Source organism: Amblyomma americanum, chromosome 1 (genome assembly GCF_052857255.1).
Source record: "Amblyomma americanum isolate KBUSLIRL-KWMA chromosome 1, ASM5285725v1, whole genome shotgun sequence".
Taxonomy (NCBI): domain Eukaryota; kingdom Metazoa; phylum Arthropoda; class Arachnida; order Ixodida; family Ixodidae; genus Amblyomma; species Amblyomma americanum.
In genome coordinates, this window is record NC_135497.1 from 244837526 (window position 1) to 244980785 (window position 143260).

The 143260-nt window shown below is 44.8% G+C and overlaps 6 protein-coding genes across 8 annotated transcripts; 2 read left to right on the forward strand and 4 right to left on the reverse strand.

Annotated features, from left to right (window-relative positions):
• Window positions 1-3317: 3317 nt before the first annotated feature.
• LOC144114863 (uncharacterized) lies at window positions 3318-7253 on the reverse strand. The gene is made up of 5 exons (XM_077648864.1): window positions 7094-7253; window positions 5347-5408; window positions 4637-4732; window positions 3913-3939; window positions 3318-3441 (listed from the first exon to the last, which is right to left on the reverse strand). The coding sequence occupies exons 1-5, from the start codon at window positions 7182-7184 to the stop codon at window positions 3376-3378; spliced, it is 342 nt and encodes a 113-aa protein (XP_077504990.1). The 5' UTR covers window positions 7185-7253; the 3' UTR covers window positions 3318-3375.
• A 16948-nt stretch (window positions 7254-24201) lies between these two features.
• Window positions 24202-37017, reverse strand: LOC144114864 (uncharacterized). Its single transcript, XM_077648865.1, has 5 exons — window positions 35700-37017; window positions 31354-31415; window positions 28636-28731; window positions 27889-27915; window positions 24202-25203 (listed from the first exon to the last, which is right to left on the reverse strand). The coding sequence occupies exons 1-5, from the start codon at window positions 35776-35778 to the stop codon at window positions 25075-25077; spliced, it is 393 nt and encodes a 130-aa protein (XP_077504991.1). The 5' UTR covers window positions 35779-37017; the 3' UTR covers window positions 24202-25074.
• Window positions 37018-56332: 19315 nt separating this feature from the next.
• LOC144114865 (uncharacterized) lies at window positions 56333-81197 on the reverse strand. 3 transcript variants are annotated; one of them, XM_077648866.1, is made up of 9 exons: window positions 79136-81197; window positions 78930-78998; window positions 72484-72554; window positions 72107-72180; window positions 70229-70255; window positions 59871-59941; window positions 58455-58544; window positions 58252-58278; window positions 56334-56846 (listed from the first exon to the last, which is right to left on the reverse strand). In XM_077648866.1, the coding sequence occupies exons 3-9, from the start codon at window positions 72489-72491 to the stop codon at window positions 56631-56633; spliced, it is 513 nt and encodes a 170-aa protein (XP_077504992.1). In that variant the 5' UTR covers window positions 72492-72554; window positions 78930-78998; window positions 79136-81197; the 3' UTR covers window positions 56334-56630. The 3 variants fall into 3 exon arrangements, with proteins under 3 accessions (XP_077504993.1, XP_077504992.1, XP_077504994.1); XM_077648867.1 differs by lacking the exons at window positions 70229-70255; window positions 72107-72180; window positions 72484-72554; window positions 78930-78998; window positions 79136-81197 and adding an exon at window positions 61184-63128 and having other exon boundaries at window positions 56333-56846; XM_077648868.1 differs by lacking the exons at window positions 56334-56846; window positions 58252-58278; window positions 58455-58544; ... (2 more) ...; window positions 78930-78998; window positions 79136-81197 and adding exons at window positions 66078-67186; window positions 71198-71290; window positions 72253-72403.
• Window positions 81198-86716: 5519 nt separating this feature from the next.
• LOC144114868 (antimicrobial peptide microplusin-like) lies at window positions 86717-90385 on the reverse strand. The gene is made up of 5 exons (XM_077648869.1): window positions 90226-90385; window positions 89623-89684; window positions 88602-88691; window positions 87496-87522; window positions 86717-86956 (listed from the first exon to the last, which is right to left on the reverse strand). The coding sequence occupies exons 1-5, from the start codon at window positions 90299-90301 to the stop codon at window positions 86888-86890; spliced, it is 324 nt and encodes a 107-aa protein (XP_077504995.1). The 5' UTR covers window positions 90302-90385; the 3' UTR covers window positions 86717-86887.
• An 839-nt stretch (window positions 90386-91224) lies between these two features.
• Window positions 91225-97712, forward strand: LOC144096222 (antimicrobial peptide microplusin-like). Its single transcript, XM_077629384.1, has 5 exons — window positions 91225-91435; window positions 95063-95124; window positions 95985-96074; window positions 96856-96882; window positions 97509-97712. The coding sequence occupies exons 1-5, from the start codon at window positions 91429-91431 to the stop codon at window positions 97575-97577; spliced, it is 255 nt and encodes an 84-aa protein (XP_077485510.1). The 5' UTR covers window positions 91225-91428; the 3' UTR covers window positions 97578-97712.
• Window positions 97713-114929: 17217 nt separating this feature from the next.
• Window positions 114930-118916, forward strand: LOC144114869 (antimicrobial peptide microplusin-like). Its single transcript, XM_077648870.1, has 5 exons — window positions 114930-115087; window positions 115629-115690; window positions 116558-116647; window positions 117411-117437; window positions 118674-118916. The coding sequence occupies exons 1-5, from the start codon at window positions 115012-115014 to the stop codon at window positions 118740-118742; spliced, it is 324 nt and encodes a 107-aa protein (XP_077504996.1). The 5' UTR covers window positions 114930-115011; the 3' UTR covers window positions 118743-118916.
• Window positions 118917-143260: the final 24344 nt, after the last annotated feature.

Sequence of the window (143260 nt, forward strand, 5' to 3'; positions counted from 1 at the left end):
AGGCAAGTGTATCAAATGGCGGCGAACAGTCAGGCTGGCAGATGAGGTTAGGAAGCTTGCGGCTATAAGGCGTCCGCAGCAGAAACAGGATATTCTTGATTGATGAGATATGGGAGAGGCCTTTGTCCTGCAGTTACTATAGTTATGCTGATTATGATTCTTAAGTTAGACGCCCACGGGGCCGGTGAGTGGTTCCCCCCTTTTTTTCCGGGAGCGGTCGTCTCCGTGGGAAGTATAGGGGAGTTTACTGAGAGGTGCGACACTCGCGCTAATCCTTTCGGCTCTGGCGCCGACTCGTCGCGGTGCAATGGCCGCTCCACTGCCCCCGCTCGCTGCTGGCGTGTCACCGTCTCGTCTCCTGATGACCGGCCGCGCACGAGGGGTTAGAACATTGACAGTGCATCGCGCGTTTCGGACGCGGCCCAAGGCTGTGGGAAACGGGGAGGGGGACCCCGAACTGCTTAGTCAGAGTCGCAAGGAGCGCCTCGATGGACTGCACATGCAGCAATTGCACAGGCCCTGCACCTTCCAGGAGGTGCGGGGTCCATTGTGTAGGGCTCTGGTGAGCCCTGGACTCCGCCGACTTGTATGTACGGTGCCATTGCACTGCTATTGGTTCGAGTTGGGCGAGGGCTGGTTTACTAAAGCTCCGCCCAATTATCGAAAGGGGGCTTAAACCCCGCTGCAAACAAAGACTTTAGGGAGGAGCGCGCCGAGTCTCAGTCTCGGCCACTTTTAAACAGCCTTTTTTCACCTGCCGTGTATTTTGATCCCGTCTTTAATAACTAAGTTTTGCTGTTAAGTTGGAGTTGATGCCCCAACCGACAACATGTCGCCGAACGAGCGGACGAAGATCCGAAGTGCTCTTCGTACTGTCAACCGCCATGTATATTCGATCACCGGCCGACATGCCATCGTCATTCATTGCTCGGGACGAGCAACCTCTTCAGCACCAACCGGCCATCAGAGAAGCGCAGGAAAGTTTAACTGGTGCCGTTACCAGGATCGCGAAAGTTTACCCATGATGATCAAATTTTCCTTGCTCTCCACCGCTATGAAAACCATGACCTTGTTAAGCCATATCGCAGTGTTACCCAGTGGTTCTACTATGTTAACCTAAAAAGCATGCCTCAGGATTTTAACCCTGAATTGTAGGCTGGAGAAACAGAAAGAAGTAAATTAAAAAAAATAAATTACAGCTCGGATTACTGTTGTTTTATTGGAGTTTAATCAATTGAGTTGAGACTGTCGTGTAAAACAAAAGTGATTTTTTATTTGGGAACCTACTTATAGAGCATTTCTTTAGCTCTCAGAAGATATTTAGCAGGGTATTCTGGGCGTAAAAAGGGCTTTTTGTATCGTTTTGTTATGCTGGTGTCGAGCGGAAATGTGGCAGTTTTCGGGTGCTCTATATGCATTTTTCTCACCCCGCCTGTTTTTGTGCGAAAAAATATAAATTTCTTGATTCCGCTATGTTCCGATAGAACAATGTTTTAGCTTTAAAAAAGTATATTACAATTCGCCATTCGCGGCCTCCAGTTTGTTTTTCGTTTTTTTTTGTAGTCATGCCGATGGGCGAGTTTTCAAAGGCTCTATCTGTATTTTTCTGTGAACAGCATTTTTGGGCGTTTCTTGAATATTTATCAGGAACATTTATGCGCAAGTGAACAAAATTTTCCACAGCTTTCAATCAAAGCCGTTTCCATGTTTAGAACTAGAATCAAAGGCTAAGTCAATTGGTATATTTAGAACTAAATAAAAACGATAACATTCATGCGTATCAACTGTGTAGCCCCATAGAAAGAAAAGAGCAAATTCATTACTCCTCAAAGCACAATATTTTCGTGCTGATTGTGTAAAACAACTGCGTTTACTTTTATTCAATATTTCAGAGCTCTGCACCAAGTACAGCTCACGAAAAAAGGGCTCAAGTCGAAAACAAAAACAAAAGATTATTGACAAAATTTTAGTCCAGTCTTAAGCTGCCGCACAACCTGCACCTATTTGGGAATTGCTAACAAATCTCACAGCCATAGATTTTTTTACAACCACTCTACAGCCAATTTTTCATGAACAGGCTCCATACCATTGTGTGGTAAACACTGAATTGAACTACTCCTGGGCAGTTGTATTTTTACTTTTTTTTTCAGAAGTGAACAATCTCGCAAAATATCAAAATATTACATGCAAGAGTTCTCCGCGATTACAAGTCCAACTTATTTGGCTGGGAAAGCCTTCAAGTTAGAGCACATTTCAATTAAGAGAGTTACTGCTCATTCGTTACCGCTACTACGATGTGATCGACGGAAACTCTTCAGTTCTTGAAAGTACCCACGCAGTCCTCCTGATTCTTGACATTATGATAGAGCAGTCTATAGACAACTGGGTGCCGCAAAGCCCCAATCGGAGGCCTTGGTGGCAAAAGCATGTTTTATGACTTTTATTTTCAGTGGTAGCAACTGCCTTTGATAATAGTTTCTTTATCAGTGTTTCTAAAAAGTTAAGAATTAATGAAAGCGAGAAATTTTAATTTGGCACTACGCATTTCATGCATTATATTATGCAACTAATTAGAGTGAATTGGCTGAACAAAGCAGGAGGTGAAAAACGCAGTATGGGCATTTGCATCTGGATTATTATCGCTCCTGGACAACCTGAGACGCCTTATCCGAGAGAAAGGGTGTAGTTCTGGGGAGGCACAAGTCATTGTAAGGTTCACCCGTCACCAATGGTAGAGGCACGACGACTTAAATGAGAAATTTCATGCAATCCAGCGTTTGCCCTCAGTGGGGTAAAGGATTCATGTATAATCTGAATCGAGTAGCGTGTGTCGGACATTAGATCTGGAAAAGCTGAACATCATGTGCTGAGAAAAACAAAACCACGTTGACACTTAACTCACCTTGAGAGTAGAATGCGACAGCATTTGGTTTTGCATTTGTCGCGGGCTTTATTGCAACTTTCGAGTGTGCTGGCGTCTGTTTCTTTTCAACTGTCTGTCCTTCTAATCCTGAATTTTGACTGCTAGCTTCACAAGCAGGTATCCGTTATGCCATGACGGTGCCGGCATTTGCATGAATAAATTTTTTTCCTTATTTTTTATTTAGATTCTCTATCTTGGGTGATGTCTAGAAATGAGTTTGCTCACAACCCGGTGGACAGCTGAAGAATGTTTGTATCCAGAATTTTATGGAGAGTTCATGGGAATATTGACTAACTCTTCTCGACTTTGCCGTCATGAGGACTGCAGATTCGTCGTCGTGCTAAGCCCCTAAAACGTTGCTCACAGTAACCGTTAATTAATCAGGGTCGAAGCAGTTTTTGGCCGTGACCTATTTATTGTCAACGAAATTTACCAAAGTCCATTTGACTTGTTTAAGCGTGGTGAGCCCTGTCGCGGCATGCAATCACGGCGTTGCGGAGGCCCTCCTTCTCGGCATCCTGAACACAGAGGGGAGGAAAGGAATTAAGGCGGAGAGGAAAATACTGAGAAAGGTATTGAATTCATCGCTTCTTTCTTTATTTCTTAATTGGAGAACTGGAGTAGAATACAAACGCAGTGAGCGTGGTCTCTGAGAATACAGAGAAGCTTTTGTGCACGGGAAAGAATGTTTGTATTAGTTTTTATTTACCAGCAATTCACTAAGATTGAGACACAAGAACCATGTGTCAAGAGATGCATTTTTAATTTTTTACATGCGGTGTGGAGACAATGTGAATCGTTTGCTTTGTAAAAATATCAATATATTTTTCTTCGACTATGCTTACTTTCGGACCAAGAGGATCGGGTAGTGGCTGGTTACTGGCTTATGGCGTTTGGTCTGGTTCATTATTTTTGTGATATCAACACTGACACTCTTTTATGGCGTTCTTCGGTGCTTAAATTTAAAGTAGAAGCAGAACCTCACTTACCGTGAAAAATTCGTTGCCAGAGTGCTCCTGAAATGAAGGGAACAGAAGTCACACATCAACCAGTGCATTTCGCTAAATACGTTCCAAATATAACATGACATTAGAAGCCACTTTCTTGAATTCTTTTATTTATAAATAATACCATCCTAATTCCGCCCCCTAGAACAAGCAAATCCACGTTTTTTTACACTTGGCAACTGTGAAAGTAAGGCTCTCTCAGGTTTTTTTAATTCAGCCTCGTCAAGGTCCCGGAGACGATGGTCTACAATGCAAAATCCTCGGGCTTATGGAACGCGAATTGAGTTAGAATTCACAAATTTTTTGTTGTCTCATACCCTGTATGGTGTTATTAGCGATACCTAGCATTGCCTACTCCCAATAAGAATGTCAGTGCTGGATACTGCTGCATGTATTGTTTGGTTTTATTTTACGTGCATTTCGCTCGGTCGGTTGTTCTCTCCAATCCGGGCCCACATGCCCGCAGCAGTGTTATTCCTTATATATTTTAATACAGGGGTCTTGATAGTATCTCAAAAGCGCAGCAATTTAGCCTTCTAGAGAAAAACTGGGAGCACTTCCAATAGCAGAAATTAGGTATTCTGATCATGCAGATCACTCTTTCGGTCTCAGATGGTGAGCATGCAAAATCGTATGGCCGTAATTTATTTGCCTGTTTATAGAAGTAGGGAAAACCAACCAAATCAAAACACGACACCCCACTCACCAGAGTGCCGTTGTTCCGCTCACAAATTTTCAAGAAAACGCAGTGAAGCTGGTCGCATTCGAGGCGTTCCTTGACTGTGTTCAGCTTGTTGCGAGCCTAAAAAGAAGAGAGCGCATATTAGGCAATTTCTGCTCTAACAAGGCAAAAACACTATATGTTAAGCTTCCGAAACCGGCTGATTTGTTCCTGCAAAAAATAGGTAGAAATTACATATTTCCCAACATTTCTCGGCTGACAAACTCTTGGTTGTACATTGATGTACAACGCCGCTCGATCGACACGAGGCGCGTAATGCGACAAATAATTTATGATTATGAAGAGTAATATACCTGATACGTAGTGTGGACACATAAACGAGTAATAACAGTCGCTAATGGTTGGTAGCCTTGAGCGTGAACTGCAAATATTTGGGCTCATCTCAAAGGCACATCGAGTAATTCTTAGTTGTAATCATAAGGAAACGGCGTTGTCTCGGTGTCGTCACTATGGGATTCCTCCAGGACATGCTGCTGGCTTGAGAATTAAAATGTAGCCACGCCATTCTTCTTGGTGATAGCGCCTGACATTTGCTCAACGAACGCGAAACTGCGGGATGCCATACGTCGGAAGATATCATTTACAGAATAGTATTGAAACAAGCCAATCAATTCGCGCATGCCTGCTATTATTCTAAAGCCACCTAGAAAGAAATGATCAGTAAAGACTCAGACCGCTTCATCGAGGTGCTCCTGGATGCATCCGACAAGGGCGACCTGTGCTTCGCCTTCCAGGGCTGCAAAGGAAAAAAAAAGAAGAAAGGAAACGTGTTGAAAGCAACCTCGTGTGGCTGATGGGCTCGCATCTCAATGAGAAAACCGTTCTATATTTCATGCACTAAAGGACGGAAGAATGAGCTTCTGTAGGTGTCTGCGATCCTGCTAGCCTACCGTTAATGAGACTCATATTTCATGACTGATTGAAAACAGGACTGATTGGCGAAAGAGGTGTGCCAAAAATGCCTTACAAAACCTTTTGCCAGAATTGTAGAAAAATGCATTTTAAATTCGCAAGCTACGGTCGACAGTGTGACGCTTTCTGCGAGCCACGGCAGATTCCGTTCCGAACCTTAGTTTGGCTGTCGTGAGAGGGTAACCCTGGACATACTGGCGGAGTTTTTGCAGCCTCCGCTTGTCTAAATTTTACCCAGAGCATGTTCAAGTCGCTTAGCGCCATCCAACGGACGACGCTCTTGTGACCATGCGAACGGCCATAAAACTGGGAAGCGGTTTCACGCATACTATAAGCGGCTTACCTCTAACAGTGTCATATTTCACCTCTCAGGAAGGACAAAAGGGGGAAAGGACTAGTACTAACTAGTTGTTATTACTCGTATTTAATTCAGTCTATCCATCTAAAAGACATCTAGGTTCCAAAATGTTGCAATTTTATTCATTCTTTCTGCCACAATCGAAAAAAAAATCTCAGTAATTTATCTTTAACTGAAATAATAACGGTTTATTATTTGGACACGCTTGAATGCCGCCTGGAGAAATCATTAACAGCTTCTGGGTAGATATTTTTATTGTAGTGACGGTATGCCGCAAACGAGTGTTAGAAAAGAGTTGGAAAAATTAATTTAAAAACTTTTTTTTCATCCAAAGGGCTGCGTGAATTCGTGACAGAATTAGTGATCAGCATTATAAATTAGGATACGTTGCGTTGCAACGTATACAAAAAATATCAAGAATTCATGGAAGCGCAGCATCAGTAGATTGTGAGCTGATAGAACACTGGTTAACCCCGTCTATAACGTTCAGTACACCGCGCACTCTTAGTTCTCACAGGCCTTGTGCTGTTTGGAGTGAGTATTCATTAATCAGGAAGGATGAAGAGAGGACTTCCTTTGAGAAAAAAACTAAGCACCGCGTCCAGAACATACTGTTCTCATCCGACTGCTGAGAATAGTATGCTTTTTGCCGATGGTGCAGAGTCAGAACCTTCGTAATGCATTCGGAGCGCAGAGTTTAAAGTTAATAATAAAGTATGAACAAAGGCCTGATCATGCCCAATTTTTACGACTAAAGCAAAATAATTGGGTCTGTGGCACGAGTTCATCATGTTGCCAATAAAAAAGAGCCATAAACTTTTTCTAGCGTCTGGAGTCTTAAGAATATTATTAGCAACTTCGTGAGCGACTATAAGGCATGGCTTGAAGAAAACGGGCAGAATCGCACGAAATGACACGGTCGGCACCAGATGTTAATTTCCACAGCACCCGTGCGCTTTAACGCGCCCTGCAACAATTGCACTATGCTCGCCTAGGCAATGAGTTCTTAGTCCGTTGCAGAAATTTTTCTTGAAGAAACGATCTGAAGCGACACGAATCTCTGACTCTCTGCTCCACCTCCGCAGCCAACGTCAAAACAACCACAGTTATAGAATACAACCTAAGAGCAGAGGAATGCCGCCGGTACGTACCGCAAACGGAGCCGTGGTGCTCGTGATGGTCCGCAGAGGCCAAGCCGAGCAGGCCGACCAGCATAAGGCCAACGAGGGTTCTCGGATTCATTGCGTGCGTGGAGGGAGGAGTCTGCTGTGTGCTTCTGTGCTGACGCGCCCTACCGCAGGAGGAAGGACTGCTTTTAAAGCACCGGTCCGCTCCTAATCTTCGACGTGTCAATCGGTGACCTGAAGTTTTGCGATAGCCGAAGGAATCACGTGCGTGTTTCGCCGCCTTGGCCTATCTCCGCAGAAAACAAAAAAAAATGAGACAGGAGGAGATGTTCTTCTGGCGCACTTGAGGAAAGGAGGGCTTGCGCCACTATGTAAGCCGGTGTGTATAGTATTGATATTCTATATTCCTGTCGCACACGAGACACTAGAATGGCGAAACGTGTTAACGGCACAGAGCAACAGAATGAAACATTAAGCAGTACTTTATTGTCACATGTCATGGCGTTCCTTTATATGCTAATTACGTGTACGTTTCACAATTTTTCGCCCGAGCGTCATGAAGTGGAAGGTTAATGTGTTTTTCGTAACTTTTGCGATGCATGTATGCTAAGCGAAAGCAGCGCTCAGCACAGTTGGGAAAAAGCCGATAACTATGACGAAGGATGAGTGTCGCTGGAGGAGGTGGTCCGCTTCTGGGGAGGGCTACCAAGGTGGAGTGTCATCAGACACGCTATTGAAATGCAGCTTTAGAAAAAGTCATGCGTCGACCAAGATGTCGCACACTTTATTTGTGGAGTACAAAACAAAATGTGGTGGCACGTAAAGAAGTCCTACGAGCAACTTCTGGCGCAGTCACCTTCCACGATAGCCGCCGTGGTGGCTCAGTGGTTATGGCGCTCGGCCGCTGACCCGAAAGGTGCGGGTTCGATGCCGGCCGCGGCGACCAAATTTTGATAGAGGCCGAATGCTAGAGGACCATGTGCTGTGCGATGTCAGTGCACGTTAAATAGTACCAGGTGGTCGAAATTTCCAGAACCCTTCACTACAGCGTCCCTCATAGCCTAAGCTACTTTGGGACTTTAAACTCACATAAACCAAACGATATTCGACGATAGTAAGCGACATGAATAAAAAAAAAGTCCTGTCTCGAAATCTGCACTGCAACGCTTATAGCATAATGCACTTTATGCAAATGGCAAAACAAAACGTGGAAGAAGGTTTTTTTTTAACATTTGCTTTTCAGTTCTCTTGAAAATACGGGCTTAGATCCAGTAAAAGCGCCCCAAACATCCTGCTGACCGCCCGAGCGTTGGGCAGAGTAGTGCCTTCTAAAGAGTGGATGCAGTTGTTGACCCTGTTCTTGTCGAGCAGCTGGTCGTACGACGCTGACAGGGCATGGACTTTCTACCGTACGGATGAAGTGTGCAGCTCTTCACTGAGCGGTGTCCTGACAAGGTGATATACGACATCCCGAAAGAAACGCTTCCTTTTGCGATGCGTGTAGTCGTGGAAAAGTAAGTGGGGTGATTAGCCAAGCAGACGTCGTAGGCGTCTGGCAAGCTAGTAGTGTTTCAGACCTGAGGTCACAGACAAGTGGCTGAAAGTGCCAAACGTCTCTTTTAATCATTTGTCCTTTTATCTACGTCCTTTGAAAGAGGCGCTTTGATGCATCTCCTGCGTTCATCCACAAGTGGCACTTGAGAAAGACCTGCCCAGGTGCCCCGTTATCAGAAGAACAGGTAAATATTGGATGAACCAGAGCCATGCATATCGACACGCTACTCGGGGGTCTCAAGACGCCTATTATCGCGACCAGATTTTAAGAGCGTGCGCGGCGCGTCCTGCGAATCTTTTCATCGAGAACGTGCCGCTCCTGATTATATTTTCGAATGCGCTGGGACTTGTCCACGAGAGACGTGTTTGCGTTGATTTCCCTACCTCCTTGTTGTCGAGCGCATATAGGGTTGTTTTTAGAACTCTCGGCGAGACGTCAACGCGTCGATAAACACGTGCTCGTGTTCAAGCTGCAGCTGGAATTGGTCCAGTGCCTCCCACTTTGTTTTTTTCCCTATACTCTTACGCAGCTCATCTTTTCGGGATATTACGCAGTGGGTGTCACATGAAGGCAGCGTCGGCCTCTTTCAGAGGAGCGCCGCCGCGGTGGCTCAGTGGTTATGGCGCTCGGCTGCTGACCCGAAAGACGCGGGTTCGATCCCGGCCGCGGCAGTCGCATTTCGAGGGAGCCGAAATTCTAGAGGACCGTGTACTGTTCTATGTCTGTGCACGTTAATGAACCCCAGGTGGTCGATATTAGCCGGAGCCCTGCACTACGGCATCCCTCATAGCCTGGGTCGCTTTGGGACATTAAACCCCGTAAAATGCAAAATCAAATCTTTCAAACGATGTCATTTGCTGTCTCTAAAAGGTTGAACAGACGGCTGCCTAACTGCATTTAACTAGCTTCGCCCGATTACTTTTTTTCAAGGTGTCGCGAGACTGATGTCGTGCCTTTGCCTCTAACTGAGAATGACTCATTTTATTCAGGAGGCGCAGAACGTCCAGGCAAGCATTTGACAAGCAACGTTTAACATTTTTCAGTGCTTTTGTGAAACTTTTACAGTTTCAACTGCCTGCACCATCACTGAACGTGGCCTCAAGCACCGGCATCTTCTTCCATGCTCCCTACACCTTCTTCTCACCGTTTACGCTAAAATGGCCTGCTACCGAGGTTTAAACCTAGAGCATCATCCAGCATTTATTTAGGAGGATCTTGGGAAAAGTCCACGAGGTCACCATTGAGGGCGCCAAGCATCTAGCTGCCGTCTACAAGAGGGAAAGAGAGCGCTGGAAAATCACCCTGTGGAGACAAACCATCTTCGCGACCAGCAGCACGAGCACATGGCCCTGCAGTACACCGACGTACTCATCCTAAGCTATTTTCCGGAGCGATATGTTCTCCTGGGGACGTTACTGCCCAAGGAAAGGGTGGCTGACGTCATCCAATTCTTGCGTGAATTCTTGAGGAATGGCAGCCAGGACTTCAATCTTTGCACATCTCTGGCAAAGCACACCTTGGACCTCTGGAGGCCATCTTGAATTTTTGGAGGGCAACTTCATTGCTACATCAATGGCTCATTTTTGGGGTGCAACTGTGACCCCGGATGTTCCACTTCTTCGGGATGATGTCCTGGCTATGGTGTCATCTCCAGGTGGAGCCCCAGTGGCAGCTTCGCGACTCGCATGTGACGTCAGAACTGACGCACCGAGCCAGAACATTGCTCCAGCGCTACGGTGGCAATCACCTGAGAACTGCCCAGGCATTACGTCCAGGCAATAATCAAAGTCGCCGCCGCAGTCACCACCAAAGTAGCCCTCCAAGTCGCCAAAGACACAGCAAAAGTATCCACCGAAATATGACAATCAGTGCAAGACATTAAGCATTTTGTTATGGGGCAAAAGTAGCCGGTGCATTCTTGTCTCCTAGTGTTCCCACCACTGAAGAAATCATGCTACTATAAGAAAGTAAAGCGCTTACTTTTTCAAGCTTGCTTCTAGCGCGCTCGATGGTAACCGAAGTTACGCGCAGAATTCGAAGAAAGATTTACTGAAGGTACTGGCATCAAAAATGTTGTTCAGCCATTGTTTAGTCTTAAAATTAAGCAAGGAAAAATATTGTTTCGGATAACGGCCAGCTGATGCCTCATACGAAGTACACGGAGTTTGGGAGCAGGTAGAAAAACTTTAAAATTTTTTCTCATGCTCCGTACTCCCGTTACCTCGCCCCTAGCACCTTTACTTTTTCGAAGACTGAAATTTTGTCACCGCTGTCGCACATTTTCAAGCCCCATTCCACTCTTCCGTCATCGATTTTCCAGCAGGCCAAAACAGAAGCGACGTTTTCCGTAACTATGCAATCAGAGTGTCATCACTGTCATCTTGAAATGTGTGGCTGTGTAGGATGGTTCTTTTGAAAAACTAAGTCAGTTGTACCTTTTTAGTGTTGTAAGGTTTTCAAAAATAAATTGGACACCTCTGAACTTTAACGCACCTCGTATGTATAGTGATTTAGTACTGTTAATCTGGTTTATTTTAAAACGATAAAGCAATTTACCGCAACTATATATGCTTTAAAAAGGTTAGGGCGCATGAAGGCTGTCACATTCTTGTGGAAAATTGCGGATTTTCCCAAGCTTCTTAAATTGGGTATATGCATGTGCGCGTGCTGGAGCAGTGAGGCTGTGTTGTGCTACAGCCTTTTCTGCCCCTTAGCTATCGCTTCTTCGGTTTCGTCATTTGGGGTAGAAACACGAGAATAGCGCGAAACTGGGGGGAGGGAGGGGGGTGTTTTAGGCATTTTCCGTTCTCGGATAGGCGTCAGCGCGTGATTCGCCGCAAGTGGACTGCCAGTTAAGTCCGCCTGTCCCTCACTATCTGCGTTATTTTCCGTCTCAAGCTCAGCGCGAGTATTAACCCGACGCTTTTAATAAAACAAGTATTTTGCACGTGACGCGCTTCTTAAGATCGCCTTTGTTATTTGTGGAAGCAAAGTACAAACCAGAAGTTACATAGTAAGGAAGGTAGCACGCTAAACGACTAACGATGCCGGGAAACCCGACAGATTGTATAGCAGCAGTGATTATATGCAGCAACAAGGCATATTACATTTCCATGCCGTACCATACCCTGCTTCACCACGGCCTTGCATTGCGCTGCAGCACGAAAAGATTGTAATTCGAATCACTCATTGAATTTTCTAATTTCCACAATGTTGACGACGCGAGCATACTGAATGACTCAGCTCACAGTATGAATTTACCTATTTCAAGAGCACGCACCTAACCGCCATCTACCCTGAAGGGCTGGGGAAAAAAATCGTCGAAAGGAGAGAGTGCTTTAAAAAAAGTGGCAGAAAAGTTCACTTGGAATTTCTCTATTTCGTGATGCATCGGTAACTGCGTATGAAGTAAATAGGGAATAAATACCAATAATTATGACAGGCTGTGACTAATAAGTACGCTATATAATTATAGTCGAATGGAAAACTAGCCAGCTTAGGAAATATGCGGAAAAAGTACCAATCTCAAAATTAACATGAGCCTTGCTGCAGTTACCATTGTGATAAAAAAAGGTGAATAAGAAGCAGTTTCTCTTAATCTTACTTAAGCTAGATTTGCTGCTTGAAAATTTCTCATTAATAGTTTGGGCATTGCCACAACGGGAAAAACCTGACAAGATACTAATTGAACGCATCAAAATGAAAGCGACTACAGAGCGAACATTCATTTCTATCATTTTTCACAAAGCACGGAAAAAAATTTGGGGGACACTTAAACTATTCCTCAAGGCTATGGCGCGACAGCATTAATAGTTTTTTTGCTACTCTCTTTCTTGCTTAATACCTCTTTCTAATAACAGTCAATCATTAGCATATATTAGTAAGCATTCTCGACCACTTGATAACCCACACGACACACAAGGTCGCTCTTTAATCAAGTCGAACAAGCCTGCTCAATGGTCTAGGTGTAGTGTGTCTGAAGCGCATCCGAAGGAAATTGCTTCCATTCCCAACTAATTATACCAATTATCTGTTTACTTTACATCTTTACGCGTCATAATGATGATGGTGATGATGATGATCGATTTTTATGGCGCAAGGGCATCTATGGCCAATGAGTGCCATGACACAAGGTATTTTCCATTTCTCAAGGTGGGGTCAAAGACCCATTTCCAAAGTATTTCGCCGTAAAGAAGCCTAGTACCAGACCAGGGGAAAGCTTTTACCCATTGTATCACCGGTGGGTACCCGGCGGCACTGGAGATCAAACCACGCACCTCCCGTATGCGAGGCGGATGCTCAACCACTTGGCCACCGCTGCGGTTCTTACGCATCATAATGATACTTGAGTAATGCTAAGACCACCTTATCGCTGTTCTACTCAAGTTTTAGTAATTTTCATTCTACAGCTGAGCGTGTAACGTCACGACCCTCGCGAACAATTGGGACTATATGCCACCAACTACGACTTAACGCTGTCGCGTTAAACTCACTGCGCGCAGAAATAGGCGGCAACGGGGCCTTCCAGCCACTGACGGTTTGGGCCAGGGAGAAGAAGAGAAGCGATTAATAAATATCCCACATCCAGGTCGCCAAATCAGCTGCCTGCAGGTTGACGAGGCTCAAGTTCGGCATTGTACGCTGGTTTGTCGAGGTCGTTGTGCTGACCCTTTCATGGTGTTCAAACCGAAATCTGGACCTGGCAATATTCCAAACTAATATTTAACATACAAGGTGGAATCGATTGGCCAATATACCTGCACATAACCGCTGGTGGTATTTCTGCATCCTCAAGAACGGAAAATGGCAGGCTCATTCTTCGCCTCAAATCGTCATAGATTTTTTTTTACCCGACTCACTAATACGCACTGTGTGAAAAAAGGCGCCAAACTTCATATATCAAAGACCAGGGCTTTTGTTGCCCACATTTTAGCACACTTTTTACAGAAGCTATGCACTGTGTGGAGCAAATTAGCTGATTGGGCCTGTTAGTACGTAAGTGGCCCACACACAGGGCAGTACAAACCAGAATTCCATGACCAAAAAGGGACGTGCCCAATTGGTTCTAGATAATATTATTTACCACACGTAACGGACATAAATTAGTGATTGTGTGCGCACGCAGACGCCATAAATAAATAAAATCTAATTAAAAGCAAAGCATCTCGCATTCAAATATTCAAATAGTTTTCCTTTATTCACGTGCGCTAAGTTCTTCCTCTTAACCAAACGACGGTGTGTGTATCCCTTCGTTCCTTCTTATCGCGCGTCTTGTTCGAAGTGATTTCTTCTAGGTAATAATTGCTGTATTCCGACGTGTCAGAGCCTAGCTGCGAGGCAGGATGCGCTTGAGGATTCCGGAATAATTTCTACCACCGAAATATCGGCAGATAAACGTTTTTGCGTTCAGATGCACCGAAACACAGCTGCCGTGGTCGGGAATCAAACCTGCAACATCGTGGTCTGTAGCAAAACGCCTGAGTCACCGCGGTGCGCTTTCTTTATGTGGACAGGTCCGTTAAACTGGCACAAAAAATAAATAACACCTCATTTTTTATTTTTGCTGGCAATTCTTTAGTTTTACTGATTTTCACATAAATCACGACCCTGAATTAGTGTCCATGCCGTTCTGCTTTTAGCCCACTACCGCGGTTTCCATGCTTGAGAAACAGGTTATATATATGTTTCACAGTATGTTTTTGGGCTCACTGAATTTTTTGTTGTTGTTGTACTGGCTTTCGCACTATCTAGGATGCGTTCAGTGCTAAATGTACTTTTTACCTTGTCATTTACTTGCAAGTACTTCCATTTGCAGCAGATGTTTGTTAAGGTCAATCAAACTGCATGACCTTCTGTTTCATTCGCATTGACCGTCATTGATTTCTTTTGTGTTTCGTAGTAGCGGGGTGACGTTCGTGCTATTCCTGCAGTCGCGCCTGCTAGATCTGGTAGTATGTTTCAATACGTTACCTTAACGGTACAGCGTGATGCAATGTTGCGTTTTCATGTGAGGTCCACAGCCCGGTTTGCTCAAAGCGCTGAAAGGAAGCTAAGAGCTACGCAGAGATACTAAAAAGGTAGGCGCCCTGCATGGAGTTATAACTACAGAAAACGAAGGTTAGAAACAAAAGCGAAGCGGGCAGAATAAATTCTAGCTTAAGCCAAAGTGAAGAACGGGAATTTAGAATGACATATAGTTGAAGAAGAGATAAACAGAAGAACTCCATCATGGCAGAAGAGTCGAGTTTCAATGCAAGGAAAACTCAGCCGTAAAGAGCGGATAATCAAATCTAGTTACTAGGATAGACTATTTTATAGCATATAAGAAGCGTGGTTCTTCCCCTGCGTGTATCTTAGACACAAAAAGCGATGACACTGTGCGCTCTGAATATTGCTGCACGGTAATGAGCAGAGGGAAGCCGTGGTGGCCCTCTGCTATGGTTATGATGATCGGCTGCTGACCCGAAAGACGCGGGTTCGATCCCGGCCGCGGCGGTCGCCTCTCGGCGAAGGCAAAATGCTAGAGGCCCGTCTACCGTGCGATGTCAGTGCACGTTAAAGAACCCCAGGTCGTCAATTTAATCACGAGCGCTTCACTACGGCATCCCACATAGTCTGAATCGCTTTGGGACGTTTAACTCCATAAAACTAACTGTGCAGCGGCACACGTCATTTAGCACACAACGAGTGAGAGAGAGGGCTTTTATTGTACTGTACAAAGTTTCAAGGAAGTATTTAAACCACCCAAATCCGTCTCTGCGTGAGCGGCTTGAGGTTAGAGAAGTGTTAGAGGGGGAGTTCCGAGAAAGGCAGAAAGAGAGAGGCCTGCGGAGGGATCGGTGGGGTAAAAAAAATTGGGAAATTGAGTGAAAAATAAAATGCTGGCCATAAACTTCGAAACATGTACCACTGAGTGACACCACGCTACGCAGACGCAATCTGACTCGCAGCAGAGAAAGAGGTGAAACACATGGATGGAGCAACTTGGAGCGTGCCCGGAGGTGCACCAAAAGTTGAGATTCTTGATCGAGGTAAGCACATTAGTGTCATCAAGCAAATGTTTAAATGGGCGGACCCCCCGCTACACCGCGATACTCTCACTGAAAATTGTCTGCTAGCTTTGCGAGTTGGAAAGGTGACCGCACCTTCCGCATTAAGTTCTAATTCATGTCTCTGACTGTGCGCGGAATGATATGGGCAGTTATTGGAGAAGATTTACAATTCGTCTCCACGGTCGCAGGATCCGATCAAGGAAAACACTGGTTTCATAATCATAGTCTGGAAGAGATGCTCCGTGCAATTAGCACCGATATCGTGGTGGATCGTGCATATCGGTACAACTTGCAGTGATGGTCGAAGAGAAGGTTCTGCGCAAAGTTGCAGCGACAGTGCGCATTCTTTGCAACTTCTGGAAAACTGGCTTTGCCGGTTTAGTTTATTACTGAAACACGTCGCAACGCACGATGCCTACCGAACTACAATGCTGACTGTGGTAGGTTCAGCTTCGCGTTATCGGTAACTGTTGTGCGGATCCGGCTCTTAACGAATAGTTTTTGTTTAGCCTCTCCGTCGCTCTAGTTTGCTTCTCACTTAACTGTGCGGAAATGTACAGTGTTTTAGTTTTAACCCCGAAGTGTGCCTGCTCTAAACTGTAGTAGCACTGCCTTCCAACTTGGATCAAAAACAGTTTTCTTCGGCACTTTGCACTCGATTTATTTTCCTTCTGACTCCGGTATTACATGCAGTCGATGGGCAGCCGTGCCTGCTTCCTGTAGGAAAGTTTTCTTGTCATTAGAAGACAAAATTGTCTGCAAGACGCTACATACAATAGGAGCCTCATGCGTCGTAGGAATGGCTGACTGATGCCTTGACACTCCCCTATGTTGGGAGCGACTTTTCGGTAGACACGATCAGCAAACATCGCCATAAATATTGTTCATTTTCATATGGACAATTTTGAGAAAAAGCTGAGCTGAGCTCCTCGATCGAACGAGAAGCTCGGCGATCATGAAGATACCAGGCCAAGTGGCTGAACCACTCTGGCTGTGTTCCAGAGCGGTTGAAACCGAGCTTCCTGACATTTCGCCTTGACGATATCTGAGAGAGCGGGTCTCTCATCGCGTCGCAACTTTTGAGGGCGCAGGCGCGAGATGTTCGCGCCCGCCGCCGCTAACCGGCGCCCTGATAAGACGTGACTAAGCGTGCGTGCAGACTCGGCCTAGCGACAGATATTTCACAAGCATCGCCAACTTGCTGGTACAACGCGTATGAAACCGTGTCTAGTGGTGAGTCATACTATTCGTTCTTGGAAGGCCTTGCATGATTAGTTGAATGTGTCGCATTTCGAGATGTCCCAAGATAATGTTAGCGCCTTGAAAGGCGTTTCTTAACGGCCCGGCAACGCAGAGCTTATGAAGCCTTTAGAGCATCTGATAAAGCTTGCGGGAGAGTCAATGGCGGATACAGACCTTGTTGCACGTGCGTTATTCACTACTATATCTCTAGGTTGCTCCTGCAATGTACTTACGTACCGCCTGTCGTTGTAGCCTTCCGGAAACAGCAGCTGGTTTTGCATATACGAGTACAAATGACTTAACTTAGTTTCTTATCCTATTTAAGTGTGACAGTGAAGACGAACGGGAAAGGGCAAAGGTTTCTTGCGCGAAAAAAAAAAAAAGCGGCCTGCATTCATTCATATATTAACACCTCCAAGTATGCGCTTCTGCTGTGAAAACCGCTTCTACGTTTTAAGAAGTCGTAAAGCTTCCGCGAATCGTTGTTTTTAAGACATGGCGCTTCTTCTGGCTACCAAAAAGAGCCACAGTGAATTTTCGTTTCATCGCAGTTATCCTAAAACGATGCAGACGTAAGGTATAAAGCAACGCATAGAAGCAATACTCCCCGTCCTACACTGCGTTTTCCTGGTTCCATTGTTTTATTCACTGCTCGAATAGCCTTCTACTCCAAGCGATTTCCGCACTTGCAATCAGTGTCTGTTCGACCTATGCTAGTAACAGAAATGATCTCTCTAATAAAGCAAATGCGAAAAAAAACGTCGTGTTTGCTTTGTTTCAGATACCTCTAAACACACAAAATTCTCTCTTATGAGGAAAGAAAGGTTGTTTCAAAACAAAAAAACAAGACGAGGACGCTGGCTGCGGATTGGTAGAAAAGGTCAATTCATAAAAGAAAAGTCACTTAAAAATCTTCACTTTAACTTTGGAGCGAAATGAGTGAGCCAGATTTTGCTGGTAGTTGAGGTTTCGATTTCTTGCTGCGATAATAAGCTATTATAAAGGAACAGGAGAAGATGGCATTGACATAGCTCAATAAATCAGCTTTAACGCTTTTGGTAACCGGAAATGAACCTAGAATTTGGAGAAAGATTTAGTGAAGGTGCCAGCAACGAACATGTAGTTTGCTGATAATTTTTCCTTACTTACTTCTAAGAAAAAGCGAAGTTCCGGATAACGGTCTGCTGATGCCTAAAACAAAGTGCACGGAGTTGGGGGCAGGTTGAAAAAGCTGTAACGTTGCAGTGCACGTCTAATGGTTATTGAACTTTCAATGAAGACATTAAGGCCCTTATTTTCGGACTTATCAAATTAAAAACACCAGACAGAAAAAAAATGATCTAGCTTGACATTTAATTTTATTGCTTTGTATGCTCCTATAAGGCGTACTTCATGCAGCAAAAAAAAAAAACGTTTTTACTGTACTCGATGTCTTAGTGTTCTCACTGTGTGTTTCATTGCTATATTGTTCTTGCCGAGTGCTGTATACTAGTGTTTTTTACGGCATGTTTTGAGTTTGAGGTCTACACAAGCTGGTCGAATATTAACTCATTTCTGCTTGAGTCCCGCAGTTTTCAATTTGTCAATATGTATCCTGCGTGTTTGGTCCCGATCCAGCCGTCGGCTATGGGTACAAAAAGTGTTTGTGATTTCCGCATTTTAAAAATGTGAAAATGAATTGAAAATGAAGGGCCCGCACTCTACCGCCTGAGTGCCTCGTGACCCTCGTACAGCAATGCTGATGTTCTCGGAGCCTCAGCACAGTTATAGACGACCGTGGTTTCTGTGAAGGACTAAAGAAATGACACTCGACAGCAAGCGAGTCGCTTGCCCGTACAGTTGCCAGCAAATGAAACGTGATAACCTCTTGCCGCGATATGCGCCCCGGGGAAACGTACACGCTTCGGAAGGTGCGTGTACTCGCATCCTGTCGCTTTCACTTCCACACAACTGAGTGAAAAGTTTTGCACAACACCATTACACGACCGCCAAATACTCCCGGGCATCGCGCTCCTATTATCTTGCCCTATGCGCTGTCCACCACAAACACTGTCAATAGTGCTAATGGGTGTCCTGAAATATTCTAGCTATGCAAGGCTGAAACTTCCAACACCTTCTGTCAATTTTACGTTTTGAGAGGATGCGAACATCATAAAGAGACAATAACATTTCTGAAACTCTAGGCAAGTTTTAACTCTACAAACGAAATTTTTGTTTACCCCTGCATTGGAAGTTTCATGACCTCAGCTAATTACTAATATTTTGAACCCAACATAAGCTACACACTCTCAGGCCAATTGGTTAGAACTGTGCTTTGTTCAGAAAAGTACTTCCTGCTGATAGCCTCTCGGCAGGCGCTCGGTAGATACGCCAGCAGTGAGGAAATGTTAACTGCAAGCTGTTCTTGCACACCATGGACACTTGGCGTTGCAGGAATTACTGCCAGCCCATGAACAATATGTGGTATGATTGAAAAGTACTTGAGAGGGAGAATTTTTCGGGATAGTCTGTCCAACCTTTAAAACATCGGAGGCACTGCACGAATGGATCCCAGGGAATCGGGACAAACGTTTCTATTTTGCACGGCCGTCACCACAGGGTGGCATTCCACCGCATATATGCACCCTTGATTTTTCTAGGCCATTAGGATTAGCCGCTGCGAGTGCAGAAAGCCTTTCATATGTGAGATTTGGCAACGAGGAGAAATAGTCGGCCATGATATCAGCATGTTCGTGCAGGATCACTCAGGATTCTCTAGGTTTCTTAAAGTTACAAGGTTAAAATTTTCTCATTCAGTTGCGTGCTGATCGCTACTGGTGGCCAATAGATGGCGCTAGCTGCCGATATCCAGGAAAAGTTGGGCATGGGCAGGAATACAACGCAGGACACGGGACGAGCGCATTCCATGTCCTGCCTTGTGTTCGGGTCAAAGGCGCAGCGTTTGGATGCCTCAAAGATGACTAAAGTATGCGGCAGAAACTGGCTGCCCCGTGGCTTCCTGGCTGTGGCGTTCGGGTCCAGAATACTAGGTAGTGGAATCAATTTCGACAGCGCTGGTCGCTGTTCGATGCAGGCAAAACTCTAAAACGATTTCGGCGTTTTCATATCCCGGCGCTGAAAGAACCCCAGGATAATTCAGCGTTTAAAGAATCAGAAGTGGTTGAAATTCATCCCAAGCTGTCTACAAAGGCGTGCATCACAGTAACAACGTTCGTTTTTTTAATCATGCCGCAATAAGAACTAGAGACATAGCCTGTATTCCTGAGTCGGGTGCTGAAGCACAAGGGGCCTCTTAGCCAGGGCCTTGTCGAATACAGCCTCCTTGCTTGAGCAACGCGAGGTACTAGCGCTACCTCGGAACACATAGTCTTAATGGTCTGTCGAGGCAGTTTATAGTTTTCATATTTCGATCTTTCTGTGATACGGAATTCGCTATGACGCGTTGCGTAATGGGTCTCAAATTTCGCTACGAAGCGAAAGCTGATGCGGGACGTGGTAGATAACACGAGCGGTTGAGTGCCGCGGACGAGAGCCACGCAGCGAGCAGGGGCAGCTGGCCATGGCTGTAACTATACGGCTATCTCTGGCGTGACGTTCCTATGGCAGCTGCCATATCGCAAGCCGCTTCTGCTAGGGCAGATTTTTGAGTCACCCGAGGACAGTGCATTACGTAAGTCGGCGACCGCTGAAAAATTAAGGCAGAAACCCTTGGCACACGTCACCGCAGACGGCGGCCAGTTGACTCAGGACGACCAACAGCATAGTCGACAACGGGAGAGATCCTCACACTGAAGGTCAAAGCGGCGACAGTAGTGAACGCCGGCGGCGACCGCCGTCGGCGTTCGAATTGCTTCATGCTCTGTACTTTCTGAAGCGCATCGCCAGCTGGGCGAATCTGAGTTCTGACCTGAGAACGATCTTTTACAGATTGTTTAATGGTTTGCTGGATGGCGCCGATTAAGAATAGATGGAAACGAACGTCACTGGCTTCCTTACCAGTACTGTTGAGAGTGTAATAATAATAATAATAATAATAATAATAATAATAATAATAATAATAATAATAATAATAATAATAATAATAATAATAATTGGTTTTGGGGGAAAGGAAATGGCGCAGTATCGATCTCCCATATAGGCGGGCACTTGAACCACGCCGTAAGGGAAGGGATGAGAGAATGAAAGAAGAAATGAAGAAAGAGGTGCCGTAGTGGAGGGCTTCGGAATAATTTCAACCACCTGGAGATCTTTAACGTGCACTGACATCGCACAGCACATGGGCGCCTTAGCGTTTTTCCTCCATAAAAACGCAGCCGCCGCGGTCGGGTTCGAACCCGGGAACTCCGGATCAGTAGTCGAGCGCCCTAACCACTGAGCCACCGCGGCGGGTCGAGAGTGTACTACTTTTATCTGGGTGTTAAGAGCTTCTTTTTGTGAGAGAGCACTCAAACGTTCACCAACCCTTTCATGAGTCTTGTCAACCAATGTTACGGTCTTGATCCGTCGCCTAGCAACAGCGACGCCCTGTTAAGTTTCTTGTGCGTGAAATAAATAAATAAGCAAATTAAACGCAGGCAGACTGAGATTCGAACCCGCGGCGGCGAGAACAGATCAGCTTCGTTGCTCAGTGTACCGGAGCTCTATGCCAACGCCGCAGCCGACCACGCCTCGTGTTAAGCTTCAACACAGTCTCGCGCTGTGCATTGCACACCGCCGTCTTCATCAACTTCCATCTGCGGCGCGAAAAAACAGATGAGATAAGCTTAACCTGGTTCAGAGCCTACTATTCCCACCACTCTAATACTGTCGTCAAAGTGCCGACGACCCAGAACACCAAAACCATGACCCATTAGGCGAAATGAATGCTTTCGCACGTCTACTCAGTTTAACTACGTTCAAACCCTACCATTTTTTTGTTGATTGTTTTCAGGTTATGAAATTTGAACGATACGATTACTTTTGCGGTCTCGATACGTTCGCATCGTCGAGGCTTAATTCTAGACTACACTTTAGGCGGAATATAGGAGCCGGGATATCCTTCGTGAATTCACTGCTCGTTAGCTCACATACATTTTGAAGCTTAATAACACCTTCAACTGGAAAAGTGCCTCGATTTTACAAGACTGCACCCCACCGCTCTCGGCGCGTAGCACGTTTCGGCGAGGCCAGATGAAACGACCGGACGTTTTCGGGCCTCGCCTTGCCATGCGCTATCGGTGTCAAACCACTGCGTTGCTCCTGCAGAAGAGCGGAAAACAAAAATAACGTCACGCCGAATATGATAACAGGGTTTTCTCCTCGCTAATGAGCTCTGTCGCTGCTCACTTGTGGTCAAAGATGCGTCACCATTTGCCTGGCTATATAACTAGACGCTGCAGAAGCATGGCAGACTGAGATTTGCCAGTGTCTGATTACGCGAAAAAAAAAAGAAATGTTCGAGCAAACCACTTTCGGTAGCGCATCTTTAAAAAAAAACAGGGAAACATTAGCGGTGTATTTGCTTCCGAAAATTAGAGGCAGCATGCAACTCTCCGGAGGGGGTCGCGGCATACGTTCTTCAAGCGACATGCTTTATAATATTATTAGTTTATAACGAAGGCGCACATGTCTGGTTATTCAATTACATACATAAATCTTTCTTATATTTATATTTTAGGCGCCTATTCGCCGATCAGTGCAAATGGGTAATGAATGAACAAACAAAATGCAGAAACAAATAAATCACAAACAAAAATACACTTCAAGAAAGTGGGCCTCGGATGAAGCTGTGCAGAACAAATTATAAGGCGCAATGACAACTCTTCTGCCCATTCCTTTCACAAACGCTAGACAGAAAGGGGAGAAACCGTTTATATTAGTGCGTCGGGTAAGCTCTCAACATTTTTCTTGCAAGTGCTAGCTCCTCGAAGAAACAAACTGTGTGGACTTTAGCGAGTGCTCATTCGTTAACACAAGTTTTACCTTGAAATCAATACACAGCAAAAATATTTTATCCTGTAAAAATTCCTCGATAGCCCTGTGTAACATTAACTTGTGTAACAAATGTGTAACATTTAACTTGAGTTACAAATGGGTAATTCATTCAAACAATAGGAAATGCAAAAGAAACGCGTCTCCTTTCGCTATATCCCTTTTTGTAATATATTATCGTGCTCTATTAATAATATTCCCCTGTCAGCTTTTAACTCCGATATGTATCTTGGTCTGAACACCCCTAATAACAATTATTGGTCGATGTATGTTGAATCATGGTCAGGAATTCGTGACAAGCTCTTCTCGTTACCTTGGCTTCCACCACGTGGCGCATGGCTTTGAACGCTAAGATAGCGCATTGACGTCATCCATGACGTAAGCAAGCGAATGACCGTGTAGCTACCACTGAAGCGCGTTCGCCGCTAAACCCAGCGGCACTGGCTGACCGCGGTCCCCAGTTCCTAGTAATGACGTGACAAGTAATGACAACCGCACGTTAGGCTATTTAAGAGGCAACTTTGCATCAGCACCGATCTCATTTAGGATTTCTCCAATCAAAACACGCGCTCATTGTGAATTGCACTGTGCTTGTACCATATGAGACACTGCTCGTAATGCCTTTCCTTTGAAAGCATTCAGAACCGCGCCACGCAGCTCTATAATTATTCACTTCATTGGAGTGTCGCGTCCATGAAAAAAAAAATGAAACACTCGATCAGCATGACCTTTCATTTCACCTCAAGTGCGCTCGCCTCTGTCTGTTTCATAAAGTATATTAGCTTAAGTTTTCTTAAAACATCTTTCCACCACATGCAGTTCCATCTGATCTACCATTGGTCATAAAAACGAAGTTTATATACCGTTTTGTCGCATTAATATTATTTATTAGTATTCTCTTATACCAATAACCATGACAGACTGGAACCTCTTTCCTGCCTCCAGTCTACATTCGTGGGAGCGCTAATTTCAACATCACCGTTCAAAAGGCCTTACTGTACCATTCGTCGTAGCTGCCGCGGTGGTTGAGTGGTTAGGGCGCTCGGCTACTGAGCCGGAATATCCAGGCTCGAACCCGACTGCGGTAGCCGCGTTTCGATGGAGGCGAAACGCCAAAGACGGCCGTGTGCTGTGCGATGTCAATGCACGTTATAGATCCCCAGTTTGTTGAAATTATTACGGACACCTCCACTACGGCACCTCTTCCTTTCCATCTTCACTCGCTCCTTTATATCCCTTCCTTACGGCGCAGTTCAAGTGTCCACCGAGATATGAAAGACAATTACTGCGCCGTTTCTTTTCCTCAAAAACCAATTTTCATTTTCATTCCGACCTACGAAATCAAGCAACAACTTCCGCACTCATTTTTGCATTGCCATTGGGCATTGAAAGTACGTGTAAGTAAATAAACAATGAAATAAATAAATAAATTTAAGAGCATCATTACTGCACGAAAAGTACAAGCCGCCCTTTAACGCAACGCATGAAATATGCTTGCATTCTTATTTTCCAGTTGCGGTTCGAACATTGTATCAATATTTAGAACGAAGCTAAACGTAGGTTTAGTTGGAACAATAAAATAATGTTCAGGATCGAACATAAACCTTATTTTAACTTTAGCTTAACATTTCATTGTAGCATCTAACATTCCTACAGCCAACACAGCAATTATAAAAAGCCATTCTAATGCCTTGTGCTACCTGGACTTATTTCCCATATGACGACAGCAAAGTCAGAAAATAGGTTGTCTTCCCACTTTACAGCAGAGGCGGCAGCGTGACGTCCGTAACAGCACGTGGGTGGAAGAGGGAGAAAATTCTCCCCTATCCGCCTCACTTCGTAGAGCAGGGCTAGTGGGTACTACTTTTCAATAGAGGCCGTTCGCTGTTGAGACGAGCTCAGCACCCTTGAGTTGAATTTTATTTTGCATACGTCATGCTATGACATGGCATTTCATGGCATGTTTTTACTTATGACAATTCTTGTTACATCGTCCTAGTGCTTTGACTGAGTTCCTTTGTGCTCCATTCAGGTGCATCCTCAGTTATGAGATAACATAAAAAAAATTTGTTGGCAAATGCGTTTTGGCAGAACTGTAGTTATTTAGATCCAGTTAGCAGGAAAAAGGATTTGAACGCGATGAGCTTTCTTGAGCAGCGTCGGTCGACCGAGTGAAGAAGCATCGCTCAGAAGAAAATGGCGCCGAGTATTTTCATGAAGCCCCGCCAGATTTCATCACCTACGGGACGTTCCTGCGGGGGCCTCCTTGCTTCACACTTCTTGGCTGCGTTGAACAGCTCCAGGAAGTACTTGTACTGCGAAGGCACGCAACGTTAAGAGGTTTTAGACGGCAGACATTTTGCACGCGCAGTTCGAAAGCGTCCTGACGCACTGTGGCTTCCTGCTGCCAGTATCAGTAAGCTTCCTAAGAAAATAAAGGACGATATTCTAAACTAGGCCATCTAAACAACATTCAAAATTTTTAGCACCTTCTAAACCAAGGTAATATAACCGCGTAAGCCCCGCTTTTTTTGGTTATCAATAGCGGGACCAATGCTGTGCCGCCTTTATGTACTTATTTATTCATTCATTTATTTCGCATATGCTCCGCACAGGAGTTATTTGATGAATAAAAATTATGAGATCACTGCGGCACCCGCATTGGAGGAATGCGTAAGCACTGACGCCTCCTCGCCGCTCTTTGCTCCTCTTTGTCTCCGACCCATATCGAACTGTTCCTTATCGATTATTCATTGATCCCCCATGAGTCACGTGATCATTTGATTGTGAGAATTGCGTCAAATTATTCAAGTTCCCAAATGCCTCAATTCATTGCCTTAATTAATGTAGTTCCATCATTGCCCCATTTTCAGTTTTCATACTTGGCGCCACGCTTCGTTTTCAAATTTGGCCCCACTCTTCGCTCCGTCCACACTTCCGGTTTCAGAAATTTGGCGCCACGCTTTAACACCACCCACTTCCGGCGTTTTCAAATTAGGCGTCACCTTTCCTCCGGCACCGCCCACTCTTTGGACATTTTTGGCTCTAATTAATTACTTAACTACTCCACATGTGCCTCGTGATTTACCCTGTGAGATTTTTTTATGCTCTGTCTAATGCAACCATTATTTATTCTTATAATTCAATTCGTTCGAACGCTATCGTGATGACAAGCTCGTGATGACACGAAACCGCAAACATAGTGATACTATGCTTACGCATTAAAAACTGTTTTAACTGGAATCAGCAGTCAGCAATGTGTATAATAAGAATAGATTGCACGCCGTTTCATGCTGCTAGGCCTGCAATCTCTTTCTGTGTCGAGAAGCATTTTTACACTACTGAAATTTGGCTGGTTTTTCTCGAGTACTGTTCAAAGTATTCGCATAAAGACGCTTTCCACTATATCGATAAAAGTCGGCACGTGATGACGGGAAAGTAAATACGAGTGTATTATGATTTTTATGTTAACCAACTTCTGTGATACTATAAGGGCACTGTGCGTGCGCATTACGAATGATCTTGCAGTTCACTTCTAGAAATATCGAGAGTGAAATTAAATACCTGTAAAACCACTTTACATTGATCTTACCATGCACTTTTCCTCTTCCTTAGCGTTGTCATTACGCGACATGTTGCATCTTGCCGCACGCGGCTCCACAATTGACGCTCTCTGATTACTTTACTCTCTTTTCCCTTTTTTTGCATCCGTCTTTCTTTCCCTCGGTGCAGCCAACCGGAACCGCCTTCTGATTAGTCTACCCGCCTAACCTCTTCCTGTCTTTCTCCCTCCTGCCACATTAACGACTTGAATGCAGGTAGTAAACACTTGTGAAGTCACTAATAATCTCAAGCCTGATAATTTTCGAGTTCATTTTTGGGCCGCATTTTCGTTCAAAGAGAAAAGTTTACATGCTACTCCAGGTTAAACTGCCGGCTTTTTCGTGCTCCTATTTCACACAGCGGTGATATTTCGCAGTGGGTATTATTCATTGCTACTTTCGGGTGCAGTACTCATCGGATTGAGCCAGAACGAGTCACGCGTGCACGCTTGCTGTGGTGATGACAAACCACGAAGGCGAATTTTTTTCCCTGGTTGTTCCCTAACGAGAATGGTGCCGGCACATGTCTCTGTGATGGCGAAACGCTTTCCCCACTCTGCCACGATGCCTCTGCCGCCTACACGATGCGCGTTCCCTGCTCGTACCGTCAGATGACGTGGCCCTTCAAGTGAATTTTAGCAATCCGGCATCGTCACAAAAAACACCCACATCCGATCTACGTTCATTACCCAAACGTAGTGCTAAACAAAACTCGTTGTCAAACATCGCACATGGGTGAAATATGAGGACGAAAAACCCAGCGGATAAGCAGCAAACAACAGTTTAAACCGGCCTCTAAACGACTCAAATGTCGGCACGTCAAAAATCGTTTGACGAGTTTTCATTTTCACGCAGAGTACAAAAAATAGGCTGAGTTTTGGCGTTATAAATGCAAAACATTATTCTTTTAGCTGCACCCAGTTCCAAGGTGCTAATAGTGAACTCTAGATGTGTTGAAGGCTAGAATCTTAAAAAAAACAGAGCAAAAAAATAACGTCTAAACCGTCACAGAAGTACCGGCGAAGCTCAAACTCATCTAGTTTAATATTTCTTACACATGAAAAAATTTCCAGATTTTCCACTGAGATGCGGCCAGCCTGGCTTGTTCAAAAACGCAAAACCAGCCATCCATGAAATTCTGCCTATATGTTCAAGGGAGCTGCAGCTGGCTTTTTTTTCATAGGTATGACACAGTCCGCTACCTGGTTTCTTTTTGTGGAAACTAATCTACCCGGGCTGAGTTCCTGAAACTCTTGACACTAGTTCTTCAAATGCAGATGTCCCACGTAGGAGTGAGATTTATTTATTTGGTCTCCTTTTTTAATTATTACCAATACACAGATATGCCTTAATTGCAAAATAAAGTTGCTGTTGAAGAATAGTCACAAATGTACTTACCGGCATGGCTTTAAAAGCTTTTCCTTTCTGAAAAAATAAGTCGAGAAAAAGCGACATACATATTTGTACTCTATGGTCTTTACATGAGGAAACCATGGTTTAAAACGAATAAAAAGAGGGTCAGTATAACATAAATGCATTGTTAATGCGGGAGTGAAGTGCAGGGAATGAAACAAGCTAATATAGTGTATGGCAATGATAGGAGATCACTAAAATTGATAGATTTGTCTCGTGTTGTCTAAAGTCCGCGTGTTGTCCGCAGTCAAATATCGTAATCCATCTCCTGTGCAGCATTTACTACAGTTTAAAACATTTGTAAACAAATAGGCATGCAAATTACAACTGAATGAACGAGTCTAAAATAAAGACAAGGTAATTTGAGGAAAAATAGGTAGTTAAATAGTGAGTCGGTCAAAAATTGTATCATTCTGACATTTTCAGAACCCGTGTGACACCTGTTTACCATTACCAGCAACGTTACTAATACGCTTGGTTAAGTTTTTTCTTAGCATCATCAGGAATTCGGGACAAGAGCTTCTAGTTGACTTCTCTGCCACCACGTGGCGCGCGGCTTTGAACATTTAAAAACAGTGCGCTGATATCATCCGTGACGTAAGAAAGAATGTGAATGACCGAGCGGCTGCAGAGCAGAACATGACAGTCCGCTAAGCTTAATAGCACTGGCTGGCGCGGTCAAGAATCCCCGGTAATGTTTTCTGCGAAATTCTCTGTTGGTGGCGAACTCACGAAATCGTGGTTGTTGCTGCGGCACCATGCCAGCACGAAGCATACATCATTGGTGCAGTGCGTCTTGGTCAAGAATTTGCTGAGCAGGCTGCGAAACTGTGTCGCGATAAGAAGAAAAATCAAGAATTTTTTCAACAAATGGCTCGCAACAAGCACCTCGAAGCTGCTCCCATTTGATAATGACTTGCATTACAGCAATGCATCGCTGATGATGTACGTGCGTACAAAAAACGGCTCTCGCTAGATCTTATGACAGAAGAAAGAGATTATAGCGACATGCAGCTCAGCATGCGGCAAGCACGGCATGAGTACCAGTGTCCGATCAGTTGTTGAACTTGCAGAAAAGGGGTACCAGCTGGAACACTAACAGGCGTACACAAGGCGGAGGTGTTAGACACGGACGTATACGCTGGACTTTCAACTGTGCGTTATTGGAACATACAATGACGCACGGAACATCCGACACACGTGCATCTTCAACTCCTCCTATGTCAGGTGACTTGATGATGCGTGAACTTATGTCAGCTTGATCACTTTTCTATCTATCCGCTACGTAGGCACATTCCTCGTTTGTTAAATACAAGGACGTATGCACGTTAAACAGAAGGACGTATGAAGGTGCGCATGAGTCGGATGTTTTGTGCGGCAATGTATATGCTAATAAAGCACAGTATAAAGTCCAGCGTTCATCCGTGTCTAACACCTGTCATGCGTACTCGCCTGTGTATTTCCGCTGGTATCCCCTTTTTTACAAGTGCAACATGCACCGACCGGCCGAAGAGCTAACGTTTGCGGTCAGTCGTGCTCTCAGACGAGAAAATCTAACCGTAAGCTGAATCCTGGTCTGTAATCATCACCTTGCATGCAGTGCTGTAATGTGAAACAGGAATTCATTTTGAATTGCTCCTGCTTTTCATCTATGTTTTGACTATAGAGTTCTATGCTTCCCCCTATTAAGCACTGATTGTGGGGTGTCATGGTGAAGTTCTTTCACCCGTAACCTTTCGCAGTCCTTGTGTGTATTGTAAATGTCAATGCCAACTGACACGATGCTTCCTAAACTACTCCTGGACACTTTTCATTCCAGGTGTACTGAACCTCAGCGGATATTTCTGTACTACAATCGTACGTGTGATAGAATTTTAAATGTTTTGTGCGCCTAGCTTTCAGTTATGCATCAGTGTTTTTAACGCCCTGCACAAGGTCAAAGAGATCATTTTTCTTCCGTTACACACTCACGTTTTTCTTGACAAACTAGATCTGAATCTGAAAACTTTAATACCTTATTTTAATCCAGGACATACTTTAAAATACCCTCCCACCATATATATTTATCTGTGTAAGGCGCAAATGCTATGCGTCATTGTACAGGAACAAAATGTGTTACTCAAATGACGCTTTAAGCTCAGAGCAAAGATTGCAGGCACGACAAACGAAGGCTATATACTAATAACAAAAACTGAGAAATGGCATGCAGTGATCCTCATAATCACGAGAACGCTTCTGGACGGAAATACCCCGCTTTGCAGTAATTAAATGTAAAATCCGTTGCTCTACATACAACGAATAAAAACTGGCGGGGACCTATTACCTCCGTCTCGAGGGTATGACAAATAGCGTTGGTGGGTTAAAGCCCATACATGCAGAATTGGACAATCTCAACTTTACGTTCGCAAATTTCTGGCATTCCTCATACCATTGATTACGCAGTGGCGCAGCGGTTACGGAATGCACCAGTGACCTGCGATGGCAGCTGCTGCCACCGGTGGGGCTTGAGAGACCCAAGTTTCTCCTCCCAAGCAGCCTCTCGCGACCAGTCATTAGTTCAACAGCCATCTGCCACTGTGGGCAGTTTCCTCAGACTCCGGTGGGCAAGATGTGATGACGTCAATATGTCACGTGACCTAGGTTTCCTTCCCTGTGGGATTTTTCGTAGATTTCTCGCTTACTTTCAACGACGCCGACGCCGGCTTATCTGCGACACAGTGCCTTGAAAACTGTCACGTTTAAACGAAGACACCAGTGGAGACCAGGCGTTTCGGGTACCAGAAAGCATTTGTCGGCTCTTCATGGCTGGCTATTATTGCTGGCCTTAGTCATGAACGCCCATGTTTAAGTAATTTTCGCAACAAACTTCTGTAGTTATAATAATGCGCCATGCGAGAAATGGCGTTATTTACTTTGTTTTCTTGGCTTCACACAAAAAAAGAAACACCGCGACTGTGAGCATCTGACAGTGTTCTGAAGAGCGCAGTATAGAACGCGCCCAGTGCCGTGGCTCATTCAAACCACAGGGACATTAGAACGCTGTCATAATGATATACAAGCAGAAGACGTGGGAAATGATATTATGTCGGCCACAGCCGAACCGTTTTGCTTGTCAAGCTCCGCTCTCGGTACACGGCAGGCGATGCAGGCGACTAATGCTGGAGCCTCGTGTTGTCACTCTCAGTTGCATGGTTATAGCTTGGGGATATACCACTTTCCGGTTGAAAATGAATGAGCAATAAGGAAATATGTGCATCACACGCAAAACAAATGCTCCCTTTTTGGGACCTTCTACCGGTATCCACAGCACGTGCAGTCCCCGACACAGTACGCTGAAATCAGTTTGACTACACAAGCACTGCAAAGCAAAACTGAAAGGAATAAGTGCTCTGCAAGAATACACACTGAAAAAGCAACATACATATAGAAGCAGTTTCTTTTTTTACTTACAGATGGAGTTGTCTTCAGACGGATGCAGTTCATGAGAAAGCTGAGTTCTGGTACAGGTCTTCCTGGATAGAGGAATAAACAAGTTCTCAAGCGCAAGTACAAAAGTAATAAGAGGAAGTATGTCGTCCGCGTAGCAGTTTAATCAAGTTGGTGTCCCAGTATAAATGCTGTAGCACTAGAAACCCGGACAAAGACGCACACGTGTCGACTCTTTACAGCGCGGAAACATTAACGCTGCCATTGTTGGCCACGTCATCACAACGCCAGTTCTTGCTTTCTGGCTCTCTTCCAGCGTCTGTCGGCGCGCTGGCACAATCCAGCTGTTGCAGAAAATATTGAGCTGGCGGGCGACACAAAATTGCTACATGCGAATTTGCAGGCGATTTCTCTATAGTACAGCAAAACGAGGGACTATTAAGCCCGCAATTTACTATTTTCATCTGACTCCTGCAATCGACTAGAATGTATCGAGCAGCCGAGCCCACCTGCTTTGGGCTTTATTTCATTTTCATTTTTCTCGTTTCAGCATCTGACGTTTTTATTAGAACGCGGGAATAATTTTCAGCAGCGTAAATTTTAAGCGCAACATACTCCCCAAGCATTACGGTGGTGGGGCCGCCTGTCGTCAGCCATAGAAAACGCTGTCGGGGCTGCCGACGCCCGGTCTCCAACCAGTTGAGTGTGTGGTAAATGGTAATCGCAATAAATCGGAGCTAATAATGATTATTAATTTCATGGAGCCAGAGCAGGCTGACCAAAGTGCGCCATGGCTCGAGGTATTTGTGTTTATTTCTTGGGACATATTTACAATCTCAAAGGAAACGTCTGCCCGCACAAGCACTTCTGATCTTTTTGCAAAAGAGCGCAGCACGGCGAAATGACAAGAGCAAAAAAAATTGTACAAAATAAAAATAATCCGCAACCGTAAGCAAACAGCATCTCACGCAACAGCTAAATAAAAAAATGAAAAAGAAAGGTACGCATTTGAATGTCAACGAATATTCAGTCAGTTACAACCCCGCTGTAAGCAATGCAATCGGGGTAGGCATACAGGTAGGTATTAACAGGAAAGAAAGAAAAACAAATGAGAAGCTTTTCGCCTCTGAAATGAAAAACATTATGCTGGAAAGCACACAAACTTCAGGAACAGGACAAAAACACTGAGGAAAGAAAAAACAAAGAAGTGAAAGGCTTTTCACCTGTCAAGTCAAAAACATTATTACAGGAAAACACACAAACTTCTTGAGCAGGGCAAAAAGACAGAGTTTAGTAGGCGGTTAACCCATTCATTCCCTAACTTCCTCGCCTTACATATAGAGACTGGTGGTGTTCCTATAGACAATTTATTATAATAAGCTCTAGAACTTATCCCATGATTACAGGACACTGTTGGGAGAACAAATTTTTCAACAACACTTACGTCGCTCTGTTTTGCGTTTTTTTAATTTTTAAAGAATTTAAAAATAAATGTTTGTTCGAAACAACTGTCAACGGTAACATATGTAATTAAGAATTTCTCTTAACTGTCTGCAGTTTAGTTTCACGTGGATTTCTGGTGTTATATGCTACATTCAATGCAATTTGGTAATATCCTATATAGCGCGTTAAATTTAAACCTGAAGGCCCATCCGTACACTGTTAATTCATACCGCAGCACTGACTCCCCATGAGCTTCATAAATCATCAATCGTGGTTGTAAATTGCACACTAATCTTAATTTATATATATGCGCGCACTCTGTTCTTTGCTTTTGCTCGACACCGTCAGTGCGGTAAGTTCCGGAGAGTGACTCGTCGAAACAACCTTGGCACAATAGCTAACACTGTTGCACGCGCAATCTTCATAATTTTCTCTGTGCATATAAAGTGTCCAAAAGCAAGGGTTTCTTGTGAGGGTTGCGGAAGCAAATCAGTTGTGTCTTATGCTTGTTAAAAAACATATAATTCTCGAACCACTCCTAAACTTTGCTGACATCTTTTTGCATTAGAGAAGCAGCGTTGCAGTAGTTGCAGCCCAACACTACTAGCTCAGTATCAACGGCGTACTGAAAAATTGCAGAATTCATTGGCACTTGAGCCAATTCATTTATAGATAAAGTAAAAAGTAAAGGGCCCAAAATCGATCCTTGAGGCACTCCAAAAGTAAGTAGCAACAAAGGACTATTCACATTCTCTATTCTAACTACGCGTTGTCTTAAGTGAAAATAATCGGAGAATAACAACTGAAACGGTCCACAAAATCCATGATCGAAAGCTTCCTAATTAAGAGGTGGTAGTGAAAGGTCTCAGACACAATTTTTGTGGCTATGAAAAAACTCGGCACTATTTTATTGGCGTCAATTTCCTGATTTACGAAGTCAGCGAAAATTTCTAGTGACGTAATAGCGCTGCGGCCGCTACAAAATGCATGCTATGCGTCACACAGGAGGCGGTACTTTCCAAAAAAGTAAGATTTTTGTTTTTTGTTTAAACAGCTCTTTCTGAAAAATACAATCTACAAAAAATGGCTGGCTGTTTAGCATTCCTAAGCACGAAATATTGTGCGAAAGCGCCGTTCTTTGCAGGCGGACACCACCACCACGCACCTGAAAGCGCGATTGAGGTGTCCACTGGCTCAGGGAGCTATTTATGCGCGTCATCAACTTTTTCATCGTCAATGGCAATTTACCCAATGTACGCCGCCAGCCTACGCTCCACTGTCGCGTTTCTGCAGCAGTGTTGTCAGCGACAACGCGTTTTACACTAGTGCCGTGTTTCCGCCACAACTTTGTCCACGTGGACGCATGCCGCGCACATCTCTCGGTCACTACGACCACATAGCTCAAAACGCGAATATTAGTTCGATAGTAGTGTGAGTTGATCAAGAAGACGATGTGCAATGCACAACGCGAGAAAGTTTGTTGCAGTTTAACACGAGGCGTCTTCGGCTGCGGCGATAGCATAGTTCTCTTGCGCAGTGGCCAACGAAGCTGCTCTGTTTCAGCCCCCACTGGTTGGAATACCAGTGACAGATATTTATTTTATTTATTCAGTGCGAATGAATTGACAATATTCCAAGTTCCAGGTTAGTCCCTCTTACAAACGTTGCACTGATTTCGATAGTATTGGTTTCTTGCAGTTCGTAGCATTGCGTTTTTTTATATTTCTTGTTTCTCTTAGTTCCTGCTTTTAAGTAAGTTTTTGTATATCCTTCTGATATCTTTGATATATTTTTCTTTTAAAACCTGAGTTGTATAATTTCCTTGTTTATCCATGCATGAATTACGAATATTTCTTCCTTTTATGTTAACTTTCCTTTAGGAAATCGTATGGAAGATCTGCAAAATTAATGCAAATTTTTCACATGTCTAAGGTAGTGTCAAAGAGAGATTTTTCAAGCATTTTCATCGCATAGGCGCCGAGCACAACACCAGAAGAAAGCCTGTACCCGCTATATCACCGGAGGATAAATGGTGACCTTGGGGATGGAACCCCGCAATTCCTGCATACGAGGCAGATGCGTCAGCCGCTAGGCCACCGCTGAGGTCGTAAATCGTAGCTCCAGCATCACGTAAAGTCTTAACCATAAAAAACTGCAATGTGGTGCGGTATTCAAGCAGCTGCAGAAGCTGGGAACGCATTTTAAATTAGTTTCGCGCATGGAAGCAGTGCAGCAACTGCGGCTACCTGAGAAGGTAGAGCAGCTGGGCGTAACAAAACAATTTTGTTCCTCTTCTCGCTCAAGAAGGCTGTCCAGCGCGGCTCCTTTGTTATAAATACGAATGCTTAATTGTCCCAGCTTCTTTAGCTACTTGTTCAAGTATCTTTTTATGTGGAGTATACATAATACACAATAGCTTATATGTGGCTAGCGGCGACCTCCTTTTCCTGCCTTGCAGGTGCAGGCACGTCATGAAGGGTAAAATCAGGCACCTACCAATAAAAAAAACCTTAAACATGAAGTCGCATCCATCATCATCATCATCCTGGCTATGCTCACTGCATGGCAAGAGCCTCTCCCATGTCTCTCCACTTAATCCTGTCCTTTGCCAGCTGCGGCCACCGTGAAAGGAGGAGGCCACCGTATCCACGTCAACTTCTTAATTTCAACTATCCACCTAACTTTCTGCCGCCCCCTGCTGCGCTTGCCTTCTCTTGGAATCCACTCTGTTGCTCAATATAGTGTTTTGTCATACTGGGACGTTCAACTGTAATCTTGTTTAGCTGCCGAATACACCCACCTGGTGTCATCGAAGAATTCCCACTTGGTACTTTGTTACACTGGTCAAAACCTCACCTGGTCGACGCTCAAGTTGACAGAACTTATTTCGCCAGCGAATTGCAGAGGAGTAAGTGAAATCAACTTACCACACAAGTCGAGTGGGTCTGATGAAACAAACCATACCGCAGTGGTCATAAAAACCACTATAATGACAGTTGCTTTCATTGTACCTCGAATGCAAGACCGCGGAATGGAGCGAGTGGATTGTCAGCGGTGCTTAAGAGTTCTAAGTGCGGGCCGCCCACACTGACCCTTTGGCCTCCTGTCCGAGGCGCCACTCGGGCTGTTGATGCGCCAAAGCGCGTCGTCAACAGGAACGTGGTACGACGAACTGCCAGGCGCGAACCCATTTCGCTGACTTTGAGCGTGCTGATGAGGTGGCACACATGCTCCCAAGTCAGCTGTCACGCGGCTTTAACCCGGACTCTCCCGCGCGGACAAGGCGCCTGCGCGTCTGCCGATAAGTGGCAGGGACGCTCTCTTTCGGTTTGTTTATGTACTTCGGGCCACTGACCTGTAAGCCAGCATCCTTGTCATGGGAGCAAGCTCCTTTTCTCATCGGTGCGTGTGCGCACTCATGATTCGAGCAGTACACAGCGGTGAATGTGCTTGCCTTCGCGGATCTGCAATTTATGCGAGTTCACGCATTGCGCGAACAGCCAAACGCTTTTTCCATGCAGTGAGCATAGTCAGGATGATTATGATGATGGATGCAAATTCAGGTTTAATGATTTTTTATTGGTAGGTGCCTGATTTTACCCTTCATGACATGCCTGCAGCTGCAAGGTGCATTCTTAACTAATTTCTTATATTACGCATGATGACATCATTTTAAGCGCAGCGTTTATAGGTTATGTTCATTCCTGGAAGGTTTCAATTCGCTTTTTGCCTACAATCGCGTGGCTAGAGCAAAACTAAAATCGAAAAATGGAAGTTTACAGCGAGAAAGAAATTTAAAGGGTCGTTGCTCTCTCCCCACTACTAACTTTGATTTTTTTCCCTTTAAGTATTATCAAACACCTACCTTGAGAATTTCAGGCGCGAAGTCTGCAAACAGAAGGCGGGGTTTTGCTTTCACCTGACACTTCAGGTTGCACCTTATTGATGTGAAAAAAGAACTGCGCAAACGAGACACGGGCAGAGAAGAGGCAAAGGGGCACATAAACGCAATGTGTGCGCACCTATAATATCGCACCTATGATGGACCAATTAGCTCGACAAGTTCTACTGACACCCCTTTATAATACGTGGTATTCGTACTGGGACATGATTTTTCTATCACTCGTTCCGGGATGCGAACCCGTATGAAGTAGTGCTTTACTAATAAACACTTTCAGCAGCGGTTGAATGGTTGTCGCTTGCCTTGGAGGTACCAGAGAGACTATTAGTTTATATTGTGCCTTAATATATGGCTGTTTTCTTGAAAATAAAAAAACAACCAAACGTGCTTCTTCATTATTCAGAAGTGGATTTCTAAACAATAAATAGACAACACAATTTCGCATCGTTTCTACCATTTCTTTCAACCAGTGTAAAAGATTCCTATAAAGTTAGAATAAAAAACGAACGCAAATGCTGAACTACCTACATTATTTTCATTTTTTACCCCTTAAAACCGACATATAAATAGCAAACACAGGTGTTAGAGCAACACGCTATTGAGATTCGGTAGTTTGTTCATTATAGCTACTTTATTTGTGCATCGTGAACAATCTACCTTCTACTTCAGATTGATCAAAGCAGCGCTCACACAGCCTGCTGATGCCACCGGGAAGAGCAGTAAAAAAAATTTATTGATGCGCAACAGAGATTCGACGGCAGTGACTCTTTAAAAGGAGCGCACATAGAGATGTAAATACATCTCGCCTTCAGCCAGAAACTGATTAAGAAGTGAAAAGAGCCAAACAGTACACTGGTTATTACTAGTACTATCCGAACCATCGCTCTGTTAGGCTGCGGTAAATGTAAATGATGATCAATAATAACGAGATCCGCTATGGCGTGTGACCACTGCTTATTCAGTTATGCGCTGTTATTGAGGCGAAAGAAGCGCCAAGCTCTATTAGGATTCGTCTCCACAAATGGTTCAGAGCGACTGCCTTCTCCTACTCGTCGTTGACTCCTCATCGGGCCCTCAAAGCAACCTGTTCGTCCACATCTCTCACCTGGGATGAAGAGTAAGTTCGGTTATAGTTGCATCAGGAATACTGAGGAGATGCATATATCAAGGGATTTTCCCACTCATAAACAATAAAGGCGCCTGAAAGTCCCATTTTGATTTGTTTGCGACTTCGAATTCTTTTTCAGCTACCGTTGTTACTCCTTTATATATTATTTAGGGTCCGCTAGAAGCAAAATTTTCATCTTAGTAACAGACTGATGATCTCTTAGGCACTGAGTTCATTTTCAATGAAGACAAAGTTGATTTTGGCTGTGCTTGCTTCTGAACGTATTGAGCATCCGCATAATTAAAAGGCACATAAGTAACTTATGTTGACGTATTAGTACATAAGGAACAATTTTGGACAAAAGCATTTTTGAACGAGAAAAGGTATATGAGCGCCATTTTTTCACATATTGGAAGATTTCACAATAACATTTAGTATGTCCGCAGATCTTCCATCGGCAGACTTGATTTTTTTGCTATTAACGTTCTTGCCACCGTGTAAAGCTTTCCCCACTGGTTTTCTAAGGCAGCCTTACCTGCTCGAAGCCTAGTGGAAAGAATATAAAAGAAATATTTTGCTACACACAGCTAGAATGGAGAATTATTTGCAATTTTTTTATACCAGTACCTTACAGTTTTTCACTATTCAAATTTTTTCTCCAGGAATGTTGGACACGACTACGCAAAACGAACAAAAAAACCAGTTGTTTTCTTCGATTTCGTCTAATGTAATCACAACTGCTATACCATCATTCATTAGCGGACATTTGTGAGAGCAATATGAAAGCAACTAGGATGTTAACAACCTAGAAATATTACGATTATAAGAAATTTACGCAGCGAAATAAACTAAAATTGGCATTGTCAGACTGCTCAGTGTCAAATTGGTGAGAATCAAAATTGGTCAAACTAACGAAGGAGTGCTTTTGGCGCTTCCCACCTGGAAGCAAAAATACATAGCAAAATGTATAGAAACATATTGATACTTGAGTATCTTTTTTCAACTCTTGGCTACTTACAAGACAATACGAGTGTGAACAGTAATGCAGGTAACCATTTCAGCATATTTTATTACACATTTTTGTGGTGTATGCATTAACTTAAATCCTATTACAGATTTAAAATTAATCTGCTGGATAGACTGATTACTGTAGCGAGCTGAATGGACTTAATTTAAAGGCGATGTAATGATAGTCACGTATTTTCAAAAGTGCGGGCGCTGAGCAATTTTTTATCACTTACCGTCTATCGCGTCCGAGTTCCTGGAACGAAGCAAAAGAAACAACATTTTTCAACATTTTTATTTGAGATAGAGAAAAAGTGGAGAAAAGGAATAGCGCACACTGAAAATGCACTAACAAGAGTCCCACTGTATTGCCGATGTCGTGCTGGATCACTACCTGTAACTTTCGCAGTTAAGGAAGTAAAGACATCAGAGGCAGCTTTTGGTTCGCTGTCTTTGTACATATTTTTTTCTGACCATGATAAAATCTCATTGCGAGTTATGGTCCAAAGAACGCAAAGCTTTCTCCACGATTTTTGGTGCCTGCGTTAGCCGTCTTGTTTTTACTGGCCACTCTGGGTTTGAAAACCAGAGGCATGTTTTGTAAGCAATCTCTTCCTGCGTTATTCTTTTTATCAATGTAGCATTAGAAGCTAGCGCCTCTGATTTCAAGGCTATCGGCGTTGAAATCAGAGGCAGTCTGTGGCCTAGTATAAAGGGTGGGGTGGTGCAAACGCTAGGAAGGAAAATAATTTTTCTGCAGAAGTAGTAACAGAATACGGCTTCAGAAATTCTTGTGACAAAAGTGACCTCACTTCAGGCTGAGCAGCACGTGTGGAAAAAGAGGGTCCACCGGCAGTGTGTTAATCACCTGACCACTGAAAACAATGAAGTCTCTCTGTAGGTTTTCCTTCTACCCTGCAAAGAGAAACACAAAAATATCGTTATGTTCTCACATTTACCATTCCATACAACGGCCAGCTGTCGACATCTGTAGCATATAAAGATAATAAATGAAATATATTTGCTGGAAGAAATTTGATGAACAATTGTAATGGACACTAATTAACCGATACCTTAGTAAGAAGACGACGTTAAATTACTGATGTCTCTGCTAGTGCGAGCTCACATTGCAGTGCCTCCGATTTCTGGCTGTACAAAACATCGCCTCCTGGACTAATTTAGTTCATAAACTGAACTTAAATGAGTAGAATATCAACAGAATTGACGTTCATTTGGGCTGAAGATCAGAAGCCACTAGAGAAGTTAGAAAAAACGGCAAACCTTTGCACGCCGCTTAACTCTCGACTTGAGCAAAAGCTTTCACGTTAAATGTTTCAAGTATATTGCAATTTGATGCTTGCACTTTGTTCTTCTTTTGTGAAACTTGTGACTTGTCATCTTTGGTTCATGAATAAGGCCGTGGGCGCAGCTTACGAAGTGCCCAAACAGAGGGGAGGTCTTTTAGACTTCAGTTCCAGTTCCTTAAATGAGAATACCCCTGTGACTTATTGAAACGATGCCGAAGTGAGAAGGGATATTATGAATACGCATGTGTCATACGTGCTTTTCACGGTGGAATTTCTTTACGCTGCTCGCTTTTATACACGTACGTTTCTCCCTGAATTTATAGGTCTCTCGCTCAAGGCTAGTAAAAAAGTTGAAACGGATCCAGGTAGATTAGAAAACGGCGAGCAGTGACCCATCCACACATACAAGTTCGCCCTTTGCGCATCGGAAACAAACGAGGGAGAGTTCACTTTCACCACCGTCGCTTGCCTTCAGGCTATGAAGATTTTTCTTTAACTGAAACATGAATGAGGAAAGTTAATGATTTAAACTGAAGCATAAACAGAAATCATCGCACCCGATGAGAGAATTAATTAGTAACTTCTCTCATAAAGGGTTCAGGTTTCCAAATCTATATATATATTCGCCGCGAGATCGACCTACAGGTGGCGGCACCGTCACTCGACTAATGTGGACCGGAAGCCGGTGGCGCCCGCTGAAACGTACTTACAAGCGGCGGTCCGCGTGCTCCTGGTTGTTATAAACCACAATGCAGTTTGCCAAGTAGAAGGACAAGCGCAAAAAACTATACCACAGGTTATGAATCCTCTGCGACTTCTTGGAGCGATTCAGAAGACACTACCGGGCAATCTGCACTGCCGGCTTGCATAAATCTAGCGCCGTCCGTTTTTGTGGTCATTCTAGTTTTCCCCAATTTGTCCGCCGCTAGAGAGTCACAAAAACCTGTTTCAACTAAATTCTTATTCGAAAACTTTCTTTCTGAAGACTATATTTCCGGCGGAATAGCCTAAATCCCGCCCGTGCAGTCTATTGCCAGTTATTTTTTTGTCAGTCGTCTCTTCTAGCTGCAGCCGCTACTGTGTTTTTTTTTCTGCTACATCACCGTTAAGGGAGCAAAGCTATCTTTGTAATTGGTACCTTTGTAATGTAGTTTCTTCGACTGTTGTGAATGCTCAACGCAGAAAAAGCTGTCAGTCATGTTAGCCAGTGGTGTAAATATGAACGCGCACGAGCAGGTTTCGTTTTCCAGTTTCGCACTGCTGATGCCAAACACATTTTAACGACCTAGCTTTTGAACATTGCACAGAAGGGTCTTCTTTCCATAACTCACGTAGTTAGACCTGAGCACAAGGAATGTAGCCTAAAAATAACTTTTACTGCAGGTGTGCGGTCTCGAAGAAAAAAAGTGCGAGCCCGCAAGACTTTTGGTAATGAATGTCACGTTGAAAGGCTAACTGTTGTGCTAAGCGTTTATTTTCGAGCAGGGATTTTTTATCCAGAGAGTTCTTTCACAAGTTGTTTACAAAAAATTCTTGGACGCTTTGAATTCCCCTCGAACGAAAAGAGCGAAAGAAAAAGGGATATTGCGCACCCAGGCGATTACGAAGCGCAAACGTTTGGACAAGTCGGTCAGACATACTTCAACGACAACGACTGGCGCCACGGAAAGCGACAAGGACATGCAGACGACAGGTTTTCCGCCACGCCATTTATTCTTGAAGCATGTCTGCACTTCTCAGTTTTTCCGTCTGCAGCAGAATTCATTTCATGAACAAATACAAAAAGGTCAATAACAAAACTCGCGGTATTCCGTGAAACAACACCTTCATTAAATCTGCAGTGTCCACTGCAGTTTTTCTGCCAAGCTAACTTACCCTGGCCTCTTTTTCTTTCCTCCCTTTAACCAACGCACTAATTTGCTAAGCAAAAAACTCTCTTCTTAGCAATCGTTGTAAGCGGCGAAATTTTTTAAAATAGAATCTGCAGCGTTGTAAATGGCGGAAAGTAAATCCCTGCGAACGTTACCTTAGATGTTCCTATGCGACGAACGCAGCTGAAAAATATATCAATTCCGGCGTGCCTGTCACCACGGAAAAATGCAGCCCACATCGCCCGAGTCTGAAAGGCGCTTCAGCACCTCGATTGCAAAAGAAATATTCAGGAAATCAATATACCGCAATTTCCGCGTTTACATACCGCGGAGCTCAAGTCGCGAAGCAGGGGCGTGATAAACCAAGATGACCGCAGACAGGGAATGATAAAGTGGATCTTCATTATTCAATACAAGCGCTTCTGTTACCTACGGACACCTACAAAGTACGTCTCTGCTCCGCGCGTCTCCTCCATACTGTGAAGCAATTGAGGTTGAAGTTTATTATATCATTGATGGCTGTACAGAGAATGAAGCAATATTATACGGAAAGAAGTCCTGGAGTCAACACTGTATGGAGACCGCTTATCACGAATGCATAGGAAAAGTAAAATAGAAGCAGTCGGGCGATGAGCAAAATCTTTTGTCAATTACAAAGCATACAATATAATTCAATAACTCAAAATGTCAACAAGGAAAGTAGCATGATAAGGAGGGTGCACAAGTATCGTAACAAATAAATGTGTTCGTTAAGCTAAACGAGGCATATACTGAAGACAATGTTCAAACACACAATACATGAATAAAAGAGAGAACGGGAGAAGTTTTAGCAGGAGGGCTAAACGCAAAAATACGCATTAAAAATGCGTATTATACAATACTATAACACTATGGGATAATCGAAAATGTATTGCCTGAAATATTTTTTGAAAGATGATAGACAGCGCGATGATTTAATGCGGAATGTATGTTCGTTTCATATTTTAATCATGATGCAACTGATAGCCAATTTGCCATAATTTGGACGGATGTTTGAAGTAAAAGGTTATTTGCACTGGAAAATTGAGCGATGTTTGGGCTGCTTAGATTGTCTCTTTAGATAATGTAGAGAAGACTGAGGTTGTTTATGAGTACTGTTATTCCAATGCTGTATGTTATTATCGTCACGATGTTTAGGGAGCGATGAAGTGGGGCCACGTGAGCGTTGTATGTGCTATGTGTTATGATTCTAATCGCTTGTTCCTGCAGATACTGATTGGTGTGATAGGTGGGAATGCTATGTAAGTCCCCATGTAGCGATGCAATAGCTGATATGGCTATGAATAAAAGAACAGTAAAGCGTGATAAGTGTGGATTGTTGGAAATAATGGCAACCTTTCAAAAGCACTCTGATGCCGAAGGTCGATTTTTTTTTTCAGAGACAGAATACGGAAGTTGAATTTAAAAGAAAGGGTCGAGTTCGATATCCGAAAATGTGCAACGGTCGGAGATTAGTATGGCATGATAATCGACGTATAAAGGAGGAGCAATAGAGCGGCGTTTGGTTGGTATACTTAAGATCATAAATTTAGTTTTCGACGGATTGATAGGCACTCTATTAACAAGACATCACTCACTTACATTTACTAGATCATGGTTAAGCTGTGCGACCAATTCACATGATAGCTGATGAGACGTGAAGAGTGTTGTGTCGTAAGCGCAAAGCATGTAATCTGTGAAAGACAAAAAAAAGGAAATCATTAATAAGATTAAACACAGCAGTGGCCCGAGAATGGCACCCTGAGAGACCCAGATGTTAACTGTTTAGTGTAAAAATACTCTGCCTGATACGCAAGCTGCTCGCTGGCGATTAAGTAAAAACTACGAAACAACTGCAATTTTTTCCCATTATATGCATCAGAAAGCAGTTTAACTAAAGGTATGTCATTATGAATATAGCCAAATGCATTTGTGAAGTCAATGAATACTCACGCGACCAGTTTTTTCTTGTCGATCTGATTCTTTATTTTGTCTATGAGCGCAATGAAGGTAAGGTTAGTTGAATAGCTGCCCTAGAATGCGAACGGTCGCCAGGATAGTAAGTGCTATATATCTAAATAAATCTGAAAGCACTTTACTATTAGTTCTTGGACAACTTTGCAAAAAAAGGGAATTATACCTATGGGTTTTTAGTTTATTAACAAGGTGTTATCACCCGTTTTGAAAGCAGCTAGAACTATTTTGCTGTTTTAACTCCTGGGGAAAGATACCTGAACTGAGCATTATGTTCACGGTACGTGAAAGCACATAATAATATGAATGATGGCTTTAATATGGATGACATACTTTTTTATCGAGACGAGGACTTGCAACAGGACAGTGATGAATGTAGAGTGAGTGAGTGAGTGAAAACTTTTATTGATACAGTCAAGAGATTCGCGGATTCGAAAGCTCCGTCGTCTTCGTTCTTGGCGCTGGCGATCGGAGTCATCTCTTCAGCATGGGTGGGCCCCAATTCCAGGGCTCCACTGTGCCGTGCTGCATCGCCCGCGTGCCTCACTAAGGCCCGTTGGGCCGTGAGCTCGCTGCTGGTGAGACGGCTCTCCCATTGCTCCGCACTCGGGTGTTCGTGTTTGTGGAATGCTTTGTTGCGTTCACACTCCCAAGTAATGTGATAAAGTGTGGGTGTGGCTCCGCACCACGGGCAGGTGGCCCTGTATTGTGATGGGAACGTTTTGTTGAGTATGTGTAGGTTGGAGAAGGTGTTTGTCTCTAGTCTACGCCAGATGGTGGCCTCCTCCTTTGTCAGAGCTTTATGTGGTGATGGATATTTGATTCTGATCCCCCTGTGTAAGTTTAAAAGTTCTGCGTATCCCCCCTCGCAGGCTTGCAGATGGAACTCCGGGGCGTTAGACTGTCCCGCTCGGATTGCTTCGCCTCGAGCTAGGCTGTCTGCCCTTTCGTTTCCCTCTACCCCCGCGTAGCCTGGGATCCAAATCAGATTGTGTCTGGGTTTGTTTAACTCGGTAGGGGAAACCCCGCTGAGTATCCTGAGGGCCGTTTTGCTAATTCTGCCCTTCGTGTAGTTTTTGCACGTTTCTTTAGAATCTGTTAGAATATTTAGGGGGCGGCCGGTCCTATAGCCTTCTGCTGCCGCCAGCGTGACGGCAATTTCCTCGGCCTCCGCTGCGCCAGCGACTTTCGCCGTGGCGCTCGTCACTAGGTGTCCTTCGTTGTCTACTACCACCATTGCGGCTGCATGTTCTGCTCCGCATGGATAGACGGCAGCGTCTGTGTAGACAGTGTTGTCTTTTGGGGCTAGCGTTCGTTCGACGTATTCTGCCCTAGCCTTGCGTCGGTTCGCGTGGAGATTAGGGTCCATGTTCTTTGGCATAGGCCCTATGTTAAAGGATTTTCTGAGGTGGTCCGGAACCTCCGCGTATCTATCGACTAGTCCGCGCGTGTCCCGACCCAGCCTTTTCAGGAGCGCCGTCTTGCGGGGGTGCCTCCGAGTCTGATGGTCTGTGCACCCAGCAGCGCTTCCGCGAGTTCGCTGAAGGTGTTGCTGACGCCCAACTGCAGGAGCTTCTCATTGGACGTGTTTCTGGGTAGGTGGAGGGCTGTCTTGTAAGCTTTTCTGAGGATGGTGTCGGCTTGCTCACTTTCCGTCTTGGTGGTTGCGTGGTACGGCAGGGAGTACGTGACTCGGCTGACGATGAGGCTGTGGACGAGTTTGAGGGTGTCTTCCTCTCTCATTCCGTGTCTTTTCTTGGAGACTCGGTTGATCATGCGGTCCACCTGTTCCGCTGCCTTGCTTAGCAGGCTGATGGTGTGGCTGCACTTGCGGCTGCTTTGCAGCCACATTCCCAAAATTCTAATCATGAATGTAGAACGAATTTCGGTGACGCTGGAGATAGAAAAGGTGATCCTAAGGTAAATGTAGGCAAATTTGGCAGGCGGTTCTTGGTGTACGTACAGGGGTAAAAAATAACGAGCTAAAAGCTTCAGAAATATCAGTGGGGCTGGTGAAAGTGATATGATCATACTCAATTTAAGGCATTGTTTCCCTATCCAAGATTCTGCCCAGAAATTAGTTCAAAATATTTCATTGTTTTGGGGAGTTGTTACCTGCTTGTACTAGATAACCTTGGTAATAGCACTGTTTTAGCAGATTTCAACACAAGCGACAGTGTGCTACTGTGCTTTTTGTACCGATGGAGTAATGGTACGTTAAAATGTTGTCGCTTTGTTTTTCTATACAGGTTATCCTTTTCCCGAAAGCTGGCAAGTAAACATGCTGTCGTGCAAGGACTCTGGCGCTGCTGAAACAGTGGCTGCTTGCAGCACGGAACTGCCTACCGTCGCAAGCCACTTTGTTGCCTCCCGGAACAGGAACGCTTTACTCCTTCATATATCGACATCGCCAGCGGGTTTATTGTCAAACACGCGATTGTCACACACGCGCAAACAGCTGCCCGCTCCAGTTGAAGTGCATGCAGGTTTGCCATTGTGCGGCGCGTTAATGTTAGCACAGGTTCATGGTTTATAGGTGTTTCACGTCCCAAAGCGACTCAGGCTGTGAGGGACGCCATAGAGAACGGCGCCGGAAATTTGGACCACCTGGTGCTCTTTACCATGCACTGACATCGCACAGTGCACGGGCCTCTAGAATTTCGCCTCCATCGAAATTCGACCGCCGCGGTCAGGATCGAACCCGCGTCTTTTGGGCCAGCAGCCGGGCGCCATAACCACTCAGCCACCGCGGCGGCTATGCTAGCACTGTTCTGCAATATGCGTTTTATTTGCACTTTTGGTTGAAATTAACGTGCGCTTCAAGATGTTTATCGCGTTCGGGTTAGGCAAGACGACGTCGCTAACGCCCTACTTGAATTGTCAGTAGAAACACTAAATGGCTCAAAGAGGGCGTAGCAGCTGCGTCAAGTCCACTCGAGTAGAAAGCGGGGGGGGGGGCTCGTTTTGGTGTTGCGCCATGGGACCTGCAGACCGGACAAGCGCTTAAGCTACCAAGAATCTTATTGCGAGCAAAAATACAAAGTACTAACCAAAATTTTAGTTTGTGTGATAGTGCGACTGCTGTCGACGCATATTTAGATCGCGTGGCTGTCATAACGAGCAAACTCGGAGTGGAGTGTCGTCAGTGGTAACAGACCACGAGCCCAAGCATTCATGTTGAAAAACGTTGGCAGGAATATACTTAAGGAGAAGCTTAAGTTGGGCCTTGAGGGTATGACGCGATAGCGTTAATGGGTCCTCGCAACGGCCGGGGGTACTCTTTACCTGTAAGTTCGCGGACACGAAGACTGTCTTTCACCATCACCTTGACCTACCCTTAAAGGTATACTGAGGAGGTTTTCGAATCTGCTTACCTTCCTTTTTTTTTGGGGGGGGGGGGCTAAAACATTGGTGCAATCAACAATTGAAAGCGCGGTGCCTAAATCTCCCGCGTCCAGTGCGAGCGCCGGAGAGGAGAACAGGATTGAGGGAAACCTCGTCCATGTCGGCCAACGTGACGCCACGTTGAGGAGTCGGGAATACTTCGAGGCATCTGAGCGAGCTTTTAGCGTGCGTTGTTTCTCGTGCTGCGTGCATTGTTCCTCGTGTTGCTTGCGTTGGGACGTTCAAAACGTATCAATGAATCAAATGAAATCGTTCGGCAGAGATCTGTTTGATTTGGGATGCAAATTTAAGGGATAAATGAGCGCCCACCAAGTTCTCGTAAGGAAAAATTGTGTTTCAAAATCTTACTCGGTTTCTTTGTCAAAGTGTGACGGCGGGAGAGTTACAGCTTGGCTTTTAAACACGTACAGTTGACCGCCAAGTCATTAAACTTAAACTAGTATGCATCTAGGAAGGGGGAAGGGTGCCGAGGGAGCAGTTAATTTACCCGGTGTCTACAGAACGCGCCATGACTGAAGCAGCAGTCTTCTGCGCGGATTTGGCTGCGCTTCGCTCACCTTGACGTCAGGTTTGTGCTGCTTCATTCTTTCCGTGAGACACTTTGTTGCCCCAACGTACAACACCGGGCACTTAGGAACACGACATTTTGTACACACTGCATTGGGCCTTCTCTTTAGGATGACGGCCTTTCCGGTGAGGCAGGAGCCGTCCGGTGGTGGTAATCGTCATAAGTATTGTTCGCACCCCTTCCTTTCCGAGAATGCAAGCGGAGGTTTTGCTGGCGCCTTTTACACATGGAATGCATAGGCGCATTTCACGTTAGGCGTATGCTTGGGCTGTAGGCGAAGAATTCTTTTGGTTGCGTCTGTTGCGGTTTGAGGTGATATGTGGAATGAGTGAAATGGGGTGTTGTTTTCTTTGGAGGTCAACTAAAAGCGGCGATCTCCACTCAACACGGCGCCATATACATATTGGCAGCTTCTCCGCTCCTGAATGTGTAGTCACGACCTCTTGACAAACCACAGGCGGCGGCGCGCGCCCACGGTGTGCCCTGAGGCTCCGGCAGCATATTTCTGCTAAAATAGACAATTTGCGCTTGTTTTTGCGTAATTTGGGTTCAATATTCGAGTATGCTGCATGAAAAACTATAGGACGCCGAAGCCAGTCCGAATTTCACAAAAAGTGCTTCAGTGTCCCTTTAAGAGTACAATGCTACAGCTTTCGAGATCCCTCAGGCGCAAGTTGTTCTTTGTCGCAAAGCTTTTGCCTACATGCCCATATATGTGAAATTGGTCATTATCCTCTACTTTATATTCACAGATGACGGCGAGTCCTCAAACCTCTCCTGGCTCAGTGGTGCAGCGGTCAAGCAACGCGCCACTGCCCCTGCAGGTGGCTGTTTCAAACACCACCACCTGTTCGGAATGCGAACTCAAGTTGCTCTTCTCAAGCAACCTCTCGCGACTAATCATTATTTAACTGTCACCTGCCATTGCAGGAATTTTGCCCACAGACCGGTAGGCAGATTTCCAAGTGCCACGGTGGGCAGGTTTTGATGACGTTACAAGGTCACGTGACCTATGTGGCGAGTGGGCCACCTTCTTTTCTCTACACGCCGACTCCGGGGCTGCCGATGCACGGGACCCTTATCACTGTCGCGTTAATATTGACAGGTTATAGGAGCCGTGTGTTCTTAGAGGAAGTGGCAATAAGAGCAGGAAAAATTTTACTCAAAGGGGGGTGTCAGTGGGCTGGAAATGACGTGTCGCTTAGAGCGTACTTGTGTGTGCAGAAAATTCGAAGGCTTTAATTTTTAATGTCACCATGATACGTAAATGCTTCAAACCTTTGCCGCCTTCAAATATCGAGAGTGGAGATTTTCCGTTCACTAAAAAGAAAGCCGTCAACGTGAGTGCAAGAAGCCCCGGAGAGACAGCTGGGCATGATCAATATAACAGCTGTATTACAATTTCAAAACATTATTACATTTTACTCTTTTCTTCATTGGCAAGCGTAGCCACGTCCCTGCCATCGCTGGCCTAGAGTTAATATTGAAATAACGAAGGACTAATGCGAGACGAAACGGGGGTGAAAATGCGATAAGACTGCATAGTTACAGCAGCCCCGTAGGCGCATATTGCAAGCTTTTTTTCTTTCCTTTCTTTTTCCCGTTTGACATTGGTCAGCCCTAGCTTAGATAACGGATCCGGCGAGTAACATATCCTGCCTCCCATTAGCCTTGACGCCGCACGCGGCCGCTGCCAACGATAACTGTCCATAAGAAAGGAAATGAAAAAAAAAGCTTGCGTAAGGAGACCCATGACGTCCGTTTGGAACTTGATAGCTGGCGTGTCGTGGCGATTGGTACGATGGCGCTGGTAAGGCTAAATGATAAGTTACTGCACGTAAGCAGAGAAGTGTCTTGCTTTTTTGCACTTGCTGGGACGAATCATTCCATCCCAGCTGCGCCAAAACATGATAATGCAGCTGGCTGGTAAATAACGTGCATTATAGGCACTCCGTTCTGAGGGTAAATTTGGTAGCTATTACTTGACTGAAAATACCAGACGGAAAGCGCAACGCAAACTGCATCGCCGGGAAATGGTGTTCCGGCTGCTCTTATTACTTTTCTTTAGCCCTCATCAAGACGAACCCTCCCGTAGTATGGTAAGGCAAAGTAAGCTGGCTCGTCCGCATTCGTGGGAAGATTGGTGTCATCTCTCGTGTTCAGCGACAGCACATCATCTCGTTAGTACCACTGTTACCAATACTGACGCACATTTCATCGCAGAACGAAGCCACACCGTAGAGTTCTTGTCGCTGAGCACTTGATGCGCCATAAGTGCAAACAAGTAAACGAACAAAATAGTGACATGAAGACACCAGTAGCTATATGAAAAGTAACATTTGGTTATCACCCACGAACTTAATGTGCTGCCGCGGTGACTCAGTGGTTATGGTGCTCGGCTGCTGTTCCGAAAGAAGCGGGTTAGTTGCCGTACGCGGCGGTCGCAATTCGATGGAGGTCAAATGCTAGACGCCCATGTGCTGTGCAATGTCAGTGCACTTGCAAGAACACAAGGTGCTCGAAATTATCCGAAGCCCTCCACTACGGCGTCGCTCATAGCCTGGTCACTTTAGGACCCCATCCTGAGTCAGTTTAGGGCGTTAAACCCCATAAAATCAAGCCTAAGAAAATTTAAGAATCTGATAACTAAAATATCGTTACCACCAACATGATAAGGAATTGAACAGTTCGCGTATCTAATCACTCTCACTCATATTTGGGGAGTATGCGTTAATTTCATATTGCTGAAATTGGCCATTTCATTCTACATATAATGAAAATTAGCGCAATGATGCCAGTAACTAAGCTTTCAACTCAGTCGTATGTGCAACGCTCAGTGCCGCCTTTCGAAAACATACATAGTGTGTTTCACCTATGATTTTACACAATTTTTTTAAAAAAGCTTTATCAGTTAGAAGAGCGCTTTTTTCGGCACAGCACTGTCAGTGGTGCTGTACATCAGATTACATCTAAGCCGTGCTAACAACAGGCTGGTTAACTAATAGTTAATGGTTACATTTTTAACTATTGCTGTTAGGCTCCTTAATTATTGAGAGGCGCATAGCCCACGTAAATTAATATTGATATCAGTTTTTTATAATTTCGAAAACGCGGTTAACCTCGACGCAGTGTGGCCCAACAAATTTTGGCTATTTTGACGAGTCACGTGCACTGGAGAGGTTGATTTGCCTGCAAGCTTCTCGAAAGCGCATGTATTTTGGCGCTATGCAGCCAGAATTTGTTGGAGCACACTGCGTCTTGGTTAACCGTGTTTTGGAAATTCTACAAACTGATCTTGATATTGCTTACTGTGGGCTACGCGCTTCTCAATAAGTATAGGAGCCTAACAGTAATAGCTGAAAAGTTAACTATTCAGTATTTGTCAACCAGCCTGGTAGTTAGCACGTCTTAGCTGTATATTCTGATGTACTACATTGCTGACAATGCTATGGTGGAAAAAGCGCTCTTCTAACTGAAAAAGCCTATTTTTACAATTTGTGTGAAGTCTTACGTGAAACCCTGTTGGACAAGAGTTTCGAGCAGTCTCTGCACTCTTTGTTATTAATAAAATTAGATTCTGAGGATTTGCCTGGGTTTGCTGGTATTTATAGGGCAGGAATAAATGCATTCATTGCAGAAAATATTTAATTTAAAAACTTTCCGGCCTTTCTAAACAAACTCGTGACGGCTACGTAGAAAAGGACTCCGCGGTCACATCTTTGTAGTAAATGGCGGTATAACCAAGCCTCGGAGACTCGCGCGACAGAACACTGTTTCGGCGCTAATACGGAGTGTGGTATGATAGGCGTAAATTCTCGAATTTACGAATTTACGGTTTGGGTCACGCTATACTCGGGGTCAACTTTCTGTGGCCCTGAAGCGAAGGCTAGAGAGGAAAGGGAAGCAGATGGACCTTGGTCACCTGAAGGTTGAATGACCGGAGTGCAAGCGTGATTCCGCGAGAAAAAAATAGAGTCCCGGACATGACAGAGACAGGGCCAACATGTCCACGCAAATTCCACACTCCAAGTCTACGCTCTCTCGCGTTCAACAATCGAACGACCCCGCCAGTCGTCCATCGCACTCATACGATTTGGCGGCTGGAGATAAAGAGGAGGTCAAGGCACGCGGGTGAGAGTGAAGAATGTTTTTATACAGTAACTTACCAAACGACTCTGGTCCCTCACCTCGTTTCCTGGCCGGATATCACTTGGCACAGTGCACGGTGGCAGAGGCCCGCCGTCTTCCCCTTCCTTCCAAGCCTTGGCTGCAGAGCCAGAGAAAGTTGATTCTTCGAGAATCACAGTAAGATTCTTTAAGTACAAATCGTAAAGAAGTAGGCCCAAAATGCTACCTGACGGACTCCGGGTGCGACAGAAAGGAAATTTGAGCGTGTTTTATTAAACGTGACACAGTGGCTGCGCGATCGTGAGTAGCTTTTAATTAACTATAGGGTGGTTCCATGTAATCCGTGTGGTTCGGGTTTCGTGAGCAAAATCGCGTGGATTAGCACGTAAAATGCCTTGGATAAATCCACAGCGATGCCTAAAGTAAGTAACCTGCATTCAGCATTGTTTAATATCGTATTTTTTATTCGAAGATGCGCATGAATAGTGGACCTTCCACACTGAACGCCACTGTATATTTCTTCGTAAGCGCTGTTATTCCGGCAAGTATTAACTTCTTGCAGACATTAAAGAAAACTGGTACCATTGATCTCGGCATGTATTTTGAGAATACGCTCGTGTCACCTCTTTTATATATGGCGCTTACCTCACATATATGTGTATGTTTTTTTGAAAACTGCCCCTCCCCCCCCCGCCGAAAAAAACAGATTAAAAATATGCGTTACGACCGATGTTGTTCAATTTAGTAAACATTTAACTGGCCGTCACAACAATATGAGTTTCAAAGAGCCGTATATTAAAAGATGATTTCTTCCTCACTAGCAGAATGAAAATTAAACGTTTCTTTGCCATGTTTAGGTAGCTATTTTGGCAGTGGGCATCCAGAAGCATCTAGTCTTCATCCCCGCGAACCTCTTGGAAAGAAATAAAAGTTTTCTCTCTCTCTATGGTAAATTGATGAAATGACTCAGTATTTATTATTATTTCATTTTGAAAACTCCAGTTTTTTTGCTGATTCGGGGCAGCATTGACTGATTTCCAACTGTTCTGTACTCTACATATTATTTAGGAGAAAACAATTAATTCAAGTGACGCTTTTATTTCACGATCTGTTTTTAGTTACCATATTTTTCAGGTTCGTTGACTTCGGGAAATATATTGTATAACTCAAATGAATAAATCGTGTAAAACGCCTGTTCTTCTTGCGGATCATTCGAACACATTGCTTTGCAATCCATGGCCTCCGGGCTTTTGAACTGCTGTGCGTCGTTTTAGTTGGAAAGGGCTGATCATAGAACGATTAAAATTTTATTTGGAAATTAGAAAAACTTCATATGGCAGGATTGCGGTGTTTGCCCCGTACACGTCATACCATGAGAGTGCTCTAATTTCTTTGCGGAACAGCGCTAGAATTGCTTGCGTCACACTTTGAAATTATGTAATTTGTTTCTGCTTACTTTGAAACAATGTTTTATGAATCACCATGTACGTGGGTAGATGATCCCTGGTGGGACTGCTCACTGCCTGTGACGATATACTCTTTTCATGAATATTTGTTACGAAAAGGTGAACTGCTGATGCGGGTGACAGCCTAATGCGATGACACATCTAATCATCTAAGACGTAAGAACGACGTATATGTTCATGCATAAAATACAATCAGTTGCTAGTTAGCGCTCACGTGTGTCTATTCCTTCTTCTTCTCGTCTTTTTGCGCTATTCTAAGTTATAAGAAGTTCTGGCATTTGAAGACTCTGGAATGTTAAAATCTCCTCACACAATCAAACTGTGTCCTTTGCTGGGATTGAACTCAAAACGACTGTCTGCTACCTCAAAAACTGCCATGACAGAGTCGTGTGGCGAGCGGTATGCAACACTTACATATATATAGTACAGGGCAAACTGCTTTCGTTAGCCTCAAAAATTTCTACGATACGATGATTGCGTACTTTTCTCTTGAGGAATGTTGGTAAGCCGCTATTTATGACATCAATTGGCACTCCACGTTACTATTTCTCACCAAGCTGTTTCACTATCGTGGTCCGGATCTGCCGTCATTATCGGCAGTAGGAAGATTTAATCCCTTACCACTTAAAATTCTTCATTGTCTATATCGTAAATTGCTATTCTCTTCTTAAATTTTTTATGAGTTTAGTTTATCTCCTATTAAGGTTTAAGCCAAACGCTCTGCTTTATCTTTTGTGGTCGGCAATCACGTTCTGCAATTCGTCCCCTGAGTTACTTTGCAGCGTAATGTAATCTTCAGGTCAAACGGTACTAGGTATTCTTTATTGGCTTTTATCCCCATGCAGCTCTTCGTATTCGAACTCTCTGAATACCTACGGTAAACAAAAATAGTAGTGGAGAGATCGTGTCTCCTTCCCGCCTGCGTGTTCCGGAAGTTGTACAAAACCTCAGTGAAGTTGTCTTAGAGCACCATGATGGTCGCACTGTCTATTATTTTTATTTTCTTTATGGCCCACTCTACTGTATGTCCTTCAGAAACATCCAGTCAACATATTTTACTGGGTGGATGCCACCAGGAAATTCACAAGGCTCTTCCTCAAAGCTGTGAATGTTAATTACAGAATACATGGAAAGCGGTCACGGGCCTACAGAAGAGGTGGCGCATACCTTCATTGAGGTCTTGTTAGAAAAGCTATGTGCCGGAGATTAAGACTATCCGGCACACGCGCCGCCATTCCAGTGTTTGAGTGCTCCTTAAGGTACTCCTCATCATCCACGGAATAGTGCACGTTAGGTCGTCAGGCAGTCCTTCAGTTGTTTGTGGAAGTGTTGCGGAGGGCTTTGCGATATTGCTGCCTGGCGCTCTGTGCACCACGATGGGTCAACCTGGCGGGTTTCTGTGCCCACCGAGATGGAAAATGTGTGTCGCCCGGATACGCTTGCGCGGAAATCACTCTTTGACTCCTACACGAGGCACGTAAGCTAGCCCATTGAAACCGCACATATTCCTGAATATAACAGGAGCAGCACTCTACTATGTACGTTTTTTTAATGTTTTGGCGACCTACGCATGCAATCTCTAGAGCCAAGATATATACCAGGTGTTTCAGAGAAGGTGATCACTAATTTTTAAAAACAATTTTTTGAGGTAACGAGAAGCAATTTGCGGCATAGTAATATGACTGTTAGCGGACATCAAAAAACAGGCAAATCATCTTAACTAGCTAAGTGACTAACCAAATTCTAAATGTTAACTTTTTCTCTATCACCAATAGGAACCTGATTGAAATTAAAAATTTTGTAGCCAGCCGTTAGTAATAGCCAAATCAGTTTTTAGAATTTCGAAAACGCCATTAGTTTCGCCACTGTGGCACGACAAAATTTGGCTATTTCGACTAGTTACGACCGCTGGAAGGGTTGCTTTGCCTGCATACTTTTTGAAAGTGCGTGTATTTTAGCACGATGTAGACAAACTTTTTGTCGCTTTCCATTGATTCATCATATAACATTATACTAATTCCCCACAGCAATTCATCTTAATAAATCCAATCATCTATCATAAACCATTTTCGTGGGGGGCCCACTACCAAATTATTCTTTAGAATTACTTTCGGTTTTTTTCTTCCAGATTTTCATACTTCCAACTTCAGAATTTTGGGGTCCTCATATTTTCAAACTTGGAGGTACGCTATGATTGGTTCACTGGTAACCACGTGGTGTTTATGACGTCGCAACCCTGTCGATCGCATTCATAGATCGCGGGGAATGCTCATACCCGTACTGGCTCAGTGGTGCAACGATTAAGCGATGCTCCACTGTCCCGGCAGGAGGTGGCTGGTTCCAACGTATCTGTCGGTGTGGCTTGTGATACCCAGGTTACTGTTCGCGAGCTCCCGTAATGCTCATGCGCAGCGCAACTGCGGGTAGGGGGCAGCTGCACTGCATTTGACACCAGTGGGCAGGTTGTGATGACGTCACAAGGCCACGTGACGTCTATCGACCAATCACAAAATTTGGTGATAGAGAAGCCGGAAACCTTTTGTTAGATGACAACCGAAATGCGATCGCACTAATAACTGTTTTTGCGCGATCTGGAGGCTGAAAAGTAACACTTGTGAGTCTCATAATCTTTCTCGGTCGTCGTCGCTCAAAAATGCTTATCACTTATCATTTATCAGTAGTTGCATTCCTGCGCTGGTGGGGGGGAGAACCTGCTGACGTCCTCGCAATTTCTTCCTTTAAATCAGCCAAAGGGGAAGAATGTCTAATAAAATGTTTTTGTAATATACGCTTACGCCGAAATGCTGCATCTTTGCGGGAGTATTGCTCAGGATGGATTTCGGATTTGTTTTATCCACCCAGGGATCTTTGCTGCGCTCCACCTCTAAGCAGGCGAGTGCATGTTTCGTCTTTTTTGTGCTCATGGAATTGCAGCTGCTGTGAGCGAGCGTCGAAACTCTGGACTTTTACTGAGCAGCACATTGCCGTGGCTGCTCAGTCAACGGAGCGGGTGCGGATGATGTTTACTATACGTACGATCAACCACAGTGTGTGAGCTTGGTGGCCGGACCTAAAGGCTCGGCGAATTAAACATTGTTGTTTATTGCTCAGATAGACGCCGTATTATTGGAGGTGAAGCGCCTGACTATTCCGCGCATCATATCCGCAGCCATGACGGCCAACTTCTTCAAGTATTTGGTGATGCGTTGCCACAAACCCGGAGCTTCAGTTTCCTGCTTCTGCACAGGCCGAGAATGCGCAGGAGCACCGCGCTTCTGGCACTGTTCGGCGAGGTTCTCCATTTCAGAGTACAGTGCAGGAGTCTGGACACAAGGAGTAGATGCTACGATGAAACACAATTAACTAAACCATCCTGCTCAGTCATGATGAGCTAAAGCAGTAGCAAAGATTTTGAAGGAAACTATATGCGGTTAGTAAAGAGGCAGGGTGCATTAAAAATTGGCAAATTCACTTTTGCTCAAAAGGGCTTGCCATAAATATGTGATCGCGAATGTCTAGAGATCGCGAATTGTTTTTCTCATGTAGAATATTTACTGTTGTTTGTTTTTGTACCGAGTTGAAAAGAGTTGGAACGAAAGCACCAGCCGCAAGCGCTTCCTATATGGTAGTGTTCGCAAGTGTTTAAGCAGCTTTGTATATCTCAGCATGCTACTCCGTCCTGCCAAACCAATAGCCACTCAAAATGGGGCTCTCTTTTCTCTTCTTTAAACCAGTAAACAAAATCCACCTCGGTGGTTAGCGACTGCGGTGACCCGATGGTGCAGTCTGGTGCTTACAGCTATATGAACGGCAAGATATGGACTGATTCACCAACGCCCCATTGATAAGTAGCTTTGCATTGTTTCGCATTGCACCAAACTGCTGAATTCTCATCATCAAAATTCGTGTTGATGTAGGCGCCTGATTTGTAGCGACGAAGCGCGGACCGTGCTCATCTGATGCCTACTGCGGACACTGGTAGCCCAATGCGATCACCTTCAGAAGAACGCCGTAGTTTATCTGCAGCTCAGCCTCCAACTTATTTGGCAAAATTCCTTAGAAAAGCTTATTTGTTGATACTTTATTCACTAGTGGCGCTAGAAACATTCTCTGCGAGCCCAGATCGCAAGGGACAATCAACTATAGCTTTTCAGCAAACGCGTTGCTTCGGCAAGTTGATGTCGTGGCAGAACCGGCGTAAAAACCACAAGTACACAGAAATAACGGACACATCGTGGTACCGGCCATCAAGTGAAACTGCAGTACAAGTTTCATTGTCGCAAGTTCCGATACTGGATACTTGGTGTGTTCAAATATGCTATCCTTCTCTCTCTCTCTCTCTCTCTCTCTCTCTCTCTCTATTTGGTACCGGTCCAGTTAATTTCAAGTACATCCGGCCGGCTGTTTATTGTGTCTTGCATCTACACTTGAAAAGCAAGACTCGGGATCATCAATGCGCGCCTTACAAAGTCTAAATGTTCTTGTACATCTGAACTGTTCAGGCCCTGAAGACAAAAGCTTTAGAATTGTTCGAAGCGGGCGAAGTGACAGCTCCTTAGAGTGATTTCCCTGCACGCTGCGACCACATTTCGTACCTGCGTGTGATTGCTGTTATCTATAAATGTAGTACTGGTATTTTAGGTAGAGCACACAAATTTTTAAGTTCTCTATTGTGTGTTTTGTGTGTTTTGGCACGAGTGATTGTGGGGGAAAAGAATTCATACTTACGCTTAGGTACTCTCGCATAAACGCTGCCTGAAAAAATAAACACAAAGCACTGGTTAAACGAAAAAAAAACTATTATGGGGAATGGAAAAATATGTTATGTAGCGAAAGTTATACTGAAGAAGTAAATGCAGCTTTGTGATGTTTACTATCTAAGCTTTGATGTTTTCGGCACTGCACATCTGTTTCCAGATGTGTTTACTCACAAACGGCTTGAGGCGACACACTTTCTTAACGACGATGTAGTAGTCAGTGCAGTAAAGCTTCGGCTTCAGCTCCTTGAGCTGGTCTTGCAGCTGCAACGTAAAACAAAGGAGTGGCCAACAATTGACATATTAAGAACTAACAAAATCAAGTGAAGCTCGCAATGCACAGATGCAAGATGCTTTAGAAAGCATACACCAGGAAATGCTACTAACTGTCCCTTCCTTCGCCAGGCCTTTTAATGGTTCCTCTTGTACAATATGGTATGACTTACTGCTCATATTTTATATTGTTTTATTATTCATGAACGCATCATTCACGTTCTGGCGAGATGCCCGTTTTTTTTTAAAAGCTCGCAATGTATCACCATTTGCGCGGATCGTTACCTCCGTGAATCGACCAGCTTGACATCTCCTACGTCCTAATGAGGAAAACCTCACTCATGGATAATTCACGGTAAACGAAATTGCCCCGTAGTTTGGACAAGTAAGGAGACGAAAAGCATTCAGTATACAAGAGTGCGCAGAGTTTTATTTTAAACCACGCGCCCCACTATTCGTGCTTTTATGAGTAACTCCTGTAGCCAATCAGGGATGCTACGCATCGCCTTTAGTTTTTAGATTCGTGTCACGTGCACTGAAGATAACAGCTTAGCATTTACTTTTGCTTGAAACGTCATGTCCTAACATTTACATTGTTAATTTAGAGGGGCAGACCTCAATCAAATCTTCAGTATTATTTCGGGATCGTGAAGCCTGCAGCCATCTGTATTCATTTTTACGTCAGTGACAGGAACGCTTACGACCCTATTGCTGCAATGTGTACGTGTATGTGTTCAGGATCTTCCGAATGTGACGATGTTCCAAAGCCGCTGACAAATTTTTCAAAGCATTGGGGAAGAGCAAAAGCAATTAAAGCTCTACCCTGCCTCACAGCGGAGTGTGGGGCCAGTTTCTATCCTGCCAGGAATGTGTACTGTCCCCTCCTCAGGGCACGCCGGTGACCCGCTTTGGCGTTCTCAAGGCTCGTCCATTACAATGCCATAATACGAAGGCGCATTTCAAATTCGGGCATGTGTTTATTTTTTCGTTCTTTTCAAGAAATCGAGCTTAAATCTTTCGAGAACTGATGAGGGTGTTGATGTTTTTTTTATGGCACATGGGCATCGTAGCCAAAGAGCGCCGTGGCCCAAGGTATTTTGTTCAACTCAAGGTGGGGTCAAAGACCCATTTCCAAAGCATTTCACCATGAATAAGGCGAGTGCCAGACCAGGGGAAAGCTTGTACCCATTATATCAACTGTGGGTACCCGGCGGCACTGGGCATCGAACGCCGCACCTCCCGCATGTGAGGCGGATGCTCAGATCACTATAACCAAGTATAGGCCACCGCTACGGTCAACTTTCGAGAACAGTTTACCTCTGCGGATGCTCTTGCCATGATGCACTTGAAAAGGTTTATAATTTCCTTCTGGCGGCTTTCAACGTGGTCTGAAAGTCGAGAAAAAAAGTGTTGTACAGGGGTTGAATGCCATTCAGATACTATAAAATTGACGTCGCTCGCCAGTATCACTATACTTATCGGACAAGAAAGCTTTAGCAGAAAAGCAATTGCGGAAAATACGCTATATACCCAACTGCGAAGAGAAATTCCCGACGACGCTATTACAGAACTAGTCACAGGTGTGTAATAGAGCTGTCGGAAAGCAATTTATCGAGCACAGGTCATAACTCCTGAGCCGAATCCTACAGCAATTTACTTTCATTTTAATCCGTTTTGCCATCCGTCATTACCTCAGCCGACTGTATGCGCCCTATTGCAGAGACCTGAAAGTCGTCCCAAACGATAAGCAGCAAACAGCATCGAAGAATAAGAATCGTTATATGAAGTAGACTTTAGCCTTCGTCTCCTAATAGGAAACTACCTGAAGAAACAACGCCCAAAGCGTTATCGCCTCATGTGAAATACACACAATAAACATGCGCACATCGTATTTCCTCGGAGCTGAACAATGTTTCATTTACTTCTTATCATTCTTCACACAGGGTAGATGGCCTATTATATATACCCTGCGCACTTTGATTACTGTGTGCAAAAATTACCAAAGCATAATAGCCACGGTATACGCATTTCTTAGCAGCCAACAAATTTAACCGGATACTGAAGGGCGGAGTCCAAACTTGCATCCTTGGCCAACCGCAGTGTACCATTCACTTGCACGTTCTGGGGGTTCACGCCACGAAGGAATCTCACATTTGCGCTAATCAGCGCTCTTAGCAAGCGTTAGCGGTCGAGTGAGCGTTCCGTACTGAGCTGTGATCGAGTCCTGTGCTCTGCAGCGCATTGCGATGGCACCAAATTGGATGCCAAAGGCAACGCAGGTATAGGTAACCAGTGAAGGGAGAAAGGGGCGCGGGGTTGCGAACTCTCAAAGGCTTTCGCGCATTAGAACGGTGCATAATCCATTGTCACTTTCACTGTCGTGAGCCAATCACGGAAGTTTTTTGCAGTAATAGGCGCGAGCAAGTCACTAACCGTCGATATGCGCGTACTGCTTCGAGAATTAGGCGCCTTTTTCGCTAACACAAGCTGTGGATTCTACAACATTGACGCGGTTTAGTGAGACAGTTTATATTAAAAAAGCTAAAAAAACACGTGCGCTTTATCATAACCGCATACAAGACTTTTTCGTGAGTCCTATTTTTTGCGCTTATGTAAAAATGGTATCATACCGCATAGGTCCAAAGGACCCGCAGCCGCGGCACCTGCCGCGATGATGAAGACGACCGCTGTCAATCTCACGTTCATTGTTGGTCGCTGGATATTCCGCGGACAACCCAGGGCAGCTGAAAATTCTTCAGGCAGCTCTTCAATAGGGATTGCGTGGTGGCTCCGCGAAGGAAGGATTATCTGTTTATTCCTTCCCAGCTCAAATAGGACTGGTGGTCACGCCACCAAGCTAAGCTCGTCCTCTAGAGATAACGATAGCTGACTGTGACTACCTGAATCAGCCGCAAACGCGGCTAGAGTTTTCCGTGCAGCTAAGTGGTTTAGACAAGGTGATTCACCAGCAGTGCAACTTGCATAAGAGGGTGCACAGCTTGCAAGCATGAAGAAGACAGCGGACGTCAATGAAAAGGGCTGTGAGCGTTGAAGCCTTTCTTGTTTGGTCAATAAACACTAACAAGCGATCAGAAACAGGAATATAAAGCTCTCCTGGCTAACATGTTAATTATGTAGCGCCAAAGGCAGCCAGATGTCCCCTGGAAATGCGCTGGTGTGTCATTAGAGTACACCACAGCGAAAGCTTTGGGTACATTGGGTTCATTGCTTTGCGGAGGGAGCTGTTATGAAGATTTCAATATTTTTTTTTATTGCAGCAGTTCTCTCTTTTTCTTCGTGACATTTCCCCGGCACTCCTTCTATAGGCTGTGCGGTAACTTTGCATATAAAGAGTTCCGAAGCAATGTGTACTGACTTCCTGACCTGCTGCCAAAAGCATCGCCACGTGGCAAACAGGACTTACTTCATAGAGATCTTTCCGTGCTTATTTTTAATCAGTGCTTGGTTTTATCATTTGAACGTAATCGTAAGTGGAATGTTCGTACAGTCAATTAAATGAGCTGGCAGTACCTGCCACTCTTGCTTCAGTCACTGAATTTTCTGTGCGCCAACGTAGCATGCAACTATTTACACCCATAATGATCTCTTTGGGCCACATCATAGACAGCCCCAAGCAATGCGAGTATTGTCCGTGCTCTGACGCTATAGACTAGCAGCGGTGGAGGTGTCGTCCACAAGTCGGGTAATTTTCGAGCATAACCATCTTCCCCTTTCAGCGAAGCGAAAGCCTGTCAGCCGTTTATCTAGGCAAGCAGTATACTAGCACCATCCGGTGAAGCGCACAGTTTTTTTCACCTGTTTCTTACTGTAATGTTCTCAAGAATCTATGATGACAAGTACGATTACGAGTAAATTCTCACCTGTGAGACAACCGCCAAAACTTAGTTTCTAGACCTGCAGCACTTGATATTTAATAACCTACTAACTGCGAGGGCACCCAAGGAGCAGCTGAACGGAGAACCTATAAGCAGGCTCAGGCTAACAGTGACTTCATCGGAGTTGTAACATTCAAAGATGATGTTTGAAGCTTTATTTCGAATTCCATACAGATAGCCATGGAACTGCACTGGAATGTTATAATCCATTATAAGATCCTCTTTACAAGCTGGACGCGGATTGGCGATTTCGTCTTCCACGTCGAATGTGACGAGGCTAGGAAACCTTCTTCCGCCAGTTAAAGCGACCAAACATTTGATTTTAGGCAGCCAAATTTTTTCGGCGCATCGGAAAGCTTGCTCTCTAAGGTGCTGTATTCCGCAATGGTTTTTGTTAGAAACACTGAAGAAGACATTTACCTTGAATTTTTCAACCAGTGCAAGCACCCTCTTTTATGTGTCCGGATGCTGGAAACCATCATGAGCGAGTGCGATCACAATTGCACGTCGCCAAACGGTTCGCACCCATAGTTGTTACGGCGCAGTGATCTACTTCTCATCGACGAAAGTTTTAATGGGCCGTGTTTGGCGCTCCATACAAGAAATTAAAAATACAGGGCAGCCATCTAGTGGCAAATCTAAAAGTACATGGTTGACGATGCGAAGGGAGACGGTGATCCCAAGAAAGGGGCAGGAGAAAACAGAGCCCTCTCCCCACCATACTAAGCCACTGAAAAAAAATACTGAAAAAAAAACACTGTGCACTTAAGGCAAATCAGCGACATTTTACCGAAATGTGGTCACGTCGTTGTATACACCGACAGAGGCGGGTTTCACCACAGCATAGGCGGCCTTTTCCGCAATAATGGCGGACGTCCGTTTATCCATCTGCAAAGTGGCAAGGAATTCGTTTCTTATTCCAAAACCCAATTCCTTCTGCTCTAAAGGAATCCCTTATAAATGCCAACGTAGTTCAAGGATTACGACCAGAAAATATCTTTAGTGCGATAGATACCTCGCTATCGAAAAACCCATCTTGTCTGCGAATGAAGCCTTCACCTGCCCGCTGCCACCCGCCACGGTTGGCAGATGTTGTGGGTTAGCACTAGGTGGGTCTCTAACGGAAAAGCCGTTATGCTTCCTGGTGAAGCCTCGTGGTGTCTTGGTGAAGAAGGAAAACCGGTTTCGTGTCAGCTGTGTCAAGTGGAAAGGACACTCTTTCAAATAACATTGGCAAAATGATGACTTGAGAACAAAATACTGAGCGTTAGTTTTAGCATGCCTTCTGACTATGCTGTGGAACCTTTCATACAGGAATCTTGTCTTCTGAGCATGCATAACTTTTGTGACTTTAGAATGACTACAGCTGCGTCATTCTAAAGAAAGACTACAGGAAAAAATCAGGCAGGCCATAATTCACCTGCGTGCTTTAAGACATTGAGCTACACACATACACATTTATGATACAAGGTGCACTGAATACCAGGCTGTACCTTTAATCAAAAATAACTGCGACAAACTAGGTTGCGCTGCATAATTTCGAAAACTGCGTACTCCGTTTCATGAAAAAGACATCGGTACAAAGCGTCTTTTGTCTAAAAAGCTAAGACAGTCGCGTAAAGTTTTTTTTTTCCCAGCGTGAGAGCTCCTTTCTGTTCGCGCTTAGTTTCTTGCAGTATGTTAAACATGAAATTTGGGCCTTAAATTTTACCGTTTGTCTTTTACGCGGTAACGATCACATTTCTTTATATTTTATATTGGCTGTGCCATTGATTGCCGTGATGCAGTGGTGAATTTTACTGGTACGTTCTGAGCAAGTTTAGGTGTATTTTTGTCATATTTGTTGCATACTAAAATTTTGTTATATAAAATATATTTTATATACTGGCTGGCAACATGACATACCATAAAAATTATTTTTGTTTAAATGATTTATTACCGAGCCCAGCGCCAGGGGCCTAGTCAGGCGGTATATTTTTTTATCGCATTTGATCTCGGCTTCATGACAGTACTCGTATGTCAGAAGCACAATTAACAAACAAGCAAGCCCGAACAGCTTTCTATTGTCTCTGTATGTTGCTCTGGTGCAAGATGATGCGAGAAAGGGAATCCTTACTGCGGCTTTTGCTCTCAACACTCAGGTCCGTATGAGAGCACGAAACGGTTTGAGTTTCTTTGACTTGATTGTCCTGCTGTCACTCCAGATTTTTTTTTTATACTCTCCTATTTGCACGCGGAAGTGATAGCCGGTACTTAAACCAGACGACACGGCCTGTGCCTCGTCATTTCTGGACAGACGCTTACAACCCCTATTGATGGTTCGGGAGGTGGAATAAGTGCTGCAGGCACGTGACAAAGGCTTCCACAAGTCCGCTATTCTGACGCGCTCGGCAGACAACCGCAGTTTTCCGGAAGCCGTCGCCTTCCACTTCGCTGCAAGAACTTGTGAGTTGGGGTGGGCTCTAGACCTATACCTTCCTATACCTTCCTCTATACCTTCCTCTAGACCTATACCTTCCTCTATACCTTCCCGCTTATAAGCCTGAAGCTACCAATGCCACGCGGGGTGGTGGCACTTTGTGATATCTTTGCACCTTGAAAGAATATGGCAATATAACCACAGACAACGAAGTGGAACGAAGTAAGGGTAAAACGAGGCGTGTTCAATATATTTTCCCTCCTGGTCTGTAACATGTCTAATAATTGACGAAAACGAAAGATGTTAGAGCCAAAATAAGGCTTCGAATGTCTTCTTTCAGAGGCGCAATTCATTTATTTATATAATCGCCACCGACACCGATGCCCTATACCACCATCGATGCACTATTGTTCGCTTACCGTCAGAGAAGAAGGGGGTCGGCTCCTGACGACAGGAACTGGCCACTGCATTGGTGACCTCTTCGCCGAACGCAAAGCGCGCCTGCAGTTCATGTGATCCTTAAGCTTCGGGAATAACCGGAAGCCGTACGGCGCTAGGTCAGGAGTATAGGTTGTAGGAAGGCAGAACATTCCGAAACTGAAGCCTCAAAGCGGTGGTAGTTTCCCGACTTGTGTGAGACCAATCGCTGTGATTTTGAATTACCGAATTTTTCGGGGACAAACTCTATGAAAAAGTGCATGCGAGTCCTTCATCACCTTGAAGCTCTTCAAGAATGCCCGCAATAACCGAATGTTGAATGCGGCGATAATCACGAATCAATTCACACACATGGACCGCGAGCTCAGGCACGGGACGCAAACTGCGGGCGTCCACTGTACCGCTTGCCTTTCAGATTCGACGTGGCAGGGTCTTTCGTGCATACGCCAGCACCCATCTCGCGATTGGAAACGTAACACACGCCGTGCCATAAACGGCATTCTTTAAACGGTGTATATCAGTCGAGGGAACACCTTCCGTTGTCAAAAAATTGTTTACGACACGCTGTTACATTCAGTAGGCCGACATTTTACTTATTTATACGCATTATATACATTATTTATTCAATATGCCAGCAAAGACCCTCAAAGGAGGGTCTTTGGGGGGGGGGGGGGGGGATAGATGAAATGGATAATACATAATAATACATAAATGTACTTATCACATAAAAATAATGCGATAAGAAACGGATGAAACATTCCTTCTTAGTGAACAGCATATGCAGGAAATTCTGCTGTCCCGCTTTGTGCAGCGCGGTTCTACGCCGCGCATTCACGTTTAAAATCTTGTCACCCACAGTTCCTGGCAAAATCATGATATCTACAGTATCATCGTAAATCATACGTCACTGTAATCTCTGTGTGCAGATCACTTTAAAGTGCATTCGTATTTTTTGGTCGCTTTGTTTTTCTTAGAGCGTGTACGATATCAATCGCTGCTGCATCTGATGGGTGCAATTCAAAACTTTTTCGCTTCTTTATTTTGCCCCATCAGTACAGCGTATTTCTAACCATCTCACTGTTGCCTTAAGCGCTGTGTGCAATATGCGTCCCGTGGTCTCATCAGGCATTTTAACACGCCTTTTGCCTCGGATATCCAGAAATGTTTAATACAAGGAATGTACATATGCTTGTACACCTTACCTGATTCTGTCGAAATTGTATGAATGAATATCAATGGCGCCACGTGCAAAATGAAAACATTCTATCAAAGGCGGGAACATGAAGCTTTATTTTCATTGTGACACCTTTTACTTTGATCCGCTGTTAAATATGTTGCAGACAAGGAAGCAAAATATATTCAATATATTGAAAACCCCTGGTATGATAAACTAGTTGGTTCACACAGTCGCCGGCCGATTCCCGCTGACAAAGCTACCTTGAAAATATATGACATTGCGTATAAGCCTAGTTCATACCTAGAATTATAGAGTTTGAAGTTTCAGCTAATTCCTTTTCATTTCATTGTAGTAAAATCGATGCTTATTCATGGGATCCATCGAAGCAAAACAATGGGAGCTAAAGGGGACTACGTAACTTTCGTTCAAGGTCTGCAGAGCTTAATAATTCAAATCACCGCGCTTTTTTTTTTGGAATCGGCTTTTTATGCGATGCAACGATGCAATTGTAACATTCATAAAAATATTTTCCTCAATAGTGGAAGGAGCATGTTGTTTTTCAAGATACAATGCTATTTGAGCAACGAGGCACGTCGAAGATGCCATCGGTATAGTCCGTGCCGCCCTGTTGTGCCTGCTTGTTGTCAGACGGTGTAGTGCAAAACTTTGCCAGGCAACGAATTTCCCGCATCAAATTGTCCGCCTGAAAGTGTTGAACAGTCGATTAGAGACGAATTGCTCAATTGAATATTTTTCGTAGTGGAGGGAAATTACTGGTATCATGTCAAAAATAAATAAATGAAGTTGTGTGCAGACAAGGATTATAGAAATTCTATATGGGTGCAACCAATCTGTTCGCCGCAAAAACCTCGAAAGGCCAAGCCCTTTCCTGCAAAATTTAAACTATCAGTGTTTCGAGGAGCATACAGGACGACCGCTTTTCACAGGTACCGAGCCGTGACTGAGTCTGTACACAAGGATTCACTGGTGTTCCTTCCTCGCCATTCTTTGGGACATACAAAGAGAAATGGTGATGGTGTATTTATGTCACTAAAATACCTTCAATAGTGAGTATTTCTTTCCATAAAGCCGTTGGCAGTTCATGCACGAGTGAATTATAGAGGCAGAAGTAGAGAAAAAGCATGATTACGTGTGATAGGCAGATGATTGCGCGCTGCGCGAATGCCACGCGCTCCTTATCTTCCCGTGTGTTCCATGCACTCTGACAACTTAAGAAGATTAAAGTTTATAAGACAAGCAAACTTCACCATATACAGTATCTTCCTAAGGCTATATCATTCATTTTAAGGTACGACAGGCACAATATGTTTGAGCCACTTGTGGCCGGCTTTTTTCAACATAGATTTCTTCGATTGTCTCATCTTCGCTTAATGTCATCTTGTTTAATATTATGACAACATTGCGAAAAAAAGCAATAAAAATTTCCAACACTAATTTCCAAGAATAATGTTAAAAGGAGACAGGAACCATTTTTTTAGCTATTATGGGAGCATTACTAAAACAAAACTGCTTCGCTTCTTTTTTTTCCCCAGAGCAAAGTTTACCATGTCTAAATAATATCGTGAGGCATACATTAAAAATGACGACGAATATTTGCAAATGTAATAATCGATTCCACGCACCACTGTTGCGGACCATGATTGAGGAGCCGCTCACCCCCTCCCCCATATGATTTCAACTAAGCATTTTGTAAAAATGTTCTGTTTATAACAACAGTGACAACCCCCGGGCTCTGTCAGAGACGAATTGAACATAGAGGGGTGCTCAGAATCAGACAGAAAGTTTACAGGTTTGTTGTTAGCTTAACGTCTATGAATAAAGCACGTTTTTCAGGCGTCCCAGGACACCATCGCGAGCGACGGGACCAGTAATTGCGTGGTGAAATGGCGCACGTAATGATATACTTGCATTGCATATACAAGGTGTTTCACCTGATACTTTCTGCAATTTTTGAAAATACGCTTTTTGAATTAGGTGAGCTTTTTCAGCATAGAATTTTTAGCGGTGTAATGCTTCAGAGAATAGCTAAGACGGGGTAATTAGCAGGCTGGTCCACTGTTATTCAGTAAAGTTTTTAACTGTTACTTTTAGGCTCCTTAATTGTTTAGAAGCGTGTAGCCTACCGTAAGTAGTATTCATATGAGATTTTAGAACTTTGAAAACGCAGTTTGTCTCAGCCCTGCGGCCAAACAAATTTTGCTTACATCTCGCCGAAATATATGCGCTTTCGAGAAGCTTGCATTTGCATGCAAAGTAACCGCTCCAGTGCACTTAACTCTTTGAAATAGCCAAATTTGTTGAACCACAGCACCGAGGCTAACCATGTTTTCAAAATTATAAAAACTCGTTTTGAATTCCTCACGGTGGGCTATACGCCTCTCAATAATTAAGGAGCCTAACAGTAACAGTTAAAAAGTTAAATACTGAATATAGTTGACCAGCCAACAAAAGGCATAGTAAATGATTTGATTTGATTTATTTGTTGAAAAGTGGTTTTTGTGGAAAGGAGATGGCGCAGTATTTGTCACACATATCGGCGGACACCTGAACCGCGCCGTAAGGGAAGGATAAAGGAGGGAGTGAAAGAAGAAAGGAAGAAAGGGTAGCCGTAGTGGAGGGCTGCGGAATAATTTCGACCACCTGTGGATCTTAAGCGTGCACTGACATCGCACAGCACACGGGGGCCTTAGCGCTTCGCCTCCATCAAAACGCAGCCTCCTTTCGTATACAGAAAGAGGAGAGTTGCCCCTGGGCCACAGTGTGAGAAATGGCTTATTCAGGTACTTATAGCAGGTGAACATTTTTATTGTGTGATCATTTCTTGGCTCATGAGTGGCGTCACCGAAAGCTGTGGACAGGAGCTGTGGATGGAAGTTGTGGACGAAAGTTGTAGACAGAGCGTGTACGCACGAACTGAATAAAAGTTCAGTCGCAGCGCCATCGTTCGTCACCCACTGCAACCCCCCTCGCAATGTACAGTACGGTGCTAGTCCAGCAGATGACGCGCGCGTAGGCGAGATGACGAAGGAGAGAGGGCGAACGCGTATGAGGGAGGAAGGACGCGCAGTAACAGAAATGGTTTGGCTTTACTGCACTTAAGCAGACTTAAGTGCACCCCTGGAATTTTTCTTAGGTGTGAAATGCTACAGCTCAGCAGCTTTTGTGCAGTTTCTTCGCACTGTTAGCACACGCAAGCGATGCACTCGCTACAATAACAGCTTAAGGCATGCAGTCAGCAAGCTGGAGCTTTCAGTTACGCTTTTAATTTTATTATTTGCGAATAGAAGCAGACCTACCAGCCCTCCTAAACATTACGTCCCTAAAAAACACACCGCATGCCGTACATGACGTTTGTGCTTCTTGGTCCGCCTTGGTGTTTTTTGTATAGAATACTTTCATCCAAAAATAGGCCAACTAGCCCCGACCAAGGTATTCCCTAACTAAGCCCCGAAAATTGTGAAAGCTGTCGCTGTCATCAGCAGACCAAGACCCAACCCCGCAAAGCTGTTGACATGCAAGAAGTGCTCATGATTAGCGGCCGCCCGTACGTTGCCCAATCACTATAGCGAACAAAACAATTGCCAAAACGTCGGCCTAGCCAAGAACCGTCCTAGAGTCACTGCCACTCTATCTACTAGATGACGCTTGTCGTACATAGAAGAAAGCTGCAAGGTATGAAACAGGTAGAGTATAGATGTCGACTCTCCTGGTCATGAGTACTCACTGTTAGGTACCTTGCAAGCTCCGCTTCCTGTAAGAAAGAAAAAAGACAGTTGCGTGCTTCTAACCCATCATCATAGCATACGGCGTCAGGAATTGGCATATTGAAATAAATGTCACGGAAAAGTATAACAGAAAAGTGTTTAGTGAGAGAGAGAGAGATAAAGAGGAAGAGGGAAGATGAGGGGATGAAGTGTTTAGTGCATGGTACAAAAACAATGTAGATGAGTTCAATATAAAAGGCCCCCTGTTCTTTCACTAGTGTATCCTGAACTTGTCTATACTAGACAAAACCAGCCGATAAAGTTGACACTTCTGTATATTCTGGATTTCTGATGTAAAACCGACCTTTGAAGAGACATGACAAGTGCGGAAAATAAAGCCTAGTCTAAATGGTAGCCACAGAAAAAAACACTCCTTTATATAACCTAATTACATTATGATCAACTTCATTACATTGTTTTCTGCTAAGTGAAAATCAGAGGGATTAAAAACAAAGTGAAATATTATGTCTGGAAGAACTTAAGCCTTTCTCTATTGTTATAACATATGTAAGCTCTTCAGCCTTTCTCTAGTGTTTTTACATGTTCAAATACAACTAGAGCTACAACTGCTACAATGTTTATAAGAACGTTTTACTGCAACAAAGCTAGTCATTTTTGACACCAAGGCCCGCCCACTCCAATCTACTGTCTTCTTCCGCCTCTTTGAAGGATTAATTTGAAGCATATAATAAAAGGCATTCATTACACCATTTTTTTTTCTCCAGCACAAGCTTCAATAACAGCCTGCGACGCAGGGGCAACCTTCACCGCATAAAATCGTACGCTTCTTCGTACCCTTCGAGTTTTTTTTTCTCAAGCTGGACGGTCGCAGCTCAAACGTGCTAGTGTCTTTGGATAGCTTTGTTCACGCGCAAGTGCACACTTTTACGGGGATCGGAACATGTCACGCTTACTACACTGCCACTCACCAACTGTCCCCTCTGGCACAGAGTCTCGACAAGACAGAAGTCATCACGGCAGTGGAGCACGTCATTCTTCAGGTGATTGAGTTGCTGCACCAGCTGCCAATTAGTTCGGAACTTTCACACCCATTTTTTTCATCACTCGGGCAGGCAGAAAGTTTCAATACGGCATGCATTTTAGCCATTTTTTTTCAGTACACTCAGGCATTTTCCGCTGAGGCAGTACATAATGTTCACACATTTGCGCCTGTCGTGCATCGCAAAAATAATGCTAAAACGAAATAAAACGCGCCGGGCCTCAAAAAGGATACAAATAAATGTATTTTGTCTTCTGGATGGAATTTGAAAAAAATATTAACCAGGCCATGCATGCGGGCAAAATTCAATCAAAAATAAGGCGGGAGTAAGATGGACGCTCACGCTTGGAGAGCAATCGTTTGTTACTCTAATGAACCGCTCCCTTCGATATTGCATCGACATTTATGCTGCGCGAGGTCGTTGTGATGAACGAAATTATATGTATTTGTTTTTATACTCGTAACTACGCCAAAAACTTCGTTGTTTGAATTTTTGAGGCACTTCATAGAGAGCTATATTTGTAACGTTTTAGTTTTTCTTTATTCGCTTTTATCTCACATGAGCACACTGCAGGTCTAACAACTTTCATACTTGATCTCACAGCTGCATCTCAGCGTAAAATCATAGACGCTAGGAGCAAGCCTAGCAGGCTAAAGTACTTCAACACCGACCAAGCGCCTATTTAATTGTGCGCAAACAATATGACCAAAAGAGATGCTTCAAACATGCTTTTCAAGAAATGTTTGTACAACAAATCGTTCACTCGCGTTTTCTGCCAACTATGTGATCAATTTCCACACATAAATACTCTTCACGAAAATTCTCTTGTTCACTCACCAAATCTGATGCAGCTCCTCGAATGCAGAGAAACAGGATTCCAACGTGGAATCTTTGGTGCGGCAGATCGGGAGCTGGCAGAGAAACGAGAGAACACAAAACACGCCGTGGAATATCTGGGTAGGTTGCGAGTGAAAAATGCTTACTGCACAAGTCTAGAGGTGGCCTCGGAGCTACAGCAGTTTGTAGCAGGAGCCAAATAAAAAGGACAAATTTCATCTTTTGCACGCGAAAGCCAATTTCCCGGCGAACTTGTGCATGGACGGAAGTCCACTGTTTTCAGCAAAACGCTCTCGAGTTTACGTGGCCCCAACGCTGAAGTGGCTACTTCGCGTATGGCTGACTGGGAGCAAGATAACAGCAGCTGGGACACTTACCTTGACATCGGAACACTCTATGGTGGAGAGGATAGTCACATTTTATTGACTAGAGGGAAGCAAACAGTCGCCTGAAAAGAACAAGACCATGCGCATATTTATATTCACGGTCACCAACGCAAATGCACTCGAAAACAAGAAAAGCCACCGCATAATCACAGATGGATTTATGAGCAACTGCTGGAGTGGGAGTGAGGAGGAATGGAGCTATTTGGGCAGTGCGTTTCTTCAACCTTTTACGTCAATAAAATTTGGACCAATGTGATTTCTCGCAGGCAGTTTTTCGCCCACAACGTAAGTTTTAAAAACATGGAAAGGTAAGTGCTCCAAAAGTTAAGGGTGTCCGCTGTGAGGTTGGATGCGGTCAGTGGTGAGAGTAAATTGATAACTACTGACGAAAGTAAGCAGACTAAAGGCAACATCGCTAGCGCGAGTAGTCCTGTTCGCAGCTGTCACGTAGTGAAGTTCTGGAGGCCGAACGCAGTAAGCCTGCATTTCCTGCTTTCTGCATAATAAGGAGAGCAGCGATTTGCTGCACATTATGGAGTGCAGCTCATTTGTCATGTAGTCTCAGAGCATTAATGGCAGTTTACCAATATCCCTCAAGAGAAAAGTCTACAACAGCTGTATCTTACCGATACTCACCTACGGGGCAGAAACGGGGAGGCTAACGAAAAGGGTTCAACTTAAATTGAGGACAACGAAGAAGGTATGGAAAGGAAAATGGTAGGTGTAAGGTCGAGACACGAAGTGGGCAGGATAGGTCAGGGAACAAACGCATGTTGATGACATCCTAGTCGGAATCAAGAGAAATAAATAGGCTTGGGTAGGCCATGTAATGCGAAGGCAAAATAACCGCTGCTCGTTAAATGTTAAGGACTGGATTCCAAGAGAAGGCAGGCGTAGCAAGGGGTAGCAGAAAGTTAGGTCGGCCAATCAGATTACTAAGACGTTTGCGGGGAGAAAGTGGCCGCTGCCGGCAGAGGACAAGGTTGGAATTGGAATTTGTGCTTATTTGTTTCAAAAGAAAGGGGACGCCAAGGCAAAAGGCGGTGATCTTGACTAGGCATTCGCTCCCTTATAAAGAAAGCAGCACACACCTCTTGTGCACATACAATACAGACAAGCATAAAATAAATATATCACATGATATCTATACACGCCTAATAGAATATTTAAAGAAAGTAGTAATACCTATACTGGTTTTGCACAAAATACATTTCACAAGCATCAAAAACATAAATTTCATGCTAGAGAATTTTTCTACAACGGCAAGCAAGATTATGTATTCATAAAAAAAAAACTACAGCGAATAAATCAATTCAACTATACGGGATATTCATTCCAATATGTTTTTATATTCTTCTGATATATCTTTGTTGACGTCAAAATTTCCCCATCTAGTGAAGTTTGGATAATGACAAATGGTTCCTGAAAAGTTAATTTCTGTTTTCCATAATTAGTCCTATTGAGAGGCACAAGTTTTGTTTGTGTTCTCAGATGGTGTACGTATAACGGCAGGCCTGTCAGGGAGAGTGGTATGCAGTCGTTTATGCTGAATATTCAGTAGCAACCGAAAGTATGAAATTTAATGTGCGGAAGAATAACATAATATTAATTAAAGCAAATCTCGCGGTATGCCTTAATGGCTCTGAATGCTTTTTGTGGAGGATAATCAACCTATTAATGTTCCCAGATGAAGTGTTTTCCCATATCAGGATAGATTATGACAATTTAGAATAAAAAAAAAGCACAATGCATTCAAATGTTGAGACAAAGGGGTATAAATTTAGGGATTTTATAAATGCATCCGGCAGCTTTACTAAAATCTTTTACTAAATTCAAAGCATGCACATCCCATTGAAGGTTTTCACGAAACCAAACACCAAGAAACTTCTGTTTGGCGACTTGTTTTGTAATATTCCTTTTATATTTAATAACTGCATGGCCGTATTTAGTAGTTTTTATGAGCCTCATTACTGTCAAAGTAGTTTTAGACAGATTCAAACTAAGATTATTTGCCTTCAGCCAGTGTTCTGCCGTGGTGGCTCAGTGGCGCTTGGCTGCTGACCCGAAAGACGCGGGTTCGATCCCGGCCGCGGCGGTCGAATTTCGATGGAGGCGAAATTGTAAAGGCCCGCGTACTGTTTCATGTCAATGCACGTAAAAGATCCCCAAGAGGACGAAATTTTCGGAGCCCTTCACTACGGCGTCCCACATATCCTGAGTCGCTTTGGGGCGTTAAACATCCATAAAACAAACCATAAATCAGCTTTCAGCCAGTCCTCTAACCTACTTAAATAATCATTGTCCCGTGTTTCTAATTTAGGCAGGCAATAGTCCGTGAAAAAAGTATTAGTGTCATCGCCGTACATGGTCATATTGGGTGAGTCAGGAATATTAGGGTTATCTTTAATATACACTATGAATGTCAATGAGCGCAAAATTGATCCTTGAGGAACACCTTGCTTTGTAGCCATGTTACCAGAACAGCAGTGGACAACTCGCACCATGCAACTGATACCTGCTGCTCAGATAATTCCTTGATAAGTCTAAAGTTATACCATGAACTCCACAAGCAGCCTAATTTTTTAATACAATATCGTGCTGAGCACAGTCGAAGGCTGCCCAAAAAACGTGGAATAAACAAATGGTATATTTGCGATATTCAATATTATCAAATATGTTCTCTTTAATGGTTGTCAATGCTTGATTGGAGAGATGTGGGAGAGGCCTTTTTTGAGAGAGAATGTTCTTTAATTGTATTTCCAATAACTATTTTGGGCCACCACCGCAAGGTTTCCCCGGCGTTCGTAGCATGTAGATACAATACCTTTCCTCGTGGTTTCTTCCCTCTCGCGCAAGGAGAGCACTCACACACACCCCTCACGGGGCCGCTACCTCTAAATATAATGCCGGTAATACTGTGATCCCACTATTACATAATGAAACTGCCCGCACATTATATCCCCCCTCGCCAAGCCCCTGTCGAAAATTCATACTGGACAGCCTCTTACCTCCAGGTCGAGCAGGTTCCCTCCACCCCCTAGGCTTCTGCTCACACACCCAAGTCCAGCTTTCGTGAACTTCACTTCTATTTGGGAGGCAACAGTGGAATATTGTAAGATAATGTTATGCTCTTATTTAGAAGAACGGTCAATTTTGCGATGCGTAACTAAATCTTGTTTTTAAAGATTGTCCTGCGGTCACAACGAGTAATTAAGACTACCGCAGAAAACCAGTGAGGTGCGTTTTTCACAATGAATAGAAAAAACACTGCAAGCCTGTCGAGGAGGGAACTACAGATAAATTGATCGTTACGATGTAATATTACGTTATGAGAAAAAAATGCGTTCATGAGCAAATTCCCGTTGAAAAAAATATGCGCATGTGCATAGTTTCTTGGTATGAGGAAGCACGCCGAGGCTGTCCCGCCTTTGTAGCACCTCATTCGGAGTTCCTCCATTGAAGATGTTTTCGCTCTATGACCTCCATTCTGGCAGTACATTATATCACCGCTTAAACATGTAAGTTTCAGCCAATATGTGTTCCACAGTACGACAAATTATATAGGCGCATTTCTAGTTTATGGCATCGCATAGTAGTTCGGAATGTCGGCCTGCTGATTTTTGATTTGGTTTACCGGGATTAACGTCCCAAAGCGACTCAGGTTATGAGGGACGCCGTAGTGTAGGACTGCGCATAATTTACATTATCTGAGGTTACTTAAAGAACGTGCACTGGCATCGCACAGTACACGGGCCTCTAGCATTTCCCCTCCCTCGAAGTGCGACCGCCGCGGCCGGGATCGAATACACATCTTTCCTTTCAGCAGCCGAGCACCATAACCACTGAGCCACCGCAGTGGACAGCTGATTTTTCATTCACTGTAATTTGAATAGGGAACTCAGCACGACAGTCATTTTTTTCTATGCTTCATTCTTGCGACCGAAAATTTCCGAGATATTATTTGTGCCTGTCTTTGGCCCGCTGTATTCGGTTCTTGTCCACTTCTACGGAGGAAATTAGAATAATTAAAACATTCATTTCTCAAAGCCTTTTTTTATTAACGAAGCAAGGTCGTTGTTTTTTTTACATTTTAAGCAATCTCAGGTGCCATTTTTTTTTTACACTGCTGAAGGAGGTCTTCAAACTGAAGTTTCCGGTTACTGGCTGCAGCTGGCAATTTTCTGCTCTCAAACTCCAAGAAGCGAAGAATAAAACTTATGAAAGTCATTCAACGTTCTGTGGTCATTTTCCTCCTTGAAGATGAATTTTCTGAAAGCCAATAAGAGGGAAAAGAAGATACATTTGAGTGGGTGATTTTTATTTGTCTATTTTCAGAGTCATTCATTTCAAACTATACCCATAAGCCAGTTCTGTCTTTCCTTGCAAAATTGGTTTTTAGACACTCTACAGACGTCTTATAAACTTTATTGTCTTCCTATAGATAGTTCTTTTTGTCTATGCATAGCCCATAGACTGTCCATAGACAAAAGACTACTAAAACTGTAAGGACATAAATATATAGATTGTCTATGGGATTTGTATTGCCTATAGACTGTTCCCTAGGGTTTGTCGACAGAAACTCTGAGGTCTTTATAGACAGAAGTCTATGAACAGTCTGTAGACTGTCTAAAGAAATTTTTGTAAGCGGCGTCTCCTCAAGCGATTCACTTTTAAAGCACATAGAATGAGCGCCCTCACTCTGTGACTGTATAGGCATCAACGAAAAGAAAACCTAATTGCTTTTAGCATGCAAGAGCAACTCCTCGCTCATGGTGCTCTATGACACGCCCCATCGGCACCCTCGGATTTATTGCGCACACCCGGGTACCTTTAACGTGGACCGAAACACTAATGCGCTACCGTTTCTATATTAAAACACCATCCATCACACTACGGTTTGGATGGCGCTTCGCCAGTGCGCTCATTAGTAGAAGGATACATCCACTTTGGTGTACCGCCGGCCTTTGTTTCGTGCAAACAACTGCTTATGTACAATAACAGAACAATAGAAATTACTGTATTGAAAAGGTATTAAATCGAAATAATCATCATGTAGTCCTGAAGCTCTCACAGTGCATCCGATGATTCCGAAAGGAAATTCTGTGCGTATCGTTCGTCAACTTCGAAACAATTTAGAATAATATTTCCTAAGGTGATTATTATGAAAGCAGTTCGGAAAGGTAAGCTAGCACTTTCCAGCAAAAATTTAAGGCATTGTGCACCACTAGGATTGCGTGGTCCATGTTATATATCTGAAACCGGCAACACAGCAAATAAATGGGTTGTCTCCATATATTGGGGCCGAATTAATTTTTGATCTCAAACCCAGTTCGGCATGGCAGTGCTGCACCTGGATCTATACCTTGGATATTGGCAGAGCCAACATTTTTCTTGAATATGACGACTCTCCCTCTTAAATTGCGTGCCACCACAAGCGTGGACCCTGATCCCCTATCTGGTACTATTGCCAGCAATTAGAGGGTCTGCCACCAGTCTTCAAAATTTGATTCTACTGTGCGTTTGTTCTGACGGTAAACTCACATACGGGCTTCAGATATTTTCGGCGGATACCACCAGCCTTCTGTCGATGCTCTAAACGCTGGTAATTCTTCTCTTTTGCCAAGGGTTAGAAAGTACTCATTATTTCTTGCCATATAGACTTCACTGCGATAGTATACTTATTTCACTCACACAAAAGTAGTTGTACTGCGACATGAATCCATACTCGCTGGCGCAAGGAACGACCCCAATGGCATTCCCTATTTTCAAGCTACACAACATTTATATTGCACTTAACTACAACTGTTCCGTTCCAGAACTCATGCGACCTGAAAAAAAACATGCATTTGCACAAAGAACAAGCTTCTTTTGTTCAGTACAGAACCGCACACAGACAAACGCACGACTGAAGCCTGCTTTTATTACAAAGTATGCTGGGCGAGTTGGTATTTAACTTCCATATCTACAGCGCTAAATACGGACAAAAGGAACACGCACAAGTCACACAACAGAGCGCTGTTCCTTTTTTAGGATTCGATGAAAGGTGAAACGAGCTTTCATTCCGCATGGTTTTCCTACCCCAAAATATGCAAAGTTGGTTTACAGCCCCCTGCTACCATTACTCGTATTGACTACTGCATTTGAACTCTTGCTTCTCGACTCCCCGCCGCCCGCATCCCACAAACAAGAAGGTGAAATATATAGGACCAGATATATCCTGTCTGGCTGAAATGCAAAGTGATAATTTGCAGAACTTCTTACGGGCTTATCTTAAGACCGCCTCTTCCTTCGCGTACGCAGGTGCAAATATGCCCCCCCTCCCCCCCCCATGCCCCTTATGGCCCCTGTACTCTTCTTGTTTCCTCTGCTAACACACGGACGATATTACAGCGATAGTTTAACTTGTGATAACCTACACCAGAATAAAGACTGCTTACGTATTCACACGGCGTGGTCCGTCAAAACAATAGGTGCACAAAGGCTTTCCATTTCTTTCAGACTCTTTGCTGCAGAAAATAGAAGCAGATGGCGTGAATGGATACAGAACACAAAGGAAACGGCCACGCGGCTCTTTTCCTGGACAAGGAATACATATAGTTTGTGTAATCTAATCGGGTTACAGAAAAAAAAGATTGTACCGTACCCGACTTGTCAACGGGGTCACCCAAAGCGATGGCAGTCAGTGCACTCACAGCGGCTGAAATCAGTAGATACGACATCTCTTTGCAAGTCTTCGGTCGAAACTACCGTTGGCGGAATGTAGAAGAGAAAAAACTGCTGGAACGCAGCCCTGCTGGACCAAACAAGCTTTATAGGCGTCACAACGCTAGTGCGCTCATTTGAAGTCATTCAGTGACATTACCATGCGCCATTTTGTTTCCGGGGACCGTTCGAGGTCGCTGCTCTGTCAGCCAGAGTGTGTTTTTGACGCGACTGATAAGAGGATAAGGAACAGCAGACAAGTCGAACACTGCTAGCGTTGCTGAGGTCGAACGCACGTGGCTTCGTGGGAAACATGGGAACTCCGTTGGTCAGCGTACGGATCTAATCTGCGTGCGAACAATAACGACGCCTGTCGCTGGGAAGAAGACTGCGACAAAAACTGTTCCTCTCGCATGACATCCTTGGCGGCGTGAGGAAAATTTTGGCGGATTCTGTAAAGCCTGTAGTATCGATGTGAAACGCATCGGTGGCTTAGTGGCTGGCAACAACGTTCCGCTTCAAAGCCCAGGGTCGCGAGATCAAAACCTGGCCGTATATAGCGGCCGCATTTTGATGGAGGCGAATGGAAAAACGCCTGTGTGCTGTGCGATGTCAGCGGACGTTAAAAAGCTACAAATGGATTAAATAAATTCGGAGCCCTTAACTACGCCGTATCTCATATCCTACATGCGGCTTCTAGACGTTAAACCCCACATACCGCGTGAGGCATATCACATATCATCACCTGTTATGACCATACGGGTATGCTCTCAGAAAACGTTGTCACATGGCGTTGACTTTAGGGCCACGCCAAAATGGCAGCGTAGTATTACTGAGCGAGCTTGATTTGAGCCGCTCCGCTAACTTGTAGGTGAGCATTGCTGATTCGCTCGCTCATGTAAACGAACCAGAGCAAAGGGTGCTTCGTCATTAAAGAATTGCCCTTCTGAATGCATGCGCGTGGCGAAAGCAAGAAAAATGCACACCACATGCACGAAGTTCCTCACAGGCTTTCGACTCAGTTTGATTAATTATTTACAGGGCAAACCAGAACGCAGCTGCTTCGTGTATTCGCTGACCGTCACAAGCGGCACTAATACGCAATGAGATTATCTGTATGATATAATTTTATGAATTCCATTGTAGGTTACTAGTTTAGTTTCTGGGCTTTTTTGGGAAGAGCTTTGCGTTTCTACTTCACTCTTTTGACAATGACTGTAGGAATTAAAGTCTTGCAGACCGTCTACATTCGGTTTTCCAGACAACCCTTTAAACCCGAATTTCTACAATAGGATTTGTCGGGCTAGTTCGTTCACTCTGAATGAAGTACAGGCGCGGACAGAAGCAAGCGGAGCGCGCCGCACAAGAAAGAACTGCTTGTCAGAGCCGCCTAGCAAAACGTCGCGTAAGCTCAAAATCGCGACGCGCATATGCAGGCCTCCTACCGGCGCAACCCTCTCATTGTTCCGCTTGCCTCGCATTCGGCCGGCGTCAGGGTTGCGCTGATGATGATAAATGTCGGATGGTTGCGCCCTCTGTAGGGAGTGGACATTTCGGAACGCACAGACCACTCACTGCCTTTATGCCGCAAATCCCGTGGGGGCGACACCACTATTATGCCGTTTCATCTGAGAGAGCTGTAAGCGCGTTTCCATCGCAAATAGCGCGCGTCCTTCGAACTTTAGTTGCCTCTGGGATTCATTTCCGTCTCGTTATCAACCAAATATACTCAAAACACTCGATCCACCACCGCAGTTTCGGGTTCTTTTAATACAGTTACCGTTCATTCTCGGCTTGCTCCTACGAGGAACCGATGGAGCGGCAAAGCATGCGCCCTGTGTGTCTGGCCTGCAACACATTGCTCCTGCATTGAAGCCTGGCCTAGGAGGTCATCTTAAAATAAGACGAAGCCACCACTCTTGGCGCTTCTTGCAGCGCGATCCAGTGTCGCAAGGATAGCGACTGCTTCCAAATGTGCTGGATGCAACTGCTGAGTTGCCGCGCCTATATTGTCAAACAGATAAATGTCTGTATGTATACCGGTAGCAGTGAAGTAATACAGCTCGCACAAAAGAGTTAGGATCGCTTGCCGGTGTCCGTCGTGACCAATTATCTGATTTGTGGGCGCAGACGGGTATTTATATGCCGAATTTCGCACGCGGGGCTCCCAAAACTGACGCACCGCTGCCGCGGCATTCAGGTGGGTGAGACAGCGGGTGCTTGTAGTCATCCTAAGATCCGAAGGTGCATGCAAGGTGGGAACCATGAGCTCTGCTCTGCACATGACAGCGCGATACGCAGCGCACTGTCTCGGTGGCGATAACAGCAGGTTCCAGTATAGGGACAGTGTTCTTTGCGGGAGACAGGCAGGGTGCATGCACTAGTGCTGCGTCGGCGCTTGGCAGGGACAAGGCGAATCATCAGTGATAACTGTAGAAAATTAACACAAAACTGCGGCAGTACGCTGAGTTTTTCGAGCGTGTTTGGTTGCGAGCGAGACGCAGAAGAGTGCCAGCGGCAGCAAAAGTTCGGAACACGCGGGTTAGCTGTCTCACACGAAGCGGCTTAATGGTAGAGCCGCCCCCGCGCAATCTGCCTTATCAAGACAGCGGTCTGTGTATTCCGAAATGCTCGCTAGCTACACAGAGAGCGACCATCCGATCATTATCATCAGCAGCACGACATAGACGCCGGATGAATGCCAGGCAAGCGGAGCATTGAGAGGGTCGCGCCGGAAGGGGGCCTGCACATGCGCGTGGCTATTTCGAGCTTTCGTCTGGTTCAGCTAGGCGGCGCTGACACGCAGTTCCTTCTTGTGCGGCGCGCTCCGTTTACTTCTGTCCGCGCCTGTAGGTGGCAGAGCCCGCTGCCGCGCTCTCGTTTGACGTGCAGCACTCACTGCGTTCATTGGAAGCCGACCATAGATTACATCGCTATACTTCTGAAGGGCGGATACTTGTTGAGCTGGTTGTAGCTTGACATTGTTGCAACAGCGCCAAAGACGAGGAACAGAGAAAAGGCAAGACGACACAGCACTGCATGCTGGTGTCATGCCTTTTTTTTCTGTTCGTCGTCTTTAGCGCTGTTGCAAAACTTTCAAGAGCGACGGCGGCAATAATTTTATTCCAGGTTTTTTTTCCTCCCTGACGCGGACACCCTTAGGAGCGGCTGAAGGAGCAGAAAATGCGATGGAGAGCGGAGTTCTTTCACAAGTTGCTGTGACACCACTGGTATGAGTCATACCTAGGGAAACCGGACCGCAAACACAGCGTCCTCTGTAGGGCACAGAAGGCACACAGATAAGACAACGGTTGCGGTGGGCTCAAGATATATTCCTAGAGCTCTAGTCTTTATCTGAACTTGCTCCCAGTGCAGTGTAAGGTTTAAGACAACGAGGTGACGGCTTGCAGACTTTTATCCTTGGCTTGCGAGCTGGTGAGAAGAGCCTATTTGTGGAAGCCGTCGCCACGTGATCGTAACTTTCGCTTCACTGCGAGCAAGTTGCGAGGCATTGCAAAGAGAATCACAGTGACTGGTTTTCTGCCTTCAAGGAACATCCACAAAGCGCTTGTCTAGCCTTTACATATTGCGGAAAATTTTTGCAGTGTTTGTTTGTTCATTCTTCAAAGCTGCCGCCACACCGCTTTATCGCTTTGTTTACGGTGCAAGACGCGACCAAATTTATTTCGACTGACCGCATCCAGGCAGAGCTGATTTTACGGTGTGTCAGAATGTTCTAGTAAATTTGCACGCTTTATCTAGAAAGTTCGCTATCAGCATTAAATTGAGCACTGCCGACAGCGGCGGGCATTCTGTTCGACGACCGCTGAGCACGCTTGTTGCTACGCCGCCGCCTAGTGATTCAGTCCACTGTGGGCTCAAGTCAGCCCAAATAAAGAGTTTTGTATAGACACCATTTCCGCAGCTTTTCTGCTCTCCGGACTGCAGTCACCAGTTCGTGACAATACACTTGTCGAAGCGTCGTTGCAGTGTCTGTTCGAGCTGATTTTAGATTGGTTTTGAGAAAATGAAAAACGCAATAACTGACTAATGGACACCTCAACCACGACATGAGGGAAAGAATTAAGGAGGGAATAAAACCGAAAAGAGAAAAACAGCCGCAGTAGTAGAGGGCTCCGAATTAATTTACACCACCTGGTGTTCTTCAGCGTGCACTGACATCGGACAGCACACGGGCGTCTTGCATTTCGCCTCATTCGAAACGTGGCTCCCGCGGCTGGGATTGGATACCGTGTCCTCGTGCTCAGCAGCTGAATGACAACTGCTGAGCCCTTGTGATGGGTAGTACGTGACTTTATATAGAACAAAATGATTTAAAATGCAGAGTACTCTCGAAAACATATTTAACATTCTTGCGAGACTACTAAACTTTATAGACGTCATTACAGAACACATTTGTAAAGCCTCAAGTCGCGCATTCAAAAACGCTTGCGTGACTCACAGCATTTTTTTTATATCAGCGGTGAGTTCTTTAGCGCTGCCATCGTGACATTTTCATGTAGCATCGTAATGTCATTACCCTTGCCACCATCTTGAACACAATCTTACTATGCAGTTGGATATTAAGGACACATTTCTCGTTGTTTTCAGTTCCAGCACAGTTGCCAGGTACATAAAAATACTTGAATGACAATTAAGCTCCACTTTTAGGGTATGAGGTGATAGCCGTAATACGTCCTGTCAGCGCTCCCTCTTGCCCACGCAGACACGGACACTGTTTCCATGTTATGTGAAAGAAAACATGACACGCATGTAAAGCCAGGCAGTAACCGAGCTGTATTAGCATGCCTGCGTGGGCTAGGGGCAGCGTTTCTGCCCGGCAACTTTAGCGTCAGGGGTTCGAATCCCGGCTAATTAATTCACATTTTAGTCCAAATCATTGAATTTATTACTTACCTATCATAAAGACATTTGAGTCATATAACGGCCTATCACCAGTTTTATAGATGTTTTATTCCACGTATGACGTCATGACCCCTTTGACCAATCCAAACTTTCTCCACACACTGGAGACGACGCGAATGAATCTGGGTATCCGCTGAACGGGAACCGTCACGCTTTCGCATTAATACATTTATTTTCGCCTCCATTCTCTTGCAAGTGTATTTCTTATCTTCCGGGGCTGACATCTGGGGCTGGCATTCAAAAACCACCCAGGTTTTGGAGGTACGATATCTGTAGTAAAAGCTTAAAGTTTATCGCCATCAAGGGCCATATAGGCGAGTTTCAGTAAAAGAAAAATACGAAGCGTAGCGTCATTCATATGCGTGACAATGCTTTTCCTCTCTTCACAACCTCCTCATATGCAACTAAAAAGCAGATCACTTTTCGTACCACATTCTGGGGGAAGAAGGAAGTTGATAATATCAATGTACGTTCTATAATTAAAAAAAAGTAAGGAGAATAAACGGGAGTGAACGGTTGAATGTGTAACCAATGTTACAAATCCAATGTAACAAAAATTACCCCTTGTGGTATTTAAGGTTCAGGACAAAACACACGATTACGTTAAATTTCAAACCAAAACAACACGCACCTAAACATTTATTCAGTAGCCACAAGCCATGTAGTCAATACCGGTGTCAATTGTACGCTTCTTTGTTTCAATGTTTGCCACTGTGACCTCCATTTTTATCTATTTCATATCTCTCCTAGGAGAATATATTCGACGGCGGTGCAACTCACGCAATCATTTCACGACGCAGCACCCTGGTAGCGTCCCACATGCCTAGAGTAATACCGGGGATATCCCGTGACGTGAACTCAGGCCATTTCTGCATGTGAGCGCTGCGCCTAAGATGGTAATTCGTAAATGTTCGTTCTAAAGAGGGCTTTTTTTATGGGTCCTTCCAGACGACTTAAGTCGTTAAAGGACTTATTGGCATTTTGGATTAACCTGGGGTTAACCTGTGGAGATACTTCTCTAAATATTCTGGCTGAACTAGTGGCTGGAAAACAATCGTTGTGGCAGGAGGAACCCATTCGGGCGAGTATTTGTGCACTAAAGGCTCGGTAGTAGTCTGGCTCATGTATGCACACGAATCGCCGTGTTTTGTAGAACATAGCCCGTGGCAGGAGTCGCTGTGGGTAGCGAATATAGGGAAATACGTGGGCAGAATAGCTTTACGATTATTTTCCCAGTCTCCCACCAAAAGCAACTGAATACCTTTAAAATAACCATTAAGGAGGAAAGCAATCGCGCGAATCACGAAAGGCGGGAAGAGCACAAAGCAAAACGTACGAGCGTTCAATAACACATAGTTTGAACCGTTTTGGTTTACCTTAGTTCTAGTAAAGACAGAGCTGAGCTTTAGGAAGTTTCCAACTTTTCTTTCGAGATTATTTAGGTAGCACAAATGGCGGTGAGGCACAAGCTCCAAATATAGGCTTGTCTTCTGGCCTCTTGGCTTTGAAAATCTGCATTTTTCTGGCTCGACAAAGTGGCGAAAATCAAGTGTCAGGCGATAATGTCTATAGGGGCGCGAGATGCGTCACAGACGCGCGTGAGAGTAAAGATCGAAGCGGTGAAACTGATCCTTTATTTCGCGTGCCTGTCGCGCCAAGGAGGCCGGCGCTATAAAACATAAACATCCGCGGTGAGGAATAGTTCACGGCGGTGCCTAAATCGGATCATCAACAATGTCGATGGACGTTTAAGCATTGTCAATAATCAGTAAACCCGAAGTCCATATGTTTTTTTCAGTTTTAGCCTACCCTGCGCCCTTATTCGTTTAGATAAGCTACTTCCTGACGTGACACTATAACGAGTGCCTTATAGAAACATGCGTCGCCCTCCAGATAAATCTTGCTTGCTTCTATGATTTAACGTGCGTGTTGGGGTCGTAACGTCTGACTGAAAGCCTGCTTGCCTTGCAGGAGTGAAGCCCGTAGGTTTCTCATTCGAAGAAGTGAAGAATTGTGCTGCTCAAGATTGCATGCGATATGGTCCTCTTGAGGCAGAAGCAGATGTGGCAGCTGGATGAGAGATCTTGTAAGCTGTAAATTATAGGATTTAACGTCCCCAAGTTACACATGGGCTATGAGTAACACCGTAGTGCAGGGCTCCGGATGAATTGAGACCGCCTGTGGTTTTTTGACGCGCGTTGACAGCGCACAGAATACAGGCGTTTTTCTACTTCGTCTCCATCAAAATACGGCCGCCGCGACCAGGCTCGAATCCGCGACCTTCGGAACCGCAGCGAATGCCAGGGCCTTTGATCCACCGTGGCCGGTCCGAGGAAGGATTTGGGCCTCGGTTTATATGCCCATGGCGTCAATGTAAAAAAAAATAAATACTCATTTGCAATACTGATTGCATCCGATCTAAATCATTAATTATTGTACACTCCGCCATCCTTTGGATGAATGCGAATGAACATATTACATGTCAGACCAATATAACAAAGAGACGCTTTTTAAGTGTTGTCCTCTTGTCTCATCGTGCGAGTGCTCGCTCTGCAACGCGTGTTGTCTTTGATCAGAAAACCGCATATCAGAAACATTTAACAAACAAAATACATTTATTTGGCACTGTAAAAGTGAAAAGTTGTTAGAAAAAAGGAATGCTTAGGTTTCATTGACGACAGAGCTGTCGCAGTTGTCTTTTTCGTTTTCCTAAGAGAGCTTCTTGCCCAGCGAGGTCATTTTTCTTCTGCGATTTCACCGATAACTTTCAGTGGTGGTGACCCGCGCTTGGGTCGCAGGCAGTTGCAGCGTTGTGAATCTCTGTGATTTGAGACCTCTGCACAAAATAGAAAGTAAAATATTATATTTACTGATTTCCCCAGCACGGCCTCGTAATTTTTCTTCCGGCGCTGAGATTACGCCCCCCCCCCCCCATTTTTATGTTTATTATAAAATTTGGCATTTATGTTCCTAACCAGAGGACCGTTGTGCCCTTTTTAGAAATATGAGCAAACTTCAGCTAGTCACATTTGGTTGTGGTGAGCAGAGTGCTGCCGATAGCTAACTAGGCCGGTATGCTCCGGAACCTGCAATATATATTTTTTTATTCTAAAGAATCTTCATCTCGTCTATTTCCACGTTCGGGCTTTTTACTTCATTACTCTTCCGGCTGTCTTGGATTCAAAGAAGATGATATCCAACGCTGCACTCTAGCTTTCCTTTCTTTCGCACATCCTGTTTCCTGTTAATTTATTCGCCGCTTAACTGCCGACATTCACGTTATATTTATCAATGTTCTTGTAGTAGAGTTGTCACAGTCAAAAATACCAGAATAAGGAATGAAAGATCACAGCATTACGCGAGAAATGTACTCACCGCAAAATGCTTGGCCATGGCTTTTTCCTGTGGAAGAAAAATCGGCGAATAAATGGTAAGTCCGCGGGGTGTTTTACGTGCAACGTCATGGGATGAGCGCTTATATCTCTATTATTTTAGACGGCACTTCGAAACTGCCGTAAACCCGACTGTGAAATTTTAAAGCTCACTGCCCTGCTTAAATAATAATTGGTTTTTAGGGGGAAAGGAAATGGCACAGTATCTGTCTCATATATCTTGGACACCTGAACCGCGCCGCAAGGGAAGGGATAAAGGAGGGAGTGAAAGAAGAAAGGAATAAAGAGATGCCGTAGTGGAGGGCTCCGGAATAATTTCGACCACCTGGGGATCTTTAACGTGCACTGACATCGCACAGCACATGGGCGCCTTAGCGTTTTTCCTCCATAAAAACGCAGCCGCCACGGTCGGGTTCGAACCCGGGGCCCTGCTTGTGCTGTCAAGAGAATGAATTGCATTTTTTGGTTACGTTTACTATACTTTCAGCTATTTATTTTGGTGCGAAATTTTAATCGACCACGCGCAAGCTTTGTTCATTTTTTTTATCCTCCTCAAAAACATTTGATTTTATTTATTATTTTGGTATTGTTGTTTACTGTTTTTTTTAAGCCGCAGAGGTAATAAAATAGAGACATGCGGTTTGAACAAAATTTCACAGCATACGACTTGCAATAATGTTGTTACATAATGGCACATAGTAATGCTGTCTGGTTTCGTTTTGTTATTCGCTAACTTTAAAGCAGTTTTCTGCCGGGTGCCTTTATAAAAGTTGTGCGGCTTTTAAGAGAATCAAAAATGTACCCTTTATGGTGCCCCTTCCTCTTGCGAAATTAATCTATACAAGGGACAGCGTCATGGGTATGTAAGAACGTTTCCTCTCTGCCAGCCAGTATGATCGGTAGCCTGTTTCAGACGTCATTGTCACCTGCAATATTTTCTAAAACATCTCATCAACCGTTATTTGGCGGAAATAACCATAAACAGCATCCCTCGAAATAAGGCTAAAGATTGTGCTAATTTATAATTGCATAACAGCATACCAGCGTCCAAGCTTCGAAAACATGAAAAATATTAAAACGGCAACTCACCAGGTCGTTTCCGACGCACAGCTTTCGGATGACACATGCGCTGTCCTGACAGCCAAGAGTCGTGGCCGCGTTGTTGAAGCTTTGGTTCGCCTGCAAAACACAGCGTCAAGCAAGTTAGCTTCGCTCTCTTGCTGTCACTATGAATATATTTGGTCCAGAAAACCTTGCTTCCCTTCGAGGGCCGCAGTTCTGTGTGGAAGGGAACGTTTCGTAGAAAATCAAAAAAGAAATTGAAGCAATGAGCTCGTCGGTTGTGGAACCAAAACGCTAAATAAGTATTCACCTCTTGTTATTTCACTCCAGATCTACACTAACGTTAGCACATGTGTACGAATGGATTGTATGTTTGCGAGAGCGGACGTCCGTAATTGTGTGCTGTCCTCGAAGACATGATAGATCAGCTTATTTGAATGAATTAGTAAACGCTATCCAAGTGGCGCTGACAACAGTTTCGTACCCAGCTGGTTTTACATTCCGAAAAAAAAAGCATCTGTTCATTACACTGTCACTAAACTTGTGCTATTCCAAATATGATGTGTATTCAAAAGTTTTTTTGCTGTTTCTTTACAGGCTACTTTCCTAATTTTAACAGATAAAGTAAATAGCCGTATTCCAAATAAGCATTTTTCCCGTTCATTTTTGTTTTGCCGTAGATTTCTTATCCAGGTGCCATAGAATTAAAACACTCACGTTCTCGGTCGCTGTTGAAAAGTTAAACGCCACAGGAATCCATGTAGCCGTGAGAAACCCATAGCCAGTACTTTGTGCGTGATTTCGCAAGATAACGAAAGCTCAAAGAGCTTCATAGCTTTACAACATTTTCATACAGCCTCCTAGAGGCAAAAAGGCGGGCTAACGAGATCAAAAAATAGCAGGCAGGCATTGTCTTTTTCTGTTTTTCATGGCCACTTGCTCATCCATCTCCTGCGTGGCGTGGCCCGCTTCTCTCTCTCTCTCTCTCTTTCTCTCTATGTGCATGTTGGAATCCCATAAAAGTAAAGGAAATGGAAAGCATGCGTACCACTGCCGAGATGGAGCGCCGTATGCACTGCAGTTCACTCTTGAGCTGCCCCTCGGTCTTATCTGCACAGAAAAACAACCGCACAGCATGTATTCACACATCACTTGAACACTTGTGAAATCAATTTTGAGTGCTTTTAGGACACTCATGAGAGCTTTCTTTAAGTAGCACCCTTTGCCATCGGCGCTACTTAATGTACGTCAGCTATGATTTCTGCATGCATTTTACTCAGCTTCTTGTTTCACGAAAACAAATCGCTCTAAGCAACGATGCCAAGTACTTGAGGTTAAGCAGAAGAAAGCGGATAGGCAATTGAAAACCTCAATGCCGAACTGCTGCTTTGTTTGAATCCCTGCGTCATTGTAATTGGAATTAATCCGGAGCGTTGCAATTTACACAACGTTTTGTCATTTCGTCCGACACAACGCGTCGAGTTGGCCCGGGCTTGAGTAATTAGCATGTTTCTCTGAATATACAGCGAGACAATGGCCTTTCTCAAAATTAGACAGTCAGTGAAAGGTACTTAATGTGATAGAAACCAAATAAGTGCAATTTTATCGGCGCTCGAGGTATGCAGCAAACGTCTTCAGCCTGTACACTCACCACACAGCTCCAAATGGTGAGCAAAGCTCACGGCAGTGAAAGCAACGAGCAGCGCACAGACCAAGAATGCGTTCATGGTTCCTGTCTTGCTGTCCGCAATGGATGCCGTGTGTGCAGAGAAAAGAGCATCTGCTACGACAAAATGGTGCACTGGCTTTTATGCACATAATGTTGCCCCGATTGGGCTGCAACTTAAGCCACACGGCAGCCACCTACGATTAAAAGAAAACCAAACGACGTCAAAACAAGGCGTCCTTCGCCTTACTGGTTGCTTACGGCGTCAATAAAAACCATTGCACCGCTTGCGTTATACATGGGGCCGTCAGCGGCATCCTTCCACTCCTTTTGACGCGACGCCAGTATGAATGAGCACGCGCCGCACCTCCTCAGAGCGTAAGACGCACGTGAGGAAATCAAGGTTATCAACTCCTCGCCACCGACGACGCACGCGGCGCTTTTTTCTGGTCGCCTGCGTTGGTTGCATGGAGACCATGAAACTCTCGCGCCTTCCTTTCCTCTTCGAGGTCGACTGCCACAGAAAAGCCTGCGGTGAAACCTGCGTTCGCCGGCGGTCTGCAGTGGTTAAAGGCATTAGAGGTGGGACTTAAACGTGCGCATGCCTGATCGTTTTTTATCTTCCTTTTCTTTCGTGTGTCGTCATTCTTATGATCCTTGCCAATGGATTTCAAGGTATCGATATGGCTGCCATACGCAGCTGAGCGATTATGAAGCGACGTGCACTTTTGCGTCTTGCTTACTAGTTGTTTCGGGCCCCGTTCTTCTCTTCATTGTCGATTGGTTGTTATCAAGGTTGTATTTACTTTTCTTGCCAACTTCTCTCAAATACTTCTCCCCACACAAAACGCGCAGTTGATTCGCACTGCCCTATTCAACTCTTTTCAGGTCTCCACCTTTTTCTTGTCGGGTTTTTCACTGCACATTTCTTTGTAGCTTACCTCGCGGCAACACTTAGTGAAAGTGCAGACAGGAGAACTTTAGTTGCACCTCCCTATCTTGCATTCTACTGTAAACCTCACGGCAGCCTCCAACTTCAATGCAGATCTAATTAGTTTTCACGCATTTTTCCTGCGAAGTTTTTGTAGATGCTGTCTTGACGCGCTCATTTTTGTCGCAATATATGTTTTTTTTGCCGCCCTCTCCAGTTCCATCGAGCGTCTTTAAATCCACTGTCGAGCTTCGAACATGGAAGGTAGGTGCCGAGCGCTACAATTTACACGAACAGACAAATAATAAATTAGAACTGAGAAGCGCATTGCTGCTACCATTATAAGGAAGCTTTCAATGCGGCTATCAGTCTCTACTCGCCTAATTCACACGGTGCGTTCCTGCGTTTTTTGAAGCCCTCTATTTCGATCCGTTCAGAAGGTTTTAGTACATATCAACAGGCAGGAGTTTCAGGTGGAGGAATTAGGATAAAAAAATTTCCTGGCACAGAGAGCTGGCGGGTTTCAGTCGAGAGGTCAGTGCGACTCTACAGCGCATTTTGTGTGATGATAAGTATTTAATAGAAGTTGGCAAGAAAAGTAAATACATTCTTGATAACCAATCGACAATGAAGAGAAGAACAGGGCCCGAAAGAATAAGCGCCGGTCGGCTCAAGTAATACGGCGGTGGCGTTGGGCTAGGGAAGATTGTAACCCTGCGCGCACAATTCTTGATTTCAGGTGTAAGTGAAGAATGAAAGAATGCTAACGTAACAATATTCCATGAGATACAGGATGTCAGACACTTGAAAACTGCACACTGATTCGCTTTTTGATCCTAAGTGTAAGATATTTTACTACGGTAAATGCTAATAAATCAGGGCAACGAGGAGATTTATTCAAGCAAGGAAGCAGGCTGATTTTCAAAAATGGCACTGTACCGCATGTATGCCGTAAATCATTTCATATATAGAGAGAACGAATAATTTCCAACGCCATGTGTGACGCTCTAGAAGTGCTTCTCTCATTCCTCGGCCGTCACGTCATGTCATTGTTATTCCTAAGGGCGAGAGGAAGAATTGTTAAACGTGGTTATAGCCGATGGGGCGAAAAAGCACTCAAAAGAAGTAGGGTGCGAGTTATGGGGAAGGTAGCGTAAAGTAATCTAACATGCGGGATCTTGTCTAGGGACACAGAAGTGTGGACACTGTAACGAGCCCTCAAAAGACTAAGAAATTGCGTCTGACTTTGTCAAAACGCCAGCTTCGACACACTTCCACATTTGTCCAGCTGCGCCTGTCTACAATGGTCAGTTACACTTAGTCGAATTGAAATTAATTTGAAATAAAAATCCTCAAACTACTATGAATGCGCCAGCCAGTAAAACAGCTAACATATGCGCTGACGTGCCCGATGACGAAATTTATTCGCTAAAAATAAAAAGGACGTTGATCATGACAGCATCCCCTTCAAGAATTCAGCGCTTTCAGCGCCAGAGAAAATGTGAGCGTGAGCCGTGTCAAATACGCAGTCACTCCATCGGAATATACTGAATCAAACAGTCTATACTTTGCCGAAGCAATGTTCCCCCGAGGCATGCGTATTTATGCCAAAGCACCATGCGATTCTCTACACAGCGAAGCACGAATCTTCATGACATGTTACATAGATATTCATCTTAACGATATTCATCTTGTTAGATATCGATCTTAATTGACAGAAACATACTGATACCTTGTTTTTTAAGCTTGCTACCGCTTGTTACATCCTACTCAGAACAAGGGGGTTACTGGACATATCTGTGCTGAAAGTGTCTTATTTTTCTCTTTTTCATTGTCCCTTGACGTACTGCTGCGAGTCCTGGGCTAACACACAGGCCCTATATTCATCCAATTATTTCTCTGCGGAAAAGTTTACTGCGTATAATAACCTACTCGAGAAGGTACCAGTCCAGCACCCCTTTGTTCAACACGTGACAGATCTTGCTATTTCCTTTTGTGTACGCAATAAGAATCGCCATGGTAATTAATGGCATCATACAGAATAACTGCCCGCTTTCAATTAATGCTGTTATGTTACCTAACAGGAATACTAGAAATGCAGGAATAATAATCTTAATTACCCTATTTCCCGAAACACCTATAGCGCTTAATTCAATATCAAGGGGCGAAAGTATGGAATACAGTACCACTCGAAGTCAAAATGTATAGCAATTTTCTGTTCTCTAATAAACGGTTCTACATTTTGAAGATTGAGGGTTATGTTTGCTGATCTTTATATGTCGCATCCTGAGTGTTGAGCGCCATTGTTTTGTTGGCTGAGCATGTCTAACCGAGCTTTATGTATATTCTGTTGCCGAAATAACGAATGTGTACATGGGGCCTGTACTATAGCTTCGGCTATTGGTCCAGCAGATGTTGCAAACGTTTTTGTATTCGACTAGAAAGATATTAAAGAAAAGAGAAAGAAAACATTTATAGAGTGCCAATATTCAAGAATAAGCAGACTTGGCAGCGCATACTCATTCCCCAGATTTGTGCCGCAGTACTTGAGCGAGCTTCAAAAGGATGTTAGCCAGGTTGCCCTGCGTGCAAATGACCTGACACAAAAGCCCCGCGTCGCAAAAGCCCTGGAAACATTTGCGCTTTGCTATACAATCACCGGGTGCCAGAAGTAACATCCGACATCCCCTTGCCGAATCCTCTGCGTACTTACTCAACCTTAGTTCTCTTTCAACAGTGTGACAATACACCCTTCATGTGAAGCTACTGCAGCCTGAGACTTTACCCTCCCAACTTTGTGAAGTTATCATAAAGTAGCCTGAAATTCGTCGCCGCTTCGAATGCTCTAATCGCTGTCCTAGTCCTTTGTTTCGTGTGGACGATGCGAAACATAGACAATCAAGAATGGAACCAGCACCAGGACCACGGTGCCCGCACTCCCACCCTAAATAAATTTTGATACTATATAGGTAGGCGAGAAAGCAATTTCTGTATCTCCAAAGATTTCGCTGAAAAAGCAATTATAAAATTGGCACTGGTTTAACTATTCTAAACCTATTTAAAGTGAAAGCTCCATTACACCTGGCTACGATTGGTTAGGCGCTTGAAACGTCTCGCAGGCCTTTCAGGCACACTGTCAGCCGCACTCTCAGCCATGGCGGAACTACATGCGAGAGTCACGTCACACGCATAATCACATGACCACATCTGGCAAAGCGGCGGTCGGCGCACCGCGGTTAGAGTGTACTAGAAAGTTTTGAGTGGCGCGACCAGCCGCCGCGGAGAGGGCCACTGAGCGTGGAAGTTGGCGGTGGCGCTGTAGTCAACCGCATTTGAATGCGTCTTCGCTGTCAGGCTGCTGTTTGCTGCTGCGCACAGACGCCGCTGCGTAATGCCAGCGTGATGTTCAAATTAATGCATCGTCCCTCTTTAGTACAATGAATTATTTAAATGCTGTGTGACCTCACGCACCCCCTAAAAAACTCCGTAACAATACATAGTAGTAAGGGAAGTGCCTGGAAATTTGCACAGAAGCTCCCTCCGCCATGCACATCCGCGATCTTGTTTAGTTTGCACGACGCTGCGACACGGAATTATGTAACAGCCTAGCAGAATACAGTGACTGCGATGTTGTTGCCTTAATGACATGACACAAACCCACGACGGTGCTTGTGTGTCATGAATAATGATGCTTCATTCATGAATAATGATGCTTCGCAAAAACCATGCAGTAAGTAAAAAGCGACATCATGTAAACCAGCTTCGTATAACATACCGCGTCATTTGAAGGATGCTTTCGAAGGTGTCAGAAAAGCACTCAAAATGGACTCCACAAAGATTGATTTGTGTGTGATAACATGCTGTGCCGATTATTTATTTATTTTTTTGCAGATAAAAACAGCGTGCAGCTCAAGAGCGAACTCCAATGCATTCGGCGCTCAATCTCGACAGCTGTAAGATATGCCTTCGATTTCTCTGCCACCAAAGGGCAGTAAGCGAGTGCAGGCGGATAAGGGTAGCGGGAGTAGGGGGCATGGATAAGTGCCTGAAAACATTGGGAAAATGGGGTGCCTGCCTGCAAGGTACCCCGCTTTCTAGCGCACCCTCACCTCATGGCAGGAAACAGCACAGTTGTTTCACGTCTCATTTTTCCACAAACGACGAAGGAAAGTGGTCAGGAGTTTTCGCCACGGCATTGGTTGACGCTGTTTGCGGCATTTTTGCATCTGCGGCAAACATTAACGACATGCATGACGTCGCAGCCAATGGGTACAATTGATAAAAGGGATATGAATTAATTGGTTGAAAAATGTCACAGAATAAATTGTTACAAAATCTCACATCATATGCCCTAGAAACCAAGAAGAAAACAGCAAAAAATTTCCGGGAGCACACGCAAGCGAATCAGTTGCTTACAAAGATACAGGTGCCAAAAAACGCTTGGTGCGAAAGCAAAAACGCGCTGGCTCTGGATCTACTGCGTATGATGGTACTCCAAGGTCTCTGTCCGTGTTTATCAGCGCTCTACGGTAAAATTTTTCCTGATTTGACTAAAGCAACTGCCACATTGAGCAAATATGCACTTGGAGACCTAGAATACACGCCCAAGGTCAATATTTTTTTTTGTGATATTTATAACTCGTTATCTCAAAAAAGTACTCATTGTTTCAATAATATTGTGTTGTTCATACATAAAATTTTCTTTCCTACGCTTAATTTCGCTGAGTGAAGTTAAGCGGCATTACTCAGCCCATGTTTTTGCTTTAATGGCGTCTGAGAGAGACGCTAAATTGCTTGATTTTGGTTGTTGCAGGCCAACCGAAGTTTCGACAACGCGGTCAGAAATCTCGGCTGCCAAGACAGCGCATGCGTCATCCGAAATCTGTGGGTTGGAAACGACCTGGTGAGTAGCCGTTCACTCTAACATTAACCACGTCATCCAACGTTGGACGATTGGCTTCTCTGGAGCACACGAACAGACGCTCGCGCTTTCAAAGGTAGTCTGTTCATATAACAGGGATATGTGAAATGCGCACAAGGCTTAGACACGGGGAGAGAGAGATGCGGGGCGGTTTTGGAGTAGACAGAAGTGCACGGAAAAATAAAAATATTTCATGGAAAAGTCTTTTGGTTTCGGCCCCTGGATAAGGGAATGGATGGCGAAAGGGTATATTTACTTCATATCAATATCATTCCACCCAACCTTTATGAAGTGCCCCGGTAGATAATCATGATTAAATTTCTTCTCAGTTGTCATGTTCCGCGCATGATTATTAGAAGGTGACTAGAGGGGAAATACTTAACAAATGAAAGTAAACAGTCGGCGTGGTGAAAAAAAATTAAAACATATGTCATGTCGCAATATATAACTTGTTGCATGAAAAATGCAATGCATGTTCTGTAAAATAAAGTGTTCAGCCGGTGGCTTTGTTTTGAAACATTGCAATTGGAAAAATAATAATTAAAAAATGCTTCGTGAAGACAGGATAAAAAAGGAGCCCAATGAGCGTCTCCTTGGCTTTAGGATTGGGACTGTGGGTTTAGAAATTAAACTGCAATGTCCATGGCAGGTAAAGCTTGTCAGCAAAAATAATAATAATAATATGGGCACTTTAGCAGTCTACACCTGAGAGCGCGCGTGACATATTAGCAAACTCACCCAGTATTTGTCAATTTTTCTACAGGAAAAAGCCATGGCAAAGCATTTTACGGTAAGTGCATTATCTTGCTCATTATTACTTGCCGCCTTGCTGAGGAAACTTCTTTTTTGTCGTCTTGTCTTGGTGCCAAAGACAAGCTAACGTCAAAAGCCGTAATAATTTCAACACAGGCAGCTCCAGAAAAGACAAATAAAATTGTGTTGTACCTTGACACCCATGACATCTAACGTGCAGTGCTACACAGCATGTTTGAACGAAAGGCAGCCGGCACAGTAACAAATGAAATGCTTAAACGCGGAAATTGAGATGAATTAAGCTAATTTTCTGTGAGATGTGCATCGCCTTCGATGCAGAGGCCGAGTTAGCCGTAAAGAGTACTTTTCATACACATCAGTGTTGATTGCAGAACTTAGTGCATACCACACCTAGCGGAAAAGTGCTTTAAACAGTAAAAAAATAGAGATTAAGGTTCTGCTTTCAAAAAACATCTACAATTAACACTTTGAATTTATTTATTTACAAAGGAGCTAATGTTTCGAAATTAAAATTCGGAGGTGTTAACTGGTCATAACACGCAAATAAAGCCGCTCGACTAAGGTCGGTGCCGAAAGGGAAATTGCGACTCGCTTTTTCGACAAACAATGGCGTCACAATTTACCTGTTTTCTTTCCATGCAGAGGAGTGAAATAACGGAAGCCCACAACGCAGCCACTGCTTGCGATCCCAGCGCTGGTCACCACCACTGAAAGCTACGGGTGAAGTCGTCCCACAAAACTGATCGCGCGGAGATGACAAGTTCGTGCAAACAGCCTGACGGTCGTGAAAGCTTTGTCATCACTGGATCCCAGCGAACTTTACTTCCCGACCACTCTGTACATTTACAATGCGAAATAAATGTGTTTCTTTTTTAATTACTCCTCACATACCATATTCTGACAACGGCACACACACGATATAGAATGAACACTTACAGGATGGAGCAATATCCTGGCTGCCTATCAAAATGCATGCGTGCTTCCTTTTCGAGGATTTAGGGGATTGAGATGCATTGTGAATTCACCTAAGCCGAAGGAGCGCATATGAAGAAAAATTGATTACTGATTTCAACCGCGTTGAAATAGATGAGATAGGGGCATTTGCTAACAATTTCAAAACACTTTTTGGTTAATTAACATTAAGCTCTCTCGTAAAGAGGCTCCTTTCAGCGGCTGTAGATAAAAATTTGCCTTCGAAAACAAAAACATGGTGTCAAAAGCGCCCGGAAGTTGCAAGCCTTCGCTTATTAGAGCGCGGCGCCTCCGGAAGAGAAAAGCAATACCTCTCAGAGGTCGCCAGCGGCCAGTAATTTAGACATGACCGTGGATTTAAGAACGGGGCGCATTTGTATGAGTGCAAATGACACAGTCCTGAGACTAAATTGCTAGGAAAGATGAAGGTCCGAACCTCCAAATGGCGCGTAGGGACTTTATCCCACTCCGTCTTGGTTCGTGGAGGCCAATTTCAATGGCTGGAAACATGTTTCACCTCACCGAAGGTATTGGGCGAAACTGGCTGATGACCTCGCCTTTCTCAGCCGAATTTGTGAGTAAAGAGACCGCAGCTCGTCGCCTGCTTTGGGCGGACGCCCCCAAGTGACTCCTGTTACCAGTTGTCTGCATCAAGTATAGCACGCCGGCGCAAGACGCCTTGTTTTGTACGGGAATAATGGCCGCTGAAGTTTTTTTAGAGCCGTTCTGGGAGTTTACATCCTCCTCCTTCTTAAGCACATTGTAAGAATTTTAATGAATATATAGCTTCTTTGTCGTAAAATACTCCGTACGATGGCGGAGTGCGACAAAAGGTCAATACTTTTATATCAAGAGCTCAGAATGTCAAGTTGCAGCCGGAACATCCTACTTTTCTGCTGATTCCCCTCTGATATTTTTGCCGTGGTAACTTATCTATTAGGAGTTGCAAATCTCAAAATTTTTTCGTAGAGCCCAATTATAGCATTTTTGGTATGTGCGAACAGAACTGCAAATTAAAACAAAACGCTCTTATCCAGACCAATATGGCCTGTATGGCGCTGTTACGGTACTGAACGTAATTTTTTTTTTGTGACCTGTTAAATAGCAGGCAAGAACTTAGAACTCTGATCTCTAGAAACCTCCTCATACTTCTCGCGTATCACCTTTACTACTCGAAACTTCTTAGATGGGTGAAACTATTTCCGAGATGCAGGTGATGCCGATAAAGAGGAGAGAGAGAGAGAGAGGACACTTTAATGCGCGTGCAAGGCACTTGGCGCCAGTGAAAATGGCTGTATTGAGGGTGGAGTTTGGCACAGTGTGATGGTCAGCGAACGAGGGATTGATGCGGCTATAGCGTTGGCCGCAGCAGTGCGCCAGATGAGCGGCCCATCTCTCCTAGGAGTTTTCGATTTCATGGGCTATACGAGGTGCTACTGGTAATTAAATATAGCTGCCCTTGACGGGATCAAGCAGCCGCCACTATAGGGTGCATATTGATGTCTATTTTGGCTTCACGTTCGATCCCCGTATCCACAATGCTAACTCAACTCTGGAAACAGCCCAGGCTTGGCTTGGAGCAAGAGGGAGCAAGTCGCGTGTTCGTCGTCTTTAGTAGAACGCGAAGAGATCCTACAGGCTGGGCGCACTGCATTCTTTGTGCTTTTGTGCTGTATGTGTATGTATTCTTTGTGCTATATGCACGCTTAACGGCTGGGTTGATGAAATTTTGGAAGTTAACTTCCGCGCACAGAGAAGCCCATCAATTTGACGCCGGACCAGTTTTGGCGGCCGAAATAGTTGCAGAACTGACGATACCTCCAGCAAAAAAAAATCCCGCGAGTCTTCTAGGGACGCCGCTGCATTCTGACGGCGTCGCAGTTAAGAGATTAAATGATGAAGCAACATCCTCGATCGTGCAACACATATGCAGCACGTAGACATCGCGATGGGAGTTGAAGCGCAGTTGTGCCAGTCTGCCAAACGTTGAGCCCGTTAAAGCAGTTTGTGGCAGGGCCCACACACCTTCCCTGATTCAGCGGCAACAACATGGTCGAGTGAATGCGCCGGTGTTGAAAGAACAAAGTGGCTGATTGCGCCGTGGGTTCTCTTCAACCTCTGCTATATCGCTTGGAAAAGCGCAGTGATGCTGTCCGAATGCATCGGTAGTGTTATAAAAGGAAAGGCTGCCTATGTTGAAACGCAAAAAAAGACATAAATGTGGTGCCCCACATGGATGCGGGCAAAGAAAAGCAAACGATTTTTTTTTTTACAACGCACAGCCAGCGCATGCTTTTAAACTGCAGTATTTGTATGCGAACGTAAATATATGCAATATTGTTGCTTTCTTTGGCGATGCAGCAAGCACTTAATTGGTACATACGCTAAATTTCGCCTACGTACACGGCGCTTAGAGACACAGCCCGCAGTTTCCGCCGTCCAGACGGCATGCGGCAGAATCAAGTGATATAAAATTGTTACCCAGAGGGTCAGAAAAGCGCCTGGTGTGCTTCTCCAGAAGCATAAACTTTATCATTTATTTTGCTAATGTATCTTAACCATGGAAGTGGTGTTCAAACGCCTGAAGTAAAAAGCGAAATAACCAATTCTCAATGAACAAGTGTTGTGATATTGCACAAGTTTTGCTCGAAACAAGAATTCGGTCCCAAAAAAATACTGGTAGAACTAGGAGCCAATCAAGTGTAGGCGGTGAACACAAATTTAAAAGAAATGTCAATGAACAGTCTCAATCTAGCAACAAGTTAGCTTACGTAGTCAGAAATAGTACCATGTGTCCTTCCCCAACATAGTCAATCCCTCAATCCCTAGACATGGACAATTCCTTGATTTTTTTATTCCTTGATTCCTTGGTTTGCATATTTTTGTAATCGAATGCGACTAGGATGTTATATTCAACTGCAATCTTTTGCGCAGCGGGCTAAAATCACGGAATTTCGCAACGCTTCCGCCGCGTGCGGTTTCAACCTCACCAGTGATGAACGCTCTTTTTTGACGAAGACAATTAAGACCTCTTGTCAAAACGTTGAAAAGTATCTTGAGGCGTTTCTACCACACGCTCACTCTGAACACCGCTGACTGTAACCGATAACGCCATCCATGACTACTGGCTTCCCGTCTGGCGAAAATCTTGACCAAAGCAAAGACAACTGTTGTCCGCTTCATTAAGTCAGCGAACTGCGTCTAAATGACTTTTCATTCCACCGAGAGAAAATATATTTTCCTGCAAAGGTATTGTAGTGCACAATTTACTTTTATAAACACAGCTAGCCACATAGAGTTGTTGAACGCTTCCGTATTCAGGTAGTATGCGCAATGCTTTCCGGCCCTCTTGTTAAGACTTTCCGGACATGTATATTCTGTCGTGGAAGCCGATTGGCAGCGTACAACGAGAAAATGTGCGGTGGTTCGACCCGGCTGAACCAAGTAAGACGAGCAAAAGCTCTGTTAAGTGTGGTTATTCGATCTGACGCCTTTTCATATCGTGAAGATCATCAGATTCCGCTTGACAGAGACGATAGTTAGTCTAAGCACTAGTGCCATCCCGTTGCTCATCCACGGCCTTTGTGTGAACGTAAGCACACGCCACGGGCTTTTATACAGTGAACTGAGCATCACCCGATTTCCAGCAGTTGCGAGAATGCCGCCGGATCCACATATGCAGCTGTGGCGAGGTGCAGCGAGTCACGTGGCATGACGTAAGAGCCAAACCTCCGCTCCTCCTGGTTTGGAGGTGAAATTTCATGGCCACATGACCTTCAGCTTTGTAGGGGAGGAGTGGAGCTTTCGCTCTAAAACTGTCTCGACGTCACTGCAGTTGGCTTGCTAAAATAGTCGAGAATGTCGGCATCTGTATTAATTTTTTCTTCTTTTCGAGCCTAGAGAAGGAGCGACTTAAATCAAGAAAGAAAACAAAGAGTTTCATTCAGCTCAGTAAAAAAACGCCCATATGAGCTGCGATCGCGCGAGCGCAGTGAACAAGCGTTTGCCGCAGTCGATCAAGAGGTCCCGGTTTCGCTTGGAAACGAGAATCAGCGGACAGTGCGCAGCATTATGTCACCAGCCAGCCGTAGTTCATTCTCGGGAGCCAGGAAAAGGCGAGGCTGCGCTAGTCGTATCAGTTGCAAAATGTCCTGCACAGATGGCGCTACTCGCATGGCCTGCAGATCCACGGGTTCCCGTGGCTCCCCAACCGCTTGACCGCCCTGCACAGCAGGGGCACATTGGTGAAGTGCAGCAGCCAAATGTAGCGCCACTGCTGAGCGAGCAAGTAGTCATCGAAGTGGACATACTGCCGGCTCATTTCAGCACCTGCGCTCCTGTGCACCGGTGCCATTCTTTTTGACCTTGCTGCTGTCTTGGTCACTGGCTGCTGGCTTTTTCCCAGTGACCGTGGCGAACAAGAAGTGGCGGGTCCAGGAGAGCAGTGGCGCGAGGAAGGAGGCTGCGATAAACCATTCAATGTACAGGAGCACCACTTTGCAGGCACACTCGGCAACCATGCGGGCAAACTGGAAGGACATGCGGAAGACGCCAACGGCCAAAGGCGAGAGAATAACACAGATGGTGCCCTGCCAGCCGCCCAGGAGCTCGCACAGCGAGCGCTTGAATGGGCACAATATTGTGCCAAACAGCGGCGTACACATGCGTGGCTCGAGGCAGGCCTGGCGTATGAAGCAGGCGGTCACTCCGGCTGCGCTTGTGAAAACGGCGGTATCGGGAATATCTGCGCTGTGGACGAGCGGCTTGGGCCCCAGAGGAACAAGGCTGAGGCACTCGAAGGGCAAACGGGTGACGTCGTTGCGCACCATCGGCGCTGCGCGCTGCACGCTTTTGCGTATATTGTGCAGCCGGTGGTTGCGCAGCAGTCGCCCGGCCATGAACGTTTCCTGCGGCGATGATAGACACCTATGTTACTTATGGCCAACGCGTCGCACACACACGCTGAGCATCCTGCGCAGTTAGGGATTCCAGTGGGCATAGGAAACGGGGCCGAGGCTTGTGAGAAGCGAGAGAACATTCAGACGAGTTAGGTAGCCTCGATAGAGGGCTCGTATACGTCTAGACGGCAGCGGCATCCCCTCACCTGCAAGCGCGTCGGCTCGAGCCTCGCAGGTCCTCTGATGGAAGCTCAGCGGCGCAAGACGTGCCGGCACGCGTCCGCATTCGGTGGCTGCTGCTTCGCCTCTCGCGTGCACCACTGCGCTTCTTTGTTCTCTGTCGCTGCTGGCAGCAATGAACCATGAGCACAGAGAAAAAAAAAGAAAATAGCAATGTCTTGACGCCTTACAACAAATAACCACGGCAAAGATTTAATATCACTGCCAATAAACCAAAGCAACTAAGCGCTAAACATAACCACGCCCATCTGTTTGTTGCAAACTGGCATGAAAAGAGAAGAAAGTGCTTTTAGATAATATAAATGGGTGTTTCACGGAAGCCCGCCAAGAATTTTTAAAATAAAGTTTTGAGGTAAAGAGAAGTTCTTCGCAGCATATATAGTAATATCAGTGTTAGCGGACATTAGAAAGCAGACACTGGTTAACTGAATCCTATGCGTTAACTTTCTGGTTGGTAGCAGTTAACTATTACAGGGGCTTAATTGCAATTAGCGGCTTGTAGCCGGCTGTTTGTAATAGACACATCTGTACTGAGAACTTCGAAAACGCCTTTATTTGCCTCTGTAGCTGAATAAATTTTGGCCATTTCTGGCGTCATTCGAAAACCGCGAGCCTGCGGGGAGCACACTCCGTCACGCACGTACCACGTGACATTCTATGCCCCGTCCGCGCTGGAGCAGCGAATGGTGAGGAGCGGGAGCTGGACAGGGCGCTCTTATAGCGCGCTGTGCGGACCATCGAAGGCATGAGTTGCAAAAAGCTAAGGTGGCCCGCCACGGCGCAATAAACAAGCAAGCAAAAACAGTTGAAAGGGCATCCACGTAATGCTACGTGAAAGCCCTTTCAACATTTTTTTGTTCGCTTAGGAGACTTAGCTTCACCTGTATTGTGGACGGATGATGTGGTAGAAAAAGCGATTCAAGAGAACGTGTGCGGGCGTTCAGTCGCGAGCATATTTGAGTGTAATGATGACAGTTAAATGAATCACGTTATGAACCACTGGGCCACTTCGACACGATGCATCCGCAGTCAGCATCCGCATGGCTCTTCATCAGGCAAGGGATCTGCTGCAAGCCGCTGAGGTTTTTCCGTCTAACTGTTGATCCTCGGACCGAGACATGTGTGCCGTGGCCCTCGCACAGGCCTCCAGCATCGGACGTTGCATCCTCCCTCCTGTTACGTGATTCGTCGACCGCACCTGGCATTTGCCGAGAGCGAACCCGAAGAATGCTGCTGTTTCAATTTTCCACGCCTCATGTGGCACATATCTTCACAGGAAGAATCATGCGAGAATCGGAAGGCGAACGGTAGGTAAATAACATGCAAATGCTATGAAGATAAGACAGCGCATACCTCAGGCAAGATCAGGCGTAAGATTAAAGGGTCACTGTGAACAACTATGTCTACTTTCTGTTTTTAATAAAGTAGATTCTGTGCCTCTTTGTGGCTATGCTGATACCGATACGGCGGCAAAAGACGGATTCATTGCTAAACAAGCAGCATTTAAATCTTTTCATGCCGTTCAATTCAAACGCTCGACCTCATGGCCCAAAAGAATTCAGCTATCACAGCCTTGGGGTGAATGGCTCCGCAGCCTGGCCTTGGGGATCCATGCAAAAAAAAAATAAAAATAGCTATGGTTCAACGCGGCTGTACATAGTAAAACAAGCGAAAGCTGTGTTAATCATGGTTAGGCAGGGTTTAGCTTAGATTAAACTTTATTGCATATCAATGGTTTGGCTTGAACTGCGACCATACATCTTCGAAGCATTCGTTCCGTCAAGTTGCCCATGCATAGCCTTTGTGTGAAGGTAAGCACACGCCACGCGCTTTTATGCAGCAGATGCGAGAGTGCCGTTCACCTGTGGCGAGGCGCAGCGTGTCACTCGGCATGACGTCAGAGCCAAGCCTCCGCTCCTCATTGTTTGAAGGTGAAGTTTCATAGCCACATGACCTTCAGCTTTGCACAGGAGGAGTAGAGCTTTGGCACTAAAATCACACATTTCGACCGGGCGGAAAGAAGGAGTCAGCAGCTCTATATTTGTACCAAATGTTGTGCAGGATGCTGGCTATATGTCTCGAAATATTTTATTACTTCGCATAGATCCTAGCCGTCTGCTGGAACCACAGATTAAACATTGAGGCCATTGTACCAAACGCGCTGTAGTGTTGCCAGTCTATGCTTGCAATCGAGCGCGCCTCAGGACGAGCAAAACGGGGGACGTGTCAGGGAAGAAAAGCAGTGCGTCCTGTTAACACGGATGGGAATGACAGTTGAATTAATGATGAGATCTTGCCAAAGTGAGAAGAAACGATCAAGTTTTAAAGCTACCGGGGCCTCCCTCCTCTTCGTCAAGCACCCGCTGCGGCGGCTCAGTGCTTAGTGCCCTCGGCTGCTGAGCGCGAGGACGTGACACCCGATTCCGGCAGCGGCAGCTACGTTTCGACGTAAGAAAAAGCGTAGAAGACGCCAATTTGTGATCCCGGTGCGCATTAAATATGTCGAGGTGGTCGAAAATCAATTAGAGGCATTTAATTAAGGCGCCCCTTTCTTTCCTCCCTCTTTGACACCAGCCGTTATATTTTCGAGAATGGCGTGGTTGAGTTGTCCACTAAAGGACTGCTACGACTTTTCTTCATTCATAACCAGTCGTTATGGCCCCAGCACACTCAGTCACTACGCACCGATTCCATCCCCTCAGTAGGTGTCATTGTTAAACTCCTGCGCGTGTGCCTGTAAAATTTTTCAGAACATGGAATGAACAGAAACCAGCACAAGACGCGGGACTGGCACCGAGAATAGCGGCCACCGAAGGACTTTAAAGACCACGTCCGGGTTTTGTTAGACACTGCTGTATAAAGCGGATTTGGAAGAATTTAAGATTTTATACATAATGGTCATCTTTATTTCGTGCAATGGTCCCAGCATTCCCTACGTCGTCCGGCATAAAGAAGACCAAGCATTTCAAAGCGCAAGTTGCGTATGCCTGCTTTTCTTGTGAAGGGTAAACCTGATCTTGTGTTCAAATAGTTTTATGCGAGTGTATTTCATTACATTTAACGCGCTAACGTAATTCCCCGCTCGTTAGAAAATCCGGTGTTAGCGTTGCCGGCATCGGTGTTGTGAGCGGAAAGTGACGGGCATGGCTATGGCAGGTGGTCCCCAGAGAGCAATTTAGGAGGTAGGTGGACCACTTAGGTCACGTGACCTTGCGTCGCCATCACAACCTGTCTACCGGATAGTGGGCAAACTGCACACCGTGGAAAATGGCAGTTAAATTAATGGTTCGTGTTATGGGCGTTTAGCGTCCCAAAGCGACTCAGGCTATATGAGGAAAGCCGTAGTGAACGGCTCCGGAAATTTGTACAGCCTGGGGTTCTGGTACACCGACATCGCACAGTACACGGACCTCCAGAATATAGCCTCCATCGAAATTCGACCTCCGCGGCCGGGATCGAACCCGTGTCTTTTGAGTCAGCAGACGAGCGCCATAACCACTGAGTCACAGCAGCGGCCTCGTCGATTGGTCGCTCGGGAAGAGCAACCTGGGTGCAACAAGGTCCACCGCTGAGAGCACCTGCCCTCGCAGGGAAGTGGCGTATCGCTTAACCGGTACCCGACTACGATAGGGGGGTGGGGGAGGTATGAGGATCCTAGACAATGTCCTCCTGCATCTAAGGGAATTAACCCATTAAGCTACCGCCTCATACCCTTAAGGCGGAGCCTAAGTGTCCCCGCCAGTTTTCTTCTAAGAGGCGCATCGGTTTGTTTGACCCCGGCCTTAATTGTCAACTTTTTTTTTCCCGATGAGAGTTCCTTGATTCTGCTTAAAAGAGTGGAGCGGAACACGCTCTTCGTGTGGTCGCATATTCGTTTTCTTAGCTTGAAGAATGATGAGAGGAAATCTGCAATATTTCTCATTTTGAGTGTTCCTCAGGCTTCGCAATCGAAAGCCTTTCTTGCGTAGGTGTGTTGTTCTGCAGCTTCTGCACTACCTGTAATCAAAGAGCTGCGTGGATGATGCGTCCGCAATCGAACAGAACTAGAAAGAAGAGAAGCAAATAACTCCAGCCTTTGCTTTTGCATTTGAATGTCCCGGGAACATGCACTGATATACCTCTATGTTCAAAGAACGTTTTAGAATGCTGCTCATACTTGAGTGCAGAGATGAATAACGTTGCACAGATGGCCTTCATAAAGGCGAAGTGCTGTTGAGCTAATCTTACAGATATGTGGAACAATTTGAAGAAGATTGGTTGTATTCCTTAGAAGCAATCTAAGACATGAAATCGCCTGGCACCCACCGTGTCGTCGTTGTGCTTTCTGGTAAGCTATTACTTGACGGAACCGCCGCCGACCCCAGTGATGACTTCGAGCGTGGGCGCACGAAGCGCTCACAGAGCCCAGGAGGAACATCAGGAAGAAGCAACCGTTGTTGCCTTCTTCCATGGAGTCCGAGAAAGCACAACGAACGTTGGAAAATATTACCGACAGTAAAAGGAGCGCATCAGAAGTAGTTTCGCGGACATGTAAGACTGCTAATGTTTTTTTTTGGCCCTGCAAGCCAAGTTTCTACAGTGACTCGAAAACAATGGGTTCCCAGACATAATTTTTTTTATCAGCGGGGAACATTCATATCTCTAAGACCGAACGAAACAACAGCTCAGCAAAAAAAGAGACAAATTAAACCAACTGGCGGTGGCGGCGCAAATTTAGTGCAGCAAAGCGTTACCGATCATCATCACGACAGAGTTCACGTCCAGAATCTCATGGTTTACATGACACACTCTCACTATCCGCCATTCTCGGGCTGAACACAAGCATGGTTCACTCTTATTAATGCGGGGTGACGCACTAATACCTCGGTGGAGTGCCCTGCCTACAAAGAAAAATTAAACCCCTTGCGCTGAAACTTCGCGAAAGCTATTAATGTAAAGAAACACAGGCTTGGTGAACAAAGCGGGAAAATAGGTTTGGGTAAAGCTGTCAAAAAATCCAAGAATTAAGAGAACCACGAAAGCGTACTCATAACCTAACGGGATTCATTACGAACGGGTGTCCTGTCGTACTTAATAAATGTAGTTTCCTTGTTGAGGAATGTCATGGGAAGCAATGAATATGCGCACCAGTTTATAGTGAAATCGCATCCTTCGCGCAATTCAGAAATCGCAAATCGAATCTTCTCTAGGATTGCAAGGGCTAAGGCTCAAAAATGGTTCGAGAGCTGAAGCAGAGATGTAGTGCTCGAGTAAGAGGCTGTATTCAGGCGGCGGTCATTTCTATATTTGTTCCGTTTAGGTTCCAGTAAAATATTGGGTGTAATGGACAAATTTCTTTCTTGTATAATAATAAACTTGCATATCTTCCAAGTTCCTGGTTCCGGCGCTCCCTGTTTAATGAGTCGTTGCCTGAGTGGGCTAAGGCGAACGCCTTATAGCATGGTCGGTTTTGTGCTCGGCTCCTTCAGTACATGATTTCTTTTAGAAATAAGCCAAATTCAGTAAGTCAAATTTTGCAGTCATGGCAAGCTCACCACTATATTATCCTTTTGCAAAAACAGTGATAACGAAAGGCGCCAAATAATGCTTAGACAACCTGCGCGCAATCTCTATGTCAAACTGAAGGTGAGCCTGACACCGTCGACGTGCGGATCAAAATGAGCTGGATATACTCGTGTGAACTTTCTTTGTCAGCCTGAACCTCATAGGTCGTACTGTTTCGAGCGTGGTTTCATTTATTCTTTCGCCAGCGCTACTTTCTCACTGACTGCCAAGGATATGAAGAAATCGGCAAAAGATCTGAATTCAGAAGAGGACAATAACGATGAAATAATTAGGCCCATCGCCGTTTGAGGACGAAAGAACGAGAAACAAATGAAGGAGATTGAAAGACACTCGCAAACGCAAACATCTTTGCCTCTTCTCCGTCCGCGTATCACTCGCAGCTATTTCTTCGCATCTATATTGAACCAAGTAGCAAAGCAACGACTCTGCTACAGTGAACGTTAAAGCATTTAGTTTCGCTAGTTGGCAGTGTGGCTTTCTCAGTTCATTACTACAGGCGAAATAGGAGAGGCAGACAGGAAACTAGAATGCTAGCCGTTGTAATGTCGTAGTGCTTCCAGTACCGGTCTACAATTTTGAAACTGCTCGTGAATATAGACTTCCATGCAGAATTAAAATAATTTCTAGACCTCATAAATTCTAGGTTCCGTGAACAAAGAACAAGGGAGTGAATAATAAAAAAAATGCTGTCATGAGAGTACTTGCGACAGAAGCCCGCTATTCGCCTTTACTTGCTTGTTTATAAGCGGAGCAGGTGCCTCTTATTGAACCTAATGGATGATGATGATGATAGTGAATTTTTATCGCGCAAGGAAATCTGCAGCCAAAGAGCGCCATGGCACAATTAAGGTATTTTCGCTCGCTCAAGGTGGGGTCAAAGACCCATTTCCCAAGTCTTCACCATGAATAAGCCGAGCACCAGGCAATAGAAAGCTTCTACCCATTGTATCACCGTTCGGTACCCGGCGGCACTGGGGATCGAACCCCGCACCTCCCGCATGCGAAGCGGATGCTCACAATGGATGTTCCGTTTTTTTTCTGCAGTATTCACAGCATAATAATTTGAACAATTAATTTCAAAAATACAGCTTGTAAATAACTGTAGAAAAATTGTAGAAATATATTTTGCCGAACAAAACTGGGTGAAATTCAGAAAAGTATCGGATATACAGTTTACATGCTGATATTGTCTAAATTAGTTGCTTAATTTTTATTAATTCGAGGCGTAGATATGCTCTAAGTGACATGTAATTGACGTGTCAAACTCTGATAGCGCTACGGTTTGTGCGGATAACGCATCTTTCTCACCTGCGTTTAGGTGCATTAGGCTCAGCTTGAAAAAAAAAGACCTTAAAATATTCGTTTCATGTGTTACCTCAATTGTTCGTTTGTGGTCTCACCACGTGTTGCTGGATTGCCAGGTGAGTGGTGCTCAAACTGACTTGAAAGCGGAACCATCTGCGCATACTGGCGTCTGTGAGAGCACAGTTTCTTTTGCAAACCCTTATTCTGCTGCAGACAAGGACATTGTGTTTTAGCTGGATTAAGGTATTCAATAAGATGAGCTCAGTTGGCTCCTTAACATTAGCCGATGTTGTTGTGAAGTTTATTCACAGAAGCACTGCACGGGTAAAGCGAAGTAGACTAAAGCAGACCATTCATACTGCAGCATGGACGTTACCGGCTATTATATGTCCTTTATATGTTTGTGCTGCATTCAAAATACTGTGCTAATATTGCTTTCATTTCAGTAGTCAACTGCTCAAAGGTAAATACCGATACCTTTACCGATACGGACACCGAGGTAAGGATACGCGCACTGAAATGAATTTGGAAATAGATATAATTTGTGTTGTGTTATATTTTGCCAGCACCAAATCATAACGGATAGTAACCGTGTTCCGATGGCATTCGCTCTTGTGGGTAGCCATTTCCGCGTTCTCGGGCAGTTCGATAGGAACGCACACACTTTGACAATCTGAAATCGTCATAAACGCATGCCTTTGAGAAATGAACGGCCATTATCTTATTCGTTCTCGAGATAGCTCTATAGCTATACGGTGTTCGAACATATACTACATGCGCATAAACGTTCCATTGCCCACGTTTCTAATTTTGACGCTGCACGCCTGAATTAAGACGGAAAAATTCATGCGGTCACGCCAAGGCTGCGATCTCAGGTGCGAGAGGCTCGTCTGCACCGCAGTGCACCTGGCTGCAGGGGTACGGTATTTTTTTCGTGTGTGTGAATGTTGTTCGTATATCCACCAAACTGATTCGTTACGCAGTTAAGGACGCCTTAACGCACTTCAGTCTACAATTGAGCTGCTTTGTCAACATCTTACAGTTTCAAGAAGCTACTACGGAATGAAAAGCACCAGTTGATAGCCGATCCTTAGCCGACCAAAATACCACTGTTTTCGGCGTTAACTGGCGTACGGAAGAGAAGCTATTTTTGGTGTCCCTACTATGGGGGCAGTGCTTTTAATCTTCGTATTAATTCTGAAATAAAGAGAATACTTTGCGAACAGGCCAGAGATTCTGTCGCAATTTCTGTTGTTCGCATTGCTGTCAAGCCGGATATTACCACTATACAAGACGCACCACTGACATCACCGCCCTTGTGGACAGTTTCATAGTACTGTTTTGTATATCTGAAAGTTGTGATCAGGTTGAGCAGATATAATTTCCAAGCAACTCTGTATCATAGAGTATGCGAGCTGACCTCCATCATACAAACTATCCGACGCATACTCGTCCGCAGAAACATATTAACGTACGCACCAGGCAGAAAACACTCTGTCTCTGAGATACAAAAAAGTGCAGCCTACCCATATCTGGTGGTCTTTCGTCGCAGGGGACTTCTTTTTATGACCATTTATTCCTACAGAATTCAAAGCAAAGTTTCATCAGAGGTACGTTCCACGTTCTTTTTGTGAATTAAATGCGGACTGGGCTAAGCAAATAGCTCGCAGCTTTCCTAAGCGAGCAGTTGTAGACGCAGCGGACAGAGGAAGTAGTAATGTGCTCGCCAGAAACGACGACAATTCCCTGCAGGATGCCCCGTGGGCTAACAGCTATTTTATCGCAGTTGCCACATTTGGCCTTCGTGGAGAAAACGAATACAAAATACAGGTGCAATATTGTCCCACAAAAATTCGCGTCTGAAGCACGAAAATATTATGTGCAAAATGCGGTACTGTCGATCTTTCATGTGTGGGTGTGAAAAAAAAAAACTCACTGGACGATTACAATGGTCGGTATTGAAAAATTTCAGCGCAGCTGGGAGGCATTTTCATTTCCTGATATATCGAGTCCAAGAGTTTGATAAAGACATGCACACGAGTAAAGTTTTAGCCCACTCTACTTTACCACACGTACTCGTTCATCAATTAGCATTCCTCTTCAGTCGGCCGCTCAAAGCGCGCAACACGGCCGCCGATGAGCTTTTCCTCGGCCGGCTCGTTTCGCTGCGGCCGCTGCAGGCGAAGCGTGCCACATTCTTACGCTCTGGACACAACCGCCTCCCCCTGTTTCCACGGCAACGACCCTCCTGAGCTCTCTCTGCCGGCTACGGCGACGGCCCGGGCCGACATCCGTATCACCGACGTCTAAGAGCAGTACTGTGCTATAATATCGCTTATTCTCTCTGGTTTGACTTCTCCTGCAGCAGGGTGCTGGTTACATCACGATGCTGTCAATGGGGACTTTACTGTATTCGGACTAATTAGCCTGGCTCGTTGCAATGACGTTATGCGTGATGTCACTCCAAGTTGACCAATCAGTGTGACGTGGTGTTACTACGCTCACCACCATGCGGTTAAGACGACTACTACAAAACCGACGCTCAGCCTAGGAATAATTTTTGGGGGTCACTAATATTAAAAATATACGGAATAAAAATTCGCCGCCACATTCGCTAGAGCCATGAACTGATTTTACCCTTAGTTAGTGCCTTTTAAAATTGCACACGCTCATTAGCATACATCAGCAGGCATCATACCCAACGATTCTGGACAAAAACTTTTTTGAGCAAGAAACCGTTTAGGAACGCAATTTTTTCATGTAATGCATGACTTCACTATAAAAAACAATATATCTGCAGATCACGCGATTGCAGTAATATTTTTTCTATTCACGTTTTTGCTGTTCTCAAAAGCGTTCCCCATTGGTTTTATATGGCTGTTTTAACTCTTCGATGCGGTCGATGGAAACAATTAAAAATAAAGATTTTTCTACATATCACAGTAATGAACCATTGCCTTCAATATTTTCATAACAGTCTCTTGCAATTTGACATTTTTCAAAGTTTTTGCTAGTGAGACCTGGACATCAATAAACCACCTTAGACAACAAAATACACAAGGCGTCCCTTTTAACCAAGTCGAGCTAACCTGCGTCAGTGAGCTAGTTGTAGCGTGTCTGACTGCAAACCGAAGACTCATGGGTTGCATTCCCAAATATTTATCGTAATTTTCGTTCAGCCTAATTATTTTACCTTACATCCTTACATTTCATAATGACATTTGAGTCATGCTACGACATCGTAATCACAATTCATTATAAATTTCAACCACTTTCATTTCACACTCAGCGTGTCAAGTCACATTCCTATCGAATAATTGGAATTTTGTCGACATGCGAACGCCAGCAACTACCGCGGTATATCCGCTGAACGGGAGCCTAGCGGTGTTGCGTAAAAGAACAGCGTAAAACGTATGCACGTTGACCTTTCAGGGTTGGGTGTAACGTCAGCCGCGAAAGCTCGCGGGATACGTGTGCTCGGAAACCAATTCACTGCCGAGCTTCCTCACGACACAGTTGCCTGGTGTTGATGCCAGCGGAATATCCTTGGTCGTCCACGTGAGCCTTCTGTTGGCATGGATTCAGTCCTGCTCAACGAATTGAAATAGAGAAGTTTAAAAAGCGTAACACACAGTGTGGTTTAGGCGGGTGTTCATGAAGAGTGATTACCACGGCTTTGCTTCTGAAACCGGCTGCAATCTATTTTGCAAAAAAATATTTTCTTGGCAAGGCATTTTATACCACTCACCGCTTCGTTTCTTTGTTCATAGAAGCTGGTCACTGAATTCGAATAACGAATAATTATGGCTAGGGTTACGGCGAAATTGCGTATGGTCAGAAAAACAACTGAACCCGTAAGAACCTTTTTTAGAAAACGGCACGAAGACAAGCTGCCAAAGCTATAATGGTTTTTCGCGATTATAAGATGACTCAGTGATATTGATGATGTGTTAGAAAATTTATCCTAAGAGAAACAATAAAATGCGCCCTGCACGCTGCGCTTTAGGATTGAAGGCTTCAACACTTAACGCTTTTAAGAAGCGGACTCACGGAAAATCAAGAATTGATAACTATAAATATATATATCCAAAACTCATCAGCACGCTTAAGGTGAGTTAAAAATTAGGAATGAATAGATGTTCTAAATGTTTCAGGAATCACACTGAAGTGGTGTAAGGTGAATACCGCAAGACAAGATCTCGACCGAGACAGTAAGAGATAGGGGAGAAGGTACGGCGGAGGCATCAGTGCGTGCTGTCATCTGTGATCGTTAGTATCAGAGCAGTTACCAGGAAAGCGCTCGATGAAAAATAAGACGTACGAAGTCTAACCTTGAGGCGCTGCTCTATCGAAACGAGCAAAAGCAATAACTGCCCGTCGGGTACATTGCTTCCACTTCAAAACTGAGAAAGCAGTAAATACTGAAAAAGCCACAAAGTGAAACCACGCCGGAGAAACTTCGCGCGGAACCATTCAGCTGCGCACGGCGCCTGCGCAGTAATGTGGATAGCCACTCGCAATAATGATGAAGCGGCAATAAGGAAGGAAATATAAATGACACGCATGCTTGAGTGCATTGTGTGGGAGCATTTAAATCATGCTCTAACACTTGTAACCTCAGGCAGAAAGCAGGCCAAAGAACCCTCACGTCATAATATACTGACGCATTCATCCTAAACATGAAGAAACAACGTCAGGTTGGTTTCAGCGCTTGGGGCAACCGGAGTTGCGATCAGAAGAAAGCGCGGTGTGCGTCGCCGGTGGCCAGGAGGCGGGTATATGTCCTTGATTTCCCCACGTGTACCTTGTGCTCTCAGGTGCGGCGCGCGCGCTCATTCACACTTGCAGTGCGTCAAAACGAGTGGAAGGAAATCGGTTACAGCGTCACGGACCACGCAGGAGGTACCGCTGTTTGTTTTGACGCCATGAGCGACCAATAAGGTCGAAAGAGCCTTGCACTGACGTCGCCTGCTTTTGGCTCTCAACCACAGAGTGGTGCCACCGAGCTTGGCTTGCAACCACGGTGTAAGCTACGTCTTTCACCGTGGTTGCAACCGAATGGAGACAGCGTTCTTGTGCATATAAAATTCAGCAAGCCGTTCTCTCGCGGCACTCGCACTTTCTCACTTGGAACTCAATCCGTTGCGAAGAGCCAGATAGGAACCATGAAGGCATTCTTGGCCTGCGTGCTGCTCGCTGCTTTCGCTGCCCTGAGCTATGCTCACCATTTGGAGCTCTGCGGTGAGTTTGTAGGGTCGAGACATATGCTGCGTTCAGCGACCGAAGATGAGGCCATAACTATTTGTTTTTTTTTCTTGAGTTATATTGCTACCGCTGACGTCTTTAATCCGCCGTGGTGCTGTTGTCTGGATGTGTCGTTGTAGAAATATATTATATACGCTAGCTCATATTAAATAGAAGCACTCCGTGAGATGACATGGCGATGCGGTATGTGAAATCGTAAAACCTGGCCTAAATTCCGGTTTCACGGAAGGAGAGATTAAAACACAACTGTACTTTGCACATATTCTTATGCCTCTTCCCTTACTGAGGCTTAAGGTGAAGTGCTGCATGTAGTGCGTAGAGCGACTAGTTGTCATGAGATTTGACTCTGCGTAAAAAGCATGCAGAAAAAAAGCGAGGTCATGCAAACGAGCGTCAAGTGACAAATGGTGATAATTGAGGAAAGCGCTTGTGTGCATCACAAAAGTACTCAAAAGGGGCTTCACAAGTGCTGATTTGATGCGTCAATACATGCGGCGCCGACTGTTTTTCTGTGCAGATAAGAACGACGGGCAGCTCAAGAGTGAACTTCAATGCATTCGGCGCTCCATCTCGGAAGCGGTAAGGAATGCCTTCGATTTCTTTCCCACCTACGTGGTCCGTGTGCAGACGGAAGGAGAGTGAGACACAATTGGTTGTGTACGAAGAATAGCGCCTGAAAACAAGGGGAAACCTGTGGTTCCCCTTGAGAGGATACTCCACTCCTTAGCATAATTATGCCTGACGGCGTGAAGCTGCGAAGTTGTTGTGCGTCTCACTTTGCTGCAGACGGCGCGGAATACATCTCACGCGCATTTTACGACCGCATCGGTTGATGTTGTTCGCGGTATTTCTGTAGCAGCGGCAAACTCTAATGACTTGCTTGATCTCACAGCCGGCAGATAGATATGATAAATATGGAAAGAACTATTTGGTAAAAACACTGTTACTAAATGAGGTCATTTATGTCTTATCTTGGACAGAGAAACCAAGAAGAAAAAAAATCCAGCAACACAAAGAATTAAATCAGTTGCACATGTTGACATATGCCACAAAGAACGCTTTTTGCGAAAGTAAAATGCACTGGCCCAGAATCAACTGTGTATGTTTGCCCTCCTTGGTCTCTGTACCCGTTTATCAGTAGTACAGGATAAAATTCTCCAAGCTTTAATAAAAGCGATTGCAGCATTGCGCAAATCTGAAATTGCAGACACAGAATACCCCCATAAAAACCATAATTATGCGGTGATTCGTTTTATTACTCATAGTTTCTCTAGTACTCATCCTTCTAGTACTCATAGTTTCGATACTTCGCTGTTTGTTTTTTTGCATATTTTTTTGCTGCCCTGAATTTTGTTCTGTGATATTAAGCCTGCATCTTCCAGAATAGGCTTTTGTTAAAGTGGTGTATGAGAGCGAAGCTGATTTCCGTGAAATTGTGTGTTGCAGGCCAACCGAAGTTTCGACAACGCGGCCAGAAGTCTCGCCTGCCAGGACAGCGCGTGTGTCATCCGAAAGCTGTGCGTCGGAAACGACCTTGTGAGTAGCCGTTCAGTTATTCAGACATGGATGATTGGCTTGGACTGTGGGCACTCGCAGATGGATGCGATTTGGAAAGGCTCGCAGGCATGGCATTCATATATACTATTGGTATCAGGAATGTTCGCAAGGCTTGTATACGGGGTGAGAGAGATAGCTATTTGGAACAACTGGGAAGTGCGTGTAGCAACTACAGTATTTGTTGCAAAAGTTTTGCTTGTTTTGAGCCTTGGACCATAGGCAACGCTGGCAAAAGGGCATTTCTACTCGGCATTCCGCACAACCTTTACGAACTGCTAGCCAGGCAACCTTTACGAAGTTCATTTCTAGTTTTTATTTTGAGCGGGTGTATATTACAAAGTGGCCACTGAAGAATTCTGCAACAAATAAAAGCACACTATAGCGGAAAGGAACAAAGCTAAAAGCGTACAACATATCTTACCTTATAATACATGGCATCAGAAATTAAACACACATTCTTTAAATTCAAATCATCAGATGTTTCTTTTGTTTTGAAACTTTGAACCTCGATAAATAGAAGGAAATCGAGCTGCCTCATGAAAGGGTGAACGCGTAATAAGCATAACCAAAGAAGAAATGCAACGCGTTTCCTTGCCAACTGTAGACAGGCCGTAGGCCGCTAAGTGTAGCAGTAATGAGTCTGCAGTTAAAGGCTGTCAGCTAAACTAATAATAACAATGACATTTTAAAGATGAGCGCATGAAATAGCGGTAACATTTATTTGTGTCTTTTTCTTCCACAGGAAAAGGACATGGCTGAGCATTTCACTGTGAGTAAATTTCTGCTCATAATTGCATGACGCTATGCCAAGAGCTCTCAATTTTTTGTCCTGTCGTCTTGGTGCCTGTCACAAGATAACCTTCAAAAGTAGTGATGGTTACAATAGGGATACTTTGAGAAACAGGCAAATAAAATTAGCTGGCATTTTGACAGGCTATATATGTGTGTCGCCAATGATTTTGCCCAATTTTTAAAAATTAGCTTTTTGAGTTAGCAGAGCGTTTCTGTTCGCATAGCATTTACAGCGGTGTGGTACATCATAATATAGCTAAGATGTGCTAACTAGCAGGCTGGTGAACTAATATTGAAAAGTTAATTTTTAACTATTACTGCTAGGCTCCTTAATTATTGAAAGGCACATAGCCCCCCGGAAGTAATATCAATATCACATTTAGAATTTCGAAAACTCGGTTGCCCTCGGTGCTATGGCCCAACAAATTTTCGCTATTTCGACGGGTCACATGCTCTGGAGAGGTTGCTTTGCATGCAAGCTCTACGAACGCTCATGTATTTTGGCGCAATGTCCCCAAAATTTGTTGGCCCACAACGCCGAGGGCAACCACGTTTTTGTAATTCTAAGAACTGGTACGGATACTACGTATGTTGTGCTAGACGCCTGTCAGTAACTATGGAGCCAAACTGTAATCGTTAAAAACTAATCAATTGAATATTAGTTAATCAGCCTCCTAGTTAGCACGTCTTGGCAGCATTCTGATGTTCTAACTCAAAGCGCCTATTTAAAAAATTCTGCAGTCTTAGGTGAAACGCTCTTTGTAGAGGGAAGCTAAAGTGTAGCGCTGAATATTATGTTTGAACGAAAGGCAAACTGGAATATGAAATAAATGAAAGTTTAGACGTGGTAATTGACTACAGCGAAATTATTTTTTTGTAAGGTCTCCATCGCCTTCAGTTCGCGAGAAAGAGTACTTTCCCGACCACCACTGCCATTAATTCAGCTCACCGCACACCACACGTTGGTGACATTGGCGGTTTAAGGAGTAAAAAAAAGTTTACGGTGTTTGGTGTGAAAAGCCTACACCGAAGTTTAAATATTACTGTTTACAAGTGAGCTGTTTCTAGATCAGCATGCTTGAGGTGACTGCTCGTAACATATAAAATAAATTCGCCAAAGTATGTTCGGTGCCGAAAGCGAAATTACGGACCGCTGATACCACAAACAATAGCGTCACATTTTACTGCTTGCTTGTTGTTTTTTTCCACGAAGGGGAGCCAAATTGCGGAGAACCACAAGGCGGCAACTGCCTGCGATCCCAGCGCTGGTCACCACCACTGAAAGTTTTCGGGGAAGACAGTGAAGTAAACTGACTTCAGGGAGATGAGAAGTTCGTACAAGAAACAAGACGGTTGTGATCGCTCTCCCATCAATGGATCCCGTCGCACCGTGTCCGGGAGCAACTACTGCAATTAAGGCAAAAAGGATACCAAATAAACACGTTTATTTTTCTTAGTCGCTTCACGTATACCGTTTTCTGATAAAGGACAACACAAGATATTGAAAGAACACTTAGAGGATTAAACAATATGCTAACTGCCAAATTCAAAAGCACGCTTCCTTGCTTTTCGAGGATCTACAGAAATGCGGTGAATTATGTTAATTACTCTAAAACGAGGAGTGCATGGTACTAAAAAAATGAACAACTAATATCGACCAATTGGAAAGTGGTGACATTGCCACTAAGTGCTAATCATTTAAAAACCTGTTTTGGTTATTTATAATCTATCTGTTACGTAAAAAAGGGTTGCTTTGAATGCCTGCAGCTGATATTTCGACATCTGAAAGAAAAGCGCAGTGGCAAACACGTTCCGAAGTAACGATCCTCCGTTTATACTTGCGAGACGCGCCTGCGAAAGAGCAAAGCGACACCTTAGTCAAGAAAAAAGGCACATTAGTTCGTTCAGGAATGCCGCAATTTTGATTCAGACTTCCTAGAATGACCAGGAAAGATGAATCTCACATCCTTGAAATGGCGCCAGAGGATCGTTTCCCGTTCCGTCTTTGTGCACGGAGGCCTATTGCAACGGATGGACATTTTCCCGCCCCTTCGAACGAGAGGGCACATTTAAATGGTATCTGATTTTGCATGCCTATTACTCAAGAAAGAGAATGCCAGTCTTAGCTTGTTGTGTTCCGATGCTCCGAAGAGACGCCCGTCACCCTAGGTCAGCGTCGGGTATTGCAAGCCCTCGCAAGACACATGATTTGCTACGGGAATAGAATAACCATAGAACGGTTTTTAAAGCAATTCCGTGACAATAGACGCTCTTGTCTAGCACGCAGCTTCTAAAATATTTTAAATGGAAATCTTTTTTTCTGTCTGGGAGTGGGTCGTGCTACGGTGTTTTGCATTAACAGACCTAGAATTTTGCGTCGAGACTTCAGAATTTCGATCTACTTCCGAAATAACCTCTTTGCGGTCATCTTTGGCTGTCGTACGCACAGTCATGGTGTTAGTCAGGTGAAGGTGCTTACGGGTGGATTCGGTGACCACTTGTGTTTTAGCTACTTTGGAGTCAGAAACGCTACTGTTATGACAGACTTCCTGGTGGTGGTGAATAGAGACGAAGCCGTAGCTTTGGAATTATATAGGCGAATTCTCCATGTGACAAGCTGGGGTTTCACGGCGTGACAGATCCTTCTCCTGGTCTATGTATAGGAAGAATAGCAACCTCAGACCTGACGTAGACGGTGTCATGTGTGTCAGGAGTCAGAGAGTGGCAGGAAGGGCGAGGTGGCGTAACCAGATGTTTTCTTTAAGGCACCACATTTGCGGGAAGCGATCTGGAAGCGGCGTTCAGCTTTAAGTTGTGCTGCAGTGTTCTTCTTGAGGGTGCTAAAGCAGTCTGCTGAAGTGTTCTTGTGGAATTGCTTTTGTGTGTCGAAACATCAAGTTCTGGTTTGGTTTGGTTTATAGGGGTTTAACGTCCCAAAGCGACTCAGGCTATGAGAAACGCCGTAGTGAAGGGCTCCGGAAATTTCGACCACCTGGGGTTCTTTAACGTGCACTGACATCGCACAGTACACGGGCCTCTAGAATTTCGCCTCCATCGAAATTCGACCCCCGCGGCCGGGATCGAACCCGCGTCTTTCGGGTCAGCAGCCGAGAGCCATAATCACTCAGCCACCGCGGCGGCTAAACATCAAGTTCTGTGTAGGCAAATGTGAGTATTGGTTTCAAGCTTTAGCAGTTTTCTTTGGTGGAAATACGGGAAGCATAAAAGATTTGTGATATAAAGGTCCTTTCGATAATCTCGTGCAACTCATGTTTACTGAGCACGCGAAAGCTTGAGAAAGAGCTCTATGCTGGCAAAGCTAACCTGAATGCTTGTTTCCTTTTAAGAGCGTCAGCTCTTACTCATCACATTTCGAGATTGCGTGGGGTCTGCTACCACCTTTTATCTGAGCGCCATCTGTGGCAGCAACTACTCATCACATTTCGAGATTTCGTGAGATCTCCTACCTCCCTGAGAGCAAAGCGCCATCTGTGGCTGCAACTAGAAAACACCTGATTTCGCATTGAGACTTGTAGCGCTATCTACAATAGCATTGTAGAAAGAACCACCTGCCGCGTGCCAATGATGACGTCACGGTCTAATATGGTGGATAGAGGTGGAACTATGTGAGTATGACGTCAGGGGACGAAATGGCGACATAGTTTCGGTTTCTCGAATCCAGTATGGCGGCCATTACAATTGCTTCTGCCCCCTCATCTCTTTCCGGCCACTAATCATCAAAAATATCCTAAAACTGGTAGGAAAACTGTCCCATTACGGGACCGCTATGCGTGTATACATTCGTTCCGCTAAATATACTCCGACAACAACGGGCACCCATCCTGGGAATGTTGGATACAGAATTTGATAGGCTAATAAAACCATATCTGTTGTAGTATATAAATAAAAGCACAATTAATTAATAGGTATATATTGTATGCATGCAATTGCGAATTGAAGCGTTAATATATCGCACGCAAGCCGAATTCTAGACCCACCTTGACCCCCCAAACGAAGCAAATTCCATTTGGGACGTATCTTCAGGGGGTGCAACTCGACAATTGGTAGGCGCGCATCGTAAACTTTCTGGTAGATGGCGCTAGGCGGTGATCGTTCCGCTAGGCGGCGTGCGTGCACGCGTAGCCGAGTATGGTGGCAACGCACCCCGTTTAAAGGGTATTCATTACATTCCATTTCTCGAGACGAGCGGCGTGTTCTTCTTCATTTTCTTCGTGTAGTAAACCAAACAGCTAACGTTCGCTACTTCAACGTCTTCCAGACAGTGGCGCCCTTTTTTGTTCAAGAGATCACTGCGAAGAGTTGTCCCATTGACGCAGCAGGAAAATGTAAGTCGACAGAACACTTTGTTAAGTAGAACTACTCTGATTAAGCTATAGATATAATAAATTGTAGAGATAGAGAGAGAAAACAGCGTAAACGTCGCATATCCCGTGGCTTCTAAGCACTTTTTGATACAAGTGGTGACGTTTCTTTCGACAGGTGGATTTACGCTGCCCCGTATATTGTTTGCAAAAAAGGAAAGCTCGCGGAGTGTGATCGAACAAGTTCTATGAGATATTTAGTTGGGCATGAATACATCATAAGTCTGAAGCACGTTTATCTTGAGCAAAAACAATCATCAAAACAATAAAAAAGAGAAAAGTGGTTTTGTTTCGATTGGTTGCAGCGGTCATTTCTCGGGGATATGTGACGGCACGCTTGACAGCTATTTTTTAGGATTTATGTAGATCTTTTGCGTTTGGCTGAAGGATATGGAAACGCCCCCTATATGATCTGGCGAAAAACCGTTTCCGCTGGAGTTTCCACCACGCTAGCGCGGGCTTCAATCAATAGCGCAGAGAGAGCATGGTGGCGACGCCCAATGAGCTATAATTAGAAAAATCTATAGCACGCAACTGATTATAAAGCCGGGTTTTGCAACTATAGGAGCCACATCCCTGACGACATCCCTTTTCCAGATGTTTTTTGAGTATTGTTTTCGTTTAAGAAAGATGTGGAAATGTTGAGTTGATATCTCTTTGAGGCAACACTCCAAAGAGACATAACGCACGCTCGGCTCTATGATGAGTCCGTATGCGGAGTAAAGTGTGTCCTTTTGAAGCACTGTTTCTTCGTATGGGGCTTATGTTTGATTTTCCGTGTCCGTATCGAATACTCATCGTATATGTTATGCGTCCTGTGTTGACCAAAGTCATAAACCCATCTTTCGGTAATAAAATACCTTGATACCGTTATGTCTGGATATGCCAGAATCGCGAACCACCCACGCACGTACGCACATTTGAACATAGTATTATGTATGCATTTAATGTTTATGTACTCATGCACGCTAAATTAAGATCGTGTACTTGAATATAGCTGAAATCGGGATTCATTGCTTCATATTTTAAACATGTTGTCAAAATGCTTCAAGGGCTGAAATTTCTAGCACACATTGTGAGCTCTATCGAGACTTACCCAGATTCGTAAATGATCTGAGCGCCGTTTTCTGAATGTCGGCGGGTATTAACAGCTTTTCGCAAAATATTTCTTCAAGTTAGCAGAACACTTCACCCAGCCGATCGAAGCCAGAAAGGCGTGCAGAAACAATTAATTCCCTCCACAAGAGTCAGAACCACGAAAGAGCTAATATACTTGGACGCTTAATCCACGAGAAGTTCGACAGAGACTGACGTTACGGCACGAATATAGATATATAGAAACCTAGTAATATAGAAACCTAGAAAAACTAAGAAAAAGGTATTTGAATCAATTTTATAATCCATGTATTTCATTTTACCCAGCACCAATTTTGAGCGATAATGCAATTGTTGAAATTTCTTATGTTTGTAACTTTTTACGAGAGGTTGGTGGTCTTAATGAACTGTAAATGCCTCACTTTTATGTGATACACCTCAGCTACTTTCTCATTCCTGATGAGAATGCTGAGGTGTGTATTTTAATGGTTGGACCCTCGACATCCTGCCTCTGCAAAGGATGGCCGCTGAGGTTACCTGACCTTTTTTAAAGCTTTTACCATTTGCTATTTCAAAAAATTCTGCCTTTACCTTCACTAGATGGTGAGAAATAATATTTTAGATCATTTACACCACCGCTTCATTTTTTTATATAAATTCACGCACAAGGCAATTTTCTATACCTTGCGTTTGGCGCATGATGGCCTTAGCCGCTTATGTGCCATAAAACCCAACACAGCAACGACAACAATTACGCGGGGACCGAGCTGAGCCTGCGCATTGGCAGGTGTGCGGGCCTGAAGGTCGTATGCGCATGCGTAGATAGCTGCTGCCGTAGTGGAGTGCGGTCGCGGGTCGAACATATCACGCGATGCTAAAACTGCCTCATGCTTTCCAACATAGCTGGCGGGTCACGGCTTGTGCAGGAAATGCAAATGAGTAAAACGTGTTTTTTAATCAAGCTTAATTCAGTTTTAAACGAAAATGTGAAGTAAAGGACTGTCTAGCAGCAGTTCGAGTGGTAGGAATCAACATATATGGACATTATAAATTGTGGAGTTAATATCTTGAAGCGGCACATGCGCTTGTATGAAAGGCGCTATAAACAATAAAAAGTTGCACTCTTAACATCATGCTGACGCCGAGTTTTATGTTTGATGCGCGTGCAAATCAGGCCTGCACTACGCTTTGAACACCATTGCGGCCAGGAACAGGAGTGAACTTTTTCAAATCCAAGCATATGCGGAGACCGTCGCGCTGAATTACTACCGTCATTCGACAAAATAAGCGTCAGGAACGAAAAAGACAAGATCCTAATCTTCTAAGCACGCGCTGTGCTTTCTCCATGACGCGTGTACTATCAGGCACAAAAGTTATAGACCCCCTCTCTTCTCCCCATTTCCAACGTTCGGTAAAAGGCAAGGCATTCGTTAGATGGCTCATTGTTCCCACGACTATGACTTCATTGCGATCTGTCATAGACGCATTTTATTTAACACGCATTTTAGGTTAACCGTAATTTTAGAGCTCAAGCAATAAGGCTTCCCGTTCAGTGGACAATCCGAGTGCGGAAGCGGCGTGTCGTGAAATTGCGGATTGGTCGAATGGCCTATGACGTCACTCGTGGAGCGGCGGGTATGAGAACTGGTTAAAAAATCACATAAATTTCGAATATAAGGTTGAAACATGACTCAGTCGGCATTATGACATGTAAAAATATAAAATGAAGTAAATGCATTGAAAAGAAGCCAGGTTCAGATGAGAATCGAAGTTATTTTCTCGGATCCGGAGTCAGAAATGCTACACCTGGGCCACAGAGGAACGTTCGCTCGACTTAATTAAAGAAGCGTCTTGTGTGATTCGTCCGACAATGTCCGCGTCTGCAAAGTAACATGCAAACGTCCCAGATTACTCAAAGGGGGGAGGGGGGGCTTTCTTCAGAGGACGCGTCCGTGAAAACAGAATAGCCGGAGTTGCCGAGAAAAAAAGCCCTGCCGAGGCAGCTTGGACTCTTTCAGTGTGCACACTTAGCGGTTGTAAGTCAGAGTTGTCTCTCATTGGTCTTATTTAGACGTACGCATTTACAGCGCCAATGAAAAGGAAGGACGTATTAATTACCAGCTGGGCTGCGCTTAATAGAACCATCTGAGAGACACTCAGTACCGCCATGTTCCTTCCCATCGCTTGCATACGACGGTCAGATCATATTTTTGCAACCGAAGATTCCAGCGAGAAAATCACCCTTAAGGTTCTTCAGGTTCGTCAACCAATAGAGTGAACAGTGACTGTCTACAACTCAAAATGGGTGCACCTGAGCGGTCCTCTCAACTCGTACATGCCCCAACACGGCCAACTGCGGCTCTTCCCAGAATGGGTTCCGGGCCATTAGGGAGCACGGTCACGTGTCCCTCTGTGCAAAACGCAGCCACCGAGCACCCGTCCATTCTGGCCGGGCATTTATCCCCCAAAGAGGAAAGCGCCATCCCCGCATGTTGCGAAGAAGCTGCCTCCAAGAGTTTCGCTCGAACCACTGCCGGTTACCATCTCCTTCGCACGCTCTGTCACGATGCGATGCCACTAACTTTAGACAAGCTCAAACGCACTCCTTCCCTTGCGACATGTTCAACGATCGCTTCCAAATCTGAGAGAGATTCACAGACAATGAACACATGCACAGAAGTGATCTAAGGCCACCATATTTTCTCCCCAATGCCATTCTACTTCCTCACATGCCTCATGTAAGGCGGTGTTGAACGGCTCCACTCTTAGAACTACAAGGCACCCTGCGACCCTATCTGACTGTACATATCCAAGGCGTCATACATAATCCCCCGTTTGAAGCAATGACATGGGGCTAAAGAATCAGCTGGTACGCCCAGGCAAAAACGCGGCCTAAATTAAAAGGACAACCATAAAAATGAGATCGGAATTTCGTAACTTTCCCCGCAACACTTAGACTTGTTTTGCGCGATGAAATACTTCCCCTCGCATCAAGATAAGGTGCGGCTTAAATAATAGAAAGCGCGATTTATATTTTCCTGCTGCTCAATAAAGACCGCGTGGTGGCCGAAATCTACATTCGTGCCGTAATGTCAGTCTCTGTCGAACTCCTCGTGGATTAAACGTCCAAGTACATTAGTTCTTTCGTGGTTCTGACTCTTGTGGAGGGAATTAATTGTTTCTGCACGCCTTTCTGGCTTCGATCGGCTGGGTGAAGTTTTCTGCTAACTTGAAAAAATATTTTGCGAAAAGCTGTTAATACTCGCCGACATTCAGAAAACGGCGCTCAGATCGTTTACGAATCTGGGTAAGTCTCGATAGAGCTCACAATGTGTGCTAGAAATTTCAGCCCTTGAAGCATTTTGAGAACATGTTTAAAATATGAAGCAATGAATCCCGGTTTCAGCTATATTCAAGTACACGATCTTAATTTAGCGTGCATGAGTACATAAACATTAAATGCGTACATAATACTATGTTCAAGTGTGCGTACATGCGTGGGTGGTTCGAGATTCTGGCATATCCAGACATAACCGTATCAAGGTATTTTATTACCGAAAGGTGTGTTTACGCCTTGGGTCAACACTGGACGCATAACATATACGATGAGTATTCGATACGGACACGGAAAATCAAACATAAGCACCATACGAAGAAACAGTGCTTCAAAAGGACACACTTTACTCCGGATACGGACTCATCATAGAGCCGAGCGTGCGTTATGTCTCTTTGGAGTGTTGCCTCAAAGAGATATCAACTCAACATTTCCACATCTTTCATAAACGAAAACAAATACTCCAAAGCCATCTGGAAAAGGGATGTCGTCAGGGATGCGGCTCCTATAGTTGCTAAACCCGGCGTTATAGTCAGTTGCGGGCTATAGATCTTTCTAATTATAGCTCATTGGGCGTCGCCACCTTGCTCTCTCTGCACTATTGATTGAAGCCCACGCTAGCGTGGTGTAAACGCCAGCGGAACCGGTTTTTCGACAGCTCACTGAGGGGGCGTTTCCATATCATCCACGCCAAATGCAAAAGATCTGGATAAATCCAAAACCAGGCCACGTAAAACACAGGCGACGTCAGTGCAAGGCTCTTTCGACCTTATTGGTCGCTCATGGCGTCAAAACAAACAGCGGTACCTCCTGCGTGGTCCGTTAAGCTGTAACCGATTTCCTTCCACTCGTTTTACCGCACTGCAAGTGTGAATGAGCGCGCGCGCCGCACCTGAGAGCAGAAGGTAAACGTGGGGAAATCAAGGACATATACCCGCCTCCTGGCCACCGGCGACGCACACCGCGCTTTCTTCTGATCGCAACTCCGGTTGCCCCAAGCGCTGAAACCAACCTGACGTTGTTTCTTCATGTTTAGGACGAATGCGTCAGTATATTATGACGTGAGGGTTCTTTGGCCTGCTTTCTGCCTGAGGTTACAAGTGTTAGAGCATGATTTAAATGCTGCCACACAATGCACTCAAGCATGCGTGTCATTTATATTTCCTTCCTTACTGCCGCTTCATCATTCTTGCGAGTGGCTATCCACATTACTGCGCAGGCGCCGTGCGCCGCTGAACGGTTCCGCGCGAAGTTTCTCCGGCGTGGTTTCACTTTGTGGCTCTTCCCGTATTTTCCGCTTTCCCAGTTTTGAAGTGGGAGCAATGTACCCGACGTGCAGTTATTGCTTTTGCTCGTTTCGATAGAGCAGCGCCTCAAGTTTAGACTTCGTACCTCTTATTTTTCATCGAGCGCTTTCTTGGTAGCCGGATTGATACTTACGCTCACAGATGACAGCACGCACTGATGCCTCCGCCATACCTTCTCCCCTTTCTCTTATTGACTCGGTCGACATCTTGTCTTGCGGTATTCATCTTACACCACTTCAGTGTGATTCCTGAAGCATTTAGAATATGTATTCAGTCCTAATTTTTAACTGAACTTAAGCGCGCTGACGAGTTTTGGATATATATATTTATAGTTATCAATTCTTGATTTTCCGTGAGTCCGCTTCTTAAAAGCGTTAAGTGTTGAAGCCTTCAATCCTAAAGCGCAGCGTGCAGGGCGCATTTTATTGTTTCTCTTAGGATAAATTTTCTAACACATCATCAATATCACTGAGTCATCTTATAATCGCGAAAAACCATTATAGCTTTGGCAGCTTGTCTTCGTGCCGTTTTCTAAAAAAGGTTCTGACGGGTTCAGTTGTTTTTCTGATCATACGCAATTTCGCCGTAACCCTAGCCATAATTATTCGTTATTCGAATTTAGTGACCAGCTTCTATGAACAAAGAAACGAAGCGGTGAGTGGTATAAAATACCTTGCCAAGAAAATATTTTTTTGCAAAATAGATTGCAGCCGGTTTCAGAAGCAAAGCCGTGGTAATCACTCTTCATGAACACCCGCCTAAACCACACTGTGTGTTACGCTTTTTAAACTTCTCTATTTCAATTCGTTGAGCAGGACTGTATCCATGCCAACAGAAGGCTCACGTGGACGACCAAGGATATTCCGCTGGCATCAACTCCAGGCAACTGTTCGTGAGGCAGCTCGGCAGTGAATGGGTTTCCGAGCACACGCATCCTGTGACTTTTCGCGGCTGAATCTACACCCAACCCTGAAAGGTCAACGTACACACGTTTAACGCTGTTCTTTTACGCAACAGCACTAAGCTCCCGTTCAGCGGATATACCGTGGTGGTAGCTGGCGTTCGCATGTCGACAAAATTCCAATTATTCGATAGGAATGTGATGTGACACGCTGAGTGTGAAATGAAAATGGTTAAAATTTATGGTGAATTGTGATTACGATGTTGTAGCATGACTAAAATGTCATTACTAAATGTAAGGATGGAAGGTAAACTCATTAGGCTGAACGAAAATCACGATAATTATTTGGGAATGTAACCCATGAGTCTTCGGTTTGCAGTCGGACACGCCACCCCTAGCTCAATGACACAGGTTAGCTCGACTTGGTTAAAAGGGTGGCCTTGTGTATTTTGATGTATAAGGTGGTTTATTCATGTCCACGTTTCGCTAGCAAAAACTTTGAAAACTGTCAAATTGCAAGAGACTGTTCTCAAAATATCGAAGGTAATGGTTAATTATTGTCATATGCAGCAAAATCTTCCCTTTAAATTGTTTTCATCGACCACATCGAACAGTTAAAACTGCCATAGAAAACCAATGGGGAACGCTTTTGAGAACAGCAAAAACGTGAATAAAAAAAAATATTACTGCAGTCGGGTGATCAGCAGATATATTGATTTTTATAATGAAGTATTGCATTACATGAAAAAATTGCGTTCCTGAACGGTTTCCCGCTCAAGAATGTTTTTGTCCAGAATCGTTGGGTATGATGCCTACGGATGTATGCTAATAAGCGTGTGCAATTTTAAAAGGCACTAACTAAGGTTATAATCAGTTTATGGCTCTAGCGAATGCGGTGGCGAAATTTTATTCTGCATATTTTTAATATCAGTGACCCCCCAATTACCCCTCTCACCAATTGTTTACTGTACAATGCAGCTGTCAAAAATTATTCCTAGGCTGAGCGTCGGTTTTGTAGTATTCGTGCTAACCGCATGGTGATGAGCGTAGTAACACCACGTCACACTGATTGGTCAGCTTGAAGTGACATCACGCATAACGTCATTGTTACGAGTCAGGCTAATTAGTCCGAACACAGTGATGTCCCCATTGACAGTATCGTGATGTAACCAGCAATCTGCTGAAGGAGAAGTCAAACCAGAGAAAATAAGCGATTTTATAGTACAGTGCTGCTCTTAGATGTCGGTGATACGGATGTCGGCACGGGCCGTCGCCGTAGCCGGCAGAGAGAGCTCAGGAGGGTCGTTGCCGTGGAAACAGGGGGAGGCGGTTGTGTCCAGAGCGTAAGAATGTGGCACGCTTCGTCTGAAGCGGCAGCCGCGAAACGAGCCGGCCGAGGAAAAGCTCATCGGCGGCCGTGTCGCGCGCTTTGAGCGGCCGACTGAAGACGAATGGTTCTTTTTACACAATATTGCACCTGTATGTTGTCTTCGTTTTTTCCACGAAGGCCAAAAGGTGACCTCTGTGACAAAATCGATGTTAGCCCACTGGGTGTAATGCAGGGAATTGTCGTCGTTTCTGGCATGCACATTACTACTTTCTCTGTCCGCTGCGTCTACAACTGCTCGCTTAGGAAAGCTGCGAGCTATTTGCTTAGCGCTGTCCACATTTACTTCACAAAACGAACGTGGAACGTACCTCTGATGAAACTTTGCTTTGAATTCTGTAGTAATTAATTGTCATAAAAAGAAGTCCCCTGTGATGAAAGACCACCAGCTATGGGTAGGCTGCACATTTTTGTATCTCAGAGACAGAGTGTTTTCTGCCTGGTGCGTGCGTTAATATGTTTCTGCGAACGAGTACGCGTCGGATAATCTGTATGACGGAGGTCAGCTCGTATACTCCGTGATACAGAGTTGCTTTGAAATTATATCAGCTAAACCTGGTCACAACACAACTTTCAGATATGCAAAACAGTACTAAGAAACCGTCTACAAGGGTGGTGATGTCAGTGTTGCGTCTTGTATAGTGGAAATATCCGGCTTGACAGCTAATGCGAACGACAGAAAATGCGAGAGAATCTCTGGCCTGTTCGCAAAGTATTCTCTTTATTCCAGAAATAATACGAGGATTAAAAGCTTTGTCCGCATAGTAGGGACACCAAAAATATAGCTTCTCTTAAATACGTCAGTTAACGCCGAAAACAGTGGTGTTTTGGTCGGCTAAGGATCGGCTATGAACTTGTGCTTTTCATTCCGTAGTAGCTTCTTAAAACTGTAAGGTGTTGACAAAGGAGCTCTAATGTAGACTGAAGTGCTTTAAGGAATCTTTAACTGCGTGACGAATCAGTTTGGTGGATATACGAATAACATTCACAAAAAAAAATACCGTACACCTGCAGCCACGTGCACTGCGGTGCAGACGTGCCTCTCGCACCTGAGATCGCAGCCTTGGCGTGACCACATGAATTTGCCCCTCTGAATTCAGGCGTGCAGCGTCCAAAATATGAACGTGGGCAATAGAACGTTTATGCGCATGCAGCCTATGTTCGAACACCGTATAGCTCTCAAACTATCTCTAGAGCGAATAAGATAATGGCCGTCCATTTCTTTTCTGAAAGGCATGCGTTTATGACGATTTCAGATTGTCAAAGTGTGTCCGTTCCTATCGAACTGCCCGAGAACACGGAAATGGCTACACGCAAGGGCGAATGCCATCGGCACACGGTTACTATCCGTTATGATTTGGTTCTGGCAAAATATAACACAACACAAATTATATCTATTTCCAAATTCATTTCAGTGCGCGTATCCTTACCTCGGTGTCCGTATCGGTAAAGGTATCGGTATTTACCTTTGAGCAGTTGACTACTGAAATGAAAGCAATATTAGCACAGTATTTTGAATGCAGCACAAACATATAAAGGACATATAATAGCCGGTAACGTCCATGCTGCAGTATGAATGGTCTGCTTTAGTCTACTTCGCTTTACCCGTGCAGTGCTTCTGTGAATAAACTTCACAACAACCTCGGCTAATGTTAAGGAGCCAACTGAGCTCATCTTATTGAATACCTTAATCCAGCTAAAACACAATGTCCTTGTCTGCAGCAGAATAAGGGTTTGCAAAAGAAACTGTGCTCTCACAGACGCCAGTATGCGCAGATGGTTCCGCTTTCAAGTCAGTTTGAGCACCACTCACCTGGCAATCCAGCAACACGTGATGAGACCACAAACGAACAATTGAGGTGACACATGAAACGAATATTTTAAGGTCTTTTTTTTTCAAGCTGAGCCTAATGCACCTAAACGCAGGTGAGAAAGATGCGTTATCCGCACAAACCGTAGCGCTATCAGAGTTTGACACGTCAATTACATGTCACTTAGAGCATATCTACGCCTCAAAGTAATAAAAAATTATGCAACTAATTTAGACAATATCAGCATGTAAACTGTATATCCGATACTTTTCTGAATTTCACCCAGTTTTGTTCGGAAAAATATATTTCTACAATTTTTCTACAGTTATTTACAAGCTGTATTTTTGAAATTAATTGTTCAAATTATTATGCTGTGAATACTGCAGAAAAACAAACAGAACATCCAGTGTGAGAATCAGCTTCGCATGCAGGAGGTGCGGGGTTCGATCCCCAGTGCCGCCGGGTACCGAACGGTGATACAATGGGTAGAAGCTTTCCATTGCCTGGTGCTCGGCTTATTCATGGTGAAGTCTTGGGAAATGGGTCTTTGACCCCACCTTGAGCGAGCGAAAATACCTTAATTGTGCCATGGCGCTCTTTGGCTGCAGATTTCCTTGCGCGATAAAAATTCACTATGATCATCATCATCCATTAGGTTCAATAAGAGGCACCTGCTCCGCTTATAAACAAGCAAGTAAAAGCGAATAGCGGGCTTCTGTCGCAAGTACTCTCATGACAGCATTTTTTTTTATTGTTCACTCCCTTGTTCATTGTTCACGGAACCTAGAATTTATGAGGTCTAGAAAATATTTTAATTCTGCATGGAAGTCTATATTCACGAGCAGTTTCAAAATTGTAGACCGGTACTGGAAGCACTACGACAATACAACGGCTAGCATTCTAGTTTCCTGTCTGCCTCTCCTATTTCGCCTGTAGTAATGAACTGAGAAAGCCACACTGCCAACTAGCCAAACTAAATGCTTTAACGTTCACTGTAGCAGAGTCGTTGCTTGGCTACTTGGTTCAATATAGATGCGAAGAAATAGCTGCGAGTGATACGCGGACGGAGAAGAGGCAAAGATGTTTGCGTTTGCGAGTGTCTTTGCATCTCCTTCATTTGTTTCTCGTTCTTTCGTCCTCAAACGGCGATGGGCCTAATTATTTCATGGTTATTGTCCTCTTCTGAATTCAGATCTTTTGCCGATTTCTTCATATCCTTGGCAGTCAGTGAGAAAGTAGCGCTGGCGAAAGAATAAATGAAACCACGCTCGAAACAGTACGACCTATGAGGTTCAGGCTGACAAAGAAAGTTCACACGAGTATATCCAGCTCATTTTGATCCGCACGTCGACGGTGTCAGGCTCACATTCAGTTTGACATAGAGATTGCGCGCAGGTTGTCTAAGCATTATTTGGCGCCTTTCGTTATCACTGTTTTTGCAAAAGGATAATATAGTGGTGAGCTTGCCATGACTGCAAAATTTGACTTACTGAATTTGGCTTATTTCTAAAAGAAATCATGTACTGAAGGAGCCGAGCACAAAGCCGACCATGCTATAAGGCGTTCGCCTTAGCCCACTCAGGCAACGACTTATTAAACAGGGAGCGCCGGAACCAGGAACTTGGAAGATGTGCAAGTTTATTATTATACAAGAAAGAAATTTGTCCATTACACCCAATATTTTACTGGAACCTAAACGAAACAAATATAGAAATGACCGCCACCTGAATACAGCCTCTTACTCGAGCACTACATATCTGCTTCAGCTCTTGAACCATTTTTGAGCCTTAGCCCTTGCAATCCTAGAGAAGATTCGATTTGCGATTTCTGAATTGCGCGAAGGATGCGATTTCACTATAAACTGGTGCGCATATTCATTGCTTCCCATGACATTCCTCAACAAGGAAACTACATTTAATAAGTACGACAGGACACCCGTTCGTAAGGAATCCCGTTAGGTTATGAGTACGCTTTCGTGGTTCTCTTAATTCTTGGATTTTTTGACAGCTTTACCCAAACCTATTTTCCCGCCTTGTTCACCAAGCCTGTGTTTCTTTACATTAATAGCTTTCGCGAAGTTTCAGCGCAAGGGGTTTAATTTTTCTTTGTAGGCAGGGCACTCCACCGAGGTATTAGTGCGTCACCCCGCACTAATAAGAGTGAACCATGCTTGTGTTCAGCCCAAGAATGGCGGATAGTGAGAGTGTGTCATGTAAACCATGAGATTCTGGACGTGAACTCTGTCGTGATGATGATCGGTAACGCTTTGCTGCACTAAATTTGCGCCGCCACCGCCAGTTGGTTTAATTTGTCTCTTTTTTTGCTTAGCTGTTGTTTCGTTCGGTCTTAGAGATATGAATGTTCCCCGCTGATAAAAAAAATTATGTCTGGGAACACATTGTTTTCGAGTCACTGTAGAAACTTGGCTTGCAGGCCCAAAAAAAACATTAGCAGTCTTGCATGTCCGCGAAACTACTTCTGATGCGCTCCTTTTACTGTCGGTAATATTTTCCAACGTTCGTTGTGCTTTCTCGGACTCCATGGAAGAAGGCAACAACGGTTGCTTCTTCCTGATGTTCCCCACCGGGCTCTGTGAGCGCTTCGTGCGCCCACGCTCGAAGTCATCACTGGGGTCGGCGGCGGTTCCGTCAAGTAATAGCTTACCAGAAAGCACAACGACGACACGGTGGGTGCCAGGCGATTTCATGTCTTAGATTGCTTCTAAGGAATCCAACCAATCTTCTTCAAATTGTTCCACATATCTGTAAGATTAGCTCAACAGCACTTCGCCTTTATGAAGGCTATCTGTGCAACGTTATTCATCTCTGCACTCAAGTATGAGCAGCATTCTAAAAAGTTCTTTGAACATAGAGGTATATCAGTGCATGTTCCCGGGACATTCCAATGCAAAAGCAAAGGCTGGAGTTATTTGCTTCTCTTCTTTCTAGTTCTGTTCGATTGCGGACGCATCATCCACGCAGCTCTTTGATTACAGGTAGTGCAGAAGCTGCAGAACAACACACCTACGCAAGAAAGGCTTTCGATTGCGAAGCCTGAGGAACACTCAAAATGAGAAATATTGCAGATTTCCTCTCATCATTCTTCAAGCTAAGAAAACGAATATGCGACCACACGAAGAGCGTGTTCCGCTCCACTCTTTTAAGCAGAATCAAGGAACTCTCATCGGGAAAAAAAAAGTTGACAATTAAGGCCGGGGTCAAACAAACCGATGCACCTCTTAGAAGAAAACTGGCGGGGACACTTAGGCTCCGCCTTAAGGGTATGAGGCGGTAGCTTAATGGGTTAATTCCCTTAGATGCACGAGGACATTGTCTAAGATCCTCATACCTCCCCCACCCCCCTATCGTAGTTGGGTACTGGTTAAGCGATACGCCACTTCCCTGCGAGGGAAGGTGCTCTCAGCGGTGGACCTTGTTGCACCCAGGTTGCTCTTCCCGAGTGACCAATCGACGAGGCCGCTGCTGTGACTCAGTGGCTATGGCGCTCGGCTGCTGACTCAAAAGACGCGGGTTCGATCCCGGCCGCGGAGGTCGAATTTCGATGGAGGCTAAATTCTGGAGGTCCGTGTACTGTGCGATGTCGGTGTACCAAAACCCCAGGCTGTACAAATTTCCGGAGCCGTTCACTACGGCTTTTCTCATATAGCCTGAGTCGCTTTGGGACGCTAAACGCCCATAACACGAACCATTAATTTAACTGCCATTTTCCACGGTGTGCAGTTTGCCCACTATCCGGTAGACAGGTTGTGATGGCGCCGCAAGGTCACGTGACCTAAGTGGTCCACCTACCTCCTAAATTGCTCTCTGGGGACCACCTGCCATAGCCATGCCCGTCACTTTCCGCTCACAACACCGATGCCGGCAACGCTAACACCGGATTTTATAACGAGCGGGGAATTCGACGTTAGCGCGTTAAAAGTAATGAAATACACTCGCATAAAAGTATTTGAACACAAGATCAGGTTTACCCTTCACAAGAAAAGCAGGCATACGCAACTTGCGCTTTGAAATGCTTGGTCTTCTTTATGCCGGACGACGTAGGGGATGCTGGGACCATTGCACGAAATAAAGATGACCATTATGTATAAAATCTTAAATTCTTCCAAATCCGCTTTATACAGCAGTGTCTAACAAAACCCGGACGTGGTCTTTAAAGTCCTTCGGTGGCCGCTATTCTCGGTGCCAGTCCCGCGTCTTGTGCTGGTTTCTGTTCATTCCATGTTCTGAAAAATTTTACAGGCAAACGCGCAGGAGTTTAACAATGACACCTACTGAGGGGATGGAATCGGTGCGTAGTGACTGAGTGTGCTGGGGCCATAACGACTGGTTATGAATGAAGAAAAGTCGTAGCAGTCCTTTAGTGGACAACTCAACCACGCCATTCTCGAAAATATAACGGCTGGTGTCAAAGAGGGAGGAAAGAAAGGGGCGCCTTAATTAAATGCCTCTAATTGGTTTTCGACCACCTCGACATATTTAATGCGCACCGGGATCACAAATTGGCGTCTTCTACGCTTTTTCTTACGTCGAAACGTAGCTGCCGCTGCCGGAATCGGGTGTCACGTCCTCGCGCTCAGCAGCCGAGGGCACTAAGCACTGAGCCGCCGCAGCGGGTGCTTGACGAAGAGGAGGGAGGCCCCGGTAGCTTTAAAACTTGATCGTTTCTTCTCACTTTGGCAAGATCTCATCATTAATTCAACTGTCATTCCCATCCGTGTTAACAGGACGCACTGCTTTTGTTCGCTGACACGTCCCCCCGTTTTGCTCGTCCTGAGGCGCGCTCGATTGCAAGCATAGACTGGCAACACTACAGCGCGTTTGGTACAATGGCCTCAATGTTTAATCTGTGGTTCCAGCAGACGGCTAGGATCTATGCGAAGTAATAAAATATTTCGAAACATATAGCCAGCATCCTGCACAACATTTTGTACAAATATAGAGCTGCTGACTCCTTCTTTCCGGCCGGTCGAAATGTGTGATTTTAGTGCCAAAGCTCTACTCCTCCCGTACAAAGCTGAAGGTCATGTGGCTATGAAATTTGACCTTCAAACCAGGAGGAGCGGTGGTTTGGCTCTGACGTCATGCATCGTGGCTCTCCACGCCTCGCCACAGCTGCGTGCGTTGACCCGACGGTGCTCGCTCTCCTCGCAACTGTCGAATCACGTGACTCGCTGCGCCTCGCCACAGGATAGTATGCGGAGCCGACGGCACTCTCGCAACTTCTGGAAATCGGGTGACGCTCAGTTGGCTGTATAAAAGCGCATGGTGTGTGCTTACCTTCATACAAATGCCATGCATGGGCAACGTGACGGAACTAGTGCTTCGAAGATGTAACGTCGCCGTCCAAGCCAAACGACTGATATGCAATAAAGTTTAATCTAAGCTAAACCATGCCTAACCATGTTTAACAGCGTTTTCGCTCGTCTTACTATGTACAGCCGCGTTGAACCATGGCTAAGTTTTTTTTTCTTGCATGCATCACCAAGGCCAGGCTGCGGCGCCATCCACCCCAAGGCTGTGATAGCTGAATTCCTTTGAGTCATGAGGTAACGCGTTTCAATTCAGCGGTGGGAAAAGATTTAAATGCGGCTGGTCCAGAAATGAATGCATTCTTTGGCGCCGCATCGGCCTCAACATAGCCACAACGAGGCACAGAATCTACTTTTACTAAAAACAGAAAGTAGACATAGTTTTTCACAGTGACCTTTTAATCCTGCGCCTGATCTTGCCTAAGGTATGCGCTGTCTTATTTTCAGAGCATTTGCATGCTATTCAACTACCGTTCGCCTTCCGTTGCCGGCATGATCCTGCCTGTGAATATATGTGCCCCATGAGGCATGGAAAATTGCAACAGCAGCAGGTTCGCTCTCGGCAAATGACAGGTGCGGTCGACGAATCACGTAACAGGAGGGAGGATGCAACGTCCGATGCTGGAGGCCTGTGCGAGGGCCACGGCACACATGCGTCTCTGCCCCAGGATCAGCAGATAGACGGAAAAACCTCAGCATCTTGCAGCAGATCCCTTGCCTGATGAGGAGCCATGCGGATGCTGACTTCGTATTTGTGGCAGCATCGGGTCGAAGTGGCCCAGTGCTTCATCACGTGATTACTTTAACTGTCCTCATTACAGTCAAATATGCTCGCGACTGAACGCCCGCACACGTTCTCTTGAATCGCTTTTTCTACCACATCATCCGTGAAGAATACTGGTGAAGCTAAATCTCCTAAGCGAACAAAAAAGGTTGAAAGGGCTTTCACGTCGCGCGGTTTTCGAATGACGCGAGAAATTGCCAAAATTTATTAAGCTACAGAGGCAAGTAAATGCGTTTTCGAAGTTCTCAGTACTGATATGGCTATTACACACAGCCGCATACAAGTCGCTAATTGCAATTAGGCACCTGTAATAGTTAACTGTTACCAACCAGCAAGTTAACGATTAGTATTCAGTTAACCAGTGCCTGCTTTCTAACGCCCGCTAACACTGATATTACTATATAAGCTGCGAAAATCTTCTGTTTACCTCAAAACTTAATTTTAAAAATTCTTGGCGGGCTTCCCTGAAACACCCAATTATATTATCTAAAAGCGCTTTCTTTTCTTCTCATGCCAGTTTGCAACTAACAGAGGGACGCGGTTATGTTTAGTGCTTAGTGGCTTTGGTGTAATGCGAGCGATATTAAATCGTTGCCGTGGTTATTTGTTCTAAAGCGTCAAGGCATTGCTGTCTTCTTTTTTTCTTCTTTTGTGCTCACGGTTCGTTGCTGCGAGGGAAGAGCACCAGCAGCGACAGAGAACAAAGAAGCGCAGGGGTGCACGCGAGAGGCGAAGCAGCAGCCACCGAATCGACCCGTGCTGACACGTCTTCCGCCGCTGAGCTTCCATCAGAGGACCTGTGAGGCTCCAAGCCGACGCGCTTGCAGGTGAGGGGATGCCGCTGCCGTCTAGACGTATACGAGCCGTCTATCGAGGCTACCTAACTCGTCTGAATGTTCTCTCGCTTATCACGAGCCCCGGCCCCGCTTCCTATGCGCGCTGGTATGCCTAACTGCTAAGAATGCTCAGCGCGTGTGTGTGTGTGTGTGTGTGTGTGTGTGTGTGTGTGTGTGTGTGTGTGTGTGTGTGTGTGTGTGTGTGTGTGTGTGTGTGTGTGTGTGTGTGTGTGTGTGTGTGTGTGTGTGTGTGTGTGTGTGTGTGTGTGTGTGTGTGTGTGTGTGTCGCTTTGGCCATCAGTAACATAGGTGTCTATCACCGCCGCAGGAAACGTTCATGGCCGAGCGACTGCTGCGCAACCACCGGCTGCACAATATACGCAAGAGCGTGCAGCGCGCAGCGCCGATTTTGGGCAACGACGTCACCCGTTTGCCCTTCGAGTGCCTCAGCCTTGTTCCTCTGGGGCCCAAGCCGCTCGTCCACAGCGCAGATATTCCCGATACCGCCGTTTTCGTAAGCGCAGCCGGAGTGACCGCCTGCTTCACACGCCTAGCCTGCCTCGAGCCACCCATGTGTACGCCGCTGTTTGGCTCAATGTTGTGCCCATTCAAGCGCTCGCTGTGCGAGCTCCTGGGCGACTGGGTGGGCACCAGCTGTGTTATTCTCTCGCCTTTGGCCGCTGGCGTCTTCCGCCTGTCCTTCCAGTTTGCCCGCATGGTTGCCGAGTGTGCCTGCAAAGCGGTGCTCCTGTACATAGAATGGTTTATCGCAGCCTCCTTTCTCGTGCCACTGCTCTCCTGGACCCGCCACTTCTTGTTCGCCACGGTCACTGGGAAAAAGCCAGCAGCCAGTGACCAAGACGGCAGCAAGGGCAAGAAGATTGGCAGCGTTGCACAGGAGCGCAGCTGCTGAAATGAGCCGGCAGGAGCACAAGGCCACTTCGGTGACTACTTGCCGGCTCAGCAGTGGCGCTACATTTGGCTGCTGCACCTCACCGATGTGCCCCTGCTGTACAGGGCGGTCAAGTGGCTGTAAAGTCACCTGAACCTGTGAAGCTGTAGGCCATGTGAGGAGCGCCACCTGTGCAGGACATTTTGCAACTCCTACGACTAGCGCAGCCTCGCCTTTTCCTGGCTCCCGAGAATGAACTGCGGCTGGCTGGTGACATAATGCTGCGCACGGTCCGCTGATTCTCGTTTCCAAGGGAAAGCGGGACCTGTTGATCGAATGCGACAACGCTTGTTCACTGCGCTCGCGAGATCGCAGTTTATATGGGCGTTTTTTACTGAGCTGAATGAAACTCTTTGTTTTCTTTCTTGATTTAAGTCTCTCCTTTTCTAGGCTCGAAAAGAAGAACAATTTAATACATGTGCAGCAATCCTCGACGGTTTTAGCAAGCCAACTGCTGTGACAGTTTCAGAGCGAAAGCTCCACTCCTCCCCTACAAAGCTGAAGGTCATGTGGCCATGAAATTTCACCTCCAAACCAGGAGGAGCGGAGGCTTGGCTCTGACGTCACACGTCACGCCGCGTGACTCGCTGCGCGTCGCCAGAGGTGAGGATGCGGAGCCGACGGCACTCTCGCGACTGCTGGAAATCGGGTGACGCTCAGTTCGCTGTATAAAAGCCCGTGGCGTGTGCTTACCCTCACACAAAGGCGATGCATGAGCAACGTGATGGAACTAGTGCTTCGACTGAGTATCGTCTCCGTCAAGCTGAATCTGATCTTCACGATATGGAAAGGCGTCAGATTGGATAACCATGCTTAACAGAGCTTTAGGTCGTCTTACTTGGTTCAGCCGGGTCGAACCACAGCTACATTTTTTCATTGTACGCTGCCAATCGGCTTCCTCGACTGAATATACTAGTCCGGAAAGTCTTAAAACGAGGACCGGAAAGCATTCCCCATACTACCTAAATATGTAAGCATTCAACGACTCTATATGGCATGCTGTATTTATGAAAAAATTTGCGCACTACAAAAAACCTTGTAGGAAAATATATTTTCTCTCGGTAAAAGAAAAAGTCATATAGACGCAGTTCGCTGACTTAATGAAGTGGACAACAGTTGTCTTTGCTTTGGTCAAGGTTTTCGCCAGACGGGACGCCAGCAGTCAAGGATGGCGTTATCGGTTATAGTCAGCGGTGCTCAAAGAATGAGCGTAGGGTAGAAACGACTCAAGGTGCATTTCATCGTTTTGACAAGAGAACTTGTCTTTGTCAAAGCCTCACTGGTGAGGCTGAAACTGCGCGCGGCGGAAGCGTTGCGAAATTCCCTGATTTGAGCCCGCTGCGCAAAAAGAATGCAGTTGAATATAACATCCTAGCCACATTCGATTATCGAAATATGCAAATTAAAATTATTTGAAGTAAGCACACATCGGTTGGCGCGCCCGATTTCCGAAGGCAGCGCGAAATATACTGGTCTTAGCTGAAACGTTCCGTTTCCTCTCAGTGGGCAACGCAATGAAAGTCCTCCTGTTTATTGCGATATTTTGCTGGTCTTCTAGCACCGTAATTGAAATACAAAGTACGAAATAAAGCTAAGTCACCCAAGAACAGACTACTGCACTTCTTGTTATCTTATTATAACTTTCCCATTGAAGCTTTTTTCTTCTTACTGTCATTGATACATGGCTTTCCCAAGGTTGTTGTGCTCTAATAAACTTAAATTTTTGCTTCAGTTCAGGGCGAAGCCCTCCACAGTTGTGCAATACGCCTGGTAGATAGCATTTTTACAACTGCAATAATTATTACCGGTTCGGTCGTTCGCTATGGTCAGACTTGCAAGGGCAAAAGAAATGAGAAAAATTGAAGCTGCCCGTAATGAATATGGCCATAATGTGCTGGAAATGCGCTCACCGTGAAATACTTGGCCATGGCTCTTTACTGCGGAAGAAAAAAATACGAATGTTTGTAAGTTTGATCAAGTTGTTATTGGGCGCACTGGGGTATGCTCAATACGAACAGCATTTTCATCATTTTAATGATTGATGCAGTACGGCGTACGCTTCTAAACTGTGAGATTCCAAATCCCGCAGCGATCTTTTTTGTCAGCTGAAGATAAACATTTCATCTCTAGTAGATTAAATATGTACAACAATTTATTGGCACGATTGCGCAGTCGGAGAAGGTAATTTTCAGTGCACCACTTTTGGGGACACTTGCACTTGAAAACGTTCTGTTGGAACATGTTTCGTCCCAACAGCTAGCATGGCTTTGGTAGAGGCCATTTATTATCCTTATTTTTTGGATAGTTGTGGCGGCCCACTAAATGTAATCGTGGCTCTGATGGGTAAATCATATGTGCAGTCGTGCCTCTTTAATGTGGACACTTGGATTCCGGAGAGTAATTGTCGCAAAATGATTAATCCATAATAACGAATTATGAATGAAAAAAAATTGATACAAAGCTTGTGGCTAAAGTCTGCTTCTACACATAGTGGCGGGCAGTGAAGTGGAAGCTATGCAAAGTGTTGGTAGCTCCAAGTGCATTAGCCTGGTCGCCGTTATCTTTAAAATCAAGTCCTTTATCGACGCGTTTGAACCTTGAGTTTCTTTGACTTTATTCATTAAAAAAATTGGTTGAACATGGTTCTTTTATGTAAAATTTCTCTTTGGGAGGGGAGACCACCCCCACATGAATTCACCCCTAGGATACTGTAGTGACAATGCGCCTGAGACTGAAATGTGACAGTATTTTTGCTCTTCTAGAAGTGTTAGTAATGTCAGTGACATTTCATTTTTAATTTCGCAGGACCACGTACTTACACAACGCCTCCTCACCTATCAAGGTGCAGTTTTCCTTCATTGACCAGCACCATGTAATGAAAACCTCATCACTTCTGTGGGGTCTCTGCTGTTTGCAGCCTGCTGGGTGTGCCTTGTGGAAAATATAAGGAAGGCACACTGTATGCGGAGATTTCTTGAGCGTGATTTGTAATCTTGGCTCAAAATAAGTCATTCTTCGGAGCTCTTGAGCTCGTCAGTTTTTAAAAACCAATTCATCTTTCCTTCGCAGCTGCCTCTTCTATCCGCCAGTAGGCGTTGTACATACCTAGTTGTTTAGTATTGTTTGGAACGCTGCTAGTGGAGCAGACTGCTATATCTTACGAATGTTGAGATGTTATATGATACAGTTAGCCTGAGTGCAGCAAAAGGAAAACGATAAAACAAGAGCCAAATGGTTCAGCTTCTGTGCCATGTAATAGGGCCTCTGTAGCGTCCATGGATGTCCTAGCATTCGCGGTGGTCAGGGCAAGAGTTTCTGCTTCTTCAAGAGATCTAGATTGCTAGCCATGCAGAACAAGCCGCAGAAGTGAATTCCTTGGGCTATAAACTTTTGACAAATGCTGTACTTGCATTATGTGGCAGTGTGGAAAGAAAAATGACAAACAGCAACAGCAACATGGCATTAGCCCTAGGAGTCATCACCCCACCGTTTTTCTCCTCATCACCAGGGCTAATCATAGTCTTGCTTTTTGCATCTTGCTTGGACATCTTCCTAGCAACATTGTCAGCACTGTGTCATTTTTTCTGTTTTGCGATAGATTTCGCATTCTGCCACATGCAGGAGGAGGAGGTGAAGACAGCGGCCCGGTGCACTTTTTTATCCAGCGTTTTTGCCCTGTTCC

Excerpts from the sequence above, each read along its gene's own strand:
- LOC144114869 (XM_077648870.1), top strand. The coding sequence starts at position 115,012 with ATGAAGGCATTCTTGGCCTGCGTGCTGCTCGCTGCTTTCGCTGCCCTG. Across the intron at positions 115,691-116,557 it reads GGCGCTCCATCTCGGAAGCG|GCCAACCGAAGTTTCGACAA; the intron begins GTAAGGAATGCC and ends TGTGTGTTGCAG. Across the intron at positions 117,438-118,673 it reads ACATGGCTGAGCATTTCACT|GGGAGCCAAATTGCGGAGAA; the intron begins GTGAGTAAATTT and ends TTTTCCACGAAG.
- LOC144114865 (XM_077648866.1), bottom strand. Across the intron at positions 59,942-70,228 it reads AGCTTGCAAGGTACCTAACA|ACCACGTTGAAAGCCGCCAG; the intron begins GTGAGTACTCAT and ends CTCGACTTTCAG. Across the intron at positions 58,279-58,454 it reads TGTGTCGCCTCAAGCCGTTT|GCAGCGTTTATGCGAGAGTA; the intron begins GTGAGTAAACAC and ends TTATTTTTTCAG.
- LOC144096222 (XM_077629384.1), top strand. Across the intron at positions 95,125-95,984 it reads GGCGCTCAATCTCGACAGCT|GCCAACCGAAGTTTCGACAA; the intron begins GTAAGATATGCC and ends TGGTTGTTGCAG. Across the intron at positions 96,883-97,508 it reads CCATGGCAAAGCATTTTACG|AGGAGTGAAATAACGGAAGC; the intron begins GTAAGTGCATTA and ends CTTTCCATGCAG.
- LOC144114864 (XM_077648865.1), bottom strand. The coding sequence starts at position 35,778 with ATGAAAGCAACTGTCATTATAGTGGTTTTTATGACCACTGCGGTATGG. Across the intron at positions 28,732-31,353 it reads GTCTGAAGACAACTCCATCT|TTTCGCAGCCTGCTCAGCAA; the intron begins GTAAGTAAAAAA and ends ATCGCGACACAG. Across the intron at positions 27,916-28,635 it reads GCAGCAACAACCACGATTTC|AAAGGAAAAGCTTTTAAAGC; the intron begins GTGAGTTCGCCA and ends TTATTTTTTCAG.
- LOC144114863 (XM_077648864.1), bottom strand. The coding sequence starts at position 7,184 with ATGAATCCGAGAACCCTCGTTGGCCTTATGCTGGTCGGCCTGCTCGGC. Across the intron at positions 4,733-5,346 it reads AGGAGCACCTCGATGAAGCG|GCTCGCAACAAGCTGAACAC; the intron begins GTCTGAGTCTTT and ends TCTTCTTTTTAG. Across the intron at positions 3,940-4,636 it reads AGCGGAACAACGGCACTCTG|GAGCACTCTGGCAACGAATT; the intron begins GTGAGTGGGGTG and ends CCTTCATTTCAG.
- LOC144114868 (XM_077648869.1), bottom strand. The coding sequence starts at position 90,301 with ATGAACGCATTCTTGGTCTGTGCGCTGCTCGTTGCTTTCACTGCCGTG. Across the intron at positions 89,685-90,225 it reads TCACCATTTGGAGCTGTGTG|ATAAGACCGAGGGGCAGCTC; the intron begins GTGAGTGTACAG and ends TTTTCTGTGCAG. Across the intron at positions 87,523-88,601 it reads TGTGCGTCGGAAACGACCTG|GAAAAAGCCATGGCCAAGCA; the intron begins GTGAGTTGCCGT and ends TTTCTTCCACAG.